General features: G+C 39.2%; 9 protein-coding genes and 1 long non-coding RNA gene across 19 annotated transcripts; 7 read left to right on the top strand and 3 right to left on the bottom strand.

The window, feature by feature from the left end:
- The first annotated feature begins 19327 nt into the window (after window positions 1-19327).
- LOC144038558 (ectonucleotide pyrophosphatase/phosphodiesterase family member 7-like) lies at window positions 19328-25697 on the top strand. Its single transcript, XM_077551126.1, has 6 exons — window positions 19328-19601; window positions 19705-19850; window positions 21366-21998; window positions 22186-22423; window positions 24624-24747; window positions 25640-25697. The coding sequence occupies exons 1-6, from the start codon at window positions 19328-19330 to the stop codon at window positions 25695-25697; spliced, it is 1473 nt and encodes a 490-aa protein (XP_077407252.1).
- A 4374-nt stretch (window positions 25698-30071) lies between these two features.
- LOC144038574 (ectonucleotide pyrophosphatase/phosphodiesterase family member 7-like) lies at window positions 30072-34557 on the top strand. Its single transcript, XM_077551153.1, has 5 exons — window positions 30072-30360; window positions 30556-30701; window positions 32452-33084; window positions 33410-33656; window positions 34439-34557. The coding sequence occupies exons 1-5, from the start codon at window positions 30072-30074 to the stop codon at window positions 34555-34557; spliced, it is 1434 nt and encodes a 477-aa protein (XP_077407279.1).
- A 3707-nt stretch (window positions 34558-38264) lies between these two features.
- LOC144038577 (uncharacterized) lies at window positions 38265-41985 on the top strand. Of its 3 annotated transcripts, XR_013289249.1 has the most exons (4): window positions 38265-38589; window positions 40943-41142; window positions 41220-41330; window positions 41406-41985. It is a non-coding gene; the product is annotated as an uncharacterized LOC144038577 (long non-coding RNA). The 3 variants fall into 3 exon arrangements; XR_013289248.1 differs by having other exon boundaries at window positions 38266-38589; window positions 41220-41985; XR_013289250.1 differs by lacking the exon at window positions 38265-38589 and adding an exon at window positions 39187-39616 and having other exon boundaries at window positions 41220-41985.
- Window positions 41986-44106: 2121 nt separating this feature from the next.
- sap30bp (SAP30 binding protein) lies at window positions 44107-64998 on the top strand. 2 transcript variants are annotated; one of them, XM_077550207.1, is made up of 10 exons: window positions 44107-44275; window positions 46250-46368; window positions 48533-48583; window positions 54583-54622; window positions 58962-59050; window positions 62310-62401; window positions 62525-62637; window positions 62705-62763; window positions 63198-63291; window positions 64058-64998. In XM_077550207.1, the coding sequence occupies exons 1-10, from the start codon at window positions 44179-44181 to the stop codon at window positions 64237-64239; spliced, it is 936 nt and encodes a 311-aa protein (XP_077406333.1). In that variant the 5' UTR covers window positions 44107-44178; the 3' UTR covers window positions 64240-64998. The 2 variants fall into 2 exon arrangements, with proteins under 2 accessions (XP_077406333.1, XP_077406332.1); XM_077550206.1 differs by having other exon boundaries at window positions 44164-44275; window positions 64061-64998.
- Window positions 64999-65155: 157 nt separating this feature from the next.
- Window positions 65156-100132, top strand: itgb4 (integrin, beta 4). 4 transcript variants are annotated; one of them, XM_077550195.1, is made up of 42 exons: window positions 65156-66051; window positions 75210-75298; window positions 75656-75738; window positions 77735-77836; window positions 77930-78134; window positions 78225-78321; window positions 78405-78576; window positions 79839-80102; window positions 80177-80266; window positions 80362-80484; window positions 80606-80773; window positions 81252-81328; window positions 81426-81634; window positions 81717-81820; window positions 81914-82009; window positions 82915-83047; window positions 83164-83289; window positions 83411-83529; window positions 84268-84301; window positions 84384-84578; window positions 84655-84758; window positions 84841-84899; window positions 85560-85583; window positions 85668-85816; window positions 85942-86121; window positions 86201-86349; window positions 86421-86628; window positions 86716-87033; window positions 88005-88177; window positions 88275-88455; window positions 88544-88681; window positions 89397-89579; window positions 89670-89798; window positions 93385-93540; window positions 94579-94752; window positions 95007-95141; window positions 96691-96840; window positions 97060-97248; window positions 97323-97478; window positions 97581-97745; window positions 98028-98147; window positions 98999-100132. In XM_077550195.1, exons 2-42 carry the CDS (start codon window positions 75223-75225, stop codon window positions 99127-99129), a joined length of 5844 nt encoding a protein of 1947 aa, XP_077406321.1. In that variant the 5' UTR covers window positions 65156-66051; window positions 75210-75222; the 3' UTR covers window positions 99130-100132. The 4 variants fall into 4 exon arrangements, with proteins under 4 accessions (XP_077406321.1, XP_077406322.1, XP_077406323.1 ...); XM_077550196.1 differs by lacking the exon at window positions 65156-66051 and adding an exon at window positions 70219-70328; XM_077550194.1 differs by lacking the exon at window positions 65156-66051 and adding an exon at window positions 70348-70836.
- LOC144038076 (butyrophilin subfamily 1 member A1) lies at window positions 100131-108486 on the bottom strand. Of its 2 annotated transcripts, none has more exons than XM_077550204.1 (10): window positions 108083-108486; window positions 106308-106401; window positions 106130-106228; window positions 105922-106029; window positions 104977-105135; window positions 104693-104833; window positions 104541-104592; window positions 104261-104287; window positions 102122-102148; window positions 100131-102037 (listed from the first exon to the last, which is right to left on the bottom strand). In XM_077550204.1, exons 2-10 carry the CDS (start codon window positions 106368-106370, stop codon window positions 101478-101480), a joined length of 1236 nt encoding a protein of 411 aa, XP_077406330.1. In that variant the 5' UTR covers window positions 106371-106401; window positions 108083-108486; the 3' UTR covers window positions 100131-101477. The 2 variants fall into 2 exon arrangements, with proteins under 2 accessions (XP_077406330.1, XP_077406329.1); XM_077550203.1 differs by lacking the exon at window positions 108083-108486 and adding an exon at window positions 107379-107547.
- LOC144038075 (uncharacterized) lies at window positions 107577-113867 on the top strand. Of its 2 annotated transcripts, XM_077550201.1 has the most exons (16): window positions 107580-108015; window positions 108086-108196; window positions 108276-108351; window positions 108425-108581; window positions 109252-109297; window positions 109573-109631; window positions 110174-110209; window positions 110293-110345; window positions 110442-110574; window positions 111751-111968; window positions 112043-112088; window positions 112163-112228; window positions 112320-112379; window positions 112454-112539; window positions 113637-113731; window positions 113799-113867. In XM_077550201.1, exons 1-16 carry the CDS (start codon window positions 107979-107981, stop codon window positions 113831-113833), a joined length of 1314 nt encoding a protein of 437 aa, XP_077406327.1. In that variant the 5' UTR covers window positions 107580-107978; the 3' UTR covers window positions 113834-113867. The 2 variants fall into 2 exon arrangements, with proteins under 2 accessions (XP_077406328.1, XP_077406327.1); XM_077550202.1 differs by lacking the exon at window positions 112163-112228 and having other exon boundaries at window positions 107577-108015.
- A 36-nt stretch (window positions 113868-113903) lies between these two features.
- LOC144038081 (histone H3.3A) lies at window positions 113904-115804 on the bottom strand. 2 transcript variants are annotated; one of them, XM_077550209.1, is made up of 4 exons: window positions 115646-115804; window positions 114829-114966; window positions 114598-114751; window positions 113904-114519 (listed from the first exon to the last, which is right to left on the bottom strand). In XM_077550209.1, the coding sequence occupies exons 2-4, from the start codon at window positions 114954-114956 to the stop codon at window positions 114391-114393; spliced, it is 411 nt and encodes a 136-aa protein (XP_077406335.1). In that variant the 5' UTR covers window positions 114957-114966; window positions 115646-115804; the 3' UTR covers window positions 113904-114390. The 2 variants fall into 2 exon arrangements, with proteins under 2 accessions (XP_077406335.1, XP_077406336.1); XM_077550210.1 differs by lacking the exon at window positions 115646-115804 and adding an exon at window positions 115444-115579.
- Window positions 115805-115915: 111 nt separating this feature from the next.
- On the top strand, window positions 115916-125759 carry unk (unk zinc finger). Its single transcript, XM_077550199.1, has 15 exons — window positions 115916-116475; window positions 116840-117049; window positions 117866-118042; window positions 118115-118245; window positions 120302-120437; window positions 120529-120646; window positions 120724-120808; window positions 120887-121176; window positions 121245-121313; window positions 122369-122552; window positions 122634-122723; window positions 122815-123000; window positions 123085-123266; window positions 124152-124412; window positions 124510-125759. The coding sequence occupies exons 1-15, from the start codon at window positions 116327-116329 to the stop codon at window positions 124672-124674; spliced, it is 2433 nt and encodes an 810-aa protein (XP_077406325.1). The 5' UTR covers window positions 115916-116326; the 3' UTR covers window positions 124675-125759.
- On the bottom strand, window positions 125639-140347 carry unc13d (unc-13 homolog D (C. elegans)). The gene is made up of 34 exons (XM_077550198.1): window positions 140249-140347; window positions 138859-138885; window positions 138712-138768; window positions 138555-138611; window positions 138375-138482; window positions 138113-138172; window positions 137773-137839; window positions 136542-136722; window positions 136431-136475; window positions 136286-136357; window positions 136149-136218; window positions 135967-136071; window positions 133012-133104; window positions 132821-132921; window positions 132506-132623; window positions 132280-132401; window positions 132122-132212; window positions 131977-132033; window positions 131710-131807; window positions 131553-131604; window positions 131362-131492; window positions 130102-130219; window positions 129861-130013; window positions 129627-129722; window positions 129333-129539; window positions 128731-128805; window positions 128579-128658; window positions 128389-128503; window positions 128244-128315; window positions 128089-128172; window positions 127893-128013; window positions 126470-126593; window positions 126177-126400; window positions 125639-126111 (listed from the first exon to the last, which is right to left on the bottom strand). The coding sequence occupies exons 1-34, from the start codon at window positions 140306-140308 to the stop codon at window positions 125999-126001; spliced, it is 3354 nt and encodes a 1117-aa protein (XP_077406324.1). The 5' UTR covers window positions 140309-140347; the 3' UTR covers window positions 125639-125998.
- Window positions 140348-141755: the final 1408 nt, after the last annotated feature.

The following is a 141755-nucleotide window of genomic DNA, read 5'->3' as shown; positions in this document are numbered from 1 at the left end:
GCTATTTAAACTGGCAGGGCAGGGAGAAATTAGATTGTATTTGCTGGGTATGGATTTTTGCCTTGCGAGAGGAGCAAGAGCAAAAGGGAGGGGTGGCGGGGTCACAAGGCCTTTACACCCATTTCGACTCTCCGCACACGTACCCGAGTAATCAGAAAGCATTATCTTCTATTGATTATTCAATATTTTCCCAGATCATGTTGTTTTCATCTCTACTAAAAGTCTTAACTGGTTATTGATACTCACTAACTGAGGTGAAGGGTGATGACGGAGAAGCACTGCTGGAGGAATGTCACTTTTCCTGCTCTCCACATACACGCACCGTCACGCATACCAATGTCAGGTGGTGGTGGCAGGAAATTGATCATCTCCTTTATCAGAGGTGCAAGTGTTCCAGGAGAAGGCGGGAGGAACAATGCAGATGATTGTTTTCACGTCAATGTATGCTGTTGCATAATCTAGTCTTGATTTGAGGAGTCTTCTTCTGTAATCCAAAAAGATTATATAATTCATGGGTGGGGTGTGCCTCCAACTCGTTTTCGACACCAACTTTGGCTGGTGCAGTCCTAACCAAGCTTTGATGAAGCCTACTCAGATGAGAGAAGACATGTTTTCTGTCACGTTTCGGTTCTGTGGGTTTGGTTGGGTTTTTGTTTGATTTGGGGTGTTCGTTCCTTTTTGTCTGTGTTCAGTGTTTTGTTTTGTGTTCCTTGTCTTTCCCCTCGTCTCGTTATGTGTAACCACGTCCGCCTGCGTGTCAAACTATCAGTGCCCTCAGCCGCTTGTGTCTTCCCCAGGTGTGTCCTGTCAAGTAATTAGCAGAGGTCTATTTAGGCCCCGTCCAGACAGCAGCAAAGCCGGCTTCGTTCCTCAAACAAATCTTGTACACACCGAAGAATTTCAAGACTTGCGTGTGTCCAAAAGAAGAAGCTGAGAATGTTTAACGGCTGTAATGTATATGCCAAGTCTAGAGTGGCCACAGGGAGTTAAGACGAACACTTTTTTCCCCTAACTTTATTGCAATCTACAGAACAAGAATGGCTTTGCATGTATAAAAAAAAAAACATGAAAAGACGAACACAGGAGAAGTAACAATGGCGGCTGATTGAAGTACAACACCGCTTGTGGAGCGTGGGAATAAAGAAGCAAAATATTTTGCTGCAAAAGCATAAGCAAGCTAAGGAGGCTGCGCAAAACGACTACGGCACGGCTATCCGCCATTGTTGACAGCCTGACACAGTCACGCGAGAATTGGAACATACGTCATCAATCTGCGACAATGCGTCGTCATCGAGCTGCGACCATTACGACATCACTGGAGGAGTATCCTGCATATGGTGTCCAGACGGACGCATACGGGGCACGTTTTGAAATCTTTCCACTCTGGAGCCCGGTTTCAAAAGTGATCGGTTTTAAGCTCCGAAACCGCGCCATCGTGTGGTCGAACGGCTTAAACGGTAAGAAACTTGTGAGGATACATTGAAACTGGCTTTCGTGCGGACGGGGCCTTAGTTTGTGGGGTTTGTCCAGTCAGTGTGGGTGCATTGTCTGTTATGTGTGGAAGTTCGTGTGTCAAGTCGTCGTCACAGCCACGCCGTCTTTGTCACAGCCAAGCCGTCGTCGTCACTAGCCATAGCTCCAGCCAAGTCATAGCCACTCAGCAAGTCAAGGCAAATCAGGTCCTGTCACGTTATGCTCGATACAGTTATGGCGACCAGTCTAGTCGAGTCCTGTCCAGTCATGGCGACCTGTCTAGTCGCGTTCTGTCCAGTCATGGCGACCTGTCTAGTCGCGTTCTGTCCAGTCATGGCAACCAGTCTAGTCGTGTCCTGTCCTGGCAACGAGTCCAGTCATGGTGACCAGTCTAGTCACAGTCTTTCCAGCCATGGTGATCACTCTAGTCGCGTCCTGTCTAGTCATGGTGATCACTCTAGTCGCGTCCTGTCTAGTCATGGTGACCAGTCTAGTCGCGACCTGTCCAATCATGGTTACCAGTCCACTCACGGCGACTAGTCTAGTCACGTCCTTTACAGTCATGCAGACCAGTCTAGTCACATCCTGTCCAGTCATGGCGACCAGTCTAGTCATGTCATTTCCAGTTATGGTGAGCAGTCTAGTCGCGACCAGTCCACTCACGGCGACCAGTCTAGTCACGTCCTTTCCAGTCATGCAGACCAGTCTAGTCACGTCCTGTCCAGCCATTCCTACCAGCCCAGCCACGTCCCGTCCAGTCATGGTGACCAGCCCAGCCACGTTCTGTCCAGTCATGGCGACAAGCCCAGCGACATCCTGTCGAGCCATGGCGACCAGTCTGGTCACGTCCTGTCGAGCCATGGCGACCAGTCTGGTCACGTCCTGTCGAGCCATGGCGACCAGTCTGGTCACGTCCTGTCGAGCCATGGCGACCAGTCTGGTCACGTCCTGTCGAGCCATGGCGACCAGTCTGGTCACGTTCCGTCCAGTCATGGCGGCAAGCCCGGTCACGTTCTGTCCAGCCATGGCAACCAGTCCGGTCACGTCCTGTCCAGCCATGGCGACCAGCCTGGTCACGTCACGTCCAGTCATGGTTGCCTGCTCACATTTTTCCCTATGTTTCATTAAAGTACCACACAGTGCCCTTGATTCCTGTTTCACTGCCTTATTTTCCTGCATTTGGGTCCGCCACCCCTCAATCACTCACGTCCCTCATGACATTTTCTAAGACATTCACCCTGCAGGGTGTGATGCCAAATTAGGATTTTTTTTTCTTAAATCCAATCGGTTCATGCACTTGTTCACATTACAAAACCTGACGCCACATGGCCCCGTGTGTAAGGTCACAGTGCTCATTTTATTGTCACATATTGACAGGTATTTTTGAGATGATGCTCCTCGATTTCCTCAGTTTATTGCAACCTCTACTAAAGATGACATTACGTCATTGCCGCACGTAACTAATGAGCCGTCTGCGTGGCTAAATCACTACTATTACCACAAATGTCAGCTTTATACTTCATATTTCAAGTGAGATTAAATTAGAGTGAAATATAAAATCAACACAAATACTACAAACTTCGCAGATTTATGGACTATTTAAGCAATCTGCCAAGCACTCTCCGCCGCCTGGAGCGCATATTAAAATTTTGATGACCAGTGTTGCCAGCCACAGTTACCTTGAAAAAGTGACTTTGTTACTTTACTCATTACTTTCTTTAAAAAGTAACTAAGTTAGACTACAAGTTACTTTAATACAGTAATTACATTTAGTATATACCAGCAACACTGCTTAACATAAAAATGACACCTGTTACAAAATAAAGAGCAACCTTTTTGACTTATCACAATTACTACTGTATATTTTTTAAACTGTCTCTTTAAATTTCACTTAATCATATTTTCTAATCATTTCTAAAATAAGGGTAGTCTTATTTACTTGATATATTTAACTATTCATGTTGTAATGGCAAAACCAACATTTATGTACTGTACATCGTTTATACAGTAAATATAACTATTACATTTTAGGACCTCCTAGAATCACATAATCTGATGTGACTGTCAATGCTTTTTGTTCATTTTTGTTTTTATCTGACACAAACTTAAAATAGTGACTGTACTTGTATCATAAAAACATGAATCTCTCTCCTCAGTCTCAGTGTGCTGAATATGATATCACTCCCTCAGACAAGAATGTTAACTTGAATAAACCCACAACGAATTTCACTATGTTTAATACTAGAGTAGTTTTCTTACATGTTGTATATGTTTAGTGACTTTAGTGAGTACACAGTAAATTCAATAAAGCAAATTGGGCATTTAATGAGGCATCTTGTCCATTTAATAGGTCAGTTAGTATGAGTGATCGGCACCTCCAGTCAGTCCAGTGTCTCAAATCAGGCAAAGAGTTCATGTCAGAACCTTTCAACTCTGCGCCAACAACTTTTTCATTTGGGAGCAGAATTAAAGGCACAGTTGAGAGCTAGCATCCAGTCGTGCGGGAGCTCTCTTCCTCCAACTGGAGCTCGGCTGCAGGTCAAAGGAAAGACAGACTGAGATTGAATTGATCCCAGGCGGTCTGATCACTACTTCCATTTGGCTGTCTATCTCAACAGTACGTGTGGTTCTTCCTGCCATCATTGCAGTCCAGTAGATAACTCCACCCCATCCCCTGCATTCCCACAAAGATAACTATATATATATCTATATATATATATATATATATATATATATATATATATATATATATCTATATATATATAACAGAAAGACAAAAAATAGTCATGCTGAGCGGCACCATGCAGAGCTGATACCATCTGGTGGAGAAGGACCACATGTACTAAGGTTACATGAATTTCATTGTCATCAATTTTTTCATGGTACAAGCACAAGACATTGCCTAGTGTGATTATTAATGGGACAGTTTTCTTTTTTCTTTTTTTATTCTTTTTTTTTTCCTGGAGAGCTCAGTATTGTTCATTCTGTAATTTTACCGATTTGACATGTCATCTTCATTGCTCTCCTTTTTTTTTCTTTTTTTTTTATATATATATATTTTTTGTATGTTTATTTTTTTTTGTATGTGGGTGAATATGTGTATGTGCGTGCGTGCGTGCATTCATTACTTCACCTAAAACCTATAAAAAATAAATAAAAATCCCATACCGTTTCCCTAAACCGAACACTTCCAGCCAGAGTCGTGAGGCCGTCAGGAAACCCGAGAAAGGACCAAAGAAAGGAAAGGAAAGTGAAATCCAGCACCGACCAGACACCACCCACCAGGCCACCAACCAGAGTCCTTCACCAACCCCAGAGACATCTAAATTTCAGCAAATCAGGGAGACCTCAAGAGACCAAAGGTGAGACTGAGGAAAGGAAGGAAGGACAGACGAAGCGGAGTGAGATCCACAGACACCAGCCTCCACCGATTCAATGACCTGAGGAAGATTGTGTCTGAGTTTCGATAGATGCTGGTGTGGTGGATCTGGCGTGCATGAAAATCTCCACCAAAGAGGGGAGCCGTCGACCCCCGCCAGGACAGAGCAAGCGCAACACCTCAGGGCCCCCCAGGCCGCGGCAGCGCCAAAGGACGACCCCCGGGGCCCCGTAGGGGCCACCGGCCGTAGAGCAAACCCAGGAGCAGGAGCGCCCCCCACCCCAACGCGGCCCGCGGCCCGCGCCCCAAGCCCAACGCAGCAGGACGGGGCACTGCAAGCCCGCCAGGAACTACCCCCCGCCAGGAACTACCCCCCGCCATCCACCCCCAACTCCAGCCGCCCCCAAACTTATTATAAACGACTACAAATGCCACTATACTACGGTAGGTAGGTATGGTACGTAGGTACGTGCGTAGGCACGTAGGTGGGTACGTACGTAGGTACGTTCGTAGGTACATAGGTACGTTCGTAGGTACATAGGTACGTACGTAGGTACATAGGTACGTACGTAGGTACATAGGTACATACGTAGGTAGGTAGGTAGGTCGTCCTCAGTGTTGATTTTCCACCTCAGTAGAATAAATAATCAACACTGCTGGGAGTCATGTTTACTCTCTCCAGTGTTATTTAATCGGTGGTGTTAAATTGTATTAATATTGGGCAATGTTAGTTTTTTACTCATTTTTGAGTTAATTTTACTCTGAAATGTAAACACTGTGGAAATAGTTACTTTTACACCAATTCTGATAAGGACTAAATACACACGGTCACAGTGTTTAACTCATTTGCTCCCAAAAAACCTTCTATTTTAAATATTGCCATGGTCCCAAAAACGTATTTATAAGTTTTTAATGTTTTTTATGCTAGAGGATACAGAAGGCTTTGATGCTGCTTCTGACCTGAAGAGGTCGCTTAAAGCAATGGTAGTTATTACAAAAACAGCAGTATACTTTTTTCTCGATGAAAGAAGAGACTCTAATCTTTCTTTTGGTGGGTTCCATGTTTTTATAGCAATAGAACACAATATTCTGTGAGCCTTGCAAAATCAGTCAAAATCCAGTAAAACTGGAGCAAAGGGGGTTGCTTCAGTGAAAGTGGCTGTGAGTGAATGCGTTAACAGTGTTAACTTTAACTGTTGAATTAACTAGTAGATAGTCGACTAGTCGGTCGATCGGTGTCACTCGATCAACCTGCTAAACGATAAAAATTCAACCACATCTAAGTTTGTATCCAAGCTGTGGCAAAAGTTTTTGTGAATTTTTTTTTAACACTCAAAGCCTGTGCCATCAATCAGGGAAACAGCAAGAGTGAGACAAACAGAGAGATCTATGGTAGCAGATGCTTGAAGTGCTCTGTGCTAATCTCTCTTTCCTTCCCAAAATGCCAGTAACCCTTCAAGGTGAATCATATTTCAGCTATATCTTCGTAATTTAACAAGAGGCCCGATCCTTCACCTACACTGTAAACGCTCTCGTGTCCATTACAAAAATGAGGCGGTAAGGTGTTTGACCCCTGTTATCTAATGAGCTGTGTCACCATTAAATATGTCCCTTATGCCCTGCTCTGGGCCAAGTATTGGGCTGAAAGAAGAATCCTGGCTAATGTTATTCATGAATAACTGACGGTGGGCTCCAGATATTTGAAAATAGAATAAGTAGTTTGTGCTTTTGTTATTGGTTTCAGACATTTCAGAGAGAAACTTTTTGTTCTTCTGGATTCTCTTTGTGTCTTGTCTACAATTGTAGAAATGACAAAGAAGTGCCTTGAAAATTGAAAGAGATTGTGGTTTGTTCGTTGAAAGCAATGAATGAAGGGGGGGGTTTTTTCACCTGAAATGTTGTGTTTCCCCCAAAGCTGTTAATACAATTTCAGCATGGGTATTTTTTGTAGTGTCTTCAGATCACTTTGTTACATCTCACAACAATGTGAGCCGCCATACACATTCTGTGTTCCACCATTCATCAGTACACCACTACCACCCACCCCATTTATACCAGTGGAAGCTGAAGCACTGAGTCAGAAAATTAGGTCTGTGCTCAAATATGACCCTTTCCACAATGGTAGATTGAGATTCCAGGCATGCTTGTGGTTCATAGTGTGAAACATACAGTCTCAATGGGATCCGAAGCAGAAATTAGACACAAAAATGAATCTCCTTTCATTCAGAACTAATTGCACTGTTTGCTAATGCTGATTAATGGAACGGCAAGAGAAGTAAAAAGGGGGAAATGGAATTCGCTATCACACAAAGAAAGTGCACGTGGAGTTTTTTGAAAACTTTATAAGAAATAGATTTCTGTGGGGCGCTGCATCGCTCCTGAAATGGTGGTCCAAACACATTTCACACATTTTGTGAGCTGTAATCAAGAAGAATGATATCGCCACAAGCTTCCACAAATCTGATGAGTGTATGACATTTCTATGTCCACAGTTGAGGGCTTAGAAAGAAAAATGAGTCTGTACTGCCGTAGGTGGCTTGCGCTCCGCTGAAGTCTAAGCAGTCCTGCGCTAGGGAAGAACTGCAGTTCAGCAAGTCCACATTGGTGCCAGGAGTTGGGATTTAGGTGAAGACAAAAATGAAATGGAATACTAGAGAGGCCTGGTGGGTGGTGTCTGGTCGGTGCTGGATTTCACTCTCCTTTCTTTTCTTTGGTCCTTCCTCTGGTCTCCTGACGGCCTCACGACTCTGGCTGGAAGTGTTCGGTTTAGGTGAACGGTATGGGATTTTTTAATAGGTTTTAGGTGGGGAAAAAAAAGGGAATACTAAAGAGGAGATGTAGGAAGCAGAATCTTTCCTTCAGAAAAGAAGGCTCCAAGCCAAGGTGACTTCAAATGGCAAGCCTAGAAAATATGCCATCTAACCTTCCAGCTATGGACAGCTGCAGGGGACGTGCCAGGCATCAGGTGGTTCAACAATAAATGATAGCAGGCGAAGAGGAGGCATGCCCAGCTATCCCATTAAGAATGTAATGAATAGCGTTGACATGTTAAGTTTACAGACTGGACCGAAGCCTAGCTTGGTCTGATTTGTGGGCTTTCCAAACGCCAGCGGATAAAGTTTCTTGTGCATCCTGCAAACATCATGCTCCCAACTTCATCAAACCTACACTGGTGGACATAGCTGAGATCTCTGTGTGCTTCATGGTTCACAGCGATTTAAGGCAGATTCTCGCTTTCCTCACATCCATCACAATAACAAATCTCAGAGAACAAGACAGGTGGCATTGTGAAGCTCAGTGAAAGGCAAAGGTGGCAAATCCAGGTTCAGAAAGTAAAAGCTCTGCCACAGTTTGACTTTAGCCCCAGGTGCTACCTAGCGAGCTCCCTAGCTAGCTCCCCGGGTGCTCGGTTACCTGCTAGGGAGCTAGCTAGTTAGCACAAGGGGCTAAAGCCAAACTGTGGCAGGGTTTTTACTTTCTGGACCTGAATTTGCCACCTCTGGTAAAAGGACCAATAAAAAGACAAAGTTCTTCGGTCTTATGGTCACTGCAGTTGTTTATGGGCACGTTATATAAAAATCTTCTGAAAGATATGTTGCGAAGAAGTGTGGTAATTGTTGCAGTCAGTGATAATTGCTGAAACATCAGACTGATGACCTAAACTCCAAACTCTATTCTGTATGATACTGTAGGTCTGGTTAAATTATCATCAGTTTCCAAGAGCATCCTGATTTATAATGCGGTGCCAGGTCCAAAATAAATATGTCTGACACAATTTCCATCAACTTGTGACCCGAATCAATTAACATTCAGGCCAAGATTAATTTTCAACCCGAGCCTTCCATGATAAATTGAGGCAGGTAGGATGACTTCGTATCACAGCCAAGTGATTTTGTCTGTCAATCATATGCTAAAATATGTGCTGAGGTAGAGCACTCGTTATATTTTTCCCCCCCTGGGTCATGTCCTAGGGGAGAGATCAGAGGCAGAGAGAATTACACATGTCAGCACCCTATCAGCTGCCAGGAAGAGGTGAACCTGATTATATCTTATAGGGCACTCTAGGTCAGTACTGAGTTCACTATTGCATCAAGACCTTATGCTGTACTGTTTAGCCTAGCAAAACAGAATGCTGGCATGCATATACTCTTAAAGGGAAGAGTATAAAGCTGATTTTACTTTAATGAAAAAAATAACTGCATTGCTGGGTGCTTCAATACAGCTGTCTATTCATCTTTTTCAGTGAATTTTCTATTTCCTAAGGATGTTCATTTTTTAAAATCAGTAATAAATCATCTAGTTCTTGTTTCCCTGCCTACATTTGAGTTTTCACACATTTCATTCTCATTGTCTAATTTCGTCCTTGAGGTTATTTCTAGTGATGGACAAATGAAGCTTCATGAAGCACTTGTGATGTTTTTTTACTCTTGGGTTAAAGTTGCAGTGGAAATGTAATCAGTGTCCATTGCACTAGCCTTTACATTTAAACCAAGAGCACCATCTAGAGGAGTAAAAAGATATCACAAGTGCTTCATGAAGCTTCGTTTTTCCCATCATTCGATAATATGCTGTGGTATGGAATTTGGAGTACGGCAGGTTTAGATGGATAGTGTACGTCACTAGTTAATAGTCATTATCTAACTAATTGTTATTAATAAAGAGCTTCTGCATGCATAAACTGCTGGTCTCTGTATGTACTGTATTTTCATTCAGTTCTTTACCATCTACTGTATTTACCGCTTCCATTTCCTTTTATTTAAATCCACAACTGGGTCTTAAATATACATTATACTTTTCAAACTGAAAAGCAAATATATGCTTCCTCGTGCTTTAAACATGTCAACGAGAATATGTTTAACAAAGGATCTGTACAAGGGAGGGGATCAGGCAGAGAGATGAGTAGAATGTGTGAAAACTCACTAGCAGTTTTAATATTCCCAGGGAGAGAGAAACAGACATAAAATCGATCATTTCTTTTCCTTGTATGAAAATTAGAAATAAGGTTAAGCTTCAAATCTCAGCTTTCATTTCTCCTTCAGCCACCTTGAAAATAATCCCATTTCTGATCTGTTAGTCATAGATACAGAAATAGTATGTCTAGGAGGGACCAGTAAAGAGTGAGAATGCAGAAGTGTTCTTCACGTTGGAGTACAAGAAAGCAGGTGGAGACTATGACAAAGTGTGCAGCAATCATTGTGAAATTGACACGATTACATGGGTCAAATGGCGTAGACGTAGACATTATTTCAAAATTGCATCTATCCATCTGTTCGGGCCAACAGTTTAACTAAGGATGCCCATTTCCCTGACTTGAGCCACTTTCTCCTGTGCGACGGGGAGAAGTGAAGGTTTTCCCAGGCTCCGAGACAGCATGTCATACCTAGACCTCCTCTGAAATAGTTGCCTAAGGAACCTCAGTTGGCTAATGTTCAAATATCCTGACAACCAAATTTGGTCAATAAAGACAGGGCCTCCTTTCCCTTCCCAGGGACCTGAAGGTGGTGTGTCACCTATGAGCCAGTCCAGGATGAGGCTCTGGTGTCCTACATCCAGACAAGGTACATTTATTTGCTGTCCTTATCTCAGGATGGATGGATGGGTTTATTAGAAAAAAAAATCGTAATCATCTTGAAAGACTGAAAAAAAATATGATTTTATATTTTGGCCATATCGCCCAATGGTATGTTGTTGTAATACTATTCTGAAAGAAACAGTATCAACAATTTTAAAGAAACTGTTTTGGGTGACTTCAAGGAATTTGACTTTCATTTTTTGGTAAAAGGTGATCCAAAGAATATCGCTGTAATCATTTATAGACCTCCAAGACAAAAAGGCAAATTTATGGAGGAATTTGAAGAAATGCTGTCAGTAATCTGTACTAATTATGACGTTATGTTTGTAACAGGAGACTTCAAAATTCATATTGACAACAATTTGGATAAAAATACCAAAATGACAATCGGCTACTTGTGCCATATAAGGTTCTCCACTCTAATTGATGAATTATTAAGCTTGTTGGCGAAGTGCTGCCACCACGAGAGAAAACAAAATCCATGCAGTTGCTATTTTTGATTTGGAGCTCAATGTTTAATTAAATGTTACATTGCCTGTAATGTTAATATCAAATTTTTGATGGTGACAGATGGCAGCCTGAAATGAATTTATTTATTTTTCTATGGGGGAAAAAAGTTTGAAAATTAGAATAACTTGGCAGTCCACCAAGCGTCATGGAACAGATTCCACTGTTGGATCATTGGAAAATATAGCATATTGGCTCTCCCTGTATTAAGAATAAGTATGTAAGGTAATTGCCAAACCATCCTCAGTGCATGTGTTGGTCTCTTGTCAGGACGTGAATATACTGACAAAACCTTCTCGCTCCTACCAGCCTTGGATTTTCCCACAGCCTTGTGGATAACAGTGTTCAGAGGGAGCTTGTAAAGCCCCGCTGATCAAGCTTGCCAATAGATTGTAATCAATCCATGTCAACCCGCCTATTATTCGTTCGAGCACCATCGCCAAGAGGATTTTATTGTACTGTTCTGTCAAACTATAACTGTCTTCAGGGGGTTTTGCACTTGGGCTCGCAACACCTTGTTCTCACGTAGGCTCACCGATTTCAGCACTGATAGCAGCATGCCATGTAGCATCCTCGGTTGAAATAAAGGTGGTCTCTCCCGCTGAGGGTTCACAACTTTTAATCAATAGTCCTTGCGTGAACACACCGTAAGAGCCACAATAAAAATAAACAGAAAATGCCATTAATAACTCAAACGGTATGTTTTGTGTGTCGTTTTACCTTATTTAAGCCATATACCATAAAATATTACGTTTTATAGCCTTGACAATCCCTTCTTTGAGTACAATTGACATGTATATAAACATTTTAACCTTGCCCCTTACCTTTATAAATACTTTGAAACAAAAATAAAACATACAGTAAATACGTATTCATAGTAAACTAGACAAAGTGCAATTTCTGCAGAAATTCTGAATCCTATTAGCTGAATGCTTGTGCTTAAATCATTTCAGTGAAATTATAATCTATTTCTCCTTTTTTCTTTTTTTTTTTAATTGTCTTGTTTTTTCTGGAGCGCTCAATATTGTTCATTCGGTAATTTTACCGATTTGACATGACATCATCATTGCTCTCTTTTTTTTTTTTTTTTGTATGTGGGTGAGTAAGTGTGTGTGCGTGTGTGCGTGCGTGTGAGTGTGTGTGTATTCATTAATTCACCTAAAACCTATTAAAAAATCCCATACCGTTCATCTAAACCGAACACTTCCAGCCAGAGTCGTGAGGCCGTCAGGAGACCCGAGGAAGGACCAAAGAAAAGAAAGGAAAGTGAAATGCTATCCTATGAAATAATCTATTTCCTGATATTTTTGTCAGTTGGTATTGAACCATCAGATGTACTAAAATGTTGCTTTTAGCCATGTTAAAATGCTAATTCCTGTGGTGTTTTCATCCATTCGCCCCTCTATGAGAAATTCTAGGTCATTCTGCTCTCTAATCACCAGCCCCTCCCAACCCGAGAGAACGAGCGGGTGCTCACTCTATGACGTCATCAAGTACGGACCCACCCCCGCACCCCCTATGCGGACTAAACACATGCCCACTTTCTCTGAGACCTCCATGCTCGCAGGATAGTGATAAAAGTAGCCTTTTTCAGTAAACGTTCTGTCCAAATAAATTCAAAGCAATCAATTATCCTTCACATTTGCAATGACAATTGGCTGTCTTAAATTCCAAGAAAGGTTCCGTTGCTGACACTTGTGGAAACTACAAGAAAAATATTTGCGCTGTTGAGCCTGTAGTAGCTAGCACGCGAACCCTCTAAGCAGAAGGTCCCAGGTTTGCGTCCCATTCCTTTTTTCTTCCCTCTCATCCCCTCCTCCACTGCGAATTTTTTGCATCAAGGAGCCGTTTTGTTTCAAATGTTTTTGGAAGATTTGAACATCCATCCAATTTCCACATTCAAAGAAGACGCCATTCAGAGGAGTGCTTGAACGCAGCGCTCCAGAGATTTGTGGGCGGTGCACGCAGCAGCCGGCTCGGAGGAGATAGGTGCGGGGCAAGGCGTTAAGAAAAATTGCCAGCAAAATACCTAATATTCGTAAAAAAAATTACAATTTTAAATTTTAAAATACCATGATATAATACCTTTAATACTTATATGTCAATTCCTATCGATTTACGAGACTCCTTCAAAATAAAAGCATCAACGATATTATTGTAATATCACAATTAAAAAAAATTTTCCATATCACCCTGTCTCCACGAATGAACATTGTTGTTTTCAGTTTTAGCTATTTGTGCTTGAGACCATGTGACAGCTCATTTCATATAAACCCGTAAACATACCATTTTTATTCACACTAATGAGCAGCGTCTTATCAGATCTTGACCATGTTCTGTCTTCATATTTCAGGTAATTAGCCCTCTCTTTCCCATATAACTACTGTATAGAGACAGAGAGTTGCTTACAGCAAAGAGGGATGTTATTAGGCCATGGAAAAATACATAGAATGCAAAACAATTTAATAATTCCAGAAATTAATATGAGTTGCTCTGAATTTTGCAGCAGCGACCTTCACCATTTATGGACTGTCAAATTTGTTTTTAAAAGTGCATTAAAAAGTTTGAAGCGTTTTCATACAGTGTTTAATTGGTATTACAAGGCAAAATTCTAAACATAGAAAATATTTTACATTTCTTAAAGGCAGGATTGGGAATTAATGATCCTCTCATCCAGGGGTGGCCAACTTAAACGCTGGAGAGGGCCATCATTTTTAATCAGTGCTACTTGAGGGCCACATAGGACCATGCACCACCTATACAAAAAATGCTATTTTAAATACGGACAATATATGTGCTGTTAATATATTTCATTTAAAAAAAAAAAATTAAAAATTATTGCATAAAAGATCCACTAGCATATAAAGCTAAAAACAACAACAACAAACACCATTTGTAATTTGGGGCAATTTTCCATTAAAAAAAAATCTAATAAAAATTTGACGAGTCGACGGCACAAAACTACTAAACATCAAACAAACATTAAGTATCATTATCATCATTAAAATCAACTCACTCAAAATTTTTAGGAATAATTATTGATGTACTTTGTTTGTCCTGCATATCACTACAAATCGGCAAAAAAAATATTATTCCTACTTATGTTGTAGTATAGAGTAATATAAGAGACAATGTAAGTGCAACTAAGACATGTCTGCCATCTAGTGATGAATGGTGTTATTACAACTAAAAATGACCATAGATACATTTTTGTAGTTCTGCACCCGCAAATTAGCTTTTTTATTTTATTGTTTGCGTTTTTATTTTTTCTTGTTTCAGGACTTACCCCAAATTTTAGTGAAAACGTATAGCTGAATTTATCAGGGTTTCCTGATGATTTTTGGTATATATATATATATATATATAGTTTGGTTTTTTTTGTTTTGTTTTTTTCCCCCCTAATTTTCCCTGCTAGTTGCCCATCCTTACTCTAGCCTATTATAGTTTAAAGTTCAATGAGTCTAATATTGCAAACACAGCACATATAACAAATTTGACTGATTTAAAGCATTTCTTTATCTGAATGAACGGTTTTGGGTCCATCTTGGCACTTTCCAAACGCAAAGACAACTCAAACAGGTGAAAAGGAATAAACCTGCGTTCATTAGGATAAATACTGTCTGTAATAATTCAATGTATAGTATTAGTAATGAGTGTGTGCGGATGTGTGGGTGCGCACACACAAGCGCATACGTGCCCGCTTCCTGGTGGTAGATGTAGATGAGTTTTCTCAGTGCTGAATGGGGAATGGGCTGCGGTTGGCTGACCTGCCTGCAGACCAGTCTGCGGAAAAGAACAAATTTTTAAATTACCAATACATCACTGTCACAGCAGCACAGACGAGGGTGACAGTGCTGTGATCACAAGCACACACACATAGTTCTCCTCACTTAACAAACTCAATCGCAGGTTCGTGTGTGTGTGCGCGTCTGTGTGACACAAATCTAAACAATTAAAACTTGAAGACTCTTTTGAAGCTCAAGTGTGACTGCTGAGCCTTCACCGGCTGGCATGATTATTTTCCCTATGCTCTTTTCCTGTCATTTTCTTCCTCATCTCCTCCCCCCTCCCTGTTTCTCCTCATCTAACGAGATGAATCTTAATTGCTGGTAATTAAACTGCTCATGGGTTACAAAGTGGGAGAAGTACTCGAAGCATATGTTTCAGTTTGTGTTAAAACCCTGAGCCGTTCCAGGGCTAAAGGCCATCAAGGGTGACAGATGCTCGGCACATCACTTCATTACTTGCTCTGGTTTGTCTTCTCGCTCAAATTACAATCTGTGGATTTTGGGAAGGCATGTCAAACACACGTTGTTGCAAATACAGTACACACACCCTGTAATGAGCAGCACATGCATCTTATCAGAGGAGATTGTCTGCTTCGCTGTTTGAGAGGTTATTGCAATAGATGTGCAGCAGAGGAAATATGATGTAATGGGGCATACACATTCAGCTGGGAAACCTTAACGAGGGCAAACGCTATCGAAAAAAATGGATGGGATGGATGCGCAATCTAAGGAAATTCAATTGAAGAGCTTTATATACAAATGTGCCTTTTATTTTTTTTATAACTTTTAACAGATGCTTCATAATGATTGAGTGTTCCTAATATTTAATTTTGTGCTAAATTAGTTAGCAAAACTATCAGAAACAGCTCTCAGTATAATGCAGGTTATAATAGCAGTCTAGTAGCTAACCACCCGTCTAGTAGTTTGTACTGATTATCCTCAGTGTCACAGGTAAGTTGGAGCCTATCCCAGCGGAGGTGTTTTATAACCTAGCATGAAACACAAAGAAAAAAAAAGCAATGACTAACAGAGGGTGGCAGAATGGGAAGCCTAGCGGTTCGCTAGTTAGCGCACCATGTTTCGTAGAGCGGGAAAAAGTAGACATGAAGAAGGAGGGAGTTTAAAAACAAGGCCCAATCTGTGTTCTATTAAAAGGGTAGGGACCGTCTTCCAATACCCACTGAGCAAGCCAACGTAGAAACAACGTCGTTTCTACGTAATGGGCATACGAAGAAAGGATGTCACATTTGGGTGCAGATTGCAATATCAGATTATAGATATATATATATATATATATATATATATACAAAAAATATTAATTATTATATAAGTTATTAATTAATTATAATTATTCAATAATAATAATAATATCATTAATAATAATCTTAATATTATTATTAGTAATCATTATTATTATTGATTTTATATATCTATATGCTACATATATATATATACATACATTATACATACATACATACAGTGCTGCTCAAAATTTTGTGAACCTCTTGAGCAATTTGGACTTTCCAATTGTTTTAACCTGATTTTGTTGTTCAATCTAAACCATTACATTTTATATGAAATAACAGGTGTAGGTTTATCAATTCAATGCATTGTTCTTTTTTTTTTTTTTTTTATCAAATGTGTAGTCAAATCTTAATTAAAAAGAGTTTTTGGTCAATTCATGTAGGTGCAAAAGCAAGTGAACTGCATTGCTCAAAACAAGCAGTCAAGTAGGATCAGGTAGGACAAATTGGTTGCTAAACTAACCACTGAAATGGACCAATGAAATGAGACACTTAGCAAAGAAATTGTGAATCACGGACTGAAACAGAGACAAAATCAAGTTACTTTAGTCTTACCCAGATGAACTCATACAGATCAGTCATGCTGAGAGGAAGAGAAATCTCAGGGGACCTCAGGAAGTGGGTAGTGACAGCACATCTGTCTGGGGAAAGCTATAAAGTCATCTAAAAATTGAGCTTTATCATTCCACTGTGAAGCAAATCATCTACTTTCATCTTAATAAAAAACACATAAATAATGAATGATATCTTACTCATAAACAACAGAATATAATACCGTACTACATAATAGTTATTTATTCAATTTAAAACACTTTCACAGCTTTATTTTTTGTTTGTTTGTTTGAATGACTAAAATGATGATCTTTTGTCATAATTTTGTACTCAACTACAAATAAAATCTATACCAATGGAGTATTTCTACAATGGAGTTTTGGTGCTACCTGCTGGTAATGCATAGTAGTGTCATTCTAATATGCTTTAATTATTTCATTTTGGTTTGCATTTTGTCCTGTTTAGTGACTTGATTTATGGTTCAACATCATTATATGGTGCTGTATACAGTACTGGCTCATAACGAGAATGTGTCTAACAGAGTCAATTGTGGCAAATTTGGATTTAGATATTTTTCTCAACTTTTTTTTTAACCCTCAGAATTGTATTACAAAGAATAGCAGGAACACTGCACCTGTAACACGATCCCGCCCCCCTCCCCCTCCCCTCCCTTTCAGTACAGATTTTGTATTCCATTTTCCAAAAGTTTAAACAGGACATATGATTGAAAGTTGACTTTTATATTGCTCGTATGCAAACTGTTGGTTTTCCGGAGTGCTAATCCGCCTATCATGTGTCAAATTAACCAGCCATGTAAATATTTTATTATCAGTCTATCAGATTTTTTTTTATATATATATATATATGAGTGAGCTATTGTGCACTTCGACCTTACTGTTACATAACAGTGGTGCTAATTTACATAATAACCACTCCTCACACCAATGACAAGGTAGGTTGGATGAAGATCCAGAGCCACTTTAAAGCAATGGTTGTCCCTTCACCACAGGACTATACTGTCTAAACACTTTCAAAAACACTACAATGCCGAGGAACTACAGTATTTGTATTTATTTATAGGAACTCATGGAGCACTCACTTTCCCTCCTCTCACACACACACACACACACTGGGCTCTACTACCACTACTACGCTACACTTCAAAATTCAGTCCATAGTTTATGAAAGAAATCATTGAGAAACGGCAGCCTTGGCAGAGTCCAAGCCTCACTGGAAACAAATCCAAAACACTCTGACACCAGTCATACAGGCACCCCGTATTCCGTATCAGGAGGTCCGAGCAATATGTTTGAATGCCTTCTCCAAGTTGAAGCAGCCGTGACACAGGGTGTAGAGACGGTCGTTCAGTAACCAGATGGTCGGCTGTTCGATTCCCGCGCTCCCCAAGTCATGTGTCCTTGGGCAAGGCACTTCACACACATTGCCTCCAGTGCTACTCACACTGGTGTATGGAAGGTTGAATGTTTGGTGGAGGTCAAAATAAATTCTAAGTTGTCCAGAAAATACATTTTCCTCGACATGTGGCATTTACCATAATTTCGATACCACGAGAAGGCAGTATAAAATTATAAAAATAAAATTATGGTTTCTTGGACAAAAAAAAAAAATGCTCGATTTATAGTCAAAAATGGGATGAGGTTGACTATGAATCAATGAATTTAAAAATGGCTGATAAGATCAACACTACTTCAGAGGGTGGAATTAAAGAGGTCTTCGAAGTATTATTTCCAGGGATATACAACGTCCCGAGTTGAGGTCACATTGCTCCATCTCCAAGAATAGAATTTCCTCAAAGACATCGTATTTCATGGCCTCACCGAACTCCTCCTACACCTGAGTGTTTGCGTCAGGGACTACCAACAATGAATTGCGCTTGACCCGCCCGTAGCCATCGGGTGCCACCGGAATCCCACAGGCCAAAAAGGCCTGATAGGATTCCTTCTTCAGCTTGATTGCATCACTTACCACTGGTATCCGTTAAGTGGGTTTGGGTTTTTTTGCCAAAACAGGCAATGACCACCTTACGACCACAGCTCATGTCAGCTATTTCAAAAATCTATGCACGGAACATGGTCCACTCGGATTCAATGTTCCCGCCACGACTTGAGCTGTTTTCGAAGTTCTGCCGGAGATGTGAGATGAAACTCCTTCAGGGGCTCTGCCAACCATTCCCAGCAGATCCTCATTATGATCTTTCCCCACCATTGGAGCCACCACACCAGAAGGTGATGATCGATGATCAGTTTGCCCGAATGTCCAAGAGAAATAAATAACATATTGAACTGCTCCACAATACAAAACAAACAATAACAGTGTAGTGGTCTGTCCATCTTGTCCTATTATTCATATTGAAGATGTTGGTTTAGTTTAGGCAGAGACAGAATTTGATCATGCCAGTGATAACCCTTGATTCATTGCTTTACTCCTCTGCCATAAACTAAGATAGTGGACCTTCAAAACTCAGGGTAATATATGAATAACTTTCTTTATGAGTTGATAAGATAAGATTCATCTTCACAGTGTTGTAAATGCAGAATAATTCTGATGTTATCTAAAGATTACGTCTGATGTTATCTGACTTTTTGTTCGTTTACGTGAGGTTGCATTATAAGCATTGCTCGTGTCATGCATTTCATTTGTACATTAAAAGCCAGGGCTGGATCAGTGATCAGCCACTCTGAGACTTACACTTTTCAGGTTTCATCATACAATGTGTTGGCCTAGCATCATCATGCATTTGCTCTGCGTGGCTATCTTCGGACTGATTGCCAGCACTCCGTCTGCTGCAGCCCCGTTAGATTTTGCTTCTGGGCTGCAGTCTGTTCTCAGTGGATCCACTAGAAACAAACTACTACTCATCTCTTTCGATGGTTTCCGATGGGATTACGACCGAGACGTAGACACCCCTAATCTGGATAGAATGGCCAAGGATGGCGTAAAAGCAGAGTACGTCACACCAGCCTTCCTCACCATCACCAGCCCCACACACTTCACCCTGCTTACAGGTATGTAAAAAACACATTTTCATAAACCCATTGACAAAACAGGAAAGCTACATTTATAAATACGGATTGAGTTGACATAACATTTCTGTCTTCTTCTTGACAGGGCGTTATATAGAAAATCACGGAGTAATCCACAACATGTGGTTCAACACATCTACTCAGGAAAAGAAGCAGTACTACATGACACAGTTTGTTGATTCCTACTGGGACAACGGCAGCTTGCCCATCTGGATAACAGCACAAAGACAGGTGCATTGCAACTCTTTTAGACCAAATATTATTAAGTGTTGTTAAACTTCTAGAGAGGGGGAGTGTTTCATCGAGGGGTTGTGTTGTGCTCAAGACCTCAGTATCCAACCAAGATTTGCCCGAGACAAGAACTCACCGAGACATAGATAAGTCCTGTTGAGATTCTTCTGCCTAGATTTAGTCATAACTGTTTTAATTTACTTATTTCCTCAGTAGAACTTTTATCTGTGGATGTGTCTTTGTAAGTGATGTCACAATTTCTGCTCATGTCATCATGTCTAAAGGACCTCGTCTGTTTCCACATCAATGGGCCAGTCAGGGCTGGGGGCTGTTTTCTTCCGGCTGTCATCATGTGTATTGAACTCAGGACTGGGGGCTGTTTCCTGGGGGGGTTTCAAGATAGTATAAGAATGCTGTGAGTCCGCTGAGAGGACACACTAGCGAGAGAAACTGCAGCCATTTGTCTGTAAACTTGCTCGTGTCCAGGATATTCTGTAAAGTAAATCCTTCGAAGGACCTGTTCACCGATCTCCAGTCTGTATTCAGAAAATCAACATTCTCTCAACCCGAACAACAACGAACACACGGAAGACAAAAAGTGTCATTCCAACAGTCCAAAGGTGGCCAATCCAGGTCCAGAAAGTGAAAACCCTGCCACAGTTTGGCTAGAGCCCCTGGTACTAGCTAGCTCCCTAGCAGGTAAACAAGTACTATGGGAGCTAGCTAGCTAGCACCAGGGGCTAAAGCCAAACTGTGGCAGGTTTTTTACTTTCTGGACCTGGATTTGCTACCTCTGGATAAGACCAAGTATTTTTAGAGTCCAGACCGAGATAAAAACATAGATTGATGCTAATCTTGACCGGTCTTCATGGAAAATCCTGAGTTAAGCCAGTCCGAGACTGAGACAAGACCAAGACAAGAACAAGACTCTTAAAATGTAGTGTTGATATCTCTTGCTCTGACTGAGAGGGAGTCTCAAAGTCTCCAGATTCTCCAGAGTCTCTAAAATGTACCTGTAACAGATTTGTAAGTAGCAGAAGTGGCCACTTCCATCGTTACGTCTGCCCATCATTTATGGATACGAGTACTGCCGCATTTTCGGGGAGTGCTTTATGGAGTGAAGCCTCAAAAAATAAATGGACTGAGAAGAGCCGTCGTGCTGAACCAAATCAACAGACGTAAACCTGCTTCAGTAAGGCTTTGCATCATAAAGCACAGAAGTTCCTACTTCTGGTCAGCAGTTGTTGTTGTTTTTTCTTTTTAAATAGTCACTAGTAGGGTCATAAAAGATGCTACATTTGGCAATTGCAACACTGAACACATGAAAAAACTACGTAACAATGGTAAGAAATCTACTGAAGAAAAATTTAAAGGCTCATGAGAGCAAACACGAAAACCCTACACATCAAGTTTTCTTCCTTTCGTACTTGTTATATTTGGAAGTGACAGTTCACTGTTGACCATCAATAAATGTGCAAGACCTGACCTTCATTCTTTTATCCTCATCCTCATCAGGGACTGAAAGCAGGCTCTCTACATTTTCCTGGCACAGCTGCAACCTACAAAGGAGAAACTGTGAGGGTGAAAGAGGTAGAACCTCGTTTCTATGACTACTCAAACGAGACAGAATGGAGGCATAACATCGACAAGGTGATTGGAGAGTGGTTCCAACAGCAGGACCTCGACTTTGTATCTTTGTACTTTGGGGAACCAGACAAGGTCGGCCACAAATATGGACCAGATTCCCGAGAACGGCGGGAGATGGTCCAGCAAGTGGATCGAACTGTAGGCTACATTCGGGACAAGATCCATTACCACGGTCTAACTGACCGACTCAACGTCATCATTACTGCTGACCATGGGATGACTACAGTCTTTCGGGGTGGACAAGTCCAGGAGATCATCCTGTCTAAGATCCCAGGTTTTAGCTTCAGAGATGTCAAATTTCATCTTGTGGATTATGGCCCTGCTGGAATGCTGCTTCCTAAAGAAGGGAAGATGGAGAAGGTCTACCAGGCTCTCAAGGGAGGTCACCCTCGTCTTCATGTGTATAAGAAAGAGGAAATGCCAGAAAGGCTGCATTACGGTAATCACGCTCGCCTACTTCCCATCATCCTCTTTGCCGATCCTGGATATGTCATCAATGGGGTGAGAAATGCAATCTTTTTCTGGAGTTGTATTTTAAATTATATTTAAAGTGCCATACATAATTAGTCCTGATTATACGAATGTTCAATGTTTTTGCAGGAATGTTGATTTGAAATGATGCGCACATTAGTGTTAGAGTATAAAACTTAATATTTCTATGTGTGTGTGTTTTTTTCTCCTAATGTAGTTGTTTCCTGTGCAGTTTCACAAAGGAGAACATGGCTTTGACAATGAAGTGCTGGACATGAAGCCTTTCTTTAGGGCCGTAGGGCCCGATTTCAACCAAAACCTGGTGGTTGGACCCTTTGAAACTGTCAATGTATACCCACTAATGTGTCATCTGCTACAGATAAATCCAGAGGTCAATGATGGGCACCTAAGCAGTACCAAGCACATGCTGAAAAACACAGAACAAGACAAAAACAGTAAGTAATCCGACAAATAGAATTGATTGCATTTTCAAACAACACGAATGATCTGGGTGAAACGTGGTCTCTATAGTGCCCACTCCACAGAATATTGTGTTCTATTGCTATAAAAACATGTACCCTTTTTGCAGCAATTAGCATTAGAATATAGCTAAGTTTCATAATTATTCACAAATCTGCTTAAAACAGTGGGTAAAAGAGCTTTTTGCGACATGGCCCTGATTGATCTCTTATACTCTGCTGTTACCTGCTGGCCGTTTTTGTAAAAACTACAATTTCTTCAACCATTCTTTGCAGTTGAGAGGCTGCATCAAAGCCTTCTGTATGCTGTAGCATAAAAAAACAAACATAAAAATGTATGAATACGCCTTTGGGACACTTAAAACATTTAAAATAGAACTTATTTATACGTTTTTGGGAGCAGATGAGTTAAAACCATAAAACACACTTTGACCTCCTGCAAATCAGGTTCATCTTCTACCTCATCAAGGACTGTACCTCTTACTTGCCGATTTTAAAGTGGGTGAGAGGAGTCACTTTGATTCATACTGAATCAAGTCAGATGTGCTCACACTCAGACCGGTGCAAAACTAGGGTGATCATATTTTGATTTCCAAAGGACACTCGGCCCGGCCTCAAGATACTTAAATGATACAGTTTACTCACAGATGACATACATGGTGACTATTTTAATATATGCCTCCTCTGTATGGGTAGGAAAAAAAATTCATTTGAAGTCCTACTTGACAACTGAATAATGACATTATGTTCTAAGCCCAACTTTTTTTGCCCCAAGATCTAGTTTTCAAGCCGCCAACCTCCCTCAATCGACCTTTGTTGGAGTTTTTTTTTAAGGGGATGCATCGAACCCATGCCTCACCCACATCTCTGGTTTGTAAGCGCAGCGTGATACCAGTGAGCATCCATCACGATTGACTTTGGAGCAATCTGCAGTCACACTGCACTTCACATTTGCCTAGCAAAGCGTCTATCAGATTCAACACATCCTACCTGGGCCCGTGAAAAACAATGAAAACAGGACATTGTCATGAATTTATAACACTAAGAACGCCCAAACAGGATGTAAAAACAAGACAATGTCACCCTAACAAACAACCATTTTTAATTGCGCCAAGCTGCATATGTCCACGGAAATGTCAGGGTGGAACGTGAGTGGTTGAGGGATGCTGGACCCAAATGCAGGTAAACAGCAATCAAGTGCAATGCGTGGTACTTTAATTAACCATAGGGAGAAAGGTGAGCAGACAACCATGACTTGATGGGACGTTACAGGACTGGTCGCCATGACTGGACGGGGACATGAGTAGACTGGTCACATGATTGGACACGACGTGAGTAGACTGGTCGCCATGACTGGAACGAGCGTGACATGACAGGACCTGATTAGCCTTGACTTGACTTGCTGTGGAGTGGCTGTTACTTGGCTGTGACGAGGACAACTTGGCTGTGAGGAAGACGACTTGACTGTGACAATGGCTACTTGGCTGTGACGGAGATGACTTGACTGTGACAATGGCTACTTGGCTGTGACAAAGACAACTTCGCTGTGGCGAATGCACCCACACCGACTGGACAAACACAACTAAATACACCAACACTAACACACCTGGGGAAGGGAAAACACACACAGGTGGACATGGTTATACATAACGACGAGGGAAGAAAGCAGGAACACAAGACAAAAAACACCAACCACAGACAAAAACAACAAGAACACCCATAACAAACAAAAACCCAACCCCCACATTTAGACCGTGCCTTATGCTAGACCAAAATAGAGCCCTACTACTTTTTGTGTGATTTCACTTGACATAATTTCAAGTGTGTGAATAAATTCCGCAAAAACACATACACAAAACAGCATTGAAAAAGTCGAACACTATGTTAATATTAGTCCCACATTATTTCATGCTGGTGCTGGAATGATGCATGGTTAAAATAAATCAAAGCAAACTAAGTTAAAAAAAAATATTTGTGGGAGGCGTAGAATATTATTGTGAATGCTTGTATCTCCACATTGACACAATCGTGGTGCCACGGAGGCTGAAATGTTGTCAGCTCAACTCTTATCAAGAAGCCTGTGTGTTGAGATAAGAGGGTTGCTGTGTGCTATTCTAGAACTTTCAAATGATTCATGAGCTCTGCAAACTTGTGTTTTTATTCTTCCTGCCTGCAGGTCAAAAACCCTCTGCTCGGTCACCAATTGTCATTGGCTTATCAGCAGTGACTGGGTTTCTGGCATTGGTGTTTGTCGCATTTACCACCTGCACCTTGTATAAAAGAAACTCAGCAAGAAAGAGGTAAGTGATATAAACTGGAATTATATGAAATCTATATATAAAAGTAAGTAATGTAATTAGTGCATTCTTGGAAACACTTATGCTAACGAAACACTATTTTAGAGGCCTCAGCATGCCCAAAAACGTCACTTTTTGCGAGTGTTTGAATACTGGTAAATAGTTAAGTATTTACCAGGGGTCCCACTCAATAAAAACTTAAAATAAAACAAATTATAAAATTATAAATAGATAGATAAATAAATAAATAAAAGTTAGACAAATTAGCCCCCGACACCAGTTACTAACACAATTTCATAAACGGACACGCGCAAAAGTCTTAAGGACCCATTCCCAAATTCAACATGAAATCAGCCATTTTGGTTTGAAGCAGCCATTTTGGGAGAATTCACGATACTTCTAAGTAGGGGAATTACCCAAACAAGCCCTAACTCCCCCGTTATCCTAAATATATGTTTAAGTGTCACCCACTTAATTGCAAAGCTTTATTTTCATCTAATGAAGGCCCATGCTGTCAAAGTATGATGAATATAAACTTGTTGAAATAATAATACAGTGCAACAATGCAATATTAGGTCATGGGTACCATCATTTATGTTCAGAGCATTTACACTAGTTTGTTTTTAATATTATTCTGTTAGACCACAAAAACAAAACAAAGCCTGGTTTTCATTGTTTAATTTTCAGTATTTATTTGTTGTTGTAGTTTTTTTATTATTATTATTAGTTTTGTCAGTTGCAAGTAATTTTAGTTGTCTTTGTTGGGTCTTCTTTCAATATATATATATATATATATATATACTTCAAACAAAAGTTGGAGACAAATCACTTGATTAACAACCACAATACAGTTTTGTCACTCTCATGCTCCCTTCTGTGTTTTCACTTCTTTCAGTTCCAAACAGAGAAAAACTGCTGATGAAGAGGAGCACAACAAGCAAACCAGTTTTTGAGCGGTCACATGGACATCTATGTTTTCCTTAATTTTACCGTTGCATGAATTACACTTTACACAGGTTTATATAGTAGTAGAATCAATTACTTGCTTACTTGGTTTTCAGGAGCGATTTGTCAATTACAAATAGACAATTAAGTACTTGATTTCCTTTTTTGTGTGTTTTTGTTTTTGCATGCATAGCATATGTGTTTGCTGACATTCGGCAATGTCCCATAAGAATGATATTTCTTAGATTTGGTTGTGATTTTGTGACTCCAAACGACTTGTTGACCAGACACATACCACTTATCTTGTATTACGTATCTTGTCTTAGCTTGACAAACGTTATCAAGCACATAAAACAGCCCTCTTATAGCTTCAATAAGATTACAAAGTCCAGTCTTTAGTAAATCCGCATGTGAAAGGCATTATTTTAATGATCATTATTCCATTTCCATAAGATCATGACGCAGAGAGAGAGAGGGTGTGTGTGTGTGTGTGTGTGTGTGTGTGTGTGTGTGTGTGTGTGTGTGTGTGTGTGTGTGTGTGTGTGTGTGTGTGTGTGTGTGTGTGTGTGTGTGTGTGTGTGTGTGAGTTACTAAATCACTTGCACAATGCATACGAGAGGGAGGGATGGATGGATAGATGGATGGATGGATGGATAGATAGATATATGGATAGATAGATAGAGCTGTTAATGTATTTTAGAAATAAATGCCTTCTGTTTTTGATACAGGAAATGCTGTTTGAAGTCAAATGTATATTTGTGTTTCAAATGTCCTCACAGAAATGTTTCTATAGAAGAAATTAAATTGCTGCGCTGCTCAATGTCACCTTAAGAAATAGAAACTCTTGATTATATATTTGTTTTTATTAAAGAAAGGAAACCAATTGGTCATTTGTTATTAAGCAAAATGTTTTATTTTGTCTTTTATATTCATAATTGCTTTTCAACAAATCTGAACAATTGATTATTATTATTATTAAACATATAAACTCCGTTATTATATTGTCATATTTGTATTGTTTAAAACAAAAACTTTGCTGCAGGTCCCTGAGATTAACCTTTTTTTAAAAAAAAAAATCCTACTCAAAATTTTTTAAAAGGTGCTCCTCAAATGAAGTCAGTGAGTGGCAAATAAAGGTCTTTCAAAAAAGTGATGAACAATAATCTATGATAATTTAAAAATAAACTTTGCCCATAAAATCTAAAATATTGGAGAGATCGTTCTGAGGAGGTTGACACGGGCATAATTAGAGATGTCGACATACATTTTGATGAGGACTGATTGTGACATGAAGCGACGTAAGTTAGTTTTGGAGGAAAAGACTGGTGATCAATCAGATTTTTTATTTATTTTTTGTGATAGACAAACTCAACATTAGTATTTCACAACACAAATACAGTTTAAATTTAAAAAAAATTAAAAAGTGTGTTTGTGGGGGGGGGGGGGTAATGTGGGGGAACGATCAACATGGGCGTTGTTACCATTGTTTCATAAATATAAATAAGCATAAAATGAAATACAGTATTGCAAGCAAGCTTACTTATGGAAAATGCTTGTGTGACTTTTCTGTTCTAATGAGCTTTGGCGATCTCTGGTGGTTGAATTTGGTACAACATTTAAACTCAAATTATTACTGGGACTCAACAATATTCCAATTGAATGCTACGTCAGTGGTTGTGGCACACCTGTAAAACCATCATAAGACCCGCCAACCTGACAAAAACTAGCATGGGTGGTAGAGCAGATGGAATTGTGGAAGATGCCATCTACTCCCATGCTTAAACTATAGCCCCACAAACAATAACAACAATCGTGAGGTCTATTCAGTTCAACTAAATGGGGCTATTTGAGTAGTGCATGAATTATGAGAATTATGAATTATGAATTATTATCAATACAAATCAGTCGGGATGGTGGGGGAGTAAACTATTACTCAAAATTTTAAAATAATTTGTTGTACTACTCGTTACTGGGGAAAGTAATATTATTACTTTTAGTTACTAGTTACTTTCACACCACTACAGGGTGGAAGGCGGTCTCCAGGTGCCTACTTTACAGAGCAGATCTGTGATCTTCCTAGTCAGCTTTACATAATCCACCCATGGAGGTCTGCTTGCAGTTCCTCATAAAAGTATTTGGCACATCTCAGCCTTGTCACGGTATGGTCACGGAGCGGCGTGGTGTCTGTCGGCGTGTGAGGTGGAGGACCCAAAATGCAGGGAGGCAGGAGAACCACAGCAGGTGTGCAGGCGAGACTGGCGTGCTTTATTTTACAAAACACACTAACCAGGGTACTGGTTAATGGTGATGGCAGTGCGACACTGAAGCTTCGATACAAGCTTCAAACCCTACAACTACAATTCCATAGAACCACTGCTTCAAAGCTTCTTTTGGTGCGGAAAAAAATCACGTGACATATGACGTCCGAAGCAGCGACTGATTCGCTGGCCGAATGAATCACATGCCTGGTTCGCGGTCCAATCACGTGATTCTCGATTCTGACAGGTGACAGGTTGAAACAGTTTTGAATTTGAGCGTCAACCCTTTATGACCGCTCTAGACAATCTACTATTCGTGGGTTGTCGGTGTGTTGTTGGTGCTGTTGAATTGTCATTACCTTGCGTTGTTACATTTGTTTATTCATGGAGCCAGCCAGGAAGAGAGGCCGTTCTGAAATGTGGGAACACTTCAATCTGATCACTTCTGATAAGGTAGGTGTGCTGGCTGTTTAAAGTTATGTATATAGATCAGAATCAGAAAAAAACTTTTATTATCCCCAGGGGACAATTATTTATTGATTTATTTTTTCGAAGGGCTTTTTTTTTTTTGAGGCGCAAATTAAATAAAAAACGTTTTGACTTGGACGGGAATGGAACCCGATTTACCCGAGTGGCAGGTGCCAGACACTATTGTGGAGGTGCAGCGTTATTTGACTGAGCCACCCCTGGACCGATCAGAGGATCCACTGGTTTACTGGCGGAACCACCAAAGTGTGTACCCTCATCTGTTTCAGCTTGCAATACAATTTTTATGCACGCCAGCATCGTCGGTCCCGTGCGAGCGAGTTTTCTCTAAATGTGGAGAAGTTGTGAGCAAAAAAAGAAACCGGCTCAATCCAAAAACAATGGAAAAAATAATGTACCTCAATAAAAATCTTTGAGTGTCCCCCATGACCCCCTGTCAGTTACACAAGCACACCCAACCTATGCCATATTTTACCAGCACTTTCTCCTCAATAACAAAATACACACATTCATCAGTCTTTATTTGTCAATATAACATGCTATTCGGTCTTAGTGTGAGTCCATCAAAGAATTTTCAAAGCAAAGATGCTTTAAATCCTCTGCAGCCTTGCAGTTTACCAGTAGAGGTCACTGTAACTGAAGCTTCGAGTAATGAACCTATTTTCAAAACAATTGGCTCAAGTGGTTCAGTGCTTCACAAAAGCTTCATTTGCCCATCACTACAAAACACACTAACCAGGGTACTGGTTAATGCTAAACAAAACAAGGAACTGAAAAGATACAAAATCAAAGTGACAGACAAGACTCCGGGGGTGACCGTGACAAGCGGCAATGATCCCACACGGACTGATCGCCACCCGGGAACTAAATGCACCCACACTAATTGGGTAACTAGCCACACCTGGGGCCAGGCACAAGTGGCTGAGGGCCCGGATTGGTCAACCCGCGGAAGGGCGGGAACCCACTCAGGGCCCTCAACCTAAGCCAGATCTCCCCAGACATGACAAGCCTCCTGTCAGACACGAACCAATCAATTTCTTCTCCCGTCATGCTAAGGTCTATCGAAATACCAACACTCTGTCTGACCTGCCTCCGCGCAGAGTGAAACAGTTCGCCGCGCTAGACTTATGTTGCAGGGCCCGAAACTGTTTCAGTAGGGTGACAAGAGTGAGAAGTATGTGAAATCCTAAAATCGACAGCCCAGGCCATGCTGAAAAAGAAAGGCCAATAAATATTCAACTATAATTGCATGATTTCCCCCAGTATCAGATGAATTTGGCATGCTGGAAATTTCATAAAAGCACTGCGCAACTTGTTGAACCTGCCAACTTGTAACTTGCCAGTCCTAAATGCGTGAAATAGAGACCTCCTTAAAATAGATAGATAGATAGATGGATAAATAAATAAATCGTGTCTATTCTTCTAATTTAAAGACCTCTAATGTGACACACACATCGCACAGGTTAAAGGTCTATTATTATCTCCAATTATCAGTCAGTTACACAGTAAAGTCATATAAAGCTGTTTGGTCTTTGTGCAGACTAATTTTCTCAAACAGAGTAATAAGAGATGTGCCCTTTATGCGGCACATTAGGGAGAAAGTAAATATTTAGCAACCACAGAATTTGTATTATAAAAATGTCAAACTTAGTAACACTGTCGCTCTGCCGGATCTTCTGCTGCATATTTTTTCCACTTTGCACTCCTGCTCCAACGTGGGACTCTGTTTTAGGGCAGCAGTCTGTCTTAAATGGGTCTCCCAGGAACAAGTTGCTGCTCATCTCTTTCGATGGTTTTCGCTGGGATTATGACCGGGATATTGAAACTCCCAACCTGGATAAAATGGCCAAGGATGGCGTTAAGGCGCTTTATGTCACACCACCTTTCCTCACTATCACTAGCCCTGCTCACTTCTCGCTTCTTACAGGTAATTGTAATACAGTACACATTATACAGTATATTTAGATTAATTCTGAAATCAAAATACAAGTATGCTTATAATTGCTTTATGTAATGAATAATCCTTTAGTACAATCTAGTCTGCTATCTGACTTTTTCTGTATTATCAGCCGTTTGACGGATTGTGATTCTTGTTGTGTATTTTTACCCTTTGACTATTTAGGAAGTTACGTCGAGAATCACGGCGTAATCCACAACATTTGGTTCAACACGACCACTCAGGAGAAGAAGCAATACCACGCAGCTCAGTTTGTTGATTCTTACTGGGACAATGGCAGCTTACCCATCTGGATAACGGCACAGAGACAGGTTTAGTCATTTAGTATATTTGTCTGTTTGTTTGCATGTCTGAAGATTTGCATGTTTCTCTTACTAATCCCACTCGGTGTGTTCTTGGGATACAATGGAAGTACTTTTTTTCAAATTCCAGTCTTGCCAGCCTTGCTGTTGTTCTTGCAAATGAGCTGTTTGCATATTTTGATGCAGCATCTGTACTTAAAAAAAAATAATAACAATAATTAAATCTTCTGCACTTTGGAGGTTTTTGCTTACATCACTAACGGCTAATTTTGAGTATTTTGTAACCCCTTCAGACTCGCATGTTCTCTGCTGAGCAAAATGTATTTTATTTTTATTTTTTGGGCTTATTTTGACTCTTTTCCCACATTAGAACAACATTGAAATGTTTTAGGGAGGTTATCTCATGATCCAATCATGAACCAGAAGTGTTGACATCATCCAAATGATGTGTTTTATTGGTTTAGACACGCGACCATGTCATGTCCACTGGTATGGTGGACCAAAAGTTCCCAAATTAAATAAATGAATACATCATTAAATAATTAATCAAATGTGTCATGAAATAATTAAATGTGTCATTTATTAATTAAATATGGAATTAAATAACCCAATAATTAAATAAATGTGTCATTAATTAAATTACCTAGATATATAAATATATATATATATATAATTATTTCTGTATTTGTTTATTTTATGTTCCTGTGTTGCAGCGTTTTATGAATTTATTTTATCTGTCAAATTCGCCCGTTACCCGTGGGCGGGACTGATTTACTCAAATCTTGTCTAATCGACTGCTTTGGCCTGAAGAGGTTAGGAACAGGGCGGCTAAAGTGATGGATTTTTTTTTTTTTTTTTTTTTTTTTTTTTGCTGATATAGAGTGATCGAGGCTTGTTATTGTGCAAAACCAACATAAAAATAAAAGCGATATTTCTACTATTTCGCTTAAGTACAGTTTTGACTTAGGTAGGTGTTTCCATTGAAGAGTGATTTGCTTCTGAGGCGTAATGTCCCGCCTCGACTCTCGCGAGATCCCGCAGTTCTTGTAGGCGGTCACGTCACGCTAACGGTTTCTCATGAACGTCACGAGAATAAATAAAATCCGTGTATGGAGCCGCGGCAGAGCTTAATGTTTGCCATGTTTGGCTTTTTTTTTTTTTTTTTTTTTTTTTTGGGAGCCGCGGTAGCCTTGGCTCAATAAGACTTGTTGTCCCCTCAGGAAGGAATTCCGACACAAAAGCAACTTCCAACTTCCTTTTCTTCCTTTTACTGGGCGGGGTCACATGACTACAGGAAATGAGAGCGTAAATCTGAGTCTAATGGTAACGCACCCATTGTGGTCAATAGCGCCACCCATCCTATTGAATTGTGTTTACTAGCTACTCACTCTGCATCAATTCATTATTCTGAAATGGATTTGCTTTGACTTGGTGAGCAGGGTGACCAATCAGGTGTTAGGACCTGCCCACCAAAATTGATGGGTGAGTTTGACAGATGAAATAAATTCATGAAACACCGCAACACACTGACCATGAAATAATTCATTATAATAATTAATTATATATATATATATTATTAAATAAATTATTTCAGGGTCAGTATATATATATATATATATATATATATATATATATATATATATATATATATATATATATATATTTACAAACAATCATAGGTAATTTCATTAATTAATGACACATTTAATAACACATTGATTGATTTTTTTGTATGTCCTTATGTTTTCTTTTCTTTTAGGGACTAAGAACAGGCTCTCTGCATTTCCCTGGCACAGCTGCCACCTACAAAGGCGAAACTGTGAATGTGAGGCAGGTGGAGCCTGCTATCTATAACCATGGAAACGAGACAGAATGGAGGCTGAACATCAACAAGGTGATTGGAGACTGGTTCCACCAACAGGATCTGGACTTTGTCTCCTTGTATTTTGGAGAACCAGATTTGGTTGGACACAAATTTGGACCCGATTCCCCAGAACTCCGGAAGATGGTCCAGCAAGTAGATCGCACTGTGGGCTACATCCGAGACAAGATCCATGAGCATGGTTTAACAAACCGACTCAACATCATCATCACTGCTGACCACGGGATGGCTGAAATACTACCAGATAAACAAATTAAGAGGATCGTCTTGTCTAAGATCAAAGGCTTTAGCTTCAAGGATATCCAGTTCCAACTTCTGGATTACGGCCCTGGTGGAATGTTGCTTCCCAAAAAAGGCAAATTAGAGACAGTCTATCAGGCTCTGAAGGGAGGTCACCCTCACCTTCATGTATATAAAAAGGAGGACGTGCCGGCTAGACTGCATTACAGCTCACATCCGCGAATTCTTCCTATCATCCTCATGTCTGACCCTGGATATGTAATAAGTGGGGTAAGAAACAGCACAATGTACATGCATTTGAATTCATCTTGACCGATCAATTGTCTCAAGGTGCTGGATGTGAGGATCCTTTCTTCTGAGCCTCTAGGTGGAATGATTAATTGATGATTGATACGCACATTTGGTGGTGGGAATGGTTGAGAGAGATGGACACGAAAGGCCACAATAATAAGGCCCCATGACTTACAGGGAGTTTTTTTCATGGGGCCTTAAATCCCTGGTTGCTGGCAGAAACTAAAAAACAAAATTCTGTTCTTTAATAACGACACAAGTGATCATATTTGTCAATAAACTTTTCGTTTCTGTGTCCCTCTAGTTTTTACCTGTGCAGTTCAACAAAGGAGATCACGGCTTTGACAATGAAGCCATGGATATGAAAGCCTTCTTCAGGGCTGTGGGGCCTGATTTTCACAAAAACCTGATCGTCAGTCCTTTTGACCTGGTCAACGTGTACCCGCTCATGTGCCATCTGCTCGGAATTAAACCAGAGCGCAACGATGGACACTTGAACAAAACCAAACACATGTTGATCCACAGTGACAACGCAGGAAGGGACCAAGATGGTAGGTTGAGAGAAATTTGGAACGTCACTTTAATGTGGAAGTCAACCTTCAACATTTCTTGACAGTAATATGTTATATGTGACCTCACTGGTCTAAACATGACATTCTGATTAATATTACATTTGTGGAAAAGGAGTTTGGAAGCAAAATCCATCCGTTTTTATCCATCTCAGGGGGTAGCCATTTTGCCACTTGCTGTCGAGTGAAAATGACATCACAGTTGCTCAGGGCTCAGGCTATGACCAATCAAAGCTCCCCTGTTTTCTGAAGCCGAGCTGTGACTGGTTGTTACCTAAGACCTGAGAAACTGTGATGTCATTTTCACTCGACAGCAAGAGGCAAAATGGCCGCCTTCTGACATCGATCAAAACTTCTGGATTTTGCTGCTTAACTCATATTCCACTAACACAATATTAACCACTAGAATACAATATTTAGACTAGTGGGGCTAAATAGAACATATTATTTTCAAGAAGATTTTGGGGGGTGACTTCCCCTTTAAATTGAATTTGCTACTTGAAACTTTGGACAAGATGCATTTCTGACACTTGGAACATGACATCTTCAACTGTAATTTGACATCACGTGGGGTTTATCAACAGAACAGGGTAGTTAAGTGTGACGATAAGCACCACAGTCGTCTGTCTGACAAGGCATGGCATATTACTTGAAATAGCAGCTGTAAAGCAATATCTTATCAACATGGCGAAAGGTTAAATTCTCTATGCTCTTTCCATAAATGTCTGCTGTTGTCCTTGTGTTATGCCTTCCTTTCCTTTTAGCTGCCGAGAGCAACAGTCAAATGGAGGTGCTGATAGGCTTGGCATCGGGGATTGGGCTGCTCGCCTTTGTGTTTATCGTCATGGTTTCCTACAGCATGTGCAAAAGGACAAAAGCCTGAAGTGATCTGGAACTCCCATATCGCTTTTCGACACGTGGCACGTAAAATATGGACCTTAACAGAAAGGGTTCTGTCATGATTCTGTGTTTCTCTTCTCCAGCATAATTACCCATTTTTTCGGACATCAATGGGAAAAAAATAATCACTGAATTTTTACTACTTACTGTATTTGATAATCTAACTATGTGTACTGACAACGGAGAAGTTGTTTTTCTGATGTCCACCAAAGCTAAAAGCTCTATGTTAAGTTGCTGTACAGTATATTGCTAACAGGGATGTCCCAAACACATTTGTTTGCACTCAAGTCCAGGTATGAGTCACTGGATTTTGAGTATCTGCCAATACTGAGTCTCTATACTTCAGTAATGCAAGAAGAAGAAGAAAGAGCCCATCCAAATGGTCTGAATTGTCTTTATTTTTTATTATTTCAATAAAATGCCAACATTATTAATACAGCCTATTTTATGGGTAGAAGCTGTGGAGCCTGTAGGGCCTTCTCTGTTAGCTCAAATTATCACAAACTAAATGGTTTTAATTTATTTTAACCCTGGAGAACCCAAGAACCCTTTTCTTCTTTGGAAAATTATGAATTATACATTAAATGACTGCTATAAGTTCACTGAACACCAAAATATATGTTTTTTCAATGTTTTTTTCAATCTATTTCCTAATTTAGGATTAGGGCGAAATTTGACCCTTTGGGATTTAGGGGTATCATTTCGAAAAATCTGAATAACAAAAACGGTCAGTAAACTATTTAGAATTTAAGAAAATAATCAATCAAATACACAGCTACATTGAACAATATATATTTTTTGTTTTATTTGTTGCATTTTAGCCATCTTGTCACCACCACTCTGGCTCATGTAAGTGCAATATTCATCCACTAGATGGCCCCATGCAGGGGTCAGAAGTGGCACTTCTGGACTTTTGAAGTTAAATTTGTAAAAAAAAAAAAAGGTCTTTGTTATTTGAGTAGCAGAATTTATAGGGGCCAAATTTGACCCCGTGGGTTCTCCAGGGTTAAACAGTTTTTTGGTTTTATCCTCTTTTCACAGCCATTCTCTTGGCTGGACAGCTGACAATAATGTATATGTTAGATTGTTTTTTTGGGAGGTGGGGGGGTATGTTGGACACGCTGGAGAGACGTTGTCTCTCGGCTGGCCTTGGGATCCCGCCTTGAGATCCCGCCAGAGGAGCTGGTTGAAGTGGCTGGGGACAGGGAAGTCTGGGCTTCCCTCCTAAAGCTGCTGCCCCCGCGACCCGACCCCGAATAAGCGGGAGTAAATGGATGGATGGATGAATGGATGGATGTTTTGTCTTTTTGTCTATTTAGATTTCAGCTTCTATTAAATTAATTTTGCCTAAAGGTCGAGAGCAGCAGTGGTTCAAATCAAGTAAACAAATGAAAAATACTTTTTATAAGTCAAGGGACAACAATTTGATTATGGGAAGTTAATACAGTTTGCAATTCCGAAGGCTATTATTTTTGGCAATAATATACTGCAATTCCTTTTTTATTATGATTTTGTTATTGTTTATTAATCATTTTCATTTCACTTGTTTTATTTTTATTTATTTATTTTCCTACTCTGTGTACTATTCCATGTATACCTTTAGCCTACTTGAGGTAAGAGCAGTAAGTCTATATTATTTCTGTCTATGTTAGATTCTCAATCTTTTGTCTGCATTTCAAATTACTTACTTAATTAATTACTTACTTATGTCAATGGAAATCATTGTTTTGTAATTATGTTATATTGATGTTATGATTACAGTGTTGTAATTAGTATTACTGCAATGCAAACCGTTATTTTCCTCACACCATCTAAATTTGGGCCATATACTGTAAGTCCAGTGCAATGCATATAGTATATAATGCAATTTTTAACATCTTAATAGATTTTTAAAATCCACAACATAACAACATAATAAACATTGATTGATGGCTCTTTGTTTAAACTTATGTGAAGAGCACAAATTGATGGGGAGCAAAATTAAAATATCTGTCTGCATGGAATATATCGGCGATATAATCATGAAAATGACTTTTGGATGTTGGCAGATGACAATGTTGGCATCTAGTGATGACCTACTAAATACTCCATTTTATGTGATTCAAAACAGCACTATCGGTAAGTATCATTTTGACCACTAGGTGGCATGCAATAGATTTGGAAAAAGTCCTCAAAGAAACACACAGTACAGTATTTGAGACCTTTGGTGCTCTTACTAATGCAATTCTGGTGACTTGAAATGGTTGTTATATGTATTAGTCGAAATGCTTATTTTATTAATTTTTATTTAAAAAAAAAAAAAAAAAAAGAAGAACTTTCCAGTGATTGTTTTTTTAGACACAGCCATCCTGCTTGTGCACAACACATTGTGGGCTCCTTACATCATCTGGAACCCATTTTTGAAAGGTAATAGATCTTTTTGCTGGAAAGGACACAAATACATTTCCAATGTTTTACTAAAGTTATGGTTTTAGTCCACAAACTCACACTTGGCATCGAAGCAGGGTTGTTGGAAGATTGTGCGGTACTCGGACAATCAACATTCCACAGTTTATATGACACTAGAGAAAACAGAAGTTTTTGTGATGCCACATTTATGCCCCTGCAAACTGCTAAATATGTTGATAATAGTTTAACAATAAGTGTCATTGTAGTGAAGATTGTGTTTTTATTTGGTAATTGTGAACTTGAGGCAAGGTGGTCACTGATTTGCATTACTACGGTTATCTGCAGAGCAGTCCAGATTGTGTATTGGCTCCCGCACAAAGTCAGCTGGGATAGGCTGATGAAATACAATATTTTCACTGGCATGTTATTAACATTGGCGGTCTGTGCTTTTGGTACCTGCCTGGGCCATCAGCGGGTATTTACGTTTTATGTTTGTGGGGAGATTGCTGCAAATGTGTTTTGTTGTTTTTTTTTGCTCTGAACAACCAATCACAGGATGGAAAAATGCTGATGTCATTGAGGGCCAGTTCGCTGGCCACGTCAACATCAAACTGGTCATCAGAGCACAAATTTGAAATCTGATTGGTTAAAGAACAGTCCCGTTACCATTATAGTTTCATTTACATAGGCCAGCAGCGTTGATTCTGAAATCCCATAGCACATTACAATGACACCTTGGACCGTTTTGCCATGGGTGACCCTAGTAGGGGCCCTTGACAACTTGCCTCTAGGGCTCATTGGGGCAAAACATAGGCCCCTCCGCCACAGTAAGTTGACAACTGTGAGAAGCCTTCATAGATTTTTAAAGGAAATTAGAAAAGACAAGTATTACAAGAAAGCCTGTTTTGTATCACCTCTCATAGAACACACATCAGTCAGTCCTCTTCCCGGCAGAATGAACAGTGAAAAGATCATTGTTCTTTTTTCTTCTTTTTTGTCCATTCTGTCTTGAACATAATAACGAAATAAATGAGAAAAACTCTCCTGTTGAAAATGCTAATTATATATGGGTATCAGCTGTCAAGATACCATATGGATGTAAATACTGATACCATGCTCCTTTTGGGAGGAGCCTGGTCTCCACAGTGACTAAAGACTTTTATAAGAGGCCCTTAAACAGCTGGTCTCTGGCAACCATGAGGGAGGGGGGTGAAAAACATGGTGAATGAGCGCTTAGATGTACACACAGGACTGAGGGTGAGGGGGAGTGAGATCAGCAGTGAAAGAGTCACTTTTGAGGAGAAGTGTAGGAGGTATAGGGGGGGAGACTTGAGAGAAAGAAGGAGGAGAGAGGAGGCACAAAAAATGTGAGGGATTGGGCATACAACACTGGACAAAAAGTTCATGCAATCTTACAGAAAAAGACTGTTGACATTCTAAAAAGACTCAAATAAGTTGCAGACATCCAGCAGTAGCCTTGAGCTAAATTAGAGCAAGCTAATTTGATCAAAGACTGGGAAGAGGAAGAAGAAGAAGGGGGAGGTGAAGCGCTGGAGAAGTTGCCTGCAAAACATTGAAGGTTAAATTTGTGTGCCACATTTAGGACTAAAATCAGCCTGCTGCTAAGGTAAGCATTTGCTTCTTAATCTGACATTTACCAACATGTGCTTTGTTTACATCTCACTATGTATGCAAAAAAGATCTTGTTTATTTCTTGATTAGCATTAAATAGCTCACATACAGTATCTTACTAGTGAGCTGTTTAAGAATCATATCGGGGAGCATAGAGGACACACAGTCTTAATTGTCACTAAATTTAGCAGGTGGTTCACATTTCTCAGCTAGAAAAACTGCCAAGACACCAAACAACATGAATGCACGTGTGAACCAGGTTTTGATTGATACACTAAGGCAGTACATACTGAAAAGAGGATTAATGTATTTGTCATTAATGTGTATTGTTAGAATGAAGATGTATAGTTTCATTTAAAAAATATATATTTTATACTTAATCATATTTTTGAGATTACAAAGTGTACGTTTTCGAGATAAAAAAAAATAGATAATTTACTAGAGCTATATTTTGTGGAGGAAAAGCATTCTTTTTTTATATATTAAAATGGGAAATAAAGTTGCATATTTTTAACATCAAAAGTCAAACATTATCGAGATTGTTGTAGGACAAAGTAGTATATTTTCAAGATTTAGATCGTATTATTACGACAATAAAGTTAGACGTTTTTTTTCTTTTTCTAACCTGGTTAAATGAAAACTAAATTAAATAATAATAATAAATAATATTATGACTAATGTCGAAATGATACGACTTTGTGTCCATTTGTAACGGAGGCAGTAGTACGGCGCATTTAACCCATTTTCATTGGTTGTTTCGGCTTGTATGCGAGGGTGTTTTCGTCATTGAAATAATGTCATAAAGTGCACGTAAGTGGTAGGTTTTTGGTGTGTAAACATTTGCTAACTACGCTAGCACAAAAAGGTTCGCCACGTAGCTAAAATTAGCAAGCAAGCTAACTCAGTACATTATATACAACATGTCGAATGTTTGACAGCTCGTAGTTTTTTGCAAAAAATATGGAGAACAGGGGGAGTACATGAAGTGCTCACGAGGGTGCTGAGACTGCCAGTCTATCACAGTGAGTATGTTAATACAATTACAGCTGTTATTTGATCTAATCTTACAGTCTGATAAGGAGTTAAGAAGTCAAACAGGATTCTTCTTGCACTATAATAATAACTGTTGTTGTTTGTGTTGTTATAGTATTGAGGGATCATATTCCCTCAAGGGGAAATTCAACTCACACCACACAGTGAAACAGAGATAACACAATTTCAGCCTTGCAAGGATGGATGTCGGAGTGAAGCGGCATGCAAACATTGTTGCAACTCTTGGATTTGGCGGGTGGGATTGGTGCCTTGCTCAAGGGCACCTCTACAGTAGTCAGGAAGTGGACTACAATTTTACCAATATGTAAATGCTCAAAAACTTTTTTTTCTTCCTTACCTGAACCACACAGCCAGATATAGCCAAAATATTACACCAATACACCTATGTACAGGCATGAAATCGACTTGTTAATTATGATTATAGTTGAGTGTGTGAAATAGATTTTTGACTCATCGCATTGGCTTGGCTGCAACGGGCATAGAAACTGTTGAGTTTGCAGAAAGAACATTCTTAGTATGTTCTAACGTCTAAAATTATATGCAAAATAATGTCCCCAGACTCCCCAAAAATAGCAATTGCTTGTAATGTCCCCGTGGTCAATCAGGTGACAAAACATAGTATGGATTAGTTGAGCTTTAATAATAATTTCCTCAGCAGTTCGATATAATGTGTGTACATAATTTTGTTCATATCTCTAAATATCTATCCATTTTCTTTACCGCTCATCAACACTATACACTATGGGTGTCAAACTTGCATTGACTTCTTGTTTCTTGCTAAAATTCCAAACTGTCGTCACTTTTAATTGCGTAGAGATATTGCAAGCACCTTTTTATTCCCAATCCCCGTTTTCATGCATTTTAATGCTGCTTGATTTAAAGTCTGTTGGGTTTCTACGTTCTTTTCTTTGGTACAGCTTCACAATATGCATCTGTGGTGACATGCATAGCTGTTCCAATAATAATGACAGGCATTCATCTTGAAATACCAGGCTTGAAATAGTCTGTCCTGTTTATAGCTACACACGCAGCATCCAGATCAAGGACGTTTGTGTGTTCAACATACAATATTGATACACCATGTATACAAGAGCTTGGTTCAGGTGCCAATGTGAATAAACGAGCAGTAAAACATATCAAAAGGGTAAAAGGCAGAAATTCTTCTCAGGCTTTCGGGTTAATTTCAGGGATGGAGAATAAATGATAGAGTAGGCTGTGAGTGGTTAAGGGTGGAGTTGTTGACGGAAATAATGTTTTACAATTTGAGCCAGTAACTCTTACCATTGTCTCTTTAGCCAGGAAAGCAAATTCTACCCAATTTCCAAAGGACATTTTGAGTATATCTGCTGTGTGGATCAGAGGATCAGCATGGACTCGAATACTTTGAATGAAGAAGTCCGGTATAGATTCAGCAAGGTGTTGGAGAAGCTGGATAATCTGCCAGAAGCCAATTTTATTGATATTGCGAGCTTCTGCGTGATCATCATCTTTACCCGTAAGTCAAGTTTAAGAAAGTGTGCATTCTATGACTTTTTTTGCATCCTTAACAATGTGGCCTTTCTCTTTTTACAGTCACATTCTTCATCATGATGATGATTTCTTGCTGCAAATGCTGCTTTTGTACTGAGACTAAATATCAGTTCTCCAGAGTAAAGCCCATCTGAAGATCTAAACAAAGAAGAGGTATAAATGAATGAAGCACTACACTCCATACTAACAACTTGGAGAAACAATATTGAAGGGCTTTTTTTTTTACAGGATTATTATGTGTCAAAATAAATGATCGACACATTTCCAGCCTTTTGTTACAGAGTGCGTTAAAATTCTGTCAGCCACTTGCGGAGTGAATATGAATCAAACCAAAACATGGAAACATTATGTGTCACAACTCCTTGGTGAAAAGTAAGGAAGCAGAAGCCATTCCAAAATGTTCACTATACAAAAAAACATTGCTTGCTTTATATATGTTGTACTTTCATGTTTTCATGTAAAGTTCAATTTGAATACTTAACACTTGCCAACTAATTGTCACTGCACTCAATTCATTGTAGTAAATGTGTGTTTACAAAAGCTTACTTCATTAAATGACATATTCATGATAATATTACAGCTTATGTCCATAGATACTGCTTAAAGGAATTTATTATTTTCATTTTAAGAGTTTTTTCATAATTAGCTTAAATGCGGAGATTTATAAGTTGTAGTATATTCCTATAAGTTACTTTTTTTTTTGAGTAAGAAAAAACTTTTTGTTATTATTCTATGTATGTTATGGTGTATCAAATTGTACATTATATCTGAATACAAGGAATGTCATAAATGCCAAATTGATTCTTGTATTTTATAAAATCATGTGAACATAAAATGATATATGAGTGTTTTACAATGACTTTCTATTAATAAACTATGATAAAAAATCACAATAATCGTGCATGATTCTGCTAATCTCTACTAGCTCTAATTGTCCTGCTGGGCTAGACTTGAAGAATGTGAAAACGATACTTTTTTCACACTTTGCCACACAAAAAGATGATATATGCAGAAGATGACAGATTGCCAAGATTTTCAGACTTGCTATGTAATTATTTGTGTGTGATCAAGCTACTGTAATGATCTTAGGAAGACTATTTGGTGAGTTCATGAGACTGTACTCTGCGGTGTTGATATTTAGAAATGGCCAGCATCTTTCTGGTAAAATAGGAAGCAGATTATATGTTACAGTAATTTTAAGCCATTGTGATCACCGTAGACCTAATAATGTTTATTAGACAATTGCTTATTCACAAAGCCATTATTTTAACTAAAACAAACCATGTTTATTAACTTAATTTCATAGGGCTTGCCAACAAAATCGACGTTAAATTACATACATGTTATAAGAATGACAAATTATTCAAGGAGTTTCGTTTTAAAAGTATAAATCGCAATAATGTGGTGCTTAGTGATACGACAGTGCCCTCTCCTGGTCAAAAAGTGAGACTGAGTGATTTCTAGTAAGAAACTCATCTGAATCAACTGTATCCTAATCGTCCATCCAAAATTTGGTGCTAACAAAATTTTATTTTAAAAAGTTGCATTTACATCGATTATGTATTAAATTTCAGTATATATTATATTTCAAGGTGCAGTATACCCATGGGGAGAACACCACACAGGAAGGCCAGAGCCCAGATTTGAACCTTAAATCTCAGAACTGTGAGGCAGACTTGTGCTGCCCCAAAGTGCAATTATATCTGTTAAAATGCCAGACATTCTGAATATTGTCAACATAGATTCAGTATAAAAGAGATATGTCAGAGGCGGGGTTTATGATCAGCTTCCTCTTTTGGCTTCACCAGTCAATATTTTGTGTAAACATTAACTCCTGCTGCTTTTGTGTCGCCATGTTCACACAAGAACGCTTGAGGCCTACACTTGTTGCCTGCGTGCATGCTGATTCGGGAAACCGCAACATTTTGTCGATATACAAATAGTTTTAGGGCTTCTGCTGCAGCTGGATGAAGAGGGTCGCTTTCTGAACTCCCCATTGACATAAGCTATGGTCACACTGTTCAAACTCACTGAGCTGTGAGAGAACCATTTAGTGGGACATGGCTGTGGAGAGGTGAGTTTTTGAACTGGAATGTGTTTGGTGACAATAGTTTTCGGCATCAGCAGCTTTAAAAGTATGACAACTTTCAATGCCTAATTGTTATTCATCTGTTATTAGTGGGAATGAATGTTCTGCATGTACAGTACAGTATGAATTATTTCAAGAAACCCAGATTCATTCTCACACTAGTTTGATCACTTTGTGCAGCGTACCAGGAGAGCAGCAGCCCAACGACTGGATAGATTGGTTCCTGCTGCGTTTGCATCAAGAGCCATGGGCGCTGGGGGGCTTCGTGGTCATGGTGGTGTTTGTACTGGGAGCACTATCTCTCATTGTGTTTGCTCTGCTGTACGGATGCTGCCGTAGCCCAGCCTCAGGACAGGAGACTCTGAAGAAGATGGCGAAGAAGAAGTCGCATCAGCAGAGAAAGACGAAATATGGAGTGATCTAGACATATGAGAGTCTGAGAGACGTTATATTTGGAAGAATGTGGTCGAATCTGGACCAAGACTTTTTTTTATGGGTAATCTGCAAAACCATTTGAAAATTTCTACAGAATAAATTTGACTTCTGTTTATAATTGTCTTAATGTTCAGGTGAATATGTCAAATGGTCCAACAATGCCTCTTTCCAAAGTCAGCAGCCCTTTGCTGATTCTCTTTGGCATGCAAGAGCTAACATACTATAATACATAGATCAAAACATAATATCAATTGTTTGTTCTGGTTATTGCTTGAAAAGGTACTATTGCACAAAAGTAATCAGTAGGCTACAGAATAAACCTATAGATGGATGGATGGATGGATGGATAAACTTGGCGTCGAATTTGCGTTTAGTCGCCCCATAACTACATTTCCCAGAGCTCACTGGAACTGACGTCATACGCTCTTAATGACGTTATTTGTCTGCGCCGAAAAGTGAAGCGCCATTCACGAAAAGATGGCGAGTGGTAAAAAGAGTGTACTTCTTTCCTCTTTGGCGGCCTATGGGGACGATTCGGAGCCCGACGACTCTGACCCCGAACCAGAAGAGATAGGTAGAGACAAATGTGTTTGTTTAAGATTAAGGGAAACGACATTGTAATCTGTTGTTACACGCTCGCGCTTAATGTGGAGACTAAATTAGCATTTTGCTAGTCTACACTACAGTGCAGTTCAAAAAAAGATGTGGCGGTCTATGGTTGTGTTCGGAATCATTCTCTTAATCCCTGCTACATTAATACAATATAGGCGTTTTTGCAATGTGGAATGTATAATTTCCTCGCCCATTAATCAAATAAAAATGAACCCCACTCGTTTGCGCCGTTGAATAAGTCATTCACATTGCGTAAATACAACATACCCAATTGATGTCAGCTGAGGACTTTCTGTCATATGTATTACATCAATTAATTCAATTTAATTATAATAATATTGTTTTAATTTGTATTTTATGTGTTCGTGCAATGTATCATATACAGATATATTGATTTTCAATTTACCAATGATTGTTCAATACTGTACCATAAAGATGTATGGATGCACCAGGGCACTCACTACATTGTGTGGATAACACCAAACATCCGGGCATTTCTGATATTTCCCCAATACAACGCACCGCAAATGCTTCCTTCATACGGTGAAAATAAAAGGCGTATTGTATTGCTTTTGCCGTTGACTACCATACAAATTAAATTTTGGCAGATTGCCAAATTTGATTTAATCAAAATTTGAAATCAAAATAATCCCCACAAAACAAATTACAGTTCAAAGATCCAAAGTCCAATGCTTTTCATTGAACGGAGAGTGACATTTCACTAGACCACCATTTTGACTTGTGAAAGCTTGGAATTGTCAATGCTCACTCCATATTACAGAATCATAGTCACTTATTTTTACTTTTTCTGTCACAACCATGCATTTATTTATTTATTTATTTTTCACATTTAAAGTGAACCCCTTGATCTGGTACGTTATAATTTTGTGACATCAATGATGTAATTAACGGTGAATCGGAGCATAGTTTGAAAGTTATATTTGACTGATAAATATTAGGGTTGAGCAATTACTCAAATTCAAACTGACATCGCATTGCAGTAAAATCAGGGGTTGACATTAATGATGGCCCGAACGGACCACCACTCTAAACTTCTAGAGCTGACTTATTAACTAGCCATTGTTAATTTTACTTACCCTGACGCTTTCTATTTACAGCAGCTGCCGTCTGTAATTAATTGGTTAATGGTTGAGATGTGAGCAAGTTATTTCTTTCACTTAAGTTTCAAAACTGTCCTCAAAACCACCATGCATTGCATTGTATACACCAGTTGGAATGTGTGTGCAATTTAGTAGGACTGGACGATTATGGAATAAAATAATAATCACAATTATTTATTTTGATTGAGATTAAAATCACAATTAATTAAATGATTATGATTTTTCAACTTCTAAAACTCATCTACTATACCATTAATCCTTTCACATTGAACACTATATTGTTAAACAGTATTCTTTTTGTTAAGTATAAAATAACCTTGTAAATATCATGTGAAATTCAAGCCTCTTGCATTTTACCTCTTCATTTTCAAACTTAAGCATTACAATGCCCTCTTTATCATACTTATTTTAATTTATGTTATTTTCACAAGTCCGGAGACTTAATCGGCTAACCTGTGACCTCAGGGATTGTATTTTGTGCTATGTCATGTGGAAATGTGTGTTGGTAGGACAAAAAAAAAAGTCATTGGATTTTTGTATCCTTGAATTTTGAGTATAGGAAAATTCTTTGACTCCTTGAAAACGTAGCTTTAAATATTACTCTAAAAGGACAGCGAGAAATTAAATAAGAATACTGTACATATACAAAAATAACAATTCAAAACAAATACTGAGTGTTCCTGAATGTTTTGGCCTCTTAGGGGCAGTGTGGTGCCGTGCATCCAATTGAACACGTCAGCGTGGTGTCTAAGCCAAGAGCTTCCCTCCGCTGACCTGTTGTTGTTGTCCTTCTGGTGTCTCTTCTTGTCCATCAGAAGAGGAGCATGCTGGGACAGGAGGGCTTGTGTTTGGCTATGGCGAGGATGAACTCAATCGAACTGAGAATGCTGTTGAAAAGGAGTCTGAAAATGAAGACAGCAGAGAAAGTAACTCGGTAAATATTTGAATTCTGAATTCACTTTCTGGCTTGTCAAGTACATGCAACTGATGATTTTGTCGGCAGAAGTGATGCAACCAAATGAACAAGTCTGTGTGCTAATGGCACAAAAGTGGGGCCTTGTTGGTTTGAATAGTATTTCAAAAAAAATCCTGGCAAATTTTGGCCAAACGCCATTTTGGAAATGGCCAGAAAGTTTCAATGTCATTAAGTGTGCACCAAACTGATTTCACTGAAGAGTCCAGAGAGGAATTTATTCACAATTTTTAACATGACCCTGAGTCGTTCACCTCACTCATTGTATATTTATTTAACCAGCCATCCTTATGCAGAAACATCCCTTGCCTCATGAGACAGGAAGGTTCTGGGTTTGAATCTCAGCTCCTGCCTTCCTGTGTGTTGTTTGGAAGGTTTCCTCTGGCTTCCTCCCACATTCCAAAATCATGCGTGCATGCATTTATTGAAGACTCCTAATTTTCTATAGGGGTGAATTTGAGTGTTGGTTTGTTTTTATGCGTGATGTGATTGGCTGGCGACCAGTATAGACTCCAGAGTGTATCCCACTTCTTGCCCAAGATTAGGTTAGTGTGATAAGCTCCCACACAGGCCAGACCCGAATGAGGGAAAGTGGTATCGTAAATGAAGGCACAATAAATAACTCCACCGAGTCCACCCCGTGACCAACGATATTTCCCCCAACTCGTCTACCTCTCATATGTCAGAAAGTATCGGGTTGTTTAACTTTATCCATTTGAAATTTGTATTGCAAGTGTTTGCATTGTTTTGTCGACTTTTGCTCTGAACACAGTTCAGCCACAGTTCCTATAACTTATTGTAGTTTTTGAGAATAAAGAACAAGTTATACAATATTTCTATTTAAGTATTAAGCATTCTGGGACACTTGGTCCAGACTCATCGTTAACATTGATCACTATTGCAGAATTCTAGTTTTGTTTTTTGTTTTTTTGCTGTAATTGCTTTTTCTTGTGTTTACTAGTTGTTAACTTGATCAACGTGAAATGTCATGAACGGGAACCCTAACGAGGAGTGCCAGCAACGGAAATTATTGTCAAGTTAGTCAACTCCATTTTTTTTTTTTACAGGAATGGGCAGAGAAAAGTGTAGGCCAGTTAAAAATAAAAATAAATCTAAGGCCAGCAGCTAGCAGCATTTTTCACATCATTGCTAAAGCTCATAAACCTGGCGGACCTTTGGAAACTCAATCGTTACAAGCAGCCTGTGATTGACTGAATGAAAGTTTTTGTCACGTTAAATCTACTACAAGAATGTCAAAAAAAGAGAGAAGAGTTCAAGCTGCAGCATATTTTTCGGTGTCTGCACGAGTAGCTGCTTGCCACCCTCAAGTCGTGAAGACTTCTGTACTGACAGGGGAACACTATTTCATAGATGTGGATTTGGTTTTGAATGGTAGAAAATAGAGACGTTATCTTAGCCTGTCCGATGGCGATCCCCTACAGCAGTAGACTGGGAGTATGTCACTTCCCATAGCTCATGTACCAATATTTTTCTCAGATCAGTTCAGTTTTTATCTTCGCCCTATCTGTCTGCAGCACATGCATCTCCAGATGTACAGTATGTACGGTACACAGACACACACACACAATTCAAGGGTGGCCGCACCCTTCACTTTCCTTGATTGGCTCTGTCCACGATTTGTGCCTAATTTGTGTTGTAGTTGAACGTACATTTATGGAGACGTACATTACTTACATTTTTTTTTTTTTGCATACTACTACTAAATTGGTGTAAAACTATAAGGGATTGGTTTAAATAAAGTTATGTTTACTTACTGGATGTTTTGCAAATTGCTAGATAAAGAGGTAGTTTATGGGTTATGTTAAACTTGTTTTGTTTAGAAAGTGCATACATTGCATATAATAGCAGTGCTGTGCATTTCCCCATTCACATTGGTAGAGATCCTCAGAAAACAAATGTTAAAAACCCTGAAATTACATCATAAACATGTTTCATATTCCAAACAATGTCTTACTTTAATTGTACATGGTTTGTGGGTACAAGTTGTGGAACCTTGCAGGTGTGATTAGCTCATCCAATCAGTGCCCGCTACTCAGTGTCCCTCCTACTCTCTTTCACCGTTGGATCATTAAAGTGTTAACCACCTGCATTTTTGTTTTCATAGGAAATGACGAATGACGAGTCTGACGAGGGAAGGGACGCAGATGAAGTTGAGGTATTTGAGCAAAAGTGATAGGGTGGCACTCGCACATGTTAAATATTTTTGCACAATAGATGGTGCTGTGGGGCTTCTCATGACTGTTGATGACTGTTTATTCAGTAAGATAGAAGAGCATAAAAACTGGCACTTCTTTGAGGTACTTGTGTGTATCTTGAAATGTGTGACAAGGTGAGTGGATGATGTTGTTCTTCAGAGGGCGCGTTTATACTGCGGCCCTTGTTTGATACAGATCGCCGATTTGTTAGATTTTTGCCTGCTCATTTTTCAGCGATTTGTTATAAAATGTAAGCGCTAGTAGCATGCATATCTTCAGAAAGTGGTCACCGCTCTAATTGCATGGGATGTGTCGTCCACTTAATAGATATCTGCACATACAACACTTACAGTTTGCAAAAAAAAAAGGGGGGGAGGGGGGTTCAATTCCATACTATTTTTTCAGTTGATTTCCAATGGATTTATGGCCAAGAAGTGTTTTTCATTCAAACATTTATCTACATAGTAGGGTTACATTGCGGCTTTTCGATCATATCGCTGCCGATTTGTGTTATGAAAATGCCTTTAGACAAATACAGGGCTCCAACTAATAAGCTTATTTTTAATCGATGAGTAAATTAAATCATTTGGCTTCAATATAAGGAACGACTGCGAGTCTGCAACCATTTGTTTTTATTATATTACTCCAAATCCTGTGTGTCATGATGACATTTCTCTATTGCATGCACCGACATGTCAGCATTCCCTTGGAAAGGGTAGTCAAACTATCAATCAAAGGATATACCAAATAATTGTAGACGAGTATCCAAACCTTACATACATACACATTTAAACCAATAAAACTGCAGACTTGCCACTTGTTTTATTCCTTGTTACCCTGTTTTCTCAGCTATGGTGCGTGTATTATCCCTTCCGGCTTAATATATGTGGGTAGGTTAGGAACAATAATCAATGTTGATTTCATCACAAGTGGACCATTGTAAAGTGCTGCAGTCTTTAATCAGCTAATGCCGTCACACTCTTGGTGCTCCACACAACTAAATTCTGCAGTCAGTAATGGTCAACAGTACACTCAACAGAGATGAAATGGTATGACAATATCACACCACAATTATGACCAAAATGGTTATGTTATCAATACTGTCATGATTTTGCTAATAAAAATGTAAACGGAAAAATTACAAATATTCCAAAGGTTTTCCTATACAGTGAGGGATACGCAAATAAAGTAGAACATATTGACCACAGCTTTTGTTGATAGCTGCTAATTATTTGGATAATACAGCAGGCTAGGACACATCAGCAAATAGACGATTGCATTTTAAAAGCACAACTTGAATACATATTCAGTGATAGATGTCATCAAGGTGCCATGGCAAATTATCCAATTTCAAATTATTTGGCCAAAATTTAACATTTATTTTATAGGCCAGTGGTGATGTATAGTGAAAGGCAGAATAAATGGGTCTTCCGCATAGGGGTTTCGAGCCCATTTTGAGGAGTGTGAAGTACCCCTAAATTGAGTCCTTCCACCCATATTTCCTTTTAAAGCATACTAAAAAGTGTACAGTATAATCCCACAGTACTTGGCAGAAATATTTTAACAGCAAAAATAATGCACTCTCCTTGCCTAAAAAATGGTGTGTTCTACCCAATCCCTTTCCTCCTAACTCTCCCTGACGCAGCGCAAAAGGCTGCCTTCCAGTGATATACAGTTGTGGTGTAAGTACCTGCTCTAAAACAAACATACATCCCATCACTTTTTTTTAATGGGAAATGGGGAAACAACAGTATTTGATTTGTTGCAGTTACAATATATTTGCCTCTTTCTGGTGTGCTTTAAATTTAGAAGTAGCACTCAGAGCGTAGGTGATGTCCCCATGTTGCCACCCAGGCGATGCTATTGTTCCAGCTGTTTGTTGCCTATGTAAATGATGGATTCAACGTCTGTGCATTTGAACTGCACAAGCCATTCATCCATCCATCCATCCATCCAATTTCTCCAGCACTTGTCATCATTATGGTCACAGGTGAGCTGGAGCCGATCCCAGCTAACTTTGGGCCAGAAGCCACGTAAACTCTGGAATGGTCGCCAGCCAATTGCAGTAATGGATTTTTATTAGATAGCCATAAATCAATTTATCATAAACCAGAAATGAAGCACAAACACTTGTCATGACTTTGCAGTCCTGCAGACCATACTGTGACTGCCAAAATATCGTACTCATAAGTACTTTTGAGGTTATTTGGTTAAATGTACAGTATTTATTTTACATTTGACTGCATTTTGACTAGACGTTCTCTTTATTTATTTGTATTTTTTTAATCTAACTTGCAACCAGATGTGAGATTTTAGCCTAATTCGGTTTAGTAGCACTCTTACGTTCTTGGAGTGCTCAACAAATACACAGCAAAGTACACCCCATTGAAAAATCATTTTTTTAATGAGAAAAAAAACAATTTCTCACCACACTGATTTTCATCATTCTGAATACTTCTAATTCAAATGTTTGAAATTGTCAACTAACATTTTACTTTACTACTTAATTTTGTAATGTATTATTTTTTTTAAATAAAATTTTTGTTTGCGCACACTGACTGATAAACCAAATAACCCATGCCTTCTACCCGTCAGCCCTTCTTTCGGATGTCAATGTTGCAAATGATATTATGCGATCGATGTAATAATATAATAATGTATCCGAAAAGAAAAAATGAATAAAACAAAACAAACATCGTTATACCATGGGAAATTTAGACTTTGAATGGAAACTCAAGGGTTTCTAACGTCGTTTGGGGTGTACTCATTTATTTGATTAATTGGCATGTTAATGGGCAGTTAAGTTTCAATCTCAGTACTTTTAGATCCTGTTTCTGTTTTTACTGAAAATCAGAAAACCCAGCTATTCGCAAGGATGAGGATGGCTAGCAAATAGCGAAAATCTGCGTTGATGCCCTTCAAAAATGAATTTTAAAGTATTTTTAAAAATCTTCCCAAAAAATTATAAACATTGAACTCATTTATAAAGTGCTTAAACAACCTGCCTGCATATAAAGTGTTGTACATGGAGTAAAAACGAGTAAAACGAAAAATAGCACAAAAATGAATAATTAACCAAACACCATAGCTTCAGTTTTCTTTTTATTGAAGTTAAAGAAATTACGTGCTATCCATGCCTTGACTTCCTCCAGACAGGACAAAAGTGGCCTTAAAGAGAAAGCGTCGATTTTTCTCAGTGGGTCATAGAATTGACCGTCATCCACATAGCAGTGAAAGGACAAAACATGTTTTCTTAAGGTGTAACCCAGGGGCAGCAAATACAATGAAAACAGCAGGTGGCCTCAAAATAGAAACCTGTGGAACACCATATGACAGAGGCAGAGTCAGACTCAAAGTAAACAAGGCTAACACAAAAAGTTAGTGTCACCCAAATAGGATTGAAACCACTCAATATGTGTTTGTGGTTTCCTCAACAACAAAATAAAAAAATGAGGGGCCAAATTAAATTATCTTATCTTCGAATTTGCGACTACATTCAAATTTTGTGTGATTTTAATAGTACTTGAAATCTCTGGTAAAAAAAAATCTATGGTAAAAAATTAGGGGTGTTAGAAAAAATCGATTCGGCAATATATCGCGATATTACAGCGCGCAATTCTCGAATCGATTCAATATGCGGCCGAATCGATTTTTAAACATCGATTTTTTTAATGGGAATATTCAACAAAACGTCTTACTTAGGGTTAAGATTTACACATTAAGCATGGAAGGATGTTATATTAATGGAACATTGAGCCTTAATATTTTATTTCAGTGCTGTTCAAACATTAAACAGACTGCAGCCTGAATTTTCAGACGAATACAATTTCATACAAATCTTACAGTGTACATGTACAAGTTTACTGATTAGTATTTTCTAAATTTGAGTTTTAAAAATCGCAATAATCAATTTATAGATTTGTATCGGGATTAATCGGTATCGAATCGTGACCTATGAATCGTGATACAAATTGAGTCACCAGGTACTAGGCATTTCACACCCCTAAAAATATTAATTTATTGAATATCCTTAATCTATTCATGACTTCACATCATCATGTCATTCAAAGATGGCATCTAAATAAATGGAGGATGCCCTGTAGATTACATGGAGGTCTTCAACAAGTGACTCACACAGAGGCTATTGTCATATTTGTATTACTTTGGAGCATAAATAACAGCTTTATTGTATTGCATTGTGTTTTGTTTTCCACACTTTCTGTCAAATGAACCAAACATCTTTTGATGGTAATAGAGATGAAAATATTGCCACCTTTATAGTGGTGTTTTGTTGTCAGCAACACTTTCAAGCAAAGTTAATGTTTAAACTTTACTGTATTTGCTCTGAGTGTTATTTCGGTAGCTTAAAAGAGTTCAGATTTTGCTCTAAAAAAAACATTTGAAACATGTCAGTTCAGTATATGAGAACACCAGCCATGCTGCCACCTGTGAAGGCAAACGAAACAGGAGCAAAAATCTCAGATCCTCGGATTCTTCAGTGTCAAACTTCAGGTGCTACATAGTTTATTATCCCCACAGGTTTGCTGTGCCTGCATGTTTTTTTATTTGCCACCCTCCTGTCGGGTCACGCAAGTTTGCCACAGTCAGGACAATGCTTTGATGTGCCCGGGCAGTTGCTAAGTGAACAACGTGATGCCGGTGAAAAACAGCACTGTTGTTTGTTTGTGCTGAACCTGTTATGCAGTCGATGCTGGCACAACATGCAGCATACTTTAGAGGTTGAGAAATAATTCACTCCACCTTTTGCCAAATCAAGGATTTCATTTTAAAAAAAAAACTGTATGCGTCTGTTGTTTTCACAACCTTATTGTATCTGATATTTACAGCTGTCATTGTCAAATATTTGTAGGATTATTCAATCGAATAATCGGATCAAACTTAATTTTGCATACAAAACCATTTTTCGCCACATACTGTTTGGTTTCAAAATAACAGCAGATGTTTTCAAATGTCCTATTTTGACAGAAATCAATGAATAATTTAAATAAGAATCAGAAATCAGAGGATTTTAATTTCCAAATCTGAAAACAAGTTTAAACACAAAAAAAAGAAGAACATTTTAACTATTGTGATTTTAATGAAACTTATTATAGTTGTTGATAGTGATCTCACAACACTAAATCTCACCTTTCAAGTACATTGAAGCTGCGGTTTGGGATCTACGGCCTGCCGAATTTTGACTATTGACATTTTTGGCAGAAAGGGGCATTCCTTCGAACCCTTATGTCTCACGAACTGCTGGGTCAATCTTCACAAACCGGGTATTGTTGCTTATGGAATTCAACAAGGATTCAAAATCTGCGAAGATTTGTGTATGTTTTAGTAACCTTTTGACCTTGAAATTGACCTCATGGATCACTTGACCATAACAAAATGTTTCATGAAATGTAATCTCACAATGGCAGATATTCTTTAAACATACAAAAGTTTCAGAGATGAAAATTTGAACTTGATGATTTTTTTTGTTTCGCAGCAGTAAGGAGTCAGTATCTGTACACTCAGATATTCATTGAAAGTTGAATATTGGGTCATGCCCTTTTTTTTTTTTGCCCAAAATGTCTAAATTCAGCGGACCGTAGCTCCCAAACACCTTCTCCGATTGTCCTAAATTTTTTGTTTTAGTGTTGCGGCATCACGATCAACAAGCATACCAAGTTCCTTTCAAGTCAAAATCTGCTTGTTTAAATCCACCGGGTAATTTGGTGTGGAGCAACCCTTAAACAATGATTCTGAATGATTACTTAATTGTCAAACGAGTTTTCAATTAATTCAATAATCATAGTGTTAATTAATTGGTACATTTTGACAACTCTAATCTCAAGATAACCTTGATGGACTTCACAGGTTCTGTTCTTCCATCCATCTACTATTTTAGATTCTCCAATGCAGATTATAGCTAACAAAGTGCAATGTTTGTCTTCTTTTGCTTTTTCCATAGGCATCAGAAGTAGAAACAAAGGATCCAAATGAGCTTGTTGGTAAGTGTAAACGTGCACAAAATGTTTATCTTGCATAAGTGGAAATTGTGTTTAGAACAAGTTCTAAAAGCATATGTACATTAATGTAGAAATAGTTTTCGAAACTGACGTGCAACGATGACCGGACATCTTTCATGGGCTGAAAATCCTTTTGTAATTCTTAACAGCACCTTCAAAATTCAGCATGAATTGCTATGTGAAAAACACCTATGTCCTTTTTTTTTTTAATGTTTTTGGGATGAAAAAAACACACACTGGTATGTAAATTTTTGGGAATGTCTTCATTTAGTTTCATCCCCCCCCAAAAAAATGTTTTTTTTAAAGGGCACAATGGTTTTTCACATGGAATGTAAAATAAAAAAAAATGGGAGGAAAGTGGCCGTAAGTGTTTTTGATACGATGAGTTGTACTCGTCAGAAAAAAGAAAGAATAGCCCCTTAATCGTTTCAGTGACATTTGGGTGCAGTCAATGTGTCAAACACTAACTGGACTCGCATTGAGTTCTGAAAGGCTCTTTGTCCACCATTTGAAAGATGGTTCATGAAGGTCGAACACAGGAGTTGGCAACGCTTAGTGAGTAATCGCTGACCCGTGCAGGTGTGTGTGTATGATATCAGGCAGGAAATGAGTGATGCAAGGAGTGGCGTTTTATTCGCCCTGCATAGAGCACACAGTGTTCTCACTCAGCTATTTGTTGATTCTGGCCCCGAGCTTGAGGCCATCATTAAGTGCACCTTTCCTTTAACTGTAGGCTTTAAAACTCAAGAGCTGATTAATCTAATCAGAAAAAATTATGACTAAGCAGTTCAATGTTTCTGCTTGTGTCATGAATCAAAAAGCTCATCCACTTCACTGACTTCTAAGCCTCATTAGATTTATCAACAAGAGGGAAATGCAGCATGTTTTTGTTTTCAAGATGACTCCATTGCCATCAGTGTTATGCGGGTGTCTGAGCGTGACTCATAACTGGACACTTGGCATTCCAGCAGCAGCGCTCGGCTCCTCTGTTGTGTTGTCTGGCAGTAAATGTCACAGTGCGCCTCCTGTCAGCATGCTGAAGACAGTTCTTTGTCTACCCGCTGAAGGGACGTGCATTGTGTCACTGTCCAAAGAGACCCGCAGGGCACAGATTGTGACTTTCTGGCTGTTTCCAGCAGAACAGATGGCAGTTGTGAAACTGATTATTATTTACTGGCTGTATGCTGATTGATGCCATTTTATAGCCATCCTGATTGTGGTTGATTATCACTTCCTAAAGTTTTTCAGTTTTCTTTGATTTAAAATGACATATTCTTCATTAATTAATTAACACCACTAATCTTATGACTTCTACAAGGCTCGAACCTTGATCTAGCTACAATGTTAAATTGTCGGTGACAGTGTGCAAGATTGTTCATCTTCACCCATTGGACTTGCCCGTGGCCAAATCAGTTCTTGAAAAGACTGCGTGCAAGGCTCAATAACTGCTTGCATATTTCTTGTCATGAAATGTGTGCAAGCATGCATAGCATTAGTTTATGGATCCAGACAGCTGACTCGCCTCTCTTTGGAAAAGTGGGCGAGCTTTGACTATCGCTATCGAGGGGAGATGTTGCGCCGCCTCTGACACGCGGCGAGTCCTTGGTGGCAAGTCTGTACTGATACGTGGGAGTCTGAATTCACGCTTGAGCAGTAGACCGAGGTAAACGGCATAGGGGCTGGAAAACATTCAGCAGTATGCAACGGCATCCCTCCTGTTTGTAGAAGCGCAAAGTTCAACTTTGGCACAGTGCAAAAAACATAGTATATCAATTTTGGACCATAGATTTTTACACAAGACATAAATAAAACAGGCACAATGTTTTCAGGGTCATTTTTTGTCCTACACTACTTGCGTTCAAGTTTTATGAAAACTCGTTTGTTGTGAAAGCCTCCTTACAGACGGAAGAAGAGATGTGAATGACGACCTGCGAAAGTAATGCAACACGGCTAGACATACGAGTGGTGTATGCCAGTGGTTCTCAACCGCGGTCCTCGAGTACCCCTATCCAGCCTGTTTTCCATGTCTCTCACAAGCAACACAGGTGTTTCAATTTCAAACGATCAGCTAATCAGCAAGCTCTGCATGAAGCCTGATAACGATCCTCAGCTGTTTTGGCTGGGGAGACATGGAAAACAGGCTGGATAGGGGTACTCGAGGACCGGGGTTTGGAACCAGTGGTATATGCAATACCTTGCTAGTAAAGAGGTCCTACAATCCTACTACCGCAATGTATCTGACATTAACTGTCGGGATACTAAGAACAATGTAGTTTAGGTGTGTCAAACCCATTTTAATTCAGGGGCCACTTTCGCCTACCTTTGATTTCAAGTGTGCCAGATCAGTATGTCCGTGGCCTAATTAGCTATCAATAACCACAGGTCAAAATACATCTTGTTTTTTGGGGGGTGAAATGAATTACAATCACAATCAATTAATTACAAGTAATCTTAAATTACTTCACACAAATGAGCGCAAAATGTTTACATCAAATCCCGAGTAATAGCTAAATTTCAGAATGTCATTTAAAGGGGATGTCGACCCCCCAAAAATATTTTGGACTATTATATGTTTTATGCAGCCCCACTAGTCTAAATATGGTATTCTGTAAAAATACAATATGAGCTAAGCAGCAAAATCCAGCGTTTTTTTTTATCCATCTCAGGGAGCGGCCATTTTGCCACTTGTCGTCGGCTGAAGATGACATCAATGTTGCTCAGGTCTCAGGTAACAACCAATCACAGATGAGCTTCAGAAAACAGATGAGCTGTCATTGGTCGTTTCCTGAGCCCTGAGCACCATTGGTGTCATCTCCAGTCAACAACAAGTGGCAAAAATGGTCGCGCCCCTGAGATGGATAAAATCGGCTCGATTTTGCTTCATAACTCGTTTGGCAAAATGTAATATTAATCAGAATGCCATGTTTAGACTAGTGAGGCCACATCTAACATATTATCCTCAAGAAATGTTTAAGGTTGACTTCCACTTTTAAGTGGTCGTCAGTGTGCAGTCCAGTGGACAAAAGTAGCAACAACAATTCATTTTAGTGACAAACTGCTGTTTGTGATGTGTCTTTACGGGCTGGATTGGACTCTTTGACGGGCCGGTTTTGTATTATTCACAAAATGTCCTATTTGAGTGAAGATTTACCCTTTTAAAACACAACCACTCACTGAACTGTGAATCTTTACAAATAGGTTTTATATGATCAAACTGGGAGGACTTCTTTTTTTTTTAATACACCTAATATAAGTGTAAATGGTACTTTTTTATATCGTGTTTTTCCACCTTGCAAGGCCCTCAAAGCGCTTTACATTCAACTACTCATTCACCTACTGATGGCCCAGCATTAGGAGTAACTGGGGGTTCAGTATCTTGCTCAAGGATACTTGGACGTGGTCACAATGGCATGGGACCAAACTCACAACCTCTGGGTTGGGAGACGACCACTCTACCACTGATCCACGGCGCCCCCTCATGTATATAGTACATGACAAAGATCCAGCAAAAGCTTACAAAATAATTTGCATCACAGTAGTCATTGTGCTTGATTGATGGTGGACATTCCCTAGTATGCTTTAAAAAGCAAAGATAATTCATCTTGCTGAGCTGAAAGTCAGCTACTTCGGTAAATGATCCTCAAATGTCCAGTCAAGTTTGAACTTGTCTTGCTTGTAGGGAAAAAGTTCCTGCTCTTGCACTCACACACAACACACCGCTTGCAACACTCATTCCAGGTATGACAGACACCTGAATAAGCGTCAAAGTGAAAGCCATGTGTCTGGTTGATGGTGCGACGGTGGAATGTCTGGCGCAAAGTCAGAGAAGACCCACCAAAAGCAAAACAGATGATGGTTCCAAAGGGAATGATGGAGGTAGAAAAGGAGTCTCTCTTGTCTTTCAGCTCCAACAGTGGCCACTCCCTGATATGTGCGATTTTTACGCCATTGTGTCCAATTAGGCTCATTTTATCTACAGGGCTAAAGTGAATGAACGTCTCAAAGTCACAAACATTCTGACCCTTCATTTTTAAAACTTTGCAACAGAGGTACCAGCATTTACATACACAGTAGAGTAAAGAATCAACACTGCTGCAAGTCATGTTTCTCTCTCAAGATTTAAGACTGTACAGTGTTATTTAACTCAGTTTTGAGTTAACTTTACACTGAAATGTTAACACTGTACAAAGAGTTAGACACCAATTCTGATAAGGGCCAAATGCAAATTTAACTTTTTAAGTATTGAATTGGCACTGCAAAATATGTTGCGCACTGTTGAAGTGTAGAATTTGTCTCATTATTTTTTCTTCCTTCTCCACAGCTCTCTTCTCAGAGAAGGTGAGAAACATGTCACCTGATGAGATCAGGATTCCACCCGAGCCTCCGGGACGCTGCTCCAGCCACCTACAGGTAGCCACTCCTCCGAAGTTAATCCCAGAATGAATCAACTTTCATTGCTTCGCAGCTCTATTTATTCAAACATGAACCAGGTTATTTTTGTAGCTCCTTATATGATGTATTGCTATCAAGGACAGGATATTGTTGTCGGTCAGACCAGAGGTGAGACTGTTGTTGATGTACCAGGCTTGTGGAATTCTGAGATCATCATCCTGCTAGAATAGAATCTTGTGTTTTATGTGCACACCTCACAGGTTGCAAGCAATAAAACTGTCCTGCTCAAAGCCAAATACTTGACTCTGGCTGCTTCGGCAGCAGTCAAGACATGCCTCTTATGCAAGTTACACTTTGGAGTTCAAAATAAAACAAAGAGCAAGTTCGTAAGAATTGACATAATGAATTGAATAAAAGTCTACATTGGCTTGACCTGATGACATCGAGCCTGCCATCAGTGTTTAAATCCCTGAAGGTGACAGGTCAAGAATGTTAATTTGAGCAGCTGCAACAATGAAAATGTAAAGAATTCCAAATCGGTGTGCGCCATGAAAGGTTAGCAAAAGACAGACATTAGAGAAAATTTAACCTCAAAGAGTGTCCTGCATTCTATATTCTTGATTTATAGTGCTGTATCACTTCCACTGACACTCTGTAGAGGTGTTGAACAACACACATGTTCGAGTGAGCACCTCACCCGCTCCTCCAGGAATCTTTATCACAGCATCATTTGTCCCTTTCAAATTGCAATATATGCCAGTAATGCCGCATTAGTCGGGCTTGATATTCAACCAGTCATCAGTGTGTTAGCACTGTCGGCTTCCAAGTCAGGTAAATAACTTAGCGTTTGCCCCCAGGGTGAAATTCTACATTTTGTGAATTTCTACATAAATTCAGAGTGCGATAAGATTTGTTCTGTAAGGCGCAGAGGCAGGTCGGGACACAAGGAGGATTTAGTAAGCAAACAGCTCAACTTGATGCCCGCAAGGCTTCCACTCCCCACACCTAAACGCTAAATTAATGATTCACTTTCACCAGTATTGCCTGGGTATCCGTGGCCTCGGGACACGCATACGCAAAAATGCTTCAGTGTTACTAACATGTTCTCTATGTGGATAATTTTATTCTTTTGCTATTTCGCAATTGCAAGAATGTATCTTTTCCGTTCGGGCCCTGAACTGGCAAGAAAAACAATTCCTGGTTGCTATCGTGAGTTTAGCTGGCTCTCAGATGTGCACAGTATGAGATAAGAAAGCCGACAGAGTTCGAACATTAACCTAAGAAAAGCCTTATTATCTGACAAATGTGCAACAATTATAGTTCCAAATTGTCTTGACAGTTCTCAAATTTTGTGCTGAGGTTCTTATCTGCGAGCGCATTATTTCCTGGCTGCTTGACAGATAATTCTGTCAACATTGCTTTTTTGTAGTGAAGATCATTGGATGACTTGTTTTCACTTGCCATGCTCTTTTCCCCTCAATGGAGAATTCCCAAAGTGCTAAAATGAGAGATACTTTTCTTATTTAAACATCATTTTAAACAGTTTGTAGCTGTCTTTGTTCGTGTTATTGGCATGTTTTCGTCAAAATTCCCTAAGGTTAAAGAATTATTGTGAAATCAGTTTCGTGTAAGGGCGGATCTGTCTGCTGCATCCAGTGAGCCAGCCCTCATCCCGCCCTATAAACTGCTGGGCCAATGGCAAGCCTTGCTTTCCTTAGAATGACAACTAGTGGGCAGGAACTCGTCGTGTTCCTGCCTACTATTGGACATATCCACTTCCACATTGCTCTGCGGTAGCCAGCCAATTATAATTCTCAAGTGTTTCCCACACCATGTTAATACTTGGGCGGGCCACCCAAGTAAACTGGCCACCACCCAAGAAGTTTTCAAGAAAATTGAATTCAATTTGTGTTAATATTAAAAAAATATATATATTTATTATATATTTATATATTATTATATTATATATATATAAGTGTCGTAACCGGATATACCGCATGTATTATTAGTTTGCCCTTACTTTGTGGCTCGTGAGGCTAGAAGAGACGTAGTAACAGGACTGCAGTGTGCAACTTCTATTTTAGTTTGAAATTCAAACCATGATAAGTGAAAATTTAACATTTCAGATATTTTGAAAAATTTTGGAAAACTTTATTGACTAGAAACAATGGGGAGCTATTTACTTTTTTGGGGTTTTCGTTAAGGTTTTTAATAGAGATAGACCGATAGTTTTTTTTCAGGGCCAATACTGATACCGATTATTAATTGTCAAGGACACTGATAACCGATATTTGGAGCCAATAGTCATTTTCACTAAAAGGGAAAATATTAGCATCAAAATTTGAACAAATACAAACTCCAGCCCTTATTTTTGGGGAATTTTTAAGCATTAGTACTTCTAGGGTTTGTAAACTATTGAAATCTGAAATTGAATATTGAAATCTTGGTCAGACATCTTTGTTTTAAAAATCTAACAAAAATTTCAGGGATCTCCCAGGGGCAATAGCATGTCTTCAAAAGTTAAATAAAAAACATAGGTACGTTGCTTCCTATTTTCTACAGTAAATAAAGTTTTCCCAAATTTTGAAATATCTGAAGTATTAAAATTTTGGTACAGGGAGTTGCCACGGTCAGCAGCATCTCAGAATTTTTTAAATAATTAGTTCCCTGAAGTTAACACTTTTTTAAATGGCTCTAATATCGGCCGTATGATTCTTCAAAATGGCTGATGTCGATATTCGTCAAAATGCTGAACATGGGCGCCGATAATCGGCCCAGCGGATTATCAGTCTATCCCTGAACTTGTTGTTACAGTTTTAAAACAGATATCTGTTGTCTAAGATTACCAACAAAAAAATAAATAAATTTTGCAAAATTAAAAAGATGTTCATTAAACATTTACTTAAAGGCATATCGACAATAATAATTATTTGTATTTTTTGATTTATTTATTTATTTTTTAATTATTTTCCCCTGTTGGTCTATCTCTAATTTAGTCTTTAATCAATGTCAATCCATGTTGAACAGTCAGAGAATTTGGTCTTTAATAGGAGAATCTGGAGGGAATTGTTGCTCTTCTGTTATTATATGGTTTCATTTTTTATAGACGACCTGATTTATCACTCGTGAAGCTCTCAGCACATTGGTCAGTTCACAGGGGCTTGTCAAAAAACAATTTACAATGACCTTTTGCTTTTTATAGCACTGGCCATATGTCTAGTGGGTGTTTTTGTTTTGATGGTTAATTCACATCATCTGGATATTCTTGTCACAACAGGAGAAGATCCACAAGCTGTACGAAAGGAAGCTCCATGGAGATTTTGACACAAACATCCTCATTCAGAAGAAAAAAGAATTCCGAAATCCAAGGTATGCACCGTGGCTACCACTGGGTGTTCTGGTTTGGGATATAGGGAAAATCTCTTCCACAAATATAAAATATAAATTATTATAATAAATTATACGGTCAATTTTTTTCTTTTTTCCTTCTAGTATTTACGAGAAGCTCATTCAGTTCTGCAGTATAGACGAACTGGGTACTAACTACCCAAAAGATATGTTTGATCCTCACGTCTGGTCAGAAGAGTCCTACTATGAAGCTCTCGGTATGTTTGTTGTCACTCAGCATCTGGTTGTGACCACCACTCACTAATGCGTTCAACTCCTCTATAGCGAAAGCACAGAAAGTGGAGATGGACAAGCTGGAAAAAGCCAAAAAGGAGCGGACCAAGGTGAGGCTTATTAGAAACAATCATGGTGTGCCAAGCTATGCTCTTATTAGTGTCTCAAGTATTCCCCCCCACAGCCCCGCCCCCCTTTACTTATGTAATTAATTTATTGCATTTCATAATGTATGGAAAGGCAAAGCCATCATTGACACACAGCTGTCATCAGTCCCAGCAACATCATTCCAGCAGCTGCATATTAGTCAGAAAGGGAACTAGAAAGAACATGCTCTGTTCTTCGCTGTGTAATGTACTCAAAAGTATGCAAGTTAAAATAAGAGTGTGAAGAATAAAGTTGGAATGTGAAGCTTTCAATACTGCTCGTACCCTTAAGCAAAATCCCTTTAAGTTGCATGTCAGTGGCTCCAGATTGTAGTGGTTCCAATCAAACATCACCAACAGAATTCAAATATATTAAAACTGGATGTGCTTTTGTACAGATCGAGTTTGTCACGGGTACAAAGAAGGGCGCCAACCCATCCAGTACATCAGCTTCAACCACAAACAGCAGCAGCACAACCACTACATCCACAGGTAAACACATTTTAGTCAAATTAACAATTGTTTATTTGTTAATTAGTAGTGTCAGGCAATATTTTTTTAATCGTTATTAATCACATGACTTCAATAGTTAACCGCAAATTTTAGATCTGTTCTAAATGTACAATAAAATGTACTATAAAATATTTTTTTCCAAGCTTTCCTATTCTTGTTAACAAAAGTGGGGGGGAAATTAATTAAAAAATAGGAATTTGGCTGCATCTTTTAGTAGTAATTTCATAAGAAAGTTAAAATTAAAAAGATGTACTCTAACTGTAAAAAAACAATTGTGATTGGTATTTGTTGAGGTCATTTTTCTGCCACTAGATGGCATAATTACATTTATTTACTTGTATAGACATTGATGACAGCTCAATGCATTTTTCTTTTCATATTAAGCGCTATCTAATCTTGAACATGAAGTAACTTGTGAAATTCCGCACATTTTTAAAATTGTACAATACAACTTGATCCCAGTCTCCACAAATATATGCATTATTATTAAATTTATTATTGCTAAATTTGTATGTGGATGTGTCTGCTGCATTGTGACTGGAATTTCCCCCAATAGAGACTTTCCAAGTTTTCCAAGGTCATAAATCGCGCATTTAAAAAAAATTAGTGGCGTTAACGGAACTTTAAATTAACTCAAAATTAACACACTGATTTGACACCTTTAGTAATAGATTGCTTTTTGAAAGAAAGAAAGAAAGAAAGAAAGAAAGAAAGAAGGAAACACTCCAACTGTGACTTGTCTCAGCAGATGCTCAGAAGAGAAAGAGCAAGTGGGACTCTGCCATCCCAGTGACCCTGGCCCAGCCAACGCTCATCACCACCACGGCCACCTTGCCGGCCGTCGTGTCCGTGACGACCACAGCCAGCGGCACCAAGACCACCGTTATATCTGCGGTGGGCACCATCGTAAAGAAAGCCAAACAGTGAACAGGTGATGGAAAGCTGGCACGTCCGAGTGCTCGTTGGTGCAAGACTGAACGTCCTTCTTTCTCTGGGATTCTAAACTGCGATTTATCGTAAGGACGAACTAAAGAACTCAGCGCAACTCTTCATTCTTCTGCTGCACCTCATTTTGATTTTAGCATGTTGGCAGCAGTGAGAGGAAAAAATGTGGAATAAGAAGCTTAACTGTAAATGAGAATTTAGGCATCGTGTTCTGGTGCAGCATCATGCCTCTTGTAGCAAAAGGCATTTGGAGAACAAAATGGATGAATGGATGGATTTTCCTATTTTAACAATTGTAAATACTGTTTCTGATATGGTGAATAAACAGCGCAATTCCTATTGTGATATGTAATTCTAACAAACATGATATCCTCTCTCTCGCTTCGCACAATCAGAAACTGTACGCTTTTAAAGAGTAGATAATGTAAATAGATATTACCATACAAAATTATGACCAGCAATGAGATCTGTGTAAAAAGAATGGTGTGTCCCTTGGTCTTCATGATGCTTTTTTTGCCCCCCAATATTCTTTTAACATAACAGGTGCATTTATACTGAGACTGAATTGCACACAGGTGACCTCTTATTGATCATCATCAGTCATTTAGAACAACATCATTCAGAAATCATCAGGGAACTTCTGGAGTCAGTTACTGCTGAGAGAAAAGGGGGTGAATAATGTCACATGCCTTACTTTTCAATTATTTGTTTGAAAACAATTGTATAAACTTCATGATTGTGTCCCACTTGGTGTTGATTCTTAACAAAAAAAAATAATCTAATTTTATATCTTTGTAGGCTGAAATGTGACAAAAGGTTAAAAAGTTCATCAAGGTCTATGATTATGCTCATCAAGATCCTTGAAGTCAGAAGGGGCCCCCGTCTGATTGTGAGTCATCTAAATCATTCCATACTTAATGAGCAGCAAATATTTTCTAATAATGTTACCTTTTTTACAGTCAGATAGCTAATATGGGTTTGATCTCTTGACAATACTTAAGAAGTGATGAGCAAGTTCTAAAATATGTTCCTTTACAATATACTGTTCTTTTCCCAGAATCACATCCAGCAATTGACGATAATGTTGCCAATTTTTATGATGGCATTAAAATGAAAGTCACCCCCAGGTAGTTACTGTAAGGTTCTTTTACAAACGTGCACAGTTATGCAACTGGAATTGTAAAACTGATAAGATTCAGACATTGGCTATTAGTTACTGGTTAGCTAACCAGACACATGCAGGTGGAATCTTAGTCACATGGGCAATCAAATGGCAGCACGTGTTGGGAAGTAAATCTAATCCAACACTTTTGGTAATTAATTGGTAAATAAAGGCCAAGCCATTTTATTTAGTGGCCATAAGCTGAATTTGTTTTGGGTATATGACCTGTACTTGACTGCTACTGATACAAGCATTACACTCATAGGGTTTTGCTGTTTGTCAACTCTTTCATTTTTTTGTGTTAAAAATTAATCCTTGTGGTGTTTTTTCTTGGCCCCTTTTACAAAAATGTCACTGACTTGGTCCTCTGCAGCTAATGTAATCAGTTTAGGGTGGATGAATTGAGGGGTGCACTGTATTCATTCCTGAATGAACTCAGTGACCCAAAAGCAGGCACCGTTTTTTTTTGTCATGTAAATTGGCGAAAAGCTCTCCGACCGGGCTCACACTTGGTGTGCAAGCGGAGAGATAACTGGCTCTTGTCAAACGAGCAGTTTTCCAGTAGCTTGTTCGAAGGCAGCTGCCCGTGCACCTTCATGCTTCCACTTCACCAGGACAACATCTTGTTCACGGTAAGCAACACTTAATTAAAGGCACACTGTACAGGTTTTCAGAGTGTATGTAGTTGTAACTATGGCTAATGGATATGTTTGTAATAGTGCACTTGTGAAGTTTGCAGTTTGATCTACTTGTAAGGTTTTGGTGTTTGTGAAAATGAATTATGGCCCTTTTAATTCTGATATAAAAGACTCACTCAAGATTAATTAGAAGATGTTTAAGTTAGATACTGTATACATTCAAGAGTAAATCCATTTCCTTGACAATGAGACTTACACATACATTTTCTACCTTTTAGTTCCTCCTTAGTGAGAATGCTGTTTAGACCAGCATTACAGCCAAACTATCAGCTGTAAGAAAACAAGAAGAGGAGGAAGATGAATAGCTCCCTGCAGAATGTTACTCCCCCCCAAGCAAGAAGTTCACTTTTGTAGTAAACCCGATCTGGTTGCTAGGGGCAGGACTTTGTATGCCTCTGTTCACGCTGGCCATTGTGGCATGTACAGTGGGAGAAGAAAAGGCTGCTGTCACCTCAGCTCAGTTATCCCACTGCTTCCCACACGTGTCAGAAAGCGGTACTTTTAAATCATGTGTCGGATTGCGCAAAAGGGGGTACGGTTACATTTGAAGGGATAACTTATGACCGAGAATTGTTTTACGTGACCTCACTCATTCACTGCGATTAACATGGTCACGATCCATGTAAAATGCATGGTTAAAATTTAAAGATGTATTGTGAAAAATTGACTCTTGTTATAAGTACTACAGCTGTGCTTGTCTTGTTTTTCAAGTGTGAAATTAAACAACCAGTAAAAGAAACAAGTGAAAGAAAATGTGAGCTATAGTAAATTTATAGAATTCGCTCATCAAAATTCAGCTTATTTTATCCGGTGAGTTAAAACAGTTTCAGAGTCTGTAAAAGTTTTCAAAGACACCATTAAAAGTTGCCAGATTTTTTGCTAGTAACTAGCAAGATAGCGACTAGCAGCTACACGCTGTAGCTAGTTGCCAGATTTCTTGCTAGAGACTAGAAGCTAGACACTATTGCTAGTTGCCAGATTTTTTGCTTGACTAGTGGCTAGAGTCGCTATTTTCCACATTTCTTGGTAGTGACTGGCAAGACAGCGACTAGAAGAGCTAGACGCTGTCGCTAGTTTCCAGATTTGATGCTAGTGACTAGAAGTTAGACGCTATTGCTAGTTGCCACATTTCTTGCCTAGTGACTGGCAAAACAGCGACTAGCAGTTAGACGCTGTCTCCAGTTGCCACATTTCTTGCTAGTGACTGTCAAGATGGCGACGAGAACTGCTAGACGCTGTCGCTAGTTGCCAGATTTTTTGCTAGTGACTAGAAGCTAGACGCTATTGCTAGTTGCCAGTGTTCTTGTCTGACTAGCAAGGCAGCGACTAGCATCTAGACCACGCTAGTTGCCACATTTCTTGCTAGTGACTGTCAAGACAGCGACTAGAACTGCTAGACCCTGTCGCTAGTTGCTACATTTCTTGCTAGTGACTGTCAAGACAGCGACGACAAGCTAGACGCTCTCGCTTGTTGCCAGGTTTCTTGCTAGCAACTGGAAAGACAGCAACTAGCAGCTATCCACTGTAGCAACATTGTAGCTTTGTCTCAGGTCTTCATGGTAATGAACAGTTAAGTTCTTGTGAGAACATGTAACAATGTTTCCCAAAAAGGCGGACATGTGTAATTTGTTTACACAGAACAACCATTACTGTGGTACTTCCTGCCAGGTGATTAGGATGAAATATTTAGTCAATTAAAAAAATATGTAATTTTGCAATCACAAACTTGTTCATACACTGATGATTCATTTCCGTTACGCTGTGGTTGGCCTTCGAACAAGAAACTGCTGGTCTTATTCAGAGACAACGTATATGAATGCACCACCCATTGTTGGTTTGTAGCTCAGTGGGCACAAAGACTCAGTTCAGCTCGGTGGATTTATACTGTGTAGTATGTACAGTGCATGTAAGTGTCCCAGACTTTTAAAGATAAGAGTATTTTAATGTCTTTGTTTCCATTTTCAGACACGTACTTGTACAGTACCAGGCTAGCCCACATCTTTCTAAATACCCACAAATAACAAGTGTGAGCAACATGTCTACCTATTGGTTTACAAAAGAAATGAAGATCTGTATGTCAATGGCATGTAGCAGAACAAAGTGACTTTGAAGTCATTTTGGGGATTATTATTTTTTTAATAACAAATGAGCTAGTTTAACTTACTGGAATTAGCGAGTCTGTCTTTCTTACCAGATCTTTTGCGTTGAACCACTAATTGGATGTGACGGACATAAGTGGTTTCACAATAGCAGTTGTTTATTGCCAGAGGGAGACGGCAAATGATTCACATCACTATTGCTTCATTCTCCAGATAACTAAGCTTTGTTTCAACAAATATGAAAAAGAGGACGGATTGCTCCAATAGTGATTACTACATGCTTCGTCACTTTTTGCGCTGGTGTGTCATACTGCCTGAATTGAGTACCTTGACACCAAAGAGATGTAAGAACTCACAGTTTTATTTTTTGTTAGTATACTGTTGATTCAAAGTGTCTATGACAAGGTCTCGAGATAATTGTAGTTTTTATTATTTGTTGTGTTGATGTTGAGAGGTCCCCAACATGTTTGGTGCCCCGAAAAAGTCTTTCCATTATTTACTTCGCTTCAATGTCCCTGAGTGGAATATCTAAAGTTCAACACAATCCATCTAGACATGCTGGTCATAACTTAACTTCTATGTGAATGTCCAATCAGATGTGTTGCCATGTCAATGTAATCTGCCTATGGGGTAGATGCCAGAGACTTCCGGGTTTTACACATCAGCGCCATTTCAGGCAACTGATGGCCGCGTTCCAACACTCTCACCCCCACCCCTGCGCCCCCCAACCGCGCGCTCCCGCTCATCGGCGGGAGAAGGTCTCGGCTATCTGAAATGCTTCGGACGCTGAGACAAACAATACACACTCGCAACCTCGCACCCGTCGACAGGAACGCGCAACCGAGGGGCACAAAGGCGGAAGCGCAAGTACTGGGACGCGGCCCACACGTCGCAAACCGGAAAAGGAAACAAAGTTGATGGGTGAAAATTATATATATATATATATATATATATATATATATATATATATATATATATATATATATATATATATATATATATATATATATATATATAATAAAATTTATTTTTTAGTCATTTTATCAGATAAATAGTGATTGTGAACTGCTCCAGATGATGTACATAGCACAGTTGCCTCCCGTTATATTAGCTTTTTGTATAGTAATGGTTTGTTTACCATAAATAACACATACACATGTTTATTATGCCCCCAAAAAGTCACCCTTAAAAAAACAGTTTTTCTCTGTACTTGTGTCAATACGGTGCCCTGATTTCATGGTGTTCTTTATTATCAGAGTGAAAAATATGAATGAATCAAAACGTACAAATTTTCAAGTTTTTTCCCCCCCATATTTATGGTTAAGGTCTTTCCAAATATTTTTAAAATCAGATTTCAAAATCTTGTACTTACAATACACTTTTAGTAAGTTTAGTAAGCTTGTTTTTATTTCTTTACATTGCTTTTTAAATTTCTAATCTCTCTGTTCTCCAACTTTTTAAATATTGTATTTTTAATTACAATATGTGAAGCATATTGAGTTTTATTGTGTATGTAATGCGCTATAAATCCCTGATGCAATTTTTTTTTTAAACCTCTAGCCCAGGTACTTGTAAAAGTCTAAGCAATGTGAAAAATTGCTGATATGTAAATGTCTTGAATAGGCAATCTTTTGGCATAGGTAAAAAAAAAAAAAAAAAGCAAATTGACCGGACATTGATTGCAGTCAACTACATTTTTAAAGGGAAATAAGATTTTCTTCTTTTTTGGGGGGGTCTGTTGTTAATACGATGTTTAAACCTTTACTTCTGGTTGCCACAATCTGATCCAGCCCCTTTAACAAAACATGTCCACAGAGCTTTCTAAGCATCTTTTGTAAATGTGGAACACTTGAGGATTGAGCGTCACGTTCTGTGCCACGCGGGCACCTCTGTTGCGCACGTGCAACAGTAACAAGTCCAGTTATGAGGCTGCGTTCATATCAAATATTTGACCAGAGGAACTGCCATCAGGATGAGGGCACATTTGTGTGAACACAACATTCGCGCAATGTAGCCCGAAGGCAGAGTTCTGCTCCATGTGCCACTCCCAAGAGTTTGGGAGGATTCCACGGAAGGAGGAGGGGCCTGGCCCCCACGCTCAAGCCCACACAGGTAACGGCTGTCGGAGTGGAATGTGGCAGAGGTGTGGAGCTTTTAACTTCTAACAGGGTGTGGAAGAGATCGAGGTTCGGGAAGGGAGTTAACGCTCTGTGTCATTGCTACTCACCTGGATAGGGAGAGTGTGTGCGTGTGTGTGTGCGCGTGTGCTGATGTTATAGGAGGGATCAAGTCACTGCATACAAATTCGCATTCAGTCAGTCGCTCTGAATCCCGATCACACACACTTGCCTCTCTGCGTTTATGGGCAATTCCGTCAATATTTGACCAGACCGGACTGTACAAGAGAAGAAGCAAAAGTCAAAAACTGAAGTTTTTACTTTTTGGGGTGCAATCTTTTTTCTTTTTTGGGGGGTCCTAGGATTTGCTGATTTTACTTTCACTGCAGGTGGACTGGATACACACATTCTCCAAACTGTTGGATCACTGATGCCAAACAGGATTTAGTGTTTTTAATTATTGTTGGACTTTTGAACTCGGGCTGGTGTGGGATCAGGAACAGGTTTGTTTGCTTTCAAATCATCCTCAAATTTGCACTGCTATTCACCTGCTGTTTATACTGTTCATGTGCGTGACCAAAGGGTCAAGTGACTGGTGGTTAAGTGTGTTATGCAACTTGGAAGTCGTATGCTATGATCCTCATAACTAGAAGTTTTGAAAATCTTTTGTCAGACTCATTTCTAGCTCACTAGTACCATCAAGTTAAATGCACTACTCTTAACAAATATACTGTATTATTTAAAAAAATAAAATAAAATAAAAACTTGAGCACGGTAACATTATGCACAACTTTAAACATTTAAATCAGTGATTCTTTTGCATGCCACTAGAGGGCGCCAGATCCACTAGGTCGAAATCAATTTCTGTCCCTATTGTTACAATTTTCATTTATTTATCTCAACTGGCTAATCTGTGTTTTCCAGACTTTCTAATCAGGAGAACTAGAAAATATGCATCCCACACAGATTCCATAAAAATAAATCAAATGAATCAAACATACATTAGCAAAATATTTTCTAGGTCCAGGTTGATAAAAATGTTGACAATCAGTGAATTTCGGTTGCTAATTATTAGATTACAAGATACCTTTTCCAGAGCCAAACATGTAAAGTAGCGATGGGAAAATGAAGCTTCATGACGCTTCATGAAGCACTTGTATTATTATTTTTTTACTCCTCTAGATGGTGCTCTTCAAACTAAGCGTGCATCTAGAGTCAAAAAAATATCAGAAGTGGTTCATGAAGCTACATTTGTCCATCACTAAATTGTAACAGTATGTTCCCTAATAGTAATAGGGGAATGAAGCTATATATATATATATATAATATAATATAATATATATATTACATTATATATATTATATTATATTATATATATATATATTATATATATATATATATATATATATATAATATAATATAATATATATATTACATTATATATATTATATTATATTATATATATATATTATATATATATATATATATATATATATATATATTATATATATATATATATATATATATATATATATATATATATATATTATATATATATATATTATATATATATATATATATATATATATATATATTATATATATATATATATATATATATATATATATATATATATATTAGTGATGTCAAAGTTGAATTGTTAGTTGATTAATTAATCACAACAAATTATCGCATTAATCATGAATTAACGCAGATTAATCGCACTATTAATTTTTACCATTAATTAGCCTTTAGCGTGAAACTGATTTCCACTGCATCTTTAACCGAAGAGTGCCATCTAGAGGAGTCAAAAAACATCGCAAATGCTTCATGAGGCTTCATTTGTCCATCACTAGTAGTAAGTACCACCTCAATGACAAGCCATTCTACAACAGTGTACTTTCTGTGTACAAAACAGGCAAAATAAACTGGATCAGATGAAAGAAAGATCAAAGAATGACGCATGTTTATATTGTCAGTCCTGCATGCAGTGTCGGATTGCTTTGGGTTTTTTTTTTTTCAGGTGAACCACAGCAATAGCTTCAGGCTCATCTTTTGTTTCCAGGCGTTTTACAGATAATTTAGCTCATCAATGTCAGACTCCACCCAAACTTGACACAAACGCTTGTGGCATGTCATGGTGGGGTAAGAGCCCGCCCATGTATCTCATCTGGTAGTTTTTGTTTTGTTTTTTACTGTGAGGACAACAAAGTCACAAAGTCGCTTACTGTACTTATTTACACCATTTACCAAAATGGCTGCATTAATGAGTTCTAAACTTAAATTTGTCCAAATTGACCGCTAGCGACCTAAACACCTGCCATCTTTGAGGCTTTTCCAGCACATATTTCTGTGATTGATGGTTATGTTTTGTAGGAAAGAAGCTGGTTTGCCCAGACCTAGCGTGGTCAGTGATTAATGTGATACATACACACTCACGCACACATCCCAGTGGTCATCTCACACTCACAAGGATGTGTTAAAGGTGTCTTTCCCATGTCTTTTCAGGCTGTGTTTTTTAACTTGTACTGGTCATTCTCTCACCTTGAGGAGAAATTCTTTCTTGAAATTGTAAATCATCCTTGAACAAATAGTCTTTCTTTTATTTTCTGTAATGTTCATTTCTTGTCATTTGTCATTTGTGGTGTGGAGAGTCTGCTAAATGAAAACAAATGAAATAACTTAAGCTAAAATTAGGGGGGAAACACAATTATTAATGAAATAAAATAAAATGCTTTTAAAAACAATGAAATTTGAAAACTAACTTAAATTACATTTTATGTTTATAAAACTATTTTACATGTATGTTCGGCTATAGAGTGGAACTATCGCTTGAGAATTATGGCTTACTTTATTATACAATACTCTTCTCCAATCTTTTTTGATTTTTAGTTTTTAAGGGACAGTGAATTATTTTTTTATTGCCGCGGACTGGTGAACTAATAATTAAAATCCCAATATTATTTTTAATAATATACCTAAAAAAATTCTATCACATCAACATACTTTTTTCTTTTATAATCTTGGGCCTAGTAATTGCTAATTATATTACATAGGTTACGCCAAACCTGACATGTTTCGCCGCCATCTTTCTGCTACCCGAAGGAGAAGAACCTGCATGTGGTCGTTGCTGAATCCCCTGATTCGGGCTCCTGCCGCTTTTCTCCCTCTGTTTTGCTCTCACTAGCTTTTGCTAGCTTCTCCTGCTAGCTGCTCTTGTTAGCCACTCCAGCTAGTTCTTGCTAGCCGCTCTTGTTAGCCACTCCATAGTTCTTGCGAGCCAACCGTGCTTGCCGCTCCCACTGCTCCTGCTCGTCGGGTTGCTTGCTCACTCGCTCAGGCCCAATAATAATTGGTAGTAATTGGTGGTAGCCTTGTGAAAGGTGGACGCTCTGAGACATCGTAGTTGTATTCTATTAGTTTACCACTAGGAGGCCCTAAATAATACACACTGACTGTCCTTTTAAAATCTTGCACTTAACAAATACTCATATACATTCTTTTAAAGACCTAAAACTAATTGTAATGTTCAGAAAAAAAACTAAAATGAAGCATTTTTTGAAAAAAAACAAAAAAAAAAACTAATAAAATTATATCTGTTAAAACACTAATAGCTCATTAAAGCTAGAATTCTAGAAACCTCTTTTGTGTAACGCTAGAACAGATATTTATGTTTATCAGCTCGCACCTCGGAAACGTTGACAGACGGGTGCCACCTCGTCACGGCTTTTCCATTGCAATTTTTAAACTAAATACTACAATGAAAAATCAAAAACTATTACAACCCTGCTGCCCACACACATTAGATGAGCATGGAGATATTTCAGTTTTCAGATCACACTGTCTCCTTTGTTCACTTCTCCAAGCTATGTTTCCATCATATATTTAATCCGTGTTTACGAAGTGAGGACTCAACAAGGCATGCTGGGGTATTTCCACACCCCACCCTGTATTTGCCCCTTCCTGTCGCACATATCACACCAAACTGCGTGAAACATGTCATTACTTAGCTGTCTACATGAAGGTATGAAGAGAAAAAGCCTGGAGGGAAAATTGACAATTGAAGTCGTCGGACTATTTAATCAACTAAATGTCCCTAAGAAAAACAGTTTTCAAGTTCTCCACATGGCTTGTTACTATTAGTGTGAAACTATTCTTAAATGCCACTCTGCATTTCTGGTTCTATTTACTTTTGCTTGGCCTTGACCAAGGGAAAGTGCAGGTGGTCAATAGCCTACCTTTCTCGGTTTTCTTGCTCTGTTTAACATTGTTTAGCCTTGCCAATTGTTGAGAATCTTCCGCCTAGATTTAGTCATAACTGTTTTAATTTATACTTATTTCCTCAGTAGAACTTTTATCTGTGGATGTGTCTTTGTAAGTGTCTTTGTAAGTGCAATTTCTGCTCATGTCATCATGCCTAAAGGACCTCGTCTGTTTCCACATCAATGGGCCAGTGTCTGGGGTTGAACTCAATGTGTATTGGATGATATGCTGTAAAAGTGTAAAAAGTCTTATCTGCTTCCGGCTGTCGTCATGTGTATTGAACTCAGGGCTGGGGGCTGTTTCCTGGGGGGTTTTCAAGATAATATAAGAATGCTGTGAGTCCGCTGAAATAACACACTTGCGAGAAGACTGCAGCCATTTGTCTGTAAACTTGCTTGTGTCCACAATATTCTGTAAAATAAATCCTTCGAAGGACCTGTTCACCGATCTCCAGTCTGTATTCAGAAAATCAATAATCTCTCTACCCGAACAACAACGAACACGCGGAAGACAAAGATAGTCTTCTAACACTAGCTAGCCTAGCTAGCCAAGCCTCAGTTGTTTGTGTACTTGTTGTAAAGTCTACTATACTATGGGTGTGTTTGTGTTTCAGGTGCAGGAAGGCGATGGGGAGATGGACGTTACATCTCTCAGTGGGTCTTGGGCTTTTGCTCATTCTCATGAGCTGCTCGTACACTGAAGGTACATGACCACATATATTATGTCTTTCGTTCGGGTTGTACATTTGAGCAATTTGGACTAGTCTCTGATATTCTGTATCACTTTAGAGGTTACACTAGAATTCCATTCCATCATATAGTAGCACACTTGATTGACCCATTGAGCCCTAGATCAGAAAAGTTGTGATTTAAACAACGCTAAATATCACATCATATCTAGCACAGTCTGGTGAGATTACTGATAAGAAATTCTTTCAGTAGAAGATAGATTATGTGTGCCATGTGTAACTATTTAACGTTTGGTATGTTTTATTCTCACGTTCTTTTCTCTTTCTTTCTCTCATCTCCCCTCCTGAATTTTCCCCTCTGTCCTCCACAGCAAACTATTGCTTTGCCACCAGGTCCAAAACCTGCTCAGAATGCCTGCAGGCGGGAAAAGGCTGCGCCTACTGTCCTGATGAGGTCAGAGCTTAAAATGGGAACATAAAAGAACAACGCTCGCATTCAGCCAAGATTTTAGTGCTTTGGCATTTCTACAAATGCTCATTTTCTCCCCTCGTGTTGGCGACTATTATTCTGAGTCATAGATGGTAGCTGAACATATTTAGCCACTGTCCAATTGGCACTTGGATTGAGGGAGTGGCTAAAAACAGAACCTGGATTTTTCTGAAGAGCACTGATCTGAATCCTGTTGAATGTCTGTGGAAAAAAAGGGAGACGGGTCCAAAATTATTCAACATTGGATAAAGTACCCTAACCGGTTGCCATTCAATTATTATTTGATGCCTCCTGTTCACATCACATTAGACCAGCTGTCTACCCTGCGCTAGCACTTAGACGTGGTCTGAACAGGTGTAAGGTTTAAATCGACTGTCACCAAAACGTCACTCAGCCGGGTGTATGTCCAAGTTACTCCCTTTGCTGCGCCGGCCCGCCCAGCTTGGTGGAGAACGGTCTGCTAAATTGGCAAGCATACACAGCCAGCATTGCGCTGTTATGAAAATCTGGATCCGCCAACATTTGTGCCACGGCGCAGATGCTCTAAAAACATGGAGCCCATGATGTTATAAGTTGTGTTAGGGTTTATATCGTACAATTTCAATTTAACCCTCCTTTTATGTTGTGGGTCAAAATGACCCACTTTTAAGTTAAAGAAGAAATGTTGGCTTTTTTTAACTCTCAATCTTGGCAGTAACAGACAATTAAAAAAAAAACAGTTCATTTCGACATATTTGTAATAGAGACAGTTAATAAGGAGCTATAACAATGTTTATCTGGATGCTTTCAGAACAGTGAGAATATACCGGGTCAAACTGACCCAGCATATAGTTTTTTGCTATGAAAGTTCACATCAACAAACTATAAGAAGTGACTAATTTTGACATATGTTCAATGAAAAGGGTGAATGCTAAGCTATAACAATCTTTATTGTGTTGGTTTTTGAAAATATTATGAGTCAAATTGACCCATGTTAAGAGTGAAAAGCATAATAGTTCTTTTTTCTTTTTTGCTATGAAATGTCTCATCAACAGGCTAAAATTGTTCACTTTGACAATTTCAATTAAAAATGTAGATGCTTTTTGGAATCCTTTTGGAATATTTAACACGACCTGGGTCAAACTGACCCATTTTAAAAACTACAATTTAGTAGGGTATTTTCTACGTAGCTTCTCAATTAAACTGGCTGACTTTGACATATTTTCAATAAAATGATTACTAATATTTATCCGAATGCTTTTGGAACATTAAACATAGACTGGGCCAAATTGACCCGATAGTATTTCATCACCAAACTTGTTAAAAATGGTTCATTTGAAATATTAGCAATGAAAGCGGTTAATAATGTTTATTGAGATGAGTTATTATCATTTAATATAGCCTGTGTCAAACTGACCCGGGAACAATATTGCTGTTCCTGAGAAACCAACCTAACTGGAGTGTAAAACAAGGCGAAAAAACTAAAACAAAAATTCCAAAAACAATTTCGTTAACAAAATCAAATAAAAACGAAAATGTTTTTTAAACAACGAAAACTAACTGAAACTACATTTTATGTTTACAAAACTAACTATAATTATAGCAAAAATGTCCTTCGTTTTAGTCTTTGGTTATTAATTTAATGCATGAGCCTTTGCGGAGGATTTTAAATGTGGTTTTAAGTAGATTTATTTTGATATTAACCGGAATAAGTTTGAAAGCCAATAAAAAAGCACCTTCAGATGACGTTGCTCCCATGGTGTTTTTTAAATATTGTGCACAAATAATACACAAAAAAAACTAAAAATAAGCATTTATGAAATAATTAAAACTAATAAAAACTAACAGAACCACCTTGAAAACTAATTAAAACTAACTACATTTAAAAACCCAAACTCAAAACGAAATCAAAACTTACTAAAATGAAAAATTCCAAAACTATAATAACCCTGGTGTTAAATGAGTTGTCTTTCCTTTTTAGGAATTTAATGGACCTCGCTGTGACCTGTATGAAAACGTTCTGGCGCACGGCTGCACCGCTGCCGCCGTGATCACAGCTCAAAGCAGCATGAAGATTGAAAGGGTAAAATGGCTTCCAATTATGTCATCATTTATGGCACACAGAAATGGCGAATCCTCTACATTTCCCTCCCACTCGCTCTTTATCCCTGCGCAGAAGCAACTGATCGACATCCAAAGGGCGCAGTCGCAGGTGTCCCCGCAGCAGATGAGTATGTCTTTTCTGCCAGGGGAAGAGAAGATGGTGGACGTAGAAGTCTTTGCTCCGACCAAAGGCCCTCTGGATCTGTACATTCTTATGGACTTCTCCAACTCCATGGAAGACGATTTGGACAACTTGAAGAGGATGGGTCAGGAGCTGGGTGAGCGGCTCGGCTCGGCTCGGCTCGGCTCGCTTCGCTACTGTGGTTGCCCTTTCTGTCATTCTGTGACATAGTGTTTTTCTCTTATAGCTTCACTGGTGAAAAAGCTATCAGATGATTACACCATTGGTTTTGGAAAGTTTGTGGATAAAGTTATTGAGCCCCAAACCGACATGAGGCCTGCTAAGTAAGAAATACTGTGCTGTTAACACCTTCAATATCGTAATTGAATAGCATACCGTTTCTCATAGTCATTTTTTTTTTCTTCAGACTTGCCCAACCATGGCCCAACAGTGACCCTCCATTCTCTTTTGAAAACGTCATCAAGCTGACCAACGACTTGAACTTCTTTACCAGTGAGCTTCAAAAGGAAAGAATCTCCGGCAACCTGGACGCTCCCGAGGGAGGTTTTGACGCCATCCTGCAGGCTGCAGTCTGCGGGGTAAGAAAACACATCCGGATATGCACAGTGGCGTAGCAACATTCCCCAGGGGGCCCCAAGCAAGAAGGGATTGGGTGCCCCGGCGGCCATTTGTAATATACACAGTATATCATTTTAAAATTGCACATCTGCATCTTCAGTAAACAGTCACCATTAATTGGGCTTCATTCAAGTGACTTGTTTTGTTTTAGTTTGTTTAACTTTAGCAAGAATCCTTCTGAGTCAGAAAACAGGAAAATAAAATTACTAATCACATGGTCGTTTAAATTTTTTTTTTAAATAAAAGCTTTACTATAAATGGCCGTTTTAACGTACATCATTTACATCATACATTACTTACATCATTTAAAAAACAAACTAACACCTTACTATGCATGGTCATTTACAACAACAACAAAATCCTGGTCGTTTAAAAAATAAAAGATGCCTTACCGTCGTTTAAAAATAACAAAAAACGCCTTACTATATACATGGTCGTTAAAAAAAACGCATTATGCCCATGGTCTTTTTTTTTTTTAACACCTTACATATACATGGTCGTTTTGTTTTTTTTATTTAAAAAAAAAAACGCCTTACGATACATGGTCATTTAAAAAAAAAAAACTTTACCATAATACTATGGTCATTTTTATATATAAAAAAATTTAAATAAAAGACGGCTTACTTGGTAGTTTAAAAAAAAATATAATAATACACCTTACTGCAGAGGTGGGCAATCTCGGTCCTCGAGGGCCTGCAGGTTTTGGAGGTTTATCACTCCCGACACAAGATGATTCCAATCAACAGGATCGTTCTCAGGCTTATGCAGAGCTTGCTAATGAGCTGATCATATATCAGCTGTGTGGGAGAAGGGCAACATGGAAAACCTGCAGGACTCCGGCCCTCGATGCCCACCTCTGCCTTACTGTATACATGGTTGTTTTGAAAAGAAAGAAAAACGCATGGTCATTTTTTTTTTTTAATCAAAGCTTTACTACTATTCATGATCATTTACAAAAAATAAAAATAGTCAGCCTTACGAAAGAAAAGAAAAAACACCTGACCCATGAAATTTGACACTTGTCATTGCTGCACTGCTAATGTGAAGGATATGCGGTTTGTGTCAAATCTTTTGGCCCTCTGGGGGCCCCTGTTGGCTAAGGGGCCCCAAGCAATTGCCTATCTTACCTAATGGCAAACTCCCCTTCTGGATGTACAAAATCTTCTGAATCCAAAAGAACCACCTGAAATCTAATGTGTAATATTACAACGCTATATCCCAGGATAAGATCGGCTGGCGTGAACACAGCACCCATCTTCTGGTTTTCTCCACCGAGTCTGCTTTCCACTACGAGGCTGACGGTGCCAACGTGCTGTCGGGCATCCTGCCGCGCAACGACGAGCTCTGCCACCTGGACGGCGAAGGCAAATACACAGAGGATACAGAGCAAGATTACCCCTCCGTACCCACGCTGGTCCGTCTGCTCGGAAAAAACAATATTATTCCCGTGTTTGCCGTCACCAACCACTCCTACTCGTACTACAAGGTTGGTGGTCATTTAACTCGACATATTTCTCATGTTGTACACTGTTACTCAAGAAAGTGTACTCGTTTGTTCAGAAACTCCAAACATATTTCCCTATTGCTGAGGTGGGCTTGCTGCAAGAGGACTCCTCCAACATCCTTCAAGTCATGGAGATAGCTTTTGAGGTAAAAACGTTCTTCTGACATGTCAAAGTATATCTTCTATCGCTCAGGCAACCACAAACAAAACAAGTCACTCGTACGGGTGCATATCCTTACAGAGTATCCGTTCCAAGATGAGCATTCGTGCGGAGGACAGACCCAAAGCCTTTGAGGCTCAGTTTCTATCCACCAGTGGGAAGATTGCAGAATACGGTGACTTTGACTTCAGGCCAGGAGCAATTGTAAGTGGATTAACAAACAACTGGATTTTGTATATAGAAATGTGTGTGTGTGTGTGTGTGTGTGTGTGTGCGTGCGCATATTAGCACACACAATTTCTTTACCACTTCTTGTGTTTTTCAGGGCAAATTCAAGATGCGACTCAAAGCCCAGAGGATGATCGACGAGTCTCCGGTCTGCAAAATGGATACGGATGAAAAAGAGGGCATGATAAGAGTTAAACCTACGACCTTTAACTCTGCCGTGAATGTTAATGCGAGAGTGCTATGTCCATCTTGTGACTGTGAGAAGGTAAACGCATTTTAACCGTCAAGGGGAAGTTAACCTTAAAAATGTTATATGTGACCTCACTAGTCTATGACGTTCTGCTAAATATTATATTTGTGGAATATGAGTTACGAAGCAAAATCCATCTGTTTTTATCCATCTCAGGGGCGGCCATTTTGCCACTTGCTGTCGATTGAAGATGACATCACAGCACCTGTTTTCTGAAGCTGAGCTGTGATTGGTCGTTACCTGAGACCTGAGCAACTGATGTCATTTTTACCCGACAGCAAGTGGCAAAATGGCTGCCTTCTGATATTGCTGCTAAGCTCCACTAACACAATATTAAGCAGAATACTGTATTTAGACTAGTGGGGCTGCTTAGAACATATTATTGTCAAGAATTTCTTTGAGGGGTTGACTTTCCCTTTCAAGAGTTCTCAAATGATTCTGATGATGGGACTTGCCCCTTTATCCTAGTTCTTATTGCGCCTTTGTCCTCCAGACTGCCATCCCTAACGCGCCCAGATGTACTGGCCACGGAGACCTTGTGTGTGGGAAGTGTCAATGCCATGATGGATGGTGAGGGAGGCAGACACCATATATTTTCTTGTTTTTACCCGAGTAACAACAATTTCAAACTCAATGTCTCTTTGTTCTGTTTTGATGTTCGGTTCAGGTTGAGTACATTCTGTAACTGCTCAGCTAGTGCTTCAGCCCTCGACACCCGCCTGTGTATCGGGCCAGGATCCACAGAACCTTGTTCGGGTCGCGGGGATTGCTTGGAGTGTGGAACCTGTGTGTGCTACAACCCTGACCAGTTTGAAGGACCTTACTGCCAGTATGATCGAACCCAGTGTCAGCGATTTGGAGGCTTCCTCTGCAATGGTACATCGTTCAGTCATCTTTAACCCCCAAAAAATCTAGTTTTTGTTTGCATAACCATTATTTTCCTCTTTAATCCAATCAGACCGTGGCTCCTGTATTATGGGCCGCTGTGTGTGTTCTGATGGCTGGGAAGGAAATGCCTGTGAATGTCCCAAGAGCAACCAAACCTGTTTGGACAGCAAGGGGGTCAGTTAGAACTATTGCCTGCATGTATTTTCATTTCATTCATCATTCTATGTGTCTTAAATGGACGGCTTACTGTTGTTTTAACTTTTTCAGGGTGTGTGCAATGGACGTGGTAAATGTCTTTGCGGTCTTTGTCAGTGTCAAACATCTGGTCTTGAGATGACGTCAACCTGTGAGCCAAATTTCCAGGTACCGAGACATCATGTGTCCGTTTTTATCTTTGTGGGTCATATACAGTACTCTAAAACAGTTGAGTCAAAGGTAAGCCTATTTCGGATGAAAAAATGGACCAATCCACTTTATTGGTCAATTTGACCCAATGTTCTGGATTGTTCTATACAGAATGACCCAATTTTTGACCCAAAGTTGGGTCAAGTTAACCCAAGTAGTGGATCTGACCCAACTTTATGGGTTGTTATATACAAAATGATCATTTTTGGGGGGTGGCGGTGCGGTGCAAAACAACCTAGAGAGTTGGTTTAAATTGACCCAAGTAGAGGATCTGACCCAAATTTCTGGGTTGTTTTTCCAAACTGGCCCAAATTTACCCAAGAAGAGGATTTGACACAACTTTATGGGTTGTTTTATAGAAAACCACCAACATTTTTACCCAAAGATGGGTCAAACTGACCCAAGTAGACGATCTGACCCAATTTTCTGGGTTGTTTTATAGAAACTGGCCCAATTTTTGACCCCTAGTTGGGTCAAATTAACCTAAATAGAGGTTCTAACCCAACCTTCTGGGTTGTTTTATACAAAATGAAGGTTTTTTGTTGTTGTTGTTGTTGTTGTTGTTGTTGTTGGTACTAATCAACCCACAAAGTTGGGTCAAATTGACCTAGGTCTGATCCAACTTTCTGGGTTGTTTTATCGAAAATCACTCAATTTCTGACCCAAAGTTGGGTCAAATTGACCCAAGTAGATGATCTAACACAATTTTCTGGGTTGTTTTATCTTTTTGGTTAGATATTTTTGAGATCATATCGTTTTTCCTTAGGATAAATAAAATGTCAAATTTAAAACTGCTTTTAGACATTCATTTTGTCATAATGTACATTTTTGCCATTTTTAAACTCTGGTCCTGGTCTGCTCAGGCTCAGCTAGGTGTGTGTGAGGCCACACGAAGTTGTGCTCAGTGTCAGGCTTGGAAGACGGGAGAGAAGAAGGACAAGGAGGAATGTGACAAGTGTCCTTTCAGAGTCATCATGGTGGACGAACTCAAAGAAGGTGCTGGAAATGATTGTTTTGCAAACACGCAGTCACCCTTTGTTAAGGTCATGATCGCTATTAGAGTTTGTCACCACGCCTGTAGTTAGTTAGATGTCAAATGCGTGTGGTTACAGCGGACAAGGTGCTTGAAAAGTGCAGTTTCCGTGACGAGGATGACGACTGCACATACCACTACACGGTGGAAAACCCCAGAGCTCCAGCATCTAAAGACTTGGAGGTCCAGATGCTGAAGAAGAAAGGTAATCTCAAAGTTTATTTCACTACAAAAAAAACTAAAGCAGTCATGATAGTAAGTGTATAAGCGCTTTGTATAATTATCGTATCGCTGATTGTTTGTCTACTTTTTGGACATTTCTCCAGATTGTCCGGCTGCCAGCCTCCTTTGGCTGCTCCCTCTCCTCTTGTTCCTCTTGTTACTGCTGGCACTTTTGTTGCTCTGCTGCTGGAAATACTGTGCCTGCTGCAAAACCTGCTGCCAGGTAAGAAAATAATACTGTTATTAACAGTATGGACAAAAGTTTTCAGCCACACCTAAATTAATGAATCATTAATCAAGGGTTGAATAAGACTCTCAAAGTTTATCAAAATCTTGGTGCTTCACTTTTACAAGGAGATGGCAAAAGTACTCACGAACTGTACTTAAGTTTAGATACTTGTGAGGGGGGGGGGGGGAACTTAAAAATTAGCACTTTGCTTTTATTATTATTTATTTATTTACTTTGACTAAGGTCAACTCCTTTACTAAAGTAAGTAACTCTGAAATGTACAACAGTACAAAAGTCAAATGTTACTCAGGATCTGATGCAAAAATGTTGTACTCATTTTCAGATTATGTTGGAATAAGATAAAAACAAACAAGCAAAAAACAGGAAATATTTTTAACCTGTTGTTATTTTTAAATTATTAGACCACGGACCTACTGGTCTGGCCCACTTTGGATCAAATTAGTGTATAAGTGGCCACTATATTAATATAGGTTTGACACCCTTGGTTTAATTGTGTCTGCTAGCTAAAGCCTGTTAGCCTATTGCTAAAATAAACTGTAATGCAAAACACCTCCTTGACGGCTACACTTTATGTAAATTAGCATTGATTGTACAGTGGTTATAAACCTTCAAACGAGTGCTGCTTTAACACACAGAGCAGCAGATAATACATACAATATTGTCATTTTACAGTTCTAGTGAAACTAATGACTTTTCATCCTCTCTCCGAAGAGCTGCCTTGCCCTGCTGCCTTGCTGTAGAAAAGGTAGGATGTCAACTTTATAAATCCTCTCATCTCCGAGTCCAACTTAGATGCATATTGAGGTGGCAATTGATGTTCTCTTTAGGTCGCATGGTTGGATTCAAGGAGGATGAGTATCTTCTCCGCCAGTCTCTGCTCACCTCGGACCACCTGGATACACCAATGGTGAGGACAGGCCCTCTCAAAGGAACCGATGTCGTACGCTGGAAGGTTACAGATAATGTGCACCGAAGTCCCAACCACCCCCAGGTTCTAGTCAAGCCCAACCCTAAAGAAACCAGTAAGTGTATACTGTATGTTTACAATTGTTGTACTTCATCTTAAAGATTTCTAATTCTCTTATTCTTCCCTTATAGTTCAGTATCCAATCTCCCTGCGTCTAAATAGGCGGTTTTCTGAGAACTTGTCTCGTCCTGACTCCAGGGATGCAGAACAGCTTCGGAAAGAAGTCGCGGATAATGTGAGTCGGCATCTTTAGTGGATTGGTATCCATGTGGATACATATGTCTCACTGTGGTCTATATTTGCTTTTTTTCCCCCAGCTTAACGAGGTCTACAAACAAATTCCTGGGGGCCAGAAAATGCAGAAGACCTCATTTAGGTAGGATGTGACTTCTAAGATTATACAATATATATACATACATACATACATACATACATACATATACACTTTCCAGTCGCAACATAGCAGACACGTCCACAACCAAATTTAGCAGTAATAAACTTAAAAAATAATGCATATATTTGTGGAGACTGGGGTCAAGTTGTATTTTACAATTTTAAAAATGTGCAGAATTGCACAAGTTACTTCATGTTAAAGATTAGATAGCTCTTAATATGAACAGAAAAATGCACTGAGCTGTCACCAACGTCTTGCAAATGCAATTATGCCATCTAGTGGCAGAAAAATGACCTCAACACAAATCAATGTCACACTCATTTTTTTACAGTACAGTACATTTTTTTACTTTTAACTAAATGTTATTAATTATTATGAAATTACTGTAATTAATGACTAAAAGATGCAGCCATATTTATATTAGCTTAGCATTTTTTCCACTTGAGTTAAGGGTATGAAACCTTAGGGGAAAAAACATTTTGTTGTAGGCATTTTTATTGTACATTTAGAACAGATGTAAAATTTGCGATTAAATTGTGAGTTAACTATTGCAGTCATGCGATTAATTACAAATTTTTTTTAATTATCGCCTGACACCCCTAATATGCACATTCATGTTATTGTCCTCTTTTTTTGTTCCAGAACACAGAGAAATGCTGGAAAAAGGTACCATCCATATTTATACAGTAAATATTTATGTGGTCCCAAAGCACACAAATGTCTAATTCCTGCTCCCCATGTGCTCTCCAGGCAGGACTACACCATCATGGACACCATCCTTTCTGCCCCTCGCAGTAGCTACCCTGATATTGTCAGGCTGACTGAGAGAAATGTCCAATCGGGACGCTTCAACGATCTCAAAGTGTTGCCCGGCTATTACACTGTCGCAACGGACAGAGGTATGATGGAAATGTATATATCGTAGTTCACAACTTTAGGGGAGCGATGGGGAAAAATGGCACATATTGGTACTTTACATGACATTGTCAATAATTTTTACTTTAATTGACTTTTATCTCCACAGAGGCTGCAGGAGCTGTAGAGTTCCAAGAAGGTGTGGAGTCGGTGGATGTTCATGTGCCGCTTTTTGCTAAGGAAGAAGATGATGACAAGAAGCAGCTGCTGGTTGAGGCCACAGATGTGCCGCTTGGAATCGCCAAAATTGGGAAACGCTTGGTGAACATCACCATCATCAAAGAACATGGTCAGGAGAAACAATGGAAGTCATGATAACATATAATCTGATGATTGCACTAACAGAATTTTTTTCTTCTTCTCACAAGCCTCCAGTGTGTTCTCCTTCCTGCAGCCAGCCTACACCTACAGCAGACAGGACGGGGTGGCCAATATTCCAATTAGCAGAGAGATAATTGAGGACGGACGCACACAAGTCTCCTACCGTACACGAGATCTCACAGCAAAGGATAAAAAGGTAATTATCCATTTTAGCTGGTTCAATACTCCACTGATTAGACAATCATGAAACTCGTGCATCTATTTCAGGATTACGTGACTGTGGATGGTGATCTCACTTACGGTCCTGGTGAGACCCACAAGACTGTTCCGGTTCGTCTGCTGGAGCTGGGTGAGAAAGATGCCCTCTTGGATGACAAACAGGTCAAACAGTTCGTCATGGACCTCAGTAACCCGCGACAGGGTGCCAAGCTTGGCCGCTACCCGAGAACTACCGTCACAATTGCTGACATTCCAGGTAAGAAAGCTAAAGTGTCCAGAGTCTTTTACCCAAAGTTAGTGATGCCTGTATTCAAGTTTTGATGCTCGTTTGATTATTAATCAGATCCCAGTGTGATGATGTTCAAGAGAGGCACCCAGAACTTCACTACATCCGACCCAAATTACACCATCCCTGTGGTGCGCACTCGCAACCAGGACGGCCCCGCTACGGTGAAATGGCGCACAAAGAAGGGCCAACGGTTTGACCTCTCCGGCCTTCTGAAGTTTAACCCTGGAGAGACCGAGAAGAATATAGTGATCGACCCAAGAACCCACTCTGCTCTGAGTCAGCCTGACAGCTTCCAGTTGGAGCTTTTGGATCCCAGCAGCAATGCCACAGTTGGAGAGAGGAAAACCACGATTGTCAATGTTGTGGAAGGAGGTTGGTTGTGGTCTACCACAGGGGTCTGCAACCTGCGGCTCTGGAGCCAGATGTGGCTCTTTAGTCCCTCTCCTGTAGCTCCTGGTGGATCTCTAAAAAAAAAAAATTGTAGAAATTCTTTATTTATTCATTTTTTACATATTTATTTGTATTTTTTAGATAAAAAAATATTTAAATTAATTAATGATTTAGACACAAAATGAATAATTAAATGCTCAAAAAATGTCAGAGTCCACATTTTAAGTTGTCATAAAAAGAGAGACTAAAGATAGATTTTAAAAACGTTTTAAGTATTACCTATAAAATGCCCCAAAAATAAAAAAAAGTACCATTAAAATGTCTTTGGAATTGCCCAAAAAGTTGCTTTAAAAAATAAAAAAGACAGACAGAAAAGACATTTCAAAAGTAGCTATAAAGTATCCAAAAACGAAAGAAGAAATCCCCAAAATTACCATATGTCCACACAATTGCCAAAAATGTCAGGAAATTGACAACAAAAAAGGTAGAGAAATAAAAAAAGAGCCATTAAATGTTCAAAAAAGGAGAGAGAGGCAAAAAATGACCATAATATGTCCATAAAATTGCCAAAAATATCAGAAAACAAAGGCGAGAAAAATCAAAAATGTATGAAAAACGAAGTCTGAAAAATTACAAAAACAAAAATCCAGAAAACGGAAGAGGAAAGGTAGAAGAAAATGAATGTTTACATATTGGATGCTGCTCTCCTATTTTTGTTTTTTGGTGCAGCTCTAATTAGTTTTAAGCCCTCAGTAGATTAGGCTAACACTCACACATTATTTCCTTTATTACAATCGTCAAATGTTTTGCAGCTTCAGACACATTTACTGTTATTTATAGGGCCTAAAATGACTCTTTATACTAGTAAAGGTTGCTGACCCTTGGTCTAGTAGTAGTTACAGATATTTGCTGTAAAGTCTTTAAATTGATTCATTTTCCTTCACCTCCTGTAGGTCCAAGATCTCCTGAGATGTCCATGATGCAGCAGAAAGGTTTTGTATCTCCCAAAAATGTCACGCCTGGTGGTCGCCTTCTTGCTCCTGGAAACCCTAAGGCCAAAGCAACTGGACCCAGAAGCATCCGCCTCAACTGGGACCCGCCAGCCGGTAACCCCTTGGGGTACAAGGTGCATTAAATGAACAGAAGTTTGATTCTAATCATTTCATCTACCTAGCACCCAATGTTTCTTAAATGTACCTTTTGTTTGCGTGTGTGTTTTTAAGGTGAAATATTGGATCTACGGCAACCCAGAGAAAGATGCTCAGGTCTTAGATGTTAAGACTTCTCACGCTGAGCTGACCAACCTGTATCCCTATTGTGACTATGAGATGCGAGTGTCTGCCTACAATGCGTTGGGAGATGGCAATGATACAGACATGGTTCCGTGTCAGACTCTGGAGGATGGTAATCATTTCTGCGCTCTACAAGCTTATTGGATATCAACAGTTATCGGGAGCAGCTGAGTGCAAATATTATATCTGTTTTCCTACAGTGCCGGGTGAACCGGGCCGACTTGCCTTTAATGTCATCAGCCCGACAGTCACTCAGCTCAGTTGGGCCGAGCCTGCAGAGACTAACGGCAACATCACGGCTTATGAGGTCATCTACACACCCATCGACGATGATCTGAGTAAGAGAACCACTGGATTTTTCGAAGCACATACTTTTAGTACATGACATTGATGGGCCGCAGCTCCCTTGGATCCCAATACTTCAATGGACTAAAATCATTTGGACAACAATGGATATATTTTCCCACACGGAACCCTCACCCAACTGAATCCATCCTTCACTCTAGAAACAGTGGGGTCAAAAATAACCCAACTATGGGTCAAAAATTGACCGATCCTCTACTTTGAGTCAAGAAATGGGTCTTTTAGTGTAAAACAGCTCATAAATATTGGTCAGATGCTTTATTTGGATCAAAAAATTTGTTGATTTTGTATGAAACAACCCAGAAAGTTGGGTCAAATTGATCCATAACTTAGATCAGTCCATTTTTTATCCATATTTGGGTTACTTTTGATCCAACTGTTTTTAGTGTTCAATTTTCTGAATCAGATGAGCTAGTGATTGAGGGAAATAAAGCTTCATGAAGCTTCATGAAGCACCTGAGATATTTTTTTACTCCTCAATGGTGTTATTAGTTTAAAGATAAACACTGGTGCAATGGAAATTGCTTCGATTTCCGCTGAATCTTTAAATCAAGAGTGCCATCTCGTGGAGTCCAAAAAATATCAACAGCGCTTCATGAAGCATCATTTGCCCATCATTAAGATGTGTGTATTTTTGTATTTTGTTTTTGTCATCATATTGCATCTTTGTCATCTTCTCATCAACAACAGAGCAAGTTGGTGCAGCCAAGAAGGTGAAGATCGACAACCCAAAAAAGCGAATGCTCTTGATTGAGAATCTTGTGAGTGCCCAGACCTATCAGTACAAGGTCCGTGCCAAGAACGGAGTCGGTTGGGGCCCCTACAGAGACGCAACCATCAACTTGGCATCACAGCCTGCGAGACCTCTGTCCAGTTAGTCAACATTCGACCCGTCTGCTCCCGAGCCTTTTTTTGCTTTTCTGAACATAGAACCTATATCAGCATATCTGTCCTGTTTTCTAGTTCCCATCATTCCAGATGTCCCCATTGTGGATGCCGAAGCAGGAGACGAGTATGACAGCTATCTGATGTACAGCAACGAGGTGCTGAAGTCTCCCGCAGGGTCCAAGACGCCCAGCGTTTCTGGTGATGGTGGGTAGCCAGAGCCCAAACTGCAAACAGCCCATTCAAAGACACTGATAATGATATAGGAAGTAAGCAAAAAAAGAGAGATTGTAGATTGTAGAGCCAACCAAATGAGGACATAATACATATGTATTGTGGTATCACACCCCAGCCCCAAGCTAAACTGGACAACTCTGCTCTTCCCATCCATCCATTTTTTCGACAAATTTTCCAATGTATCTTCTTATCTGCAATAGGAATGAATTACGTCTATATGGTAAAGCCCAGTCAGCTTCCGTATGCTTTTTGCCCAACAAGTCAACTTTCCGTGGTTCTCAATTAGTTATAGACCAATATGTTTTTTAGGGCCGGTAGCGATAAAGCATTTGCAATAAACGAGAAAATATTACTGTCAAAATAACCAAAAAAAAAAACTTTATTGAAATGCCATTAAGCATGTTTGTTAAAACTACTTTTCAAATTTTCAACACTTAGAAGGTTTTTCTTTTAATTTTAAATATATAGAGAATGAACAGATTTGTTTAAAATGGTAAAAAAAAATAATAATAATTCTATTGTAGATAAACCTTTCCAAAAATTCAACATAATTTCTTAACTTTAACAAAAAGTGTAGAGCTCTGAGTGTCAGCATGATCTTTTTATAAAGTAAAGTGGAAATTTAAATAAATAAATAAATGAAAAGTTCCCTGTATCACGCTGATCGACAAATGCATGCAAAGTAGCTAATTTTTGATTTTCGTCAGGGTTTATAAAGGTTTTCAAAAGACCTTGCAGACAGTGAAAATGTGTCTCAACATGTTCAAAATTTCTTTGCAACAAGTCTGTCTGTGAACATCTTACAAATCCTGATGAAAACCCCAAATTCGCTACAACCACAAGCATTCACCACTGAGTGAGATGCCAGCTTTATCAGCCTCCAGATGAGTAAAACGTCAAAATGACAAATATCTGCACCGATAGTCGGCCCTGTTGATAAGCTTTCTATCCCTATACTCTCAATGGCTGCACATTTAGCAAAATACTTGTCTTTGGTAGAATACATATAGCAACTGTTCATTCAAAACCACAAAATGAGGCATCCTATTTCAATCTAATCGGTAAACGAGCTCTTACAACATTCTTATAATAATTTTGGGTTTTGATTGACGCTGTCAAAGTGGTATTAATCCATCAATATTTATATCCAATCTCAAGTGTAGTGTTGTGGAACTGCACTGCACACCTTAGATGTGTTTCTACTATTTTGGTGACTATTTAGATGCATGAGAAAGGCAAAAAAATATTGGAAACATTTCCCTGTATTTTACACCATAGAAAGCAAGGCATCTACATCGATATCATACGTCATCAGCCTCATAATTACGCAAAGCACTGAACAGTTTTGCCTACCGTCCTCCACTTGCTTGCTTCTCCCCCTCCCCTCATCACTTCAATTTGCAAGGCTGGAAGTATGTCAAGTTGGTGGGGTCCAACCTGGAACTCCGAAAGGTGTCATGGACACAGCGAGTGGACGTCATCCCCAACAGTCGGCTCAGCACAGACACAGAGACGAGCACAGATGAGGCCCCATACCCCAACGTCACACAAACACCCGTGCCAGGTGAAGAGCAGCAGACAGGCTGTCGCCATGCCAAAATTTCCCTCTACCCTCAATATTGGTCTTGCCAGAAATTTTGTGATACCCTTCCATTGCGAGCTTCAGCCTTTGTCCCCAAGTTGGTACCGACCCGAGCACTGGCATCAACTGCACCACCTTCCAGTTGATGATCACAAGCAGAATTACCCCTTCAAGTACCCCACACACCTGACTCTGTCTGTCCTCTCACATCCCAGTAGGAAAGTAGTAGTCTTGGGGCAGCTTGCAGGTCTGGATTTTCCACATTACCCTCACTACAGGGAATCTTCAACAATGGCACTATTTCTTTCAACTTCATTGAAGCTGTTTGGAAATATGCAAAGCACCAGCTTTTACATACACGAGTAGACAGTCAAATTCAGATTTGTTTGTCCCGGAACGAGCCACCATGTTACGTGACGATTGATGTTAGCCGGGCAGGTAAGATGTGGAGCAGGAAAGTGGTGAACAATTTGGAAAAATCAACATACTGTATTGTCAAATGAATACCCGTGTAAGGGATTGTCACAACTATCAAAAGTGACAACATAAACACCCGTCAAAAATGTTTGCTTTCCCAATCAGTAATGCCTGTCCGCTAGTGGAACCCCAATTAACCCATTCAAACCCAAAAACATATAAATACGTTTTTAATACTTTGTCCTTCACTCCCCAAAACATACATATATGGTTTTTTTTTATTTGTTTGTTAAGATAGAGCATGCAAAAGGTTTTGACACAGCTTATGATATGAAGAGGTTGCTTATGGCAATGGTACTTATTACAAAAAACGGCCAGCAAGTGGCAGCAGAGTATAAGAGATCAAACAGGTCCATGTTGTAACAAGCTCTTTTTCCGAGTGTGTTAAACAGGTTTGTGAATAATGATTAATTTAGCTATATTCTAATGTTAATTGCTGCAAAACGGAAACAGATACAAATGTACTTTTTCCTGATGAAAGAGACTCTAATCTTTCTGGTCCATTTTTTCATAGCAACAGAGCAGAATATTCTGTGGGCCTTGCAAAATCAGTCAAAATCCAGTAAAATAGCTGGGTGCAAAGCGGGTTGCTTCAGTGAAAATGGCTGGGAGTGAATGTGTTAACTACTACATGGCCACCTGCTCATGGCTCAGGTGAACAAACAAAAACACATCGCCCCCTAGTGATTGGAGGTAAAAACAAATCAAACCTGGAGATCCTACAATCTCTCTGAGTGTCAATCAAAATTGTTATCGTTTTAAAGCTACAATTACCACATTGTATTAGATTTAGACTAGCTTAAAAAATTCACGCCTCCCGGGGTATATATTGTCTGATTTCACATTAATTATATTATTTGCACAATTTAATGTCAACTTTTCCTCATTCATTTTCAATGGGACAGACATCGAAAGTCCCATTTTCTACGCCCACTTTGATATATACAACTTATCATCATTACCACCTATCTGATACTGCTCAGTGGCGCAGTTGATAAAGTACATTGTCCACTAACCCGGTGGTTGCAGGTTTGAAGCCCACGTTCGTCTATGCGTTCCAAATATATCCATGGCCATTATGCTAATCATATACATGTATACCAACTGACTACCGTATCAAAAAATGCGTGATTTCATTGAAATGATTAAATGCTGCCAGCTTTCAGCATCAGATGACACTTTACAAAAATAAATACACCATTAGCCATGACATCAAGGAAGTCATGTTAGCTCAGTGGTTAGAGCAATTCCCTTCCAACACAGAGTACCTGGGTTCAAACCCCACTTGTACCACATTTTAGTACTTTAGCCATTTATCTTTCAATTTACTTCACAAGCACATGCATTCAAATCTTAGCATTCAGCTGATAGCGTTCCGCTTTTCAGCATTCCCACGCAATTTCCGCAGAAATTGCACTTTGTCTAGTTTATTTGCATTACTGGATCAGAATGCTAACAGCTGACATCACATCAATCTGTCTGATGACAATTTCACAGATTACATGATGAATGGCAAGTGGGACCAGAACTTCCTCTTCCCAGGCGGTCCTGTCACACGCAACTTGTCCACATCCTCCACTCCGATGTCCTCTTTCAACTCCAACTACAGGGGCGGCTCCTTCACCACAGAAACAACTACCAACTACATGTCAGGTAAGATACCTTGATTGAAGCTCACAAGATCTAGTGTCACTCATTTGCTCCCAAAAGCGTATAAAAGCGTTCTATTTTAAATATTGCCATGGTCCCAAAAACCCATTTATGAATTTTGTGCTGTTTATTATTGCGTTAGTGGAATATGAGTAAAGCAGCAAAATCCAGCCGTTTTTATCCATCTCAGTTGGCGGCCATTTTGCCACTTGCTGTCGACTGAAAATGACATCGCAGTTGCTCAGGTCTCAGGTAACAACTGTTGAGGGTCTTCTGCTCAGATTTAGTTATAACTGTTTTGATTTAGTTATAACTGTTTAGATTTAGTCATAACTGTTTTAATTTCCTCAGTAGAGCTGGGTGAGTGTTTAAATGATGTTTGGGGGAGCTTCCTCTATTCCCACACCAATGGGCCATTTGTCTGTGGTTGAAGCAAATGTGTTAATATGATTTCTTTGTAAGTCTTATCTTATGCTAGGTGAGGTGCTAGGTCTGAGACCTACTATATTTCCACATCAAAAGGCAATCTGTCAATGTGTATTGAATGCTGTAAAAGCCTGTCTTGGCTGGGGGCTGGTGGCTTCGGGGGAAAAGGAGGAGTTGTAATACTTTTTCAAGATAGTATAAGAATGATATGAGTCCGCTGTAAAGACACACTTGCGAGGAGCAGCTGTGCTTCTGTAAACCCGCTTGTGTCCGGAATATTCTGTAGAAATAAATCCTTCGAAGGACCTGTTCACCGATCTCCAGTCTGTATTCAGAAAATCAACATTCTCTCTACCCGAACAACAACGAACACGCGGAAGACAAAGATAGTCTTCTAACACAACCAATCACAGTGCAGCTTCAGAAAACTGGTGAGCTGTGATTGGTTGTTGCCTGAGCAACTGTGATGTCATCTTCAGTCGACAGCAAGTGGCAAAATGTAATATTATTCAGAATGTCATGTTTAGACCCGTGAGGTCACATATAACATATTTTGTCATTTGTCAAGAAACGGTTAAGGTTGACTTCCACTTTAACTCTCCTCTATTCCAACAGGAAGCCCTCATAGAACAGATATGATGGGCGGAATAGGTGGAATAGGTGGAATAGGTGGAATAGGTGGAATGCACACAACGGACGTCATCATGAGGAAGCGCTCAGAGAGGGGTTACGCAGATGAAAACATCCGAGACTCGATCGTCATGGGAGATGTGTCGAGCAACTTTCCAGGTATAGGTAACATTAGCAGCGGTTGAATTGGAAGTACAGGCCGAGACCAAGTAGTTTACGTAAGCGCATGAGCCAAATGTCTTGGAACAGGATGCATGTTAACAAGCTTGGTGCTGTTGGTTGCATAGCAGGCTTATGAAGAGTTTTTGCAGGAGCTATGCTGACTATCGCTCTTTCTTTTTCTGCTCCACTGTTTACCTCTCATGTCCTCTGCATCCTCCTCGTTTCCGCCTCTCCGCTCAATGTGCCATTAGGTGTGTACGGCTTCCCTGGGTCGCAGAGTACCTCTCAGAGCCAGTTCAGCTACAGCCTGTCTCAGGGTCCCAGGGTCAGGACTCAGTCTTCCGAGGTCAACGAGGCTCTGTATAATTTGGACAGGGTGCTTCAGGGTAAGTGTGGCGCATGTAAAGCATGAAGGCTGCCGTTTATTCCCTGCTCTCCTCTTCAAAGCTCAACATAGATTTCTTGTTGTTTGATATCCAAAATTCTGCTGTTATTGAGATAATTATGGACAGTTTTGCAACAGCAAGGTATTTGCAGTTAATTGTATGTCGAATATTTGTAATGTCGTGTAAAACGTTTTTTTTTTTAAAAAGACTAAAAATATTATTTATACAATGGGCACTATTTTGATTCATTTTTCTTTGTCTGTTGAATGGATATCTTGTGGCTGGAAAAGCAACACAGCAAAGAAATATTGATTTAAAAAACAAAACAAAACATTTTCCCACTTTTGGCTAGCGTATGAATCATTTAGGTCTCAAATGTAGGGTAGGCTGCATACTGCAAATTTCCATAATGTCCTGAAACCTGTTAATCTGTTAAAATACTAACCAGTTATTGCTATATATCGGCCAAAACCTCAAAAGTCAACATTTGGCGAATTTCATATTTTTTCAAAAATCTATAGGCTACTTTTGTTCAGTCCAAACATGGCTGTCATTTTTACAATTTTTTTACCAATCTCAAGTGTTAAAAAATTATTTACGCTCTGATGATGCAATGGTTGAACAAACATGCAATTTTTGGGACCTACTTAAAAGTGACCATTTTATACAACAAGGTTTGGCCCGACGGCAGCGATATGTGTCCACGCACATATATCTTAAAAGAACGTTTAAATGTGAGAGACCCCACACATGACGAGAAAAGAATCGGTACTCATTTACATGACCAGCAAAGCACGTATGCATATGCAAGATTCCTCCCCCAATAATAAGTTGTTTGTGCGTTGTATTGTGACATTGGTTGTAATAAAAGCTATTGTTGGTAATTGTACAAATGTCATTGGAGGGGGAAAAAAGGCAAAACAACAACAACAAAAACACAATGTCTGATGTAATCCCAAAACTGACCTTTAGGAGGCAGCATGGCGCCACAAGAAATCCAGACAGTCAAAAAATACAAACAAGAAGAAAGCGTAGAAGAAGAAATACAGTACAAGAAGCTAGGCTAACTGTTAGCTCATCTAGTAACTAAATGTAATGTAGTTACATTACGGTGGCAAACTCCGCTCTGCCTTTATTCCAGTTCATCTTTTAAGGGAAAGACGTATTAATTACACAGACAACACAAATCATCTATGAGTCTACGTGAAACTAATAATAAAATCGTAGTCTTCTAGCCAACTCAACATTTTGCTAACTGCCCTATAAACCAATATTATTATTATTATTATTTCCTCACTGCTCTTTGTTAAACGTAAAATACATATAGGAAGATTAAAGTGCTGTTAGTGTGGCACTGCAATGCTACTCCTGATGCAGACTGGACCAACATTGGAATTAGCTAAATAATTTGACTCTGCAGCCAAAATAGTCTATCTAAACTGAAATTAGATTATTATTTTTGCAAAGGCAAAATCTTTTCTCGGCTCTTATTCAATTTTGCATGTGTGTCTTAACCACATCCCCAACACTGACCTCCGTCTCTCATCAGATGCAAGACTCAGCCCAGGGGTCCCCGACACCCCCAGCCGACTGGTGTTTTCAGCTCTGGGTCCCACTGCCCTGAAAGTCAGCTGGCAGGAGCCCCACTGCGAGAAGGACATCCTGGGCTATTGCGTGCTCTACCAGCCGCTCAATGGAGGTGAGGGTGGCCTTCTGTAGTTAGGTTATCTTTTAAAAAAAAAAATTATGGGCCTTCACATGCCCACATTTTTTTTCCAAGCATGTTTTTTTTTTCTGGTAAAATTGGTTCTGGAATATTTTTTTAAAAAGTCATACCAATTAACAAAGCATTCACATACTTGTCATCAAAACATGTATTGATCCGGTTATTCGCTTAACTATGTTACATCTCTCCTAGGTGATGTGAAGCGCATCAATGTGACCAACCCGGCGGACAACTCTGTGATCATCCAAGATCTTCTGCCCAACCACTCGTACCTATTTAAGGTGAAGGCTCAGAGCCAAGAAGGCTGGGGCCCGGAAAGGGAGGGCGTCATCACCATCGAGTCCGCCGTCGACCCCAAGAGTCCCCTCTGTCCCATGCCAGGTTCTCGTCATCACTTTTTGGAACGGCTACTGCCATGTACAGTCTGGTTCTCATTCTCTCTTATTTTCTGGCAGGCTCTCCGTTCACCTTGAGCACCCCGAGTGCGCCGGGTCCTCTCGTCTTTACGGCTCTCAGCCCCGATTCCTTGCAGCTCAGTTGGGAGAAACCCAGGAAGCCCAACGGAGACATTCTCGGCTACGTGGTCACCTGCGAGCAGCTTCACGGAGGAGGTGAGGCTCTCGTTTATGATCACTAGCATCAAACAATGCATTCAACGAAATACCTCCATTTTGTTTTTCATTCCAATCTGATCTAACCCTTGGGTCGTCCAGGTGACACGCGTTCCTTCCAGGTGAGCGGGGACAGCGCTGAGACCCGGCTGACAGTTCCCAACCTGACCGAGAACATCCCTTACAAGTTCAAAGTTCAGGCTCAGACCACTCAGGGCTTCGGCCCCGAAAGGGAGGGCATCATCACTATTGAGTCTCAAGATGGAGGTAAAATGTTTGTTTTTGTTACTAAACACAACAATTTGTTGCTGCCATGTGAAAAACACTTATGTCCATTTTTGTCTTTTTTCAATTTATTTATTTATTTGTTTATTTTTTTTTACATTTTTATGTTTTTGGGAGGCCAAAAACATAAATAAAAGTGTTAAAATGCCCAAAATGGACATAAGTGTTTTTCACATAGCAGCGACGTAATGTTCCATCCTTTTAATGCAGTATTATAATAATAAGTAAATAAGTAATACGTACATCTGCAAAATTTCCTTACAGGGGCTTTGTCTCAGTTCAATAATCAATCCATGACAAGGAGGGAAGTTTTCGACATGCCGACTGATGTCAGCACCATGAGCAACATCTCGCGCACCATGATCAACGACCCATACTTCTCAGGTACAAATGGAAGCAGCGCTTCGTAGTCATCTGACCCCAAAGTTAACGACTTCAGAGATGGTTCCAAAGATGAATAACCGAACTAACAGAATACTGACTCGTCATTAGTTAGCATTAGTGTTAGCCTAATAGCACAATCGCTAAAGAAACAAATTGTAGTGTCAATTATTTTTTTGTATGAGAGCTCAGTATTATTCATTCGGCAGACTTCCCGAATCAAAATGTCGTCGTCATCATTCTCTTATTTTTTTTTTTTTTGTGTGTTAAATTTCCAGAGTTAAATTTATAGGAGTTCATTTAAACTCCCACAAAGTGTAATGTTAAATACTGTCCAGAGTTGATCACCTAGAGTAAGATTAACTCCACAGAGTGCTAAATTAACTCTGCACTTTTCCAATTTGAGAGAGACAAATGGGCGCCATGAACTCTGGAGGGTGTGGAGCAAACTGTATAGAAACTCTGAAAAAATGTTAAAATCAACTCTGTGGGAATCATTTCAGCACTGGACTTTTAAATTTCCGCAGTTAAATTTATGGGAGTAAATTTAAATTTCCACAAAGTGTAATGTTAAATACTGTCCAGAGTTGATCACCTAGAGTGAGATTAACTCCACAGAGTGTTAAATTAACTCTGCACTTTTCCAATTTGAGAGAGACAAATGGGCGCCATTAACTCTGGAGGGTGTGGAGCAACTGCATAGAAACTCTGAAAAAATGTTAAAATCAACTCTGTGGGAATCATTTTAGCACTGGACTTTTTGCTATGTCGAATCTAATAATTTGCTGTTATTTCTTTCTTCTCGTACTTTCCAAGAGTTTCCCTTTCATATTCTCTCTTCTCTTGTCTACCAGACGGAATGATGATGTCCTCGCAACACACAGAAACCAGCGGCATGATGACCCGCCAAGTCACCAAGGAAGTGGTCCAGAGGAGCGTCATGGGTGGGACCACCGTCACAAAGAAAATGTTTTATGAGTCCTAAAAGAACGTGTTCATGTTTTCATTTTGCCTCGATTTGCATTCTAAATAGTCCAAATATTTCAGATTCTCTTTTAAAAAGAGTGGCGAGAGCTCATACGTGCTTGATGTACAGGATGTATTCATGATTATGCATGTGTGAGATTGTGGTACCAAAACTACTTTAGTGGTAAAAAAAAAATACATAAAAAAAAAAAAAAGATGTCAAGAATGCCATTTTGCGCGTCTGTTACAAACTTTGACCACTCGTTTCCTGAGATTCATCTTTTACTCTTTTTTCGTTTGTCTCTAGTAAACAACTTCACTTCTCACACACACACACACACACACACACAGCGTATCTAAACAAGGCAGGTAATCTGAGCGTGGTTAATCCAGATTGACACTACGTCCTTGCAATCCCAGTCTGGTAAATCCTTTTGTGTCTCCATAACATTCCATGACAATGTCAGGTTAACATATTTAGAGAAGCACAATAACTATTTGTTGTGAATGCTTTTAATTCCGAACATTTATTATTTGCCTCAAATGGTTTTATTTGTGAGTGACTGAGCAAGTTGTGGCACATTAAGGGAGTGTTGTGCAAAAAAAAATTGAAAAATTAAACGGCATAAAGAAATAGACAAACGTGCCAAATATAAATCTATTTTAAAGCAAGTTTAATGGTTTCACATTTTGTAAGATGTTTTATACTCAATGTATGATATATAGTACTTTAACTTTATACTACTGTTGCATTTTTGTTTTAATGCATTAAAGAGCTGTTCATTTGGAAGAAATGCGTATAGGACATCAAGATTGTATTTGCTTTAGTGCACAAATATAGTCAAGCATTACTGCATCTACATTCTATATTTTTGCTTTTACAACATTTGATGATGGGCCTGACTTGGAAAAATTGATTAATTTTCAACAAAAATTCAATACATCACTTTTACATAGATGCGCTTGCCTAAGTGCTTTTTGTATGTCAGATCTATTGCACTTAATAAAGATCTTCTTAAATACGTTGTTGTATTTGGGTTATTTATTGATGGGGGGGGGGTGGGGGGCAGCATTGGTAGAGAGATGCAAAAACACTCAGCAAACGAGCAAGCGAAGCAGAATTCAACTTATTACATGAAATTCTGTGCACATGCAAGTCTTTGGCTTGCACTTTTTCTTTCAAAGCAGCTTTGGGAAAAGCACAATTACACTTCTGGTTTGCCTTGAGTCAGCATATTTGTCAAGATCCGTGTACTAAAGAAATGCAACATATTTAAAAATGACTAAACTCTCAAATACTTCATAAATAGCCCTTTCTATTGACAGATTTAGTGATGGGAAAATGAAGCTTCATGAAGCACTTGCAATATTTTTTTACTCCTCCAGATGGTGCTCTTGGTTTAAATACAAAGGCTCGTGCAATAGAATTGCATTAAAATTGTCTACTGCATCTTTAACTTAAACCAAGACTGCCATATATAGAGTGCAAAAATCTCACAAGTGTTTCATGAAGCTTCATTTGTTTTTTTACCCCAAAATTTTCAAATACAAGCCCTTGATAACATCACATTTTTCTATTCTCTTGGTCAGAGAAACAAACTTTTTACAGCCAACTTCAGCACAAATTAATAGATTTAACAACCAGCATCTCTGCTTTGTATGATTATTTTGTTTACACGTTTTTGTCATGTTATAAGATGAATATTGATTCAGAAGTGCTCCAGATGATGTTTGCTACACAGTAGTGTACATTTATTTTTTATTATTTTATTTTTGTATCCTCTATTATTTGCTGGAAAACTTAACTATTCACAAAATAAAATAATTACTTTGGCACATTTTGTGGCATCTTGGTCCCAAGGAAGCAAAAAGTTGAATTATGGAGTTTTATTTAGACAAAAGTAGTGGTTTGCCACAATCTTGTGGCATCTACAGGTAATTATATATCTATTTAGGGGGATGCCTTCATAAAACTATTTAAGTAAAAAAATGAGCTGATTCGCTGTTTTGTGCTCAGGAAAAAGCAATAAAAGTAGTAGTTTGGTGCCAAGGAAACATGATTGACAAAAGTAGTGATTTGCCACCATCTTATGACATATTGGTGCGCAAGAACCATGTTGAAGTGTGTTGAGGATTTTCTCATAGACAAAATGAGTGTTTTGACTGTAGGCAATTTTAATTCTTTATGAGGGAGTCAACGACTTGTGGATTATTGCGGTTCACAGCAGGGTTTTGTCCTTCCACTCTAATGCGTTTTTGATGGTTTTGGATCAGGTTAGATAAGTCCCCACCAAAGGCCCACGTAGCAAATACATAGTCAGCCACTTTCTCAAACCCTAACAAAAGCGTTGTGTGAAGTGGTGCAGTTTAATTCCAGAGGCACGGTCCAGGACAGAAGCAGCGTTGTTTGAACCCAGCTGGCCTGATCACCAAGTCGTTAAGCACCTCCACAGTCCCAAATATGGGGACAAGCTCCTCTGTGAACTTGTCATTGAAGGTGTACACGTGCGAGCGCTTGTCGACGTCATAAAAGGACAACTGGCCCTGCTGGTAGTCCAGGTAGACGCCAACTTTCCTGGGCGCCAGCGCCAGAGGCAGCGAAGTGGCGGGCACCGTCAAGGCCTTCAGATCCTTGCCCCTCTCCAGGCGGAGGGTCAGGTAACCCGTGTCTGTGTTGAGAGAGCGGAAACCCCGCCTGACGGCGGAAGCCTTGGCCACGCCCAGCCGCCAGTCCCGTTGGCCCACCTCCACCTCCCAGTAGTGACGTCCGGAGCCAAAGCCCTCCTGAGCGGCGGCGCACCACCAGCCGTCAAAGCGGCCGTTGCAACACGGGACGTCGCGGCGCTCCAGGCCGCATCGCATGCTCTTTTCATCGCTGGAGATCAGAAGGTCCGGGTTGGCTGAGTCCGGGTCCAGGATCACGTCCTCTGTGGTGACATTGGACCACAACTCAATATTAGTAAACTCCAACTCTGCTCTGAAATGATACTAGTTCAAGAAGATTTACACACCTGAGGCCTCACCGATCCAGTTCCACACTGTAAACAACAAGTAACATCATTAAGACATGATCTACTAAGAATATTGTTTTTTTTTTTTTTTTTACTGTATACTGTAGGGGTGTTGGAAAAAATATATCGCGATATCACAGCGCGCAATTCTCGAATCAATTCGATATGTGGCCGAATCGATTTTTAAACATCAATTTTTTATGGGAATATTCCACAAAATGTCTTGCTTAGGGTTAGGATTCACACATTAAGCATGGAAGAATGTTTTATTAATGGAACATTAAGCCTTAATATTTTTATTTCAGTGCTGTTCAAACATGAAACAGACTGCAACCTGTTTGTTAAATGCAGTGGCTCGGTTATAAACCTGAATTTTCAGATAAATAAATACATTTTCATACAAATCTTACAGTGTACATATACAAGTTTACTGATTAGTAATTTCTAAATTTGAGTAATAAAAAAAAAAATCGCAATAATCAATTTATAGATTTGTATCGGAATTAATCGGTATCGAATCATGACCTATGAATCTATGATACAAATCGAATCGCCAGGTACTAGGCAATTCACACCCCTAATATACTATATGTGCCATCTTAAGACTATTGGCCACTTCCTGAAATATTTTTTCAAGGCAGTTAATTATTGGAGTTCATATGAAACTACAGATTTTATTTTTTATTATTAAATATTTTATTTAATATTAGGTGGGACTCATGGGAGGAATCACATTTGCAGTAACCATCTAATTGACGGCTTAGGTTTCTTTTGTGCTGTTCCTCAATAGTTAGCTTTGTACAGGTACTTTACTATTACTACTACTACTATTACTTTACTTTTGTTAGTTAGTTAGTTAATGAGTACTGTTGTACCCTTTGTTAGTTAGTTAGTTAGTTAGTTAGTTAGTTAGTTAGTTAGTTAGTTAGTTAGTTAGTTAGTTAGTTAGTTAGTTGGTTGGTTGGTTTGTTAGTTAGTTAGTTAGTTAGTTAGTGTTATGGAAAATAATTTAGCACATATTAACCTAAGTTTATACTGTATTGTGGATACCTGTATTTTCTTTAACAATGGGCTTTTCACTTCTTGTACATGAAGCAATAATGGAGTGACCTTGACTGATAAGCCTGCTTGGAACAGACTGCTTGCTTTCCTGTCAGGCTGACCCTCCTTTTCTCCTCACAAAACCTAACCAGGCTGCATAAAGAATCTTCCCATGATATCTTACTGCGCACACTCTTATAGGTCACTTCTTGTAGACTGCTCTGTAAGACTTGTGTATATTTGAAGCTTCAAATATAAGGAATCGCAAAAGATAAATTGTTTTCCAGACTGTTTGATTGATCTCGCCTAACTACTGTAAATTCCACAACGGTCGTTTGTTAGTTAGTTAGTATCCTTGTACCTTAAAATGTTTTTTTGCTCTTGTCATGGTTCTGTTTTCTTGTCTCCACACCTGAAACTCATTTGTTTTGATTAGCTTGCTGCCTATTTAACTAGTGTCTCCCATTGTTCCACAGCAGAAGATTCCTTGGTAATAATGGTCACGGTGTCTCGCCACGCGCCAGAATCTGAGAGTTTTTTGCCATCCGTTTTTAGTTTTTTTTTATGAGTCTTTCCCTGAATAAGGTGATTTTCTGTTGCTATTTTGTTGTCCAGTATTCTGCCCGGGGTAAAGTGACTTTCTGTTGATACTTTGTTTCTAGTTTTGTTCCCTGAGTAAAGTGACTTTTGGTTGCTACTTACTTTGTGAACAAACTGTCCACTCCTGTTTTCTCTGCAACTTCTCTGGCCTTGGTTTTGCCTCACAGCATCTAACAATTTTTGATTTTTGAACATTTATTGATTTGGTTAGTTACTCTGGAAACTCGGCGAATCTGAGTTGCTAGTATGATGAATTAGTTACTTTTTACCCACATGCCGTTAGTTAGTAGTTCGGTCAGTTCTTTAGTTAATTCCTTCAAATTTTGCTCCTCTTGTTCATCTACTAAAAGCTTCACATGCGCAACAAGAGGGCATAAAACTGTAGACCTTCTGTATTTTATGTTTTTATGTACAAACTTTGTTATAGCAATGGTGGTTGTTAAAGTGCTCTAGTAAGAAAGTTAGGCAATTTCACACTAATCTATCACTTCTGCTTACCACCATGTGGGATGTAGTGGACAGCATCTGAAAAATGGAGGAGAAAAAACAAGCTTCAGCCATCTTGCAAAAAGTCCAACCTGCTTCAATGCATTTCTTAGTAATTCGATATTGATGATGATTAGCCTGACGAGCAGTGACTCACTCACTCACTCACTCACTCAGGCTGTTTTTCCACTGCTGACCTGGCTCCTTCATTGACTATAGTACTCATTCATGCACTAACGATAAATACGATCACATTTAAATGTATACTTTGGTAGATAAGAAGACATCTCACCCATGTTGTGGTTTCTCTGCTTTCTGACCAGCCATTCTTTTGGCACATCCTCCTGAACAACAAAAGGACAATCAAGAACACTGTTGTTGTACCTTAGCTAGTTGGTTATATTCCTTTTGACGTTTATTATAGTAAATCCGTTAGTTCAGGACCTTGACAGTGCTGTCTGCATTCATCACGACCAGCGTGACAAGCTCCAAAGCGGGGAGCAGGTTGGGCAGACGGCCCCTCTTCCACTGGAACTCCAAATCGTCCAGCATCATCAGCACCGGCTCACCAGGCCACACGGTGGGCTATAATAAAAGATTAGACCTTGAACGTTCACTTGAGGCTTTCTAAGTATGATGAGGATGACTGTCAAGAGCAGCTTTATCGTAATCATCTTTCTCAGACTGGGTCAGACTTTAATCGGCACGTACGTAAGCAGCATTCTCACCTGAGGCCTGCTTTTAATTTCCCGTGTCCACTCCATGATGACTCTTTTGTGAGGCCCCATATCACACTCCCCTCCAGCTTCCAGGATGCAAAGGAGGTGACCCCTCCAGTCCCTCTTCTCCGACCTTGGGTAGTGGCAGTCTGACAGGCTGACTTTTAGCTACACAAGAGATAAAAGTTTAGTTTATCAGACCAGCACACATTGTTAAATGTATGGAAAAATAAAAATTCACCATGTGTGGGTTTGAAAAATCAACTAAAATCATTATGCGGTTATGGTTCAGTGTGTTGCTTAATTCCCCATCTCAAGGGGGCGGCCATTTTGCCACTTTGCTGTCGACTGAAAATGACATCACAGTTGCTCAGGTAACGACCAATCACAGCTCAGAGTTTGGTCATATGCAGAGGTAGCAAATCCAGGTAAAGAAAGTAAAAACAAACTCCCACAGTTTGGTTTTAGCCCCTTGTGCTAGCTAGCTAGCTCCCTAGCAAGTAAACGAGCACCCAGGGAGCTCGATAGCTAGCACCTGGGGCTAAAGCCAAACTGTGCCAGGGTTTTTACTTTCTGGACCTGGATTTCCCACCTCTGGTCATGTGACATTCGCAAGCTGAGCCGTGATTGATCGTTACCCGAGCCCTGAACAACTGTGATGTCATTTTCAGTCGACAGCAAAGTGGCAAAATGGCCGCCACCTAAGATGGATAAACACGGGTGGGTTTTGCTGCTTAATTCATATTCCAAACACACAATATTAATCAGGATATCATGTTTAGACAAATGGAGCTTCATAGAACTCATTTTAAAGAGCCTTTTTGGGTTGACTTCCTGTTTAATGTTATTTTACATGAACCAGAAAGTATTTTTTGTCCCTTGTTGTTTTGTCTTTGAGACACATTCATTACAAACTAGTTTATAACACTAGGTAATTATTTAGTGTACTTGTACCTGCACTTTCCTCTCCAGCACAGCGGCCCACTCCACAATAAAGTCCCGACACAAGCTGGCTGGCCAGACGTCCTCACTGGCCCATATATGTTGGAGAATGTTGGACCTCTAAATAAGAAGCACAAAACAGAGACTCGTGATTAGGAAGGCAATTTATCAGTATTGTAAGTGCCAAGTTGGACACCCAGGAAAGACAACACGAGGTTACCTGGCAAATCTTGCTGAGTTCACGGGCCAGCTCCATGATAAATAACTGACTTTCCACCAGCTGCTCTTTTTTTTCCAGCCTCACTCGTTTGCGGGACTCCTGCAGCCAAGAAAAAGCAGATTAAAGCGCATTTTGGAGGGAACTGTCGTCCCGATTCAGCAAAAATTCAATGCCATACCTTGAGTCGGCTTTTGAGCTTTTTGGCCGGTTCAATGAGGAATTGCAGGCATTCTTTCATCATGCTGGCAGATTTAAAATTGGAGGCTCGAGTCCTGTGGAGCGATAATAAAAAGCTTGAGGGGACTGGCACTCACCCTTGCGAGGAGGCTGACTCGGCTCGCATCGCCCACACAAATCAATGCGATGTAATTTATAAGAGGAAAGAGAGTGCGAGTGGAGCACTGCAGGATTTTTAGCACATTGCTGCGTCCACAGTGAGCACATTATCAGGTATATGAGGGGAGGAAGAGGCGAGAAAGGGACTCCCACGAAAATACACATGAGTTTATGACACAAGGGGAAAAAAATAACAGGGGGCAGTGAGTAGTGTTGCTGCAGTTGCAGGAGCTGTCAAATTAGCAGTCTCAACTCAGAGGGTTTAATTTTCTTCCAATAGTCTGGATGGATGGATAGATAGATAGGAGCTATTACAAACAATATGTACATTCTAAAAATATAACTAGAGCTGTGAGGAGCACATTACGGGATCTATTGAATTTGAAAATGAATACAAATTGTCTCAATAAATTCCAGGTTCCCCCAAAACAGCAACAAAAAATAGTGGAGGTGTGTTTGTAATTTTATAAATAATAATAATAATAATAATAATAATAATAGATGCAAATTACGGTACTTTTACACCTCACAATGAGCCCCGTTTTTGTTTATTTGTGCTGAGCAAGTGTCAGGGAGCCATGTGCAGCCAAGGAGCTGAAAGATTAGAGGGAATCCAGGATTATCACTCGTGTGTTGTTGCTGGACAAACCCAGGTACTTTACTTTCCATATAAAACCACCTCTGCAACTCAAAACAGTAATAGTAACTAGTCTAACGAGGTCACAACAACATGCACAAAATTGCTGATAGGTCAAAAAGGATGTATAGCTATGCTCACTACACTATATTGCTAAATCGAAATGGAGACAAGGTAAATATAACAACGAAACGTGCACTGACACGTGCAGAGCAGCAGTATTAACAACAATGATTGAGAACAGTTATAGAATATTTTCATATTTAAGGTACTGACCTTCGAGAGAGAGAAATGCTCCTTACTAATAACTTTGCAATGTGCCCGCGGTGGTGTTTTCTCCCAACTCCGACTAATTTAGCGCATCCTTTCTTCCGAGACCTGTGAGCGCTTGGACTGCGTCAGGAGCGAATGAGCCTTTGGGCGCTTTGTCCGTCTTTGACGACACTGGATTGCAGGTTGCTATCATAACCGCTACGGGACGCTATAGCTTTATAAACAGCTGACTTGTCATTTGTTTGGGGTTTTTCGTAAATGTTCTTTTTTTTCTTCGACATTGGTGGGTCTTTAGAGGAATTGTTATAAGCACGACCTGGTTGTATTTCCTTCGTCACCTTTTATTTTTTATTTTTATAGAGGTGTTCTAAAATCCATATAATTTGAACGCACCATCGTTGTCACGTTCGCTGTACACGCCAAAATGCCACCACAGCGAACAAACTGCTTAGAATTCAGGGGACACTTATTTTGAACTATCGCAATTTTTTGGTGGCATTTTAGACATCTCATATATCATATCATATCATATAAATGATATGAGCCCAGGTTAGTTCAACGCACTACGCGGAAGTGAGGCTTTGATCGCTGTTGATCGTCAATATGGCACCCAGAGATCCACTTCTCAGCGTCCTCAAAGGTAATGAAGACTTCCACAACACGAGATCATTATGTGGTGGTATCGATGTTTTGTTTTTCTTCCTTACCAGTGTGCTTGTTGAACCTGCAGTCTGATGATGGGCAGACGGTGACGGACAGCAACCCTCACCTCACTTCTTGCTGCCAGCTTCTTGAGCTGGTACTCAGGAAAGGACTCCAACGTTAGTTTCTCTTATGTTACAATTGAATATTCCGTTAAAATATACTTATCGTCACAAGCATTTTGTTAATTCTTTTCAGAGCCAGTCCTCAGTCTTGGTCGTAGAGACTACTGGCAATGTTTTGAGCAGGTTCTCCGCCAAGATACATGTGGCAGGTATAACCATTCTGATAGAAGAGGTGGAACATAATGGAAAAAAAAAACATTATCTGACCTATTGTCTTTGTAGACTGTGTAATCTGGCATGGGCTGTGGAACAGACTAAAACTTGCCGGAAGTTGATCTCAGCTCAGGGCCGAGGCCGTTACCTACTCAGGTTGGGTCTCAGCCGCAAGAGCCTGCCACAGTTCATCACTTACCTCCTGCACACTCCCAGAGTCTTGGAGGTCAGATACATTTTTGGTTTGAGTAGTTGTCTGGAAAACTAGTTCAAAAATCTGTTGTTTCTTTGTCAATCAATAGTGATGATAGTTCATAGCTGTATTCTTCATTTTGAATACTCTAAATTGCCCATAGGTATAAATGTGAGTGAATGATTTGTCATATGTGCCGTGCAATTGACAGGGGACCCGTCCAACGTGTTCCACAGTGAGCTCATCCACAACCCTAATGGAATTGAGTTTGAGTTGAATTTAGTTTCTTTATAGCAAAAATATAAAATTGGGAAATAGGCCAAAACATTGTATCTGAAAAAAAAAACACACACACACAAGGAATGTGTAATGAAATGACACTTCAGTTCCTAATCACTAATTTAAGATAAAAAAGCAAAGTCTGTAACCACAGACATGCTAATAGACTACATCAATATTTATCAGGACTACTGACAAACAAATGATCTATTCACAAAAAAAACAAAAGTTTAACTTGATTGTCAGCCATGTTTGTTTACTCTTGACTTGAATGCGCTCAGATCTGACCTCATTATCTTCTATTGGTTGTTTAAAAAAAACAAAAAAACATTTACTTGTGATTAGGCTACAATGTGGTAATTTAATATGTTGTCTACACATTCTTGTTTGTCATACAAATAATTGCAGTTTTCTCCCCCTTCAGTGGTACAGCCCAACCTTCTCAATACTCAGGAATGAAGAATTTTCAGGTGAATATTTGTTCTTCTTACTAAATATGGAAGCTTAAGCTTTTTTGGGAGGAGAAAGGGAGAGTCAGCTAGACAGGAAAGCAAGCAGTCTGTTCCGAGCAGGTTTATCAGTCAAGGTCACTTCGCTGCTTCATGTACAAGAAATGAATAGCCTATTGTTAAAGAAAATACAAGTGTCCACAATACAATATAAACTTGTGTTAATATGTGCTAAATAATTATTTTCCATAACAATATTCAAATGTCAACCCATGTCACATGTCCGCCTCTTCCAGAACCTTTCATGTCCCTGCTGTTGGTTCTCTCTCAAATGGAGTTCAAACTGGACATGGAGGTCAGTGCTGTTTTATTACTTAGCCAGTTTAATTACCGTATTTTTCAGACTATAAATTGCTCTGGTGCATAAGTCGCACCAGTCCAAAAATGCATCATAAAGAAGGTAAAAATAAATATCAGTAGTTGCTCCAATGTATAAGTTTTTCTGGAAATGTATTGAACAAAAACCAGGAACAGTAGAGCTCGAATTTGCACCAAAATCCCTCTTCCCTAATCGTGGGTGCGTTTGGAAATACACTCCAAGTGTGCTCTGACAGCAGCAAAATTTATATTAACTGACCAAGATTCCATAATGCGACACAGGATTCTTAGCTAAGTTAGCTATTTTAAACTAAAGAGAAAAACTTTTCTGTAGTTAGAAGTGGACGTTTCAAATCCAACCAGGACTCGTTCGCTGCTGTCAACAGGGTGGCGGATCAGGCAAGCGTTGTAACAAAAACAAAAAAAGTGACTTATATATATTTTTTAAATACGTTCAACAGCACAGTACTTGAATGAATCTGTGAATCAGCTTCCTGACATAAATGTATCTTTGTACAGAATTGCAGTTTTTTGGATGAAAGCTGGCTTTTACCGGTAACCATATTACCACTTTATTATTGATTATGTAAACCTTAATCACAAACAAGTAAAAATGTTTTGTTTTGTTTTTTTCCCAGGTGTGTGAGATATATGAAGTGGTGCCGTGTCGACAGGTGGGAATGGTCTTTAGGTTTGTATTATCTAATTTGTAAGCTTGAGTAAGATTGCATCTGTTCTTTGAAGGTTTCAGAAACATTATTTTATGACCTCACAATCTGTTTGTTAGCTACCTCAATGGGCGCGTCTTCCTTCTGGACATGATATCTGGCGGCCAGGCGCATGTTGACAAGTTTATCAGCCGCGGTGATGTCATTGACGAGATCAATGGGACCTGTCTGAGGAATTCCAGGAATGGACAGGTAGAGAAGTTCTTAAATTTGTCTCTTGTGCAGTTCTAGATGACTAAGTGCATTTTATTGCCATTTTATGCTCAGAGCAGGAGTCTGCAACCTGCGGCTCTGGAGCAACATTTGGCTCTTTAGTTTGCAGAAATCAATATATATTTTTTTTACATATTTATTTACTTTATTTTTAGAGTAGACATTCTGTAAATGAATTAATTATTTATTTTTAAGTTTTCATGAAAAGAGAGACAAAAGGTAGATGAAAAAGTTTTTTAAATTATCAAAACATGTCCAAAAAGAAAGAGGAAAAGCAGAAAATTACCATAAAATGTCCATGAAATTGCCCATTTAGAAAGTGTCTTTTTAAAAAGGCAAAAAAGAAAATGCTTAAAAAAGTAACTATAAAATGTCCAAAAACAAAAGAAGAAATCCCGAAAATTACCGAAAGATGTCCACAAAATTGCCCAAAAATAAATAAATCAGAAATAGATTTAAGAAAAGGCAGGAAAGACAATGTTCAAACAGTAACCATAAGATGTCCAAACACAAAAGAAGAAATCCCGAAAATTGCCGAAAGATGTCCACAAAACTGCCCCAAAATAAATAAATCAGAAATAGATTTAAGAAAAGGCAGGAAAGACAACATTCAAACAGTAACCATAAGATGTCCAAACACAAAAGAAGAAATCCCGAAAATTGCCAAAAGATGTCCACAAAATTGCAAAAAATGTCAGCAAATGTATTTTTTTTAAAGACAAAAGAAAAATTAACATAAAATGTACACAAAAATTGCCAAAAGGTTAGAAAATTAATAGGAAAAAAAAGTTTTAAAAAATGCCATAAAATGTCCAAAAAAGGAAGAAGAGGCAGAAAATTACCATATGTCAGTAAAATTGTCAAAAATGTAAGAAATATGTATGAAAAAAAATAAATAAATAAATAGAATCCAAAAACGGAAGACGGAAGGTCGAGGAAAATGCATTGGACCCTGCATATTTTTCTATTACAGTGCAGCTCTAATTAGCTCTTGAGCCACATTTGGTTCATCACAATGTTCAAACGTTTTGTGACCTAAAATGACTCTTTCGACAGTAAAGGTTGCCGACCCCTGCTCTAGACAAACTTAAAAGTCTCATCGTCCAATTCACCGCAACATTGAAAAGCACCAGAACTTGTTCCTATGTGTTGTAGGCAGGTGTGGTTCTATCCCGGCTGAAAGGCTCCTCCCTGACCATCCGCATCGTGCGCTGGCGAGCCCGGGACGGGACGGTGTACCGCCCTCTGGTCAAACTGCTGCGGACTCTGAGGATAGAGAACCCGTGGCTGCAACTCGGTCCTGCTCCCTGCCAGCCGCTTGCTGCGAATGACCAGAGAACCTCTGCTCCAACGCAGTGTCTCAAAGAGGGAAGGCAAGTCAGGGCAAGAAGTGACTGGTCAAAAGAAATACAACTGACAAATAAACTTTCTCGTCTCTCCTTGGCAGGATTGTGTACATTGTCCAGTTCTTGGGGTGGAAAAACATTGGAATGGTAAGTCATTCATGCAAATGATTGAAGGGCATGTAAGACTTTTTTGATCGTGACAAATATTTTGCTATTTTTAGTTTGGAACCAAGGAGGTGTTGCAGTTTGCGATTTCACATGTGTTGCAGGAAAACCTGCCAAGCAAGGTTATTACGCCGCTCCCCTGCTTGCGGCATTTAAAAGCTGTTCTTCCTATCCGTTTGAATGTAAACACAAACACTGTGCTTTGTTCCACAGGAAGTGCATTTAGATTTGCAGGAAACGCACTTAACGTGTACAGAGAGCAGCAGTAAACTGGTGGGTATATTATACACACTGCACTTATTGCAAGAATTAAGAACTTTTTTTTTTTTTATGTTGAATTTCTGTAGACATTGTGTGAACATCACTATCCAGAGATAACGTGCGTTGGGAGGTACGCTCAGCCAGATTACACGATATTGGGCTTTTGTGTCATGTAAGTATGATGTGGATTGTGCATGTTTGGATGCTAGTGTCTTAAGTTGTCAATTTGGTCAATTTAGGAACAGTAACGGCTGGATACAGATTTAATTTTCAGACAAATTAAGTGAAGTTAGATGTTCACAATATGAGATCCAACAAAAGTGTGACAAAGGAATATCTTAAAATGTTTTCTTTGTATTAGATCTTAGGGGTGATTGAAGGTCTACCAAAATAGCATGGCTAGAAGATGGTATGAATGTATGGAGGGCCAAAACTGCTGAAATTAAAAATAAATAAATTACTAAATAAATAAATAAAAGTGAAAATCAAAATGGATGTAAAAAAAATTGAATACAGAAATATAAATGGAAATAAAAAAAATATATCCTTAAAAAAAAAAAAAGATTAAAAAAATATAACAATGTCAAAATAAATACGGAAATAAATATATAAGTAAAATACTAATCAATCAATAAAAATGCTCTGCTCACATTTCATGCTGCAGATGCGCTGTCAGGTCGAAATGTTATTCAAATGGGGGCGGTCCTAAGCATGCCTTTGATTGGGCTCTGCTTGAAACTGCCTTTCATTGGTCGAGTGAGCGGATTCTATTTATATATTCATTTTGACATTTTTATATCAATTTTTTTTTAATAATTTTGACTTTTGGGCGGAATGGTGGCTGACTGGTTAGCACGCACCCCTCCCAATGCAGAGGACGTGAGATCATTTGCACGCTTTTTTCCCGTGGTGGTGTGGATTTTCTCCGGGTACTCCGGTTTCCTCCCACATTCCAAAGACATGCGTGGCAGGTTAATTGACCACTCCAAATTGTCCCAAGGTGTGATTGTGGATGGTTGTTTGTCTGTGTGCCCTGCGATTTGCTGGTAACCAGTTCAAGGGTGTACCCCGCCTACTGCCCGAAGCCAGCTGAGGACAAGCGGTTAAGAAAATGGATGGATTTTTACATTGATTTAGGGATAACTTTATGTATTTATATCAGTTTCACTTTTATTGATTTTTTTATTTGGGCAGTTTTAGTCCTCCATATGGATGTACACAATTGTGCCTAAATACAAATTTGGAATTAAACTGTGATGTCATCCTCAGTAACAGATCACAGTCCAACTCCCAAACAAGCTTCAACTGCGTGGTGCTCAAAACTGCTAGCAGCAAGGAGTGCGGAGATATAGTTTGTCGTATAGGTAAGACAACACATACTTAATTTATATACTATAAATTCAACTAAGATGTGTACAATTTATCTTGCAGCCACTGGGTTCAAGCACACAGAGTGGTTTGTATGACATGTACATGTGTAAATAAACAGTCAAAACTCAAGAGTGCATCATCAATAAACCGTACACAAACAGAACGTCTACTCATAAAGAACTTTAATAGAAAGACGTGACAATTCTCAATTATTAAAATGTAGCTGCCAGGATTTTGTTCAATGTTGGAAAACATGTAAAAAGCAGTCCAGAAAAATAAGGTCTGCTTCCTTGCACCAAGAGTTGTGTAAGAGTAGTGAAGACAGATCTGTTGGGCAAGCTGCATTTTGTGCCGGAAATGATCAATGGGTGCCAACATGGCTAAATGTGACACTATCATGGATGGAGGCCATTATCCACAAAAACTTGAGGGAGGGGCAGTGATGTCTTACATGTAGTAACAATCCACATAACAGGCAAATATTCCTACACAACTACCCATTAGCTTGTGGAATGGTTGATGGCTAAAATATGATACAAAAGTTGTAAACGCATTACCCAAGAAATAATAATTAAAATAAAAAAAAAGTCCACAAAAATTGTTAGGTATGATAAATAGGATTATTTGTCTTGACACACCACTGTCAAGAGGTTTAGGCCCTCTCTCCCCTTATCCTGCGGGCCAGCTGGATGTCTTTGGGCATGATGGTGACACGCTTGGCGTGGATGGCGCACAAATTGGTGTCCTCAAACAAACCCACCAGGTAAGCTTCGCTGGCCTCCTATTAGCAAAGCAACAGCATTATATTAGCTCCAAATAAATTGCATTTAAGAAATAACAGGGTTTCATGCATATTTACCTGAAGAGCGCCAATGGCAGCACTTTGGAAGCGGAGATCAGTCTTGAAGTCCTGGGCAATCTCTCTCACCAGGCGCTGGAAGGGCAGCTTGCGGATGAGCAACTCAGTGGACTTCTGGTAACGACGGATCTCCCTCAGAGCCACAGTGCCCGGCCTGATGAAATTCAAAATGAGTTACGCTTACAATCACTTAATAGGTGACGTCATCCTTTAGCGTCAGTTGAAACCCACCTGTAGCGATGGGGCTTCTTCACTCCTCCGGTAGAGGGCGCACTCTTCCTGGCTGCCTTGGTCGCGAGCTGCTTCCTTGGCGCCTTTCCTCCGGTGGATTTACGGGCAGTTTGCTTGGTACGGGCCATCTCGTACTACCTACAAGAGAACCATAATTAAGGGCGACTCAAATGTATACACCCACGGGGAGTACAAACGGCGCGAAGCGGTTAACTAGCCGTTAGCCTAGCCCACAACAAGGCGCCCATCCCCCTCCCGCCTAACAACGAGGAGTCGTCTGGTTTACCGTCGGTACACTAATAGCTAACCCATCGCGACTAAAATATCACACTAGAAGAGCCTACTCAAGTCGACAAAACTAATTCTACCTTCGACACAACACGCCATAAAATAATTTCGGATAGAAGCACGTATTTACGGAAGAGCCGGCTGTAGTCTGGCGCCAAATAGGGCCGCCATCAGCCTCAGTTTGTCGTCTTCGCCATTTTCGCTCTTATTTCACCCCCACTCGACATTGCGATTACATTTAAAACAGCTTTAGCTTACCCGTAATTAGCCACACATATCGTGTTTTCATTAACAGGGCACACTTATTTAGATTGCGATCGATCTTACCAACAACACAGGGTGGACGAACGTTAAATAACAGTTTTCGTTTAGAAACGCACTATAAACGAGCCTATTGTCCTTGTAAGGACTGGCAAAACGCTGCGTGCGTCGGTCAAACGACACAGTGACACAGACAGCCGACACGTCACGGTGAGAGAAATGAAATCATTTTCGCAAGATAAACGACAAAAAAAAATACATTATTTACCTTTGTGACGTTGCTGTTGTTGTGAAGCGAGTGAGCTGTGTCGTTAGCAGGTCACGGTCACCTCGGAAAATGATCAATGCTGGTTGGAAGCTTGAAGCCAAGTATTAATAGTGCAGCGTGACGTCATCTCGCAAAACCACTTCATGCTCATTGGTACATTGTGGGTCACGGCCACTGGATACAGCCAATGAGGATGCGCCTAACAAAATCGATCCAGCGCGCTACAACACACATATTTAATTTTTGTATTTATATGTTAATTTTATCAAAATTGGCTATATCCCCTTGTGGGGAAAAATATGTTGGAGAATAATCACGGGTTTGTGTATTAACTGCTTGAACCACGGTTGTGCTTCTTGACGTCAAAGACATGTGAGATAATTTCTTCAATCAAGACGTAACTGTCTCCTTTGATGTAATTGCATTCACTGTTGTTACGTTCTTTCATCTTAAATATGTTATTTCCTTTTAAATATCGTCTTCTTTAACTGACAGTAAAATTTGGGAATGACTCTCAAAAATACAACAATCCCCACAGGTCTTGAACGCAGCATTTGTACTACTTCCTCCAGTCTCGCGCAAACTCACATCGTTGTAGAATGCGGATTTCCATGCTAACTCGACGAGCTAGCCTCTTTTGCTAAAAACAAGCTTGTTGTTGGGACTTTCCTGAGAGTTAAAATGTCTAAAACGCACCCGCCACCCCCGTTATCTTCAGCGGGGATGACTACCGGGGGGCATTCGTCGTCCTCTTCGTCTTCATCCGGTGGGGGCTCGACATCTCCCGCAACCGTGTTGAACGTTCAACCCGAAAAACCTCAACACTACACGTACGTAATGTTAGCCTATTAGCGCATAAGCTAGCTAAATGTACACAAACTCACGTGCAATCGGGTTCCCATACTGTAAACAATCGGTTGTGTAATTTGGAAAATTGTTCCTAAATACGAGACTCTTTTGACTTAAACCAGGTCTGCAAATCATTATGAAATAGCGATTAACTTGCTTAACATCAATTTGTAGGTAAATTATTAGAATTTAATGCAACATGAAATTGTAAGGATTTAGGCTACAAGGAGAGCAGAAATTAGTCTACATAGGTAGGGAATTGAGGAAAGATATATGTATTGTTAGATCATGAATGGTAGCTTTCTAAACATGAATTTCTATCTTGTTTGATTCGCTCTTTTTCAGCTATCTAAAGGAGTTCAGAACGGAGCAGTGCCCCCTGTTTGTACAACATAAATGTACACAACACCGGCCTTTTTCCTGTTTCCACTGGCATTTCCTAAACCAGCGGCGCCGCAGGCCCATGCGCAAGCGAGACGGGACATTCAACTACAGTCCAGATGTTTACTGTACCAAATATGACGAGGGAACCGGAACTTGTCCTGATGGCGATGAGTAAGAGGGAAACGAGTACATGTTGTTTAGTGGTCCATAACTGGACAAAATATTCGATTAACTATTCTAGAGTTTTAGGAATATAATGTTATGTATATGTTTCATTCCAAATAGTTTTCACTTTCCATACTCCGAAAAGATCCTTTATCAAACATTGATCTACGCTATCTGCCGATCCATCTGTGAGCTATTTAGGATATAAAGTACTGTAGTAATTGAGGACAATAGTAAAAAGATGTGAAATTACCATCTGAACGTTGCTCGTCACTCTTCAAATCATTGTAACGATGGTGATTACAGAAGAAGAATGTAAATGCAAGGAAACTACATTGTTCTTAAGAGATGCTAATGAACCACCTTTTTTAGTTCTAGTGTGAGACCCAAACAATTGATTTATATATTTTTAACAATTCATCCACCATCTCACATCAAATGTGACACATTTTTTATTTTTCCAATCCAATGACATCTTAGTGGTTGCCTGCTTGATCAAATAGCTTAGTAGTTTACCCTCTAACATTTAATTTTTCTCTGCCATACTTAAAACTACTGATGGACAAATGAAGCTTCATGAAAGCTTCATGAAGCACTTGTGATATCTTTTGACTCCTCTAGATGGTTATCTTGATTTAAAGATGCAGTGAAAATGTAATCACTTCTATTGCTCTGGCTTTTATATTTAAACCAAGAGCACCATCTAGAGGAGTGAAAAGATATCACACGTGTTTCATGAAGCTTCATTTTCCTATCACTACTTCATACTAATGTTCCTACATTTGCAACCACATTTTGAATGCAAATTTTTGTGCCCTCCAGATGTGCATTTCTACACCGGACAGCCGGGGACACGGAACGAAGGTATCACCTCCGCTACTATAAGACGGGATCTTGCATTCACGAAACGGACACAAAAGGCCACTGCAGCAAGAACGGTTGCCATTGTGCCTTTGCGCACGGCTCACACGACTTGCGCAGCCCTGTGTATGATGTGAGGTGTGGAAAATTACCTTCAAGTTTAAATAATTGTAAGATACAGGGGTTTCTTTACGTTGCATATTTTCACAGAGAGATGCAAGCTACTGAGTGCCAAGGTGGCACGGGACCCTCAGAAGGAACTGGAGGAGATGGACAGTCGGGCCAGGCGGCGAGTACGGCCCTCATAGAGAAGATTTTGAGTGAGGAACCACGCTGGCAAGGTACGTTTTAACATGTCTGCTGTAGCACACATTTCTGACTGCGAGCAGCACTTGGGGGCTTTTAAGCAGTTGGCCAGTACTAGTTTTTAGTTTGATTTAGGGCTGGGGTTAAAAAAAAATCAACCAAATCTGGAACCAATATTCTATGTTTACTTTCCACTATATTAGATTCATTTTGCAAATGAATGAAAATTACCAGCAAAACAACTTATCATGGCTTGCTCCAAAGCACTTCTACATGGCAGTGATTGCGTTGGACTGTAACGTACCGTGAAGTTTTTATTGTGGTAAATGTGTATGAAAAATGAATAAGGTCCAGGCGAGCGTGACAGTCGCTGCTGGATCATTTTAAAAGAAATAAGTCCTCCCGTTCGCTGGCAGTGGAGCAGCCATTAACGGCCGTGAGAGGCACTTGTTTGTGAACGAGACAAGGCGCTGGTTTATATGAAAAATGATTTGACCTGGTGTGTTTGTTTCGTAACAACGATGTTCATGGGTCAATGTGACCTGCTCTAATTTTTAATCATCAAAAAGTCACATAACGCAAGGCAAAGCAATTTAAAAAATGGAGGCCAGCAGTGTAAGTTGAATCCATTTATTTAAATTCTATTGTTTTCCAAACGGGTCAATTTGACCCGCAACTTATAACGTTCATTATTATGTATAGAGGCGTCCTTATCACTGGGCTTGAGTGGGTTGTTTTGGAACAACCAAGAGCAAAATCTCATTGGAAATCTGTGTGATGTGTTGGAACAGGCTGGGTGTGATTAGCGATAGACCGGTTATCGGCCGGCCCGATTATCGATGCCGATATTTAGCATTTTGAGGAATACCGGCATCGGCCATTTTTACAAATCTGAAGACCGATAAAGCTGTTATCTCTCTGAGCGGCAAATGTTTGTGAACTTGGTGAATTTTGTGTTTTCTTCAGGGTTGGTAAAATGTTGCAAAAGGTTGCAAAGATGGTCACAGACTATTTTTAGTCGTCACAAACTGGTTTTCTTGTCACAAAGAAATTTTCAACATGTTCTGACAAATGTTTCCTGTTTGTGAACATCTTTTGAAACATTTGACGAACACTAACGAGAACCCAAAATTTTGCTATGTTCGCAAGCACGGCGATTTAGAGCGAAACTGGGTTCATTTTGTGGAAATTTTTATCTATATATTTATTTAAAATTTCACTTAACTTTATAAGAGATGCTGCTTTTTGGTTCTGTTAAAATTAAAGCAAAAATAAGTGAAAGTTTAACATTTCAGTTATGTTAAAATTTTGGAAAACATTTTACTATAGAGAAGTATTTACTTTTTGTTAGAATTTTGAAACAAAGCTGCCTATTTGCTGTATTTTAAATTAAAAGAATATGTTGAAAATTTCAAAAAGTTGTTTTTACAAACGTGCTTAATTTTTTTAATTTATTTTACTGCAAAAGAATATTGGCTCCAAACAGTTATCGGCCTAATAACCGGTATGCCCTGAAAAAACATATCGGTCTATCACTACACAAGATGCCCTTGCAAGCTGAGTTATTTGGAGTGTAATTGCAGTGAAGTATACACAAATATTGCTAAATCAAAATGTGTTGTTGACTTGCTACGCAAAAAAAATGAATGAGAATCCTGGTATTAAAGCGTCTTCTGTAACATGTGTGACAAAACAATTCTGTTGTTCTTTACGTGTACATATGGAATTATGGAATATACTAAGTCAAATTTATATATATATATATATATATATATATATATATATATATATATATATATATATATATATTTATATATATATATATATATATATATATTTATATATATATATATATATATATATATATATATATATATATATATATATATATATATATATATCTATATATATATATATATATATATATATATATATATATATATATATCTATTTATATATATATATATATATATATCTATTTATATATATATATATATATATATATTTATATATATATATGTATATATATGTATATATATTGTGTGTGCATCATGGACCCAGCCTCATTGTCCTTATTCCTTGTTTTCTCAGATAACCACTATGTGTTGTCGCACTACAAGACAGAACTGTGCAAAAAACCGCCTCGCTTGTGTCGCCAAGGTTACGCCTGTCCGTATTACCATAACAGCAAAGACAGGCGGCGCAGCCCACATAAGCACAAATACAGGTGTGCCATCATTCAACACCAAACGATGACTTTTCTTAGTCGACGCTCTGCTACGCTGCTAAATGATGCTACTTGCTCTTCCGCCCCACAGAGCTTTGCCTTGTCCGGCCGTGAAACTGAGCGAGGAGTGGGGTGATCCGAGCAAGTGTGAGTGCGCAGAGGGATGCCAGTACTGCCACACGAGAACAGAACAACAGTTCCATCCTGAGGTGCGTCTCCAAATCCCAACTGACCGACAGGAAAAGCCGGAACGTTTGACGACGGCGGCGTTGATTTGTTTCCACAGATCTACAAGTCCACCAGGTGTAACGACATGCAGCAGTGTGGCAGCTGTCCCAGAGGACCCTTTTGTGCTTTTGCTCATGTTGAAAGTAAGTCACCACCACACATGACACAGTGGTTTTAAAAAAAAATCTAATCTTTTTTTCGTTTAAAAAAAAACACTCCAGAAGCATTTGTCTTCGAGGAGTCATTCTCCTCCCCCAGATCCCCCCCACCTCTCCGTCCCCCAGATCTGACCTCCGCAGAGGAGTTTGCAGACTCAAGAGGGCACAATAAGGGGCTGGGTCAGGTCGCTGAGCCCTTCTCGCCCCCAGCCGGGTCACACGTTGCTGAGCAAGGCCTGCTGGGTAACGTGCTAAGTCTGTGTGAGGACATGAGGGGAGCGGCTGAGCCTTTGTCTCCTTGGGCGGGCGAGAGAGGGTACGGCAGGGCGCCTGGATTTGAGAGGGAGGATCAGGTGAGATGAAGGAAAAGTGGGCAGCGTGGCATGCACGAGTGGGATGATGGCATCTTTTCATCTTGCAGGCTAAGCAACGGAGTTTTTCTTTAGAGCATCGCAGCAGAGAAGTGGCATCGGCACAAAGCAGTAGACAGGTAGAATTTGTCTGTGACGTTACTTGATAATAATATTTTTGTACAGTGCCTTGCGAAAGTGTCAGCCCCGTGAACTTTAGCCTGGATCTGCCTGTTGTGTTCCTTGGTCTTCATGAATTCTTTTAACAGACCTCTGAGAGCATCACAGAGCAGGTGCATTCATACTGAGACTAGATTACACACAAGTGGACTCGATGTAGCACCATCAGTCATTTAGGATAACATTGGATCATTCAGAAATCATCGGGGAACTTGTGGAGTCGGTTGGCTGCACTTAGAGAAAAGGGGGTATATCATTTTGCACGCCTTTTTCAGTTATTTATGTATTGTTGTATTAATTGTGTTTCACTTCATTATTGTGTCCCACTTCGTGTTGATTCTTCACAAAAAAAAAAAAATGTATCTTTGAAGTTTGAAATGTGGCAAAAGGTCACAGAGTTCATACTTTCACAAGGCATTGTATTTTATAGGATACCGCGTTTTCTCAGAGCGATACCAGTACAAGTACTCAACTCTTGAGTATTGACCGATACAGCAACAAGTACCGGTACCACTGGTACTTTTGAAACATTACATTTCCCCATAAAAGCAATGACAGATAGTTTTAAAGAAAGACATATACATCCTAAAATAGCATTTTTCCTTGAATTTGCATGAAATTAATGCATATAATAATTAATCAATTTTCTATTCTTCTAATGTCTAAATCCTGAAAATGGCCACAAAAGGGATACTGTTATCGGCAGCCATCATGAGAACCAATACTTTTAAATAAGGCCAAATCGGTATCGGCCCAATTCTGGTATCTGGTATCTTGTTGCCTTTTTATGATCAACAACCACAAATTAGAAGAATATAAAATTGCCATTAATTTCATGCAATGTTAAGGAACTGCTATATTGGGATGTATAGGTTTTTTCTTAATTTTATGTATCAAAAGGACTATTGGTATTGGTATCGGTGACTACTCGAGTTGAGTACTGGTATCGGCCTGGAAAAGAAAGTCACGTTAGTCCACATCTTTTTTTCCAAATGTGACATTCTACCTTCTTCAGGATCTGCTGGTGTTTCTGCCAGTAGGCAGCCCATTAAGTCTGTCATCCAGCATCCCCTCCAGTCTGGCTGCAACCCCACCCAGCCCCGCCCCCCTCGGACCCCCCGGGACCAGCATCGCATCAGGCATGAATGCCAACGCTTTGCCCTTCTACCCCACCAGTGAGACGGTGGAGTCTGTTGTTGGTATGTCACGATGAACTGATTCATCCTGAGGGGGGTGCGTTTGAAGATTTTTCAAATTATTGTGCTGCTCTGATGTTGCAGAGTCGGCGTTGGATGATCTTGACCTGAATGATTTTGGTGCATCAGCGTTGGAGAGTAGTTCAAGTCTGCCGCGGGTGGGAGTTAGGCTAGGTAATTGTGTAACATCTTCGGAAAAAAAAGTTTAAAATCAGCATGTGTTCATCAACAATATGCTCTCCCTTTTGTTTTCTTGCTTTTCTAGGAGGTAACCGGCTCCAGAGTTCTGCCCCAGTCAACATCCCAGGATCTTTTAGCACACCTGCCCCTTTTAGCTCTCCTTCACCATCCCCTCCAATCAGGCCACGTGCCTCCCCGTTCTTCTCCGCTCAGCTGTCCCAACCTGGCCAACAAGACGGCCCCTTCCTGGGCACGTCCCATAACTCCTTAGGTGTGTGGAAACGTCACCTCACACCTCATACGAGAGAGAATGCGAATGTGATGAACACGCCAGCGTTTCATCTCTGCTTTGTAGGTCTCAACGGTATGAGCAGTAACATCTGGGAGCACTTCCCCTCAGGCCAGGGGAGCCCCGGCACACCCCCAGCCCTGATGCCCTCAGGCCCCTGTGCGGAGACGTCCAGGCTCAAGCAGGAGCTGGAGGAGGCTCACAGGGCGCTGAAGCAGTGGGGACACAACTGGAGACACACAGCTCAGGTAGGTCGAAGGGCATCGAAGGTTGCATTTGTTGATTGCGTCTAAGGCGATACCAGTCATCTTTTTTTTTCTTCTGTATTATGAGCCACCAGAGTATCAATAGCACTATTGTTGTCGGTTTCAGGATAAACTTAGTAGCCTTCTAGTTGCATATGAGATGGATAACTTTTTTTGAACTAAAACAAACTTTTTGGTGACCCAAGACTTTTGTACAATATTAGATAACATTTATAAAATGTTCAGTAGTGTTTAAAAATGTTAAAACGCTTTGTTTTCAAAAGTGTTTAAAAATGTTCAAAGAAATGAATTAACACAAGTATTCTAATTAATATTGTAATTTTTTAAAGCTTTCTGAATAAAAAAAAACTGACATTTAGCTGTCATCGTTGTTTTTTTTGTTTTTGTTTTTTACTTATGTCCAGGTTTTGACCATAGTTCTATAGATTGAAGATGTTTGATATCGATACCAGTGTAAGTACTCAACAATAAAAAAATAAAATAAAATAAATTGTAGTTTTTTTTTAAGTGCTTAAAAATGTTCAAAATGTATTTATCGAAAGTAGGTTAATTAACTCATTTGCTCCCAAAAACGTATAATACTATTTCCATGGTCCCAAAAACATATTTATATGTTTTTTATGTTTTTTTTTTTTTAATGCTATAGCTTACAGAAGGCTTTGATGCCGTCTCTGAACTGAAGAGAATGCTAGCTAGCACCTGAGGCTAAAGCCAAACTGTGGCAGCATTTTTACTTCCTACACCTGGATTTGCCACCTCAGATTAAAAGCATATCACAAAAATAAGTGTTTTGGGGAAAGCTGGAATCGAATAATGATACTTTAATTCATTTCAAATGTCCTACCTATGGTCTACACTGTCCCGCAGTCGTGGGCCTCACTGAAAGCCGACGCCGAGGAGTCACGCGCCCACGCGGGGCGCTTGGCAGTGGAGACCGAGAGAACCAGGCAGGCTGAGGAGGAAGCTCAGAGAGAATCGTCTCTCCTGGAGGAGGCGATGGAGACCCTGAAGAGCGGAGACAACCCCCATCTATCTTTACACCAACTCCAGATGTTACACAGACTTCCCTTGGAATCCGTCCTCAGTCTACAGGCGCAACTCTGCAGCTGCTTACAAACTGTAGAACAGGTAATGAGTTTTGTAAATAACGATCGGCATCATGTAATGTATTTTTGGATTGTATGTCATATTCCTTTGCTAAAAGGAGTTTGTGCGTTGTCTGAAGGTGGTGTACAAGAAGCAGAGGCAGTGTTGTGTGTCGTGTGGAGAGCAGGGTTCCGTCTCTCTGCCCTGCGGCCACGGACTTCATTGCGAGAGCTGCTCCACCTCCACAGAGTGCCCTCTCTGTCCTGAACAAACACTGGAGCAGAAGCAGAAGCAGCTCTCCTGACCCTTCGGACCAGTTGAACCATCACACATAACACACATATTGAAGATTCCACCTGATCACACGACCACCAGCCATGGATCTTTGACGCCATTCCAGACTTTGTCCAGGTTCTATATATTTTTTTTACTCTTTATTCCTGACAGACGATGGGTAATTAGAATCATATTTCTAGTATTACCAATGAGAAGACCAGTATATTTGAATGGATATCGCTCATGACCAGCAACACTGTTCTTTACACTTACGGTAGTCCAAAAGTGTGACGGTTAAAACATCAATTAGCATATTTGCATTTGTCTGCTTCAAAAGGATATGTGGCCCCGACAACAGGTACTGTCCAATTAGGAAACAATGCTTATTTGCTTGTCACTGGCATAGAAGTTTATTATGAGGTGCTCAGCGTAGTGATGGGAAAACGAAGCTTCATGAAGCACTTGCAATGTTTTTTTTTACTACTTTTGGTGCTCTTGGTTTAAATATAGACTAGTGCAATGGAAATTGATTAAATTTCCACTGCATCTTTAAGCCAAAAGTGCCATCTAGAGGAGGAAAAAAATATCACAAGTGTTTCATTTGTCCATCACAATTAAAATAACGTAATAAAAAAATAATGCAGCCAGATTGCACTGTATTGTATTTGCTAACAAATTGTATAACTTCTTGATGACATACACTTTTATACATTTTTGACATAATTTCTTCCAAATTGTCTTTTTAAATGATTACCAAACTGTCCAACCGGATGGATGAATAAGCAATCAAGTTTAACCAAATCATGAGTGTTAGTAATGTGATTTCATCTCATCCATATCAATTGTACAGTATATAGCTGCAGCCAAAGGGGGCCAATATACGAGTTAGTGCTGGTTTAGGTTAGACTGAATTTGTTGTTTTCATACTTATTTTTTAGCAAAACAGTATTGAAACATGCTAATAGGAAAAAATGTATTTAATAAAAAAATGTAATGAACTACAACAGGCAGCCTCAAAGCACTCAGGTTTCTCTCAGGAGGAATGCATATGAACACAATCAACCTAAATTTACATGTGTAGTCTTTCAAATTAAATTTTTTATTTCATAACTATTCACGTGTCTCAATTTATTACATTTTTCTTCACACCTGCCATTTTTTCTGAGACAACTTATCTTTGCTGACATTTCATTGTAGTCTAACGTTTTGTATAATGACATTATACTTTATTGCACTGATTAGAAAAAGCATCAGGAAATGGAAACTCATCCCATCCCAGTGTTTCATTCTGAATGGATTTAGTTCATTAAAGCAAATTGTATATTTTTCGATGAAAAAAATGTGTGGATGTGTTATGGTTGACTTCGCTCCTTGGACTGTTTCTCTCTTTGTCTTCTTCTCTTCACAAAGGCTTGTATATCTCGCTCACCTTTCTGGGACTCCAGCAACTTAAGGATGTTGTTTTCTGGGAACACACATGCATGTTAAAGAACGGCACATAACATTATTTCACATTTTGGCACATCATACCATTAAGTTTTGGATGCATCAGAGGGAGACGTATTTGGGCAGGGGGGGCATCAGGTTGAAAACCCGGTCCGTCTTTTTCTTCCCCTCCTCTTGCTACTCCAGGAATATCTTTAAGGGACAGGAAGGCTTCACCTTCAAAGTCGTCTGTTCTCAAGGTATGATGATCCAGAACCGTCACTACCAGGCAAGCCCCTGGAGCCTGGCACTGATCCAATCCGACCAGGCTGTCGTGTGATGGAGACAGGTGGTGAGATAAAGGCCATTGGTGAGAATTTTAAGACGTAAGAACTTACAACTCAAAGGCCTCATCGAACAGAGGATTACGATCGCAGCTTTTTATCTGAGTGCAGCAAGGTTCTACGAGAGGGAAGGTGTGGTAAGGCTCCAGGCACAACTGCACGTACGGATCACTTAAACCTGGAAGATAATGCATCAATATTTTCATTATGATACTATGCTAGAAAAGCATTGTGAAATATCTTTATGGGGGCTTTACGAATGAGCTGCCAACAGAACTGCTAAGGTTAGGTCATAATCAATAATTCTCACGTGGGCATGCCAGCCATTTTTGAAAATTTAAAAAATGTCGATACCCACATGATATTTTGTTCAATAATTATATATACACAAAATCCGCCAAATGACAGGATGGACTCTCTCCTTTATGCCTTTTCCGTTCTTTTATAATCAACAGCAGAAAAATGTAGGTTGCACAAAATGTTTCACACAGACTCTCAAACTGTGTTTATTTCGTTTACAATGGGGCAATGATGCCATCTACTGGTGGCTGTGCATCAGTAAAGTTGTTTCCAAGTTTGAAATTTACAGTGGAGCATAAATCAGATTCTCCCCCACCTGGCACCGTTGAAAAAAACTGAATGTAATTGGCAAATATACTTGTCAATTATATTCAGTTTTTTTTTCCATTGGCAAGTATATTTGTCAATGGCAGTGAATGGGTTTTAATTAAAGAGAGACTGTGATTACACACGTTACCTTATGGTCATTTCTAATGCAAGAAATTAATGATGGACTAGACCGGGGATGGGCAACTGGCGGCCCCCAAAAACACATAAGTGGCCCCTTGATTTAATAAATAAACAAACTAATAGCACAAAAAAAAAGTTCATGGGAAACAATTTTGAATCCATGGGTGCCAAACCGTGAGTTGGCCGTGCAGGGATCCACTATAGTTTTAATTTGTAAAATCACTCTTCACCACTAGATGGCAGACAAGGCTAAGTTCCTATACTACAATTTACGTTGTCCTAATAATTTCTTCCATATTTGGAATGATATGCAGGACAAACAGTGCCTCAATAATATTAAAATTTTGAATGAGATTTTGTGAAAAAAAGTGATTTTTTTTGTGCCATCCTTGAATGATCATTTTCATGCAACAGAGCTCTTCACAGTATGTGGTTATTTTGTTGTTTCAACCCATTTGTTGTTGGGTTAGGATAGTAGATCTTTTATACATATATTAAGAAATGTATTATCAAAAATAAAAGAACATATTTTGCAAGTATGTACATATTTTGTCCATTCTTAAAATGGCATTTTTGTCATACATTTGTTTAAGAAGTATGTGGCCTATATGTGATGTGGCCCCTCAGTAATACTGACGAAAAATTGTGGCCCCCTCCCACATTCAAGTTGCCCATCCCCTGGCCGAGACTTTAACATGTGGGTCGTAACGTTTCTGTTCAGTTTCACCGTTGGAGTCCATTGGTAGGAGGTTGACTGCGTTCAGCACTTCAACTCTGAGTTTTTGGTCTGATCTCCTGTAGGAGGTGAGAAGGGTGACGGCGCCGTATTTCTCACCGGCAATCACTCTCTATGAGATACGAGAGAAAGGCGGGAAATAATATGAAAGAAAGCACGTTTAAACAGAAATATGACAGCATCTCACCTGCTCCCATATTTTCCCTTCGAGGTACTTGTCCACAAGTTGGCTACTGCTCAGAGAGTGATGAGTCAGGTAGGCTTTGAGAGTCTGTGACCAAAAGAAGTGATAGTTCGGTCTGGGCTGTGTTTGAATAACCACCAAGTCGACTTTCTCATCACCTTGTACTCATCAGAGTGGAGTATTTTCAATGGAAGGCCATTACCCTCACCGTGGAAGCATTGTTCCAGGCACTGAAATTAATATCACAAGCAGCTACTGTAAATCAACACTTTTTTAAAAATGACCTTTTGCACGTAGACTGACCTGCAGTGTGTACAGCAGCCTGCGACAGAACACCATGAGCCACTCTTGCTGGGAATGCTCCGCGGCCATCTGGTGGATGATCTTCACCGAGTTGTTCCACAAGGGAGTAAGAAGACTGCATGGAGAGATAGATGAATTTGCGTCATATTCGATTCACCAACAACATTCTCACGGGGCTCGCCATCATCACCTGTTGAAGTTCTCTTGAACCAAGTTTTCATTCATGTAGTGCAACTCTTTTTCCAGATAGCGCATGAGAGGGCTTGCCGCCTATATTAGATGAGGTTTAAATAACAAAGACGTGCAGTATTGTAATTGTGGTAAACAAAGTACTGTTCTTACGTCTTCTGTGGATTTGGAGGGAATGCGCTTCCTGGTTGACATTCCTCTGACGTGAGTCTCTATGTCTGTATTCAACTGGAAAGACAGAAGAAAAGATGTTGGCACATTGAAAAACACTGAGTGTGATACTACTGTCAGGTTCAGTCAACCTAGAACATTTAATAAACAATAGACAAGGAAGGAAGACAAGAGACTTCTTTTTACTCGAGAGAACGGACAGAGATGTGCTCAGTTACAATCGGAGGCACATTCCGCTGGGCCCCCTCTTTTATTGGGGTAGTCACTAGTTACATAGCCGTTGCTGCTCTAAAGGTGAGGGGGCGCACAGCAGCAACCATCACGGATATGAGTCATTGTGCAGATAATAATACAGATGTGTCTTTTTTCGGCGCTGAAGGTTTCAACAGTTCATCCGCAAAGTGTTTTAGCCGCTATCTTGTGATAAGGCAGCTGCAGGAGCATCCCACGGGGGCTTTGCTCTCTTCACAGATAACTCCAACTCACATCATTCAAAACAAGGTCATACCGCTGAATAAATGCTTGCAATACTATAAGAGTAAATCTGGGATAACATATGTAGATTTATTCTAACAACTACACACCTTTTTGCTGAGCGTGTCCAAAGCGGAGCGGATCTCTCGGCCGAGGATGCCCTGAGCTTGCTGCACCTGCGACGGCAACGTGTTGTGGAACTGACTTTCCCCGATAACGTGTTTGGTGCGCTCCCGAAGGCCTGTCCAGTTCAGCTGCGTGGGAAGCCGCGCCAGGACAGAGCGCAGGTATTCCAGGTCGTTGACCACAACACACAGCTATTGAAGGAAGAAGAAGATTTGAGATTGGCTATATTCAAAGAACACGTGCTCATTTTTTTCTTGAAACAAGACGCCGTCATTCACCATGTTAATGGCGCTTCCGTGGTCTGAGTTCTCTGAGAGCATCCTGACTCTGGCTTTCAAACTGTGGCAGTAGGTTACCACAATCTTACAAACATCCTGCACACACAGGGAAAAAAAATTACACTTTGATCAACATTCTAATAATCGTACAATCCGTCCAAGAACCACGGAAAATGACAATGACTGACAATGACCAATTGTACCAATGTGAAATAAAAAATTAAAAGTACATACCTCAGTGATTTTGACCATGAGCATAAACGCCTCTTCAGGGTCAGGCCAGGACATTTGCTCCCACAAATCGCACACAGGCTGGATACAACCCACCAGGTCCACTGCTGAGGAGCTGTGTTTAATGGGCACTGCACCTGAATGCATGGGCTGTAGCTGGAAGTCATATTTAATTTAAGTGTATCATGATGCAGCTCCCTGTGTAAACACAAACACATGTAACGCACGGAAACACGAGTGGTACCTTGTCGACCTTTACGGCCCTTTCTACTCTGTCCATAGTGGTGTTGAACATCTGGTTGAGCCAATAAGGCTGAGCCTCTCTGAAGCTCACGTGAAAGTTTGTCAGCTTCAGTAAACCCCTAAAATGAAACATTAACTTATATGCAAATTATACAGTACAGTATTTGATTGCAAACTTACAGTACTTTGTAATGAAACTACAAGATCTACATCAATTTAACAGTTAAACGAACCTATATTTTACTATCCATCTATCCATCTACCTAATCGCTAAAGCTAGCTAGCTAGTTAGCTTTGTTTAGCTGTTACATTGATTTAAATCTCGTTTTGTTGGTTCTGTCTGTCTGTCTATCTATGAACCAACAAAACATGATTAAAACTAAACAAAACAAATCTATTTTTATATTTTCTAGACTAAGCTACGTATCTACCTAACTAGTTTAGCTACCTAACTAGCTTAGATAGATAGATAGTGATAGATATTATAGCATTTTTAATTTCTTCATTTCATATATTAACCATTGTTATACATTATTAACACTTTAATTCTTTATTAACCATGTTGAAATGTTTTATAGAGGTAGAGTAGTGTTGCACTCAGTATAATTTGACCTTAAGCTGGGACATACTATTTAGTCTAAAAAAGTTCCTTCTCAGCGTTTTGTGCGAAAACACATTTGGTCCTTGAGAACAGAATCTGTTTTGAACACCCACACCTGACTCTGTTTTCGCCATCGCTCATGGAAAATACCCAGAGAGTATGTTTTGTCTACAAATGAAAGAGAGGAGGTCTTTTTAACTATAAGAAACCGTTGTGCACGCGGAAGAGCTACATTTGACGCTCTGAATCCCACCTGTTTAAATGATGAATTAGAGGCAGTTATTTGTCCAGAGATTCTCTGTTTTTTATTAAATCATTTTTGCAAAGGTGTATTTTTCTTGCATTAAATCTATCTTCATTTTTGGAACACGCAAAGAGGACAAAATAATTGTATTCCTCTTTCAATAGATAGATAGATAGACAGACAGATGAACCAACAAAACAAGATATAAATCAATGTAACAGCTAAATAAAGTTATTTTTATATTTCCTAAGCTTTCTGTTTACTCACTAGATAGATAGATAGAAAATGTCTTTGTAAATGCACCTTTTGTGACTGAGAGAAAGTCATACTGCTACATTGATGGATGCTAAAAATTGCATTTATTGAGCAAAGTGAGTCCGTGGCCTGAATAATAGCAATTCCGTAGTCTGACGGACCTTTTCTGTAAGAAGGCCTTGTCTTTGTGGATGGCCTGCAGGCTCAGGTAAACGGGAAACAGGCTGTTGGCTAGACTCTGATCAATGTGCCCCTCCATTTGAGACAAGGTTTCTCTCACTTCTGCAGCAAGCTAAGGAAACGAGAACAGTCAGTGAAGTAACATTAAATGAAGCCAACATCTCCAACTTACCAGAAAATCCAACTTCTCGTAGACTGCAGTAAACACGTCCACTTGTACTGCACTATATGATTGACAAAGAAGCATGTTTTGTTTCAACAGTGATCGACTATTAACTGCATTAAAATGTATGCATATCCACAAAATACTTAAAATCATTTGTACACACCTGACAAATGTTCTATTCCAGACATCCTTGTTGAGTTTTATGTCGTCCCGTACTTCGGCAATCAACCTGGACAAGGCGTTAATGATCTCTGAAGGCTCCTGTGCGAGGGGTAAAAAAAAGAAGAAGAGAGAGACACACAGCAACATAATCTATTGAGCTCTAACACAAGAAATATGTATTTTAAAACATAGTATTCTGATTTTAGTTGATACTCAAATTAAACAGCTTCATTGCTGTTAAATAAAAACAATGTGATGTACTATTTACCTTGGTCATTGGCTGGTGCAAACCTTTTTTGTTGGTAAACCACTCCTGTGTACCTGTCTATCATATAAAAAAATAAAATTCACATAATAATAATAATAATAATAATTGTCTACATATGAATGACATCACTCGTATTGTTGCAGACCTGTACCGCATCCGCTACTTCATCATGAAGTTCAAAATCAGCTGGGTTCATTTTCTGAAATGCCTTTGTCTTGCAGATCTGAACTAAGATCCTGGAATGAAATGGAAAAACGTGCATTTATTGAATGTTCCGTATTTATGGTTATGCACAGAGCTCACCTGAGCAACGTGTGTAATTTGGGAGTGGCACTTGACGTTGGGGGGAAGACATCTCTGTATTTCGACACGAGATGGAGTCCGTAATGAAGGAAACCGTGAAGAGAGTCGCCAAGTTCTTGTTTCTGTTTATATCACGCAATTAACACTTTTGTATTTAACGAGACATTTACAAATGAATTTGAAAAACCAAGCAAGAATAACTGTGTATATTTAGCAGCTTTGCTACCTGTTGGTGTGGCAGCTCCTGTTGATGCCACTGGTACTCCACACAAGTGAGCTGTTTTAACAGCAAAGAGGAGTCCACCTCGATGCTTTGGTAAAGTTTACTGTAAGCCAACCACTTCCTGTCATGGGGACACACAATTTAAAAATAACTGTAAGGAGAAACTGGTGATTCTCTCTCAATATTACTACAATATCCTGTCTTCACATTTCATCATTTTAGTGCGCCAGTGATCCAGCCAAGACTTCTTTTTAAAGCTAAAATGACACTATATTGATTCTGTTATACTCTTGGTGATAATATCAGAGTGCTGCTTACGCCAGATCTTGCAGAAAAGGTGAGAGGTCAGTCTGTGTCGCATAATGCTCCAGGAGAGTCTGAGCCTCACCACACAATTCCCCGTTCCACGGAGCGGAACTCTAAAAGCAACGGAACAAGATGTGGCAGCATATTTACAGTAACAACTGCCATGGTGTAATTTTGAAAGAGAACCGAGAGAGGCCTTTTACCTTTTGCTTGGAAATGTAAGACAGAACAAACTGTTGCAGGATTCCGCAGTAGTTGATGTAAACGTTTCGACCTGGACTTAGTGTGTCATCTCTCTGCCAGACACATGATACAACACAAAGTATTGCCGCTTCTTATTATTTATCTCCACAAAGAATCACATTGTTTAGAGCCTAAACATGAACGAAAACAAGTACTAGAAAAAAAAAAGCCCTATCCCAGTACGTTGGACCTAAGGCTACAAAAATTAGCAGCCGCGTGTAGCACCCTCAGACGTACAAAAAAGTCTTGGTCGCTATATCCTACAATGTACAGTGAGTGAGCTATGAGTACTTGAATGCACAATTTACTGGGGTAACGCTGTTGCCGTGGCGATGGGGTGTTCACAAAGATGAATTGTGCTGTTTTTGAGGGTCTAAACCTGGGCATTCATCACAGTATGATGGAAGCAGGGCATAACATTTTGGTCCCAACAGGAAGTCCGCCATTTTTATTTTACACTCACAGAAATATTTCAAGCCTAACTTAAGATTTATTTATTTTTTTTAATTATATTTTTTATAATTTATTATTTTATAGTTATTTTTTTATTTCTTGTATTTTTACATGACAAATTCCTTTTTTATTTATTTTTTATTTAAACACAAACTTACCAAATAAACCTTAAGCCTAATAAAGCCTATTTATTTGGAATGCATTATGCTCAGATTTATGTATTTAGTATCAATACAGTATCTTTTTACCCTAAATTAATAATAATGAGAGTATTTATTTAAAATACATCAATTATATTGTTTGAATTGCATAATAATCAGGTTACCTATACACGATAAATATACTGCTAAGTGACAAAAACTTATGTCCATTTTTCTTCTTCATTTTTTAAATTTGTTTATGTTTTGGAGATGAAAATGACTGCAGACATCCCAAAAACAACAGAAAAAAAATTACAAAAAAAAGAGTCAGTATACTTTTTTAATACTAAATATATAAACCTGAGGATTATGCATTTCAAATGAATAAGCTTAATTAGACTAATGAAATGTATTACATAAGGTTTATTTGGTAGTTTGTTTTAACTCTTTCACCGCCAATGACGTTAAAAGACGTCATTCAATTTTTTATTTTTTTATTTTTGAAACGGGTGGAGGAAAGCCTTCGCCAGCTGTGGTGAAAGTTTCAAGCAGATCTAGTTAGCCTAATGACTATTTTTGGCCCCTAGATGGCAGCAATGACTCTCTTTCGGCAAGATTGGGCAGGCGTCAGTAGAAGACGTGAGGCGGAGCTAGAGGGGACAATGGCTGGGGAAGGGAAGAGAACATGGCGACCGGTTGCAAGCAGCTCACGCTCGAGCAGTTTTTTTCAAAGACGAAAAGCATCGACCAACGCTAAAGAGCACATTGATGACGACGATGATCATCATCAATGATGATGATGGTGACTCCGAGGTTGGAAGCATTGACGCGGCAGTAGAAGACGTGAGGCGGAGCTAGATGGCTGAAGAAGCGAACAATGGCGACCGGTTGCAAGCAGCTCACACTTGGGAATTTTTTTCAAAGACGAAAGGCATCGACAAACGCTAAAGAGCACATTGATGACGACGATGATCATCATCGATGATGATGATGGTGACGCCGAGGTTGACGCCTAAGTTGGAAGCGCTGACGCGGCGGCTATGACGACGTCATAAAGGTTCACGGGCTAGCGATGCTAACACCGGAAAACGCGGAGCACAACCGAGCACGCTCAGGCGGACGTTCAATCGGACGACGAAGAGTGCCCCGAGTCCAATGCATATTCATCGGAGGAGTGGGTACATTCTGCTACTTGCTATTCCCCGGAAAAAAAGGCCGTCAAGAAAGTGTAACGTCGAAAGGGACAATCGCAGTGAAACTACTCTGTTGTGCAAATTCTGCTCCCTCTCCTTGCACACAGGGGAGTGTTACAAAAAGAAAAACTGTATTTGAAACATCCACATAATTGTAAATAGTACCACAGTTGCACACATTTGTAAATAGTTTGCGAAATTGTTTTGTCAAATTGTTACACTGTTGAATGGAAATAAACGTATTTTGCAATCTAAAAACACTTTTTCATTGTTGGTGGTAAGTGTTTTACAGAAGTAAAGCACTGTTTAGGTGTTTGTGGCATCATTCATGGACAAAAAGAAGCGTACAATTCACTAGAGTGCATGAAATAACATCGTTTCACAAAAAGCTCTTTTTCTCCGCTTTTTGTTTCAAAACAGAGCATTTCGGTGAAACTAACCATTTTCTATTGTTGATTACTGAAGAACGGAATAAGGTAGAAACAAACTTTTTTTTCTGATGAAAGATGAGAGTTCAATCTTTCATTTGGTAGTATGTGTGTTTCCATAGTCCAAACACAACATTTTCTGTGGACCTTGAAAGATCAGTCAAAATGCTTAAATCGGCCGGCACTGGCGACATCCCGTTTCTGAAAACGTCTGGCAGTGAAAGAGTTAAAATGCTCTATTCAAAAAAAATTGTCATGTAAAAAAAATTATTTGAAATATTTTAATGAGTGTACTTTGGAATTTTGTATCATTTTCGGGCTTTTATAAATGTCATATTTTAACCAACTCATCCTAGAGAATATATCTGATCGTCTTGGAAATTTTGTGTGTTTCATCTAAAGGTGTTTAAGATGAAAGGTTATTGAAATCTTTACATTTCATGGCACGCTGTTGCCGTGGCGATGCAACATACACCAATGTGCAAGAATCCCGACACATGGCCAGGGCTTGCCGTATAATCAACAAAATTAACAGTAGTCCATTTCTACACTACACTTATTTGATTATGGGCAAATTAATGGACGAACTAACTCCAAGGTTGTGATCTCCAACAACCGGGTTACTCACATGTGCCTGAGCTGTAAAATGCAATAGGCAAGGGCACCAATGAAGTACCCTGGATACCAAGATGCATTCTTACCGCTTTAAGGGTAAACTTGAGGTTGAGGTGACATTGGCCTCGGTCTGGGTACGTCTCTGTTCTTGGCTCCAGAATGTACCAGTTGTCCTCAGTACAATAAAGATCCTGAAATGAGATTCTGGAAAATTAGTTTTAGTTTTAGATAGTGTTGATGCAAAAACAAGTCGGAAAACATTACCGACCTGTAGTTTGATGACAACTTTCCCCAAAAAGTCATCGGTCCCTTTCTCCTTTTTAACCTCCTTAATAATTCTGTACAAGCAAATAAGCAACAGTTTTTTCAAATGTTCTGGTGTGATTAGCAAACTGAACATGCTACCTGCTTAAGCTAGACAAATTGCTTGTAAACTCCTCCAGTTTCTGAGTGAGGGACACCTCCTCATCTTTATCCCTGCAACAAGGATGAGGTGAGTATCATTCTAAAGTGAACAAAGAGGAATGAAGGATTGTTGTTTTTTTCATACCACATCTCAAGGTGGAAGCTGGCACCCACGATGTCTTCAAACTCCCTGAATAATAAAACAAGGTTACACAAGAACAAGCTGATCCGATTAAGCATTGCATTTAAGTCTCACATTATAAATGTTTCGTTCCAAATTGGGTTGAGGGTCTGCTTCTTGATGTCGGTCTGATAAATCTTATCAGCAGACACGGCGTCCTTGACCACATATTTAGAGGCTTTGGCCCTGGAACGACGGGTGCGCCTCTCTTCTTCATCCTCCAGGATGGTCAGCAAGCAGTATGGGTCACTTAAACCTAGCCAACAAGAAGTTAGCATTATTTCGTGCAGTTTGATATCAAACTGAGACACAAGAAGAACAATGTTATTATTATTAGTTATACTAAGTATCTAATTGGTTGCTTCAATGAAGTGGACTACGTACGTACTGGTAAACGTCTAAACTAGTTGTTCTACGTATATAGAACTTTTTAACCTAATTATGTTTACTTAATTCTGCCTGTTAGCGAGAGCCACCACATCGTGATAACTTACATTGATGTTTCTGCATTTGGCAATTTATTATTATATTATATTATTAGTATGGGATTTTTTTTAATAGGTTTTAGGTGAACTAATGAATACACACACACTCGCACGCACGCACGCACGCACGCACGTACACACACACGCACATACACATACTCACCCACATACAAAAAAAAAATATATATATATATATTTTAAAAAAAAAGGAGAGCAATGATGACATGTCAAATCGAATGAACAATACTGAGCTCTCCAAGAAAAAATAAATAAAAAAAATTAACTAGTTGTTCTTAACCTGGTTTGGGTTTGAGTCAGCCAAAGACATCATACATGTGCACTTTTAACCCGTCTTCATCCATCTTGTAAAATATAATTAACAAAGTAAGTGTCTGTATCTGTTTCTGATAGCAGCCCGGGTTATGTAAATTACAAACTGTAAATTGTCCTTAGGTGTGAATATGAACGTAAGTAGTGATGGGGAAAATGAAGCTTCATGAAACACTTGCAATATTTTTTACTCCTCTAGATGGCGCGCTTGGTTTGAATATTAAGGCTAGTGACATGGAAAGTGATTAAATTTCCAATGCATCTTAAAATTAAGAGTGCCATCTAGAGGAGTCAAAAAATATCACAAGTGCTTCATGAAGCTTCATTTGTCCGTCACTACATAAGTGCAAATGGATTGTTCGTTTATATAAGCACTGTGACCCAAATGAGGACTAGTGCAACAGAAATTGGATGGATGGATGTTTGCCCTTGCGTTGACCTTTGTTTAATAATCTGTTAACAAAAAAACGTGAGCGGCCGTGTGAACTCACCACTAACATCTTTTCCCAGGATTCCCTTGGCTTCCTTTACGGTGGCCATCAAGCAGTAGACAGGTGGCTGTAAGATGCAAACAGTCTACTTACTTGAACTTGAAATGAACAAGTGAAACTTTATGGCAGTGTTGGGAAAACGAAGCTTCATGAAGCACTATATATATTTTTTTTTACTCTTGATGCTCTTGGTTTACATATAAAAGCTAGTGCTACGGAAACTGATAAAAATTTTCATTGCATCTTTAAACCAAGAGTGCCATCTAGAGGAGGAAAACATATCACAAGTGCTTTATGAAGCTTCATTTGTCCAACACTCCTTTTTTCTGGAATTTCTCACCTGTGAATTCTGTACTTTCTCCATCAAAGAGTTGTGTTCAGATTCTGTCATTGTGAGTGCCTAGTAGAAAAGTTCATTTTTATATAATAGTTTTTAGCCCCCTGTGCAACATCCACTACTAGAAAAAAAAATTGGTTTATTCAGCTTTTTGGTGAAATTTCAAAATGTGCAGTAATGTTTACAACACTTCACCTGAAAGCCAGTTTTATGCAAGTTATTTTGAGTAGTGCAATGATGGCAAGTATGACTTGAAGGTGATCACCTCTTTGATGTACTGGTGAAGTTGGCTATCTGCAAAGACCTCAGTTGATGCAGATTTTCCCACCTTGTGTGCAATTGTGTACAACAACTCCTTATACAGGGGTTTCAGCTTTAAATAGAAGCAAAGGAAGATATTATTAAAAGTATCAAACATTACAATGTGAGTGATGAGATGACATACCTCCATCTCTTTGAGGTGATGGGCTTTATCTTCTGGATTTTCCTCATCTTTAAAATCCTGAATAGAAACAAGCACATAAGAGCCACTGCTTACAGTAATAGTGGGTTTAGAAAATGACCATGTTCTCACGTTCCGTTTAGGTTTTGAGTGTGCTCACCCTCCTGTATCGGATTCTTCTTGTCTGGCCCAGTTTGCGCGCATGGCCCGGAGAATACTAACAAGGAAAAGATCATAAAACACGGCTTTGGAATTGTAGAATAGATATTGCACAGTGTTGTTGCAAGGTACAACAAATTTGCAATACCTGCTTGATTCTTGATGAGCCAAGGTTCTGGAAAGTAGATCATAAAAAGGACTATTCAAAAACAGGGCGTAATAATTATTGCTGTATTTATGTTTAAACGTGATGTTCAACAAGCAGGTGGCAAATCCAAGTAAACATCCTGCCACAGTTTGGCTTTAGCCCCAGGTACTAGCTAGCTAGCTAGCTCCTATGGTGCTCGTTTACCTGCTAGGGAGCTAGCTAGCTAGCATCAATGACTAACGCCAAAATGTGGCAGGTTTTTTACTTTCTGGACCTGGATTTGACACCTCTGTCAACAAGAATAACTTTTGATCACTTAATTATAGTACCTGTTACAACCTTCCTCTTTTTGCAGATTGTGAAAATGAAACTGAGGCAACAATGAGGTAATAATATTCAATGCAGGGAAAGACATGTCAAGTAACAAGATTTTTTTTTTTTAATGGAGTATGAACAGTACAGCTTGATAAGTGCTATTAAGACATGTGAAACCCTCAAAGGACAAATAATCAAACTGTGAAAATATTTATTTTCTGTTGTACTGAAATAGACTGCTTAAGTTCCGCTCTGTATCATCTGATCCAAGCTCACAATTGTGATTCATATCAGCAATGCTCAAAATAGTCATTTGGCATTCGTCACTCCCTTGTAAGCGCCTACATTTGACTTTTAAAATCGTTGTACCTACTGTATCATATACACAGATTGATTGCAGATGTTGGACTGCAAGACAAATATTACAGAGTGTGTCTAATAACATGGCCAATTCTCGCTCAAACCAACTAATTTTCGAACAAAATGCTACATTGAAAAACTAAGTCTAATGTTAAACACAAGTTGAATTTAGTTAAATGTTTTACTTTTTCGTTTCTAGGGTGAAAATGCCATCCACAAACAATGAAATGGCATTTTGTGTGTTAGAAAGGGTCAAACAAGGTCATTTTCAAAGAAATTCTATAAAAATACACCAACTACATAAGAGGTTTGCAAAAATTCCAAATGGGATGTCAAACCTGAAATTGCATGCGCAGGTTACAAAATTCATATCAATTTAAATTGGTTGTTAAAATTTTTATATATTTTTTTACTTAGTAACTCAGATATTCATATTTCAATCTGTCAAATTTTGAGAAACACACAGCATTTTTACACCTTTTTTTTTTTCAAACATATACATACATATAGGCTTCTGTATATATTCTACAGTGCCACATTTTGTACAAAAAAAGAAATGTTATTTATGAATGACAATTTTAAAAAAGTCTTGGAAAATTGTAATCCTTCATATCGCTTATAAGAAAATGACAAGTGATTATCACTATTCCACCGTTCATTGAAGAAACAGGGACTTGACTGCATTTTTTGACCAACCCCGATGTACAGCCCTTACTTGTTCAGGTGTTTTGAGTCGATGGTCCACTGAGCTGGTAGTCTCCCTTTGAGTTGACATAATGTCCCTGTCTGATAAACTGCCAGTGTGCCTGCTTGTGTGAACAACGCTGCACGCGCAACGTTTTTGACAAAACTGCCACACAGGAAGTCATCACTTCCTGTAAAATGAGGTAGCGCATATGATTGTGACTCAACATACACTACCCTAGATTGTACCTGAATGTGTGAACGTTTTAAAACGACCTTATACTCCTGAAAACACAAACCAAGGAACATTTCCAACTCTTTTTAAGACCCACTTGTGTGAACAACACAAACAAACTCATCAAACTAGTCAAAACACAGCATTCTGATTGACATTGGATTTGTGGAATAGGAATTAACCTCCTCACGTTCCGATTTTTATTCACATCAGGAGGCGGCCATTTTGCCATTTGCTGTCGACTGAAAATGACATCACAGTTTGGTCATGTGACATTCCCAAAATGAGCCCCATCAGTTTTGAGGATGGGTGCAAGACTAATTTAAAATGATGGGATTACCTATATTAATTATAGTAGTGAGATTATAAATTAATTGAAATCTTATGTCATTATGTGTGAGACATTTTTCCCACATGTAAAGGGATAATCATGTTTTACATGAATTATTAACCTCTTCAATAAACGAATTATTAAGGATTTAGACCAGGTTAAAAAAAAAAATCTATAATCTTGTTTTTCTAAATTATCTGCAGACTTGCAGTATTTTTTTTCTTGCCAATGATTACTTCATTACAAAATCTTCGGTGACTTTAATATCAAAGAACCTAAAATGAACCTTTAAAATGACAAAACACACAAATTTACAACTTATCCAATATAAAATTATTCACAGAACATACATTACTCAATATATGATGAAGAAAATGGGACTCTCAGACTCCGAAATTTGTCTCCAATGTTTACAAACCACTACAGACACTTATGTTCATGCTTTATGGTTATGTACTCTGGTTATGTATTTCTGGACTAAAGTCTTAGAAAAACTTTCCGCTATTTTGGACTGTAGGATACCTTTATCTCCAAACTTGTGTTTGCTAGGTGACCTAACAACAGCTGACTTACCACATAAACAATTTCAATCTACACTTGTAGCCCTTACTATCGCAAAAAAAACAATTCTTGTTAACTGGAAAAATAAGCAAACTCTGAATATCGACCAATGGTCTAACCTCCTCATAAATCACATTTTAATGGAGAAAATATCTGCCTCAAATAAAAACCAAATATCAAAATTTATAGAAACATGGTCTACGTATATAGAATTTTTTAACCTAATTCTGGTTACTTAATTCTGTCTGTTAGCGAGAGCCACTACATCGTGATAACTTACATTGATGTTTCTGCATTTGGCAATTTATTATTATATTATATTATTAGTATGGGATTTTTTTTAATAGGTTTTAGGTGAACTAATGAATACACACACACTCGCACGCACGCACGCACGCACACACACACACG

This window comes from Vanacampus margaritifer, chromosome 18 (genome assembly GCF_051991255.1).
Source record: "Vanacampus margaritifer isolate UIUO_Vmar chromosome 18, RoL_Vmar_1.0, whole genome shotgun sequence".
Lineage (NCBI taxonomy): Eukaryota > Metazoa > Chordata > Actinopteri > Syngnathiformes > Syngnathidae > Vanacampus > Vanacampus margaritifer.
The sequence above is the reverse complement of the archived record's forward strand: the minus strand, read 5'-3'. Positions and strand labels throughout refer to the sequence as shown.

What these genes read in the sequence shown, in the direction of transcription:
- sap30bp (XM_077550207.1), top strand. Translation starts at nt 44,179, where the DNA reads ATGGCGAGTGGTAAAAAGAGTGTACTTCTTTCCTCTTTGGCGGCCTAT. An exon ending in CCCCGAACCAGAAGAGATAG is followed by an intron (nt 44,276 to 46,249) that starts GTAGAGACAAAT and finishes CTTGTCCATCAG; the next exon opens with AAGAGGAGCATGCTGGGACA. An exon ending in GTCCTACTATGAAGCTCTCG is followed by an intron (nt 62,638 to 62,704) that starts GTATGTTTGTTG and finishes ACTCCTCTATAG; the next exon opens with CGAAAGCACAGAAAGTGGAG.
- LOC144038558 (XM_077551126.1), top strand. Translation starts at nt 19,328, where the DNA reads ATGCATTTGCTCTGCGTGGCTATCTTCGGACTGATTGCCAGCACTCCG. An exon ending in CACAGAACAAGACAAAAACA is followed by an intron (nt 22,424 to 24,623) that starts GTAAGTAATCCG and finishes TCCTGCCTGCAG; the next exon opens with GTCAAAAACCCTCTGCTCGG. An exon ending in AGAAACTCAGCAAGAAAGAG is followed by an intron (nt 24,748 to 25,639) that starts GTAAGTGATATA and finishes CACTTCTTTCAG; the next exon opens with TTCCAAACAGAGAAAAACTG.
- unc13d (XM_077550198.1), bottom strand. Translation starts at nt 140,308, where the DNA reads ATGTCAACTCAAAGGGAGACTACCAGCTCAGTGGACCATCGACTCAAA. An exon ending in GCTCATCAAGAATCAAGCAG is followed by an intron (nt 138,769 to 138,858) that starts GTATTGCAAATT and finishes TTTCCTTGTTAG; the next exon opens with TATTCTCCGGGCCATGCGCG. An exon ending in TCCACTCTGATGAGTACAAG is followed by an intron (nt 128,173 to 128,243) that starts GTGATGAGAAAG and finishes TTTTGGTCACAG; the next exon opens with ACTCTCAAAGCCTACCTGAC.
- unk (XM_077550199.1), top strand. Translation starts at nt 116,327, where the DNA reads ATGTCTAAAACGCACCCGCCACCCCCGTTATCTTCAGCGGGGATGACT. An exon ending in AGCCCTGTGTATGATGTGAG is followed by an intron (nt 118,043 to 118,114) that starts GTGTGGAAAATT and finishes ATATTTTCACAG; the next exon opens with AGAGATGCAAGCTACTGAGT. An exon ending in TGCTTTTGCTCATGTTGAAA is followed by an intron (nt 120,809 to 120,886) that starts GTAAGTCACCAC and finishes AAAACACTCCAG; the next exon opens with AAGCATTTGTCTTCGAGGAG.
- LOC144038574 (XM_077551153.1), top strand. Translation starts at nt 30,072, where the DNA reads ATGTCAAACTTAGTAACACTGTCGCTCTGCCGGATCTTCTGCTGCATA. An exon ending in GGATAACGGCACAGAGACAG is followed by an intron (nt 30,702 to 32,451) that starts GTTTAGTCATTT and finishes CTTTTCTTTTAG; the next exon opens with GGACTAAGAACAGGCTCTCT. An exon ending in CTGGATATGTAATAAGTGGG is followed by an intron (nt 33,085 to 33,409) that starts GTAAGAAACAGC and finishes GTGTCCCTCTAG; the next exon opens with TTTTTACCTGTGCAGTTCAA.
- itgb4 (XM_077550195.1), top strand. Translation starts at nt 75,223, where the DNA reads ATGGGGAGATGGACGTTACATCTCTCAGTGGGTCTTGGGCTTTTGCTC. An exon ending in ACCCATCGACGATGATCTGA is followed by an intron (nt 88,682 to 89,396) that starts GTAAGAGAACCA and finishes CATCAACAACAG; the next exon opens with AGCAAGTTGGTGCAGCCAAG. An exon ending in CGAGCAGCTTCACGGAGGAG is followed by an intron (nt 97,479 to 97,580) that starts GTGAGGCTCTCG and finishes TGGGTCGTCCAG; the next exon opens with GTGACACGCGTTCCTTCCAG.
- LOC144038075 (XM_077550201.1), top strand. Translation starts at nt 107,979, where the DNA reads ATGGCACCCAGAGATCCACTTCTCAGCGTCCTCAAAG. An exon ending in AGTTCAAACTGGACATGGAG is followed by an intron (nt 109,632 to 110,173) that starts GTCAGTGCTGTT and finishes ATCTTTGTACAG; the next exon opens with AATTGCAGTTTTTTGGATGA. An exon ending in GGTGGAAAAACATTGGAATG is followed by an intron (nt 112,089 to 112,162) that starts GTAAGTCATTCA and finishes TGCTATTTTTAG; the next exon opens with TTTGGAACCAAGGAGGTGTT.
- LOC144038081 (XM_077550209.1), bottom strand. Translation starts at nt 114,956, where the DNA reads ATGGCCCGTACCAAGCAAACTGCCCGTAAATCCACCGGAGGAAAGGCG. An exon ending in AAGAAGCCCCATCGCTACAG is followed by an intron (nt 114,752 to 114,828) that starts GTGGGTTTCAAC and finishes GAATTTCATCAG; the next exon opens with GCCGGGCACTGTGGCTCTGA. An exon ending in CTGCCATTGGCGCTCTTCAG is followed by an intron (nt 114,520 to 114,597) that starts GTAAATATGCAT and finishes CTTTGCTAATAG; the next exon opens with GAGGCCAGCGAAGCTTACCT.
- LOC144038076 (XM_077550204.1), bottom strand. Translation starts at nt 106,370, where the DNA reads ATGATGAAAGAATGCCTGCAATTCCTCATTGAACCGGCCAAAAAGCTC. An exon ending in CCACTACATCCCACATGGTG is followed by an intron (nt 102,149 to 104,260) that starts GTAAGCAGAAGT and finishes TGTTGTTTACAG; the next exon opens with TGTGGAACTGGATCGGTGAG. An exon ending in CTGGATCGGTGAGGCCTCAG is followed by an intron (nt 102,038 to 102,121) that starts GTGTGTAAATCT and finishes ATGTCACCACAG; the next exon opens with AGGACGTGATCCTGGACCCG.